This window comes from Mchenga conophoros, linkage group LG9 (assembly GCF_057382185.1).
Source record: "Mchenga conophoros isolate Kocher_MC1m ecotype Shallow Benthic linkage group LG9, M_conophoros_male_GT1.1, whole genome shotgun sequence".
In the NCBI taxonomy this organism is placed as follows: domain Eukaryota; kingdom Metazoa; phylum Chordata; class Actinopteri; order Cichliformes; family Cichlidae; genus Mchenga; species Mchenga conophoros.
The window spans coordinates 11,734,125-11,851,861 of record NC_140534.1 but is presented as its reverse complement, the minus strand read 5'-3'; the positions used below and the strand labels follow the sequence as shown (position 1 = coordinate 11,851,861).

General features: G+C 41.6%; 7 protein-coding genes across 11 annotated transcripts; 3 read left to right on the top strand and 4 right to left on the bottom strand.

The window, feature by feature from the left end:
* Window positions 1-5,004: 5,004 nt before the first annotated feature.
* On the bottom strand, window positions 5,005-8,183 carry fbxo45 (F-box protein 45). The gene is made up of 3 exons (XM_085286480.1): window positions 7,120-8,183; window positions 6,123-6,479; window positions 5,005-6,021 (listed from the first exon to the last, which is right to left on the bottom strand). Exons 1-3 carry the CDS (start codon window positions 7,444-7,446, stop codon window positions 5,836-5,838), a joined length of 870 nt encoding a protein of 289 aa, XP_085142606.1. The 5' UTR covers window positions 7,447-8,183; the 3' UTR covers window positions 5,005-5,835.
* On the top strand, window positions 8,001-13,102 carry fam168b (family with sequence similarity 168 member B). The gene is made up of 7 exons (XM_085286481.1): window positions 8,001-8,321; window positions 10,307-10,398; window positions 10,503-10,586; window positions 10,892-11,034; window positions 11,133-11,331; window positions 11,415-11,539; window positions 11,623-13,102. Exons 2-6 carry the CDS (start codon window positions 10,329-10,331, stop codon window positions 11,525-11,527), a joined length of 609 nt encoding a protein of 202 aa, XP_085142607.1. The 5' UTR covers window positions 8,001-8,321; window positions 10,307-10,328; the 3' UTR covers window positions 11,528-11,539; window positions 11,623-13,102.
* A 451-nt stretch (window positions 13,103-13,553) lies between these two features.
* rbbp8 (retinoblastoma binding protein 8) lies at window positions 13,554-19,849 on the top strand. 2 transcript variants are annotated; one of them, XM_085286475.1, is made up of 19 exons: window positions 13,554-13,688; window positions 14,146-14,272; window positions 14,384-14,426; window positions 14,523-14,618; window positions 14,942-15,033; window positions 15,249-15,321; window positions 16,659-16,840; window positions 16,928-17,011; window positions 17,092-17,168; window positions 17,287-17,354; window positions 17,461-17,749; window positions 17,864-18,029; window positions 18,145-18,233; window positions 18,548-18,665; window positions 18,754-18,891; window positions 19,006-19,042; window positions 19,141-19,228; window positions 19,311-19,452; window positions 19,606-19,849. In XM_085286475.1, exons 1-19 carry the CDS (start codon window positions 13,686-13,688, stop codon window positions 19,701-19,703), a joined length of 2,010 nt encoding a protein of 669 aa, XP_085142601.1. In that variant the 5' UTR covers window positions 13,554-13,685; the 3' UTR covers window positions 19,704-19,849. The 2 variants fall into 2 exon arrangements, with proteins under 2 accessions (XP_085142601.1, XP_085142600.1); XM_085286474.1 differs by having other exon boundaries at window positions 19,003-19,042.
* Window positions 19,850-19,933: 84 nt separating this feature from the next.
* slc35d4 (solute carrier family 35 member D4) lies at window positions 19,934-23,848 on the bottom strand. 2 transcript variants are annotated; one of them, XM_085286477.1, is made up of 15 exons: window positions 23,638-23,848; window positions 23,185-23,231; window positions 22,920-22,997; window positions 22,744-22,825; window positions 22,565-22,642; window positions 22,441-22,469; window positions 22,309-22,360; window positions 22,187-22,235; window positions 21,936-21,981; window positions 21,771-21,806; window positions 21,424-21,458; window positions 20,935-21,004; window positions 20,566-20,659; window positions 20,392-20,456; window positions 19,934-20,135 (listed from the first exon to the last, which is right to left on the bottom strand). In XM_085286477.1, exons 1-15 carry the CDS (start codon window positions 23,707-23,709, stop codon window positions 20,072-20,074), a joined length of 897 nt encoding a protein of 298 aa, XP_085142603.1. In that variant the 5' UTR covers window positions 23,710-23,848; the 3' UTR covers window positions 19,934-20,071. The 2 variants fall into 2 exon arrangements, with proteins under 2 accessions (XP_085142603.1, XP_085142604.1); XM_085286478.1 differs by having other exon boundaries at window positions 22,441-22,466.
* Window positions 23,849-24,427: 579 nt separating this feature from the next.
* nsmaf (neutral sphingomyelinase (N-SMase) activation associated factor) lies at window positions 24,428-39,619 on the top strand. Of its 2 annotated transcripts, none has more exons than XM_085286466.1 (31): window positions 24,428-24,573; window positions 27,261-27,347; window positions 28,262-28,340; window positions 28,640-28,701; window positions 29,013-29,049; window positions 29,922-29,972; window positions 30,301-30,372; window positions 30,475-30,522; window positions 30,860-30,912; window positions 31,086-31,215; window positions 31,337-31,408; window positions 31,508-31,616; window positions 32,266-32,442; window positions 32,564-32,643; window positions 32,724-32,814; window positions 33,208-33,271; window positions 34,506-34,557; window positions 34,648-34,768; window positions 34,856-34,987; window positions 35,074-35,116; window positions 35,204-35,370; window positions 35,804-35,915; window positions 36,209-36,267; window positions 36,453-36,520; window positions 36,615-36,682; window positions 36,769-36,892; window positions 37,350-37,433; window positions 37,640-37,790; window positions 38,094-38,196; window positions 38,282-38,391; window positions 38,947-39,619. In XM_085286466.1, the coding sequence occupies exons 1-31, from the start codon at window positions 24,536-24,538 to the stop codon at window positions 39,039-39,041; spliced, it is 2,739 nt and encodes a 912-aa protein (XP_085142592.1). In that variant the 5' UTR covers window positions 24,428-24,535; the 3' UTR covers window positions 39,042-39,619. The 2 variants fall into 2 exon arrangements, with proteins under 2 accessions (XP_085142592.1, XP_085142591.1); XM_085286465.1 differs by having other exon boundaries at window positions 28,247-28,340.
* A 12-nt stretch (window positions 39,620-39,631) lies between these two features.
* On the bottom strand, window positions 39,632-49,592 carry cngb3.1 (cyclic nucleotide gated channel subunit beta 3, tandem duplicate 1). The gene is made up of 18 exons (XM_085286468.1): window positions 49,030-49,592; window positions 48,589-48,733; window positions 47,915-47,981; window positions 46,342-46,493; window positions 45,942-46,241; window positions 45,651-45,859; window positions 45,519-45,569; window positions 44,311-44,397; window positions 44,154-44,218; window positions 43,958-44,080; window positions 42,512-42,653; window positions 42,265-42,424; window positions 41,690-41,787; window positions 41,416-41,499; window positions 41,151-41,269; window positions 40,762-40,914; window positions 40,473-40,605; window positions 39,632-40,363 (listed from the first exon to the last, which is right to left on the bottom strand). Exons 1-18 carry the CDS (start codon window positions 49,123-49,125, stop codon window positions 40,343-40,345), a joined length of 2,205 nt encoding a protein of 734 aa, XP_085142594.1. The 5' UTR covers window positions 49,126-49,592; the 3' UTR covers window positions 39,632-40,342.
* Window positions 49,593-49,746: 154 nt separating this feature from the next.
* Window positions 49,747-68,589, bottom strand: cngb3.2 (cyclic nucleotide gated channel subunit beta 3, tandem duplicate 2). 2 transcript variants are annotated; one of them, XM_085286467.1, is made up of 17 exons: window positions 68,416-68,587; window positions 67,946-68,000; window positions 66,415-66,559; window positions 59,195-59,355; window positions 58,074-58,582; window positions 57,945-57,995; window positions 57,774-57,860; window positions 57,606-57,670; window positions 56,008-56,130; window positions 53,892-54,033; window positions 53,389-53,548; window positions 53,131-53,228; window positions 52,950-53,033; window positions 51,087-51,205; window positions 50,827-50,979; window positions 50,223-50,373; window positions 49,747-50,136 (listed from the first exon to the last, which is right to left on the bottom strand). In XM_085286467.1, exons 1-17 carry the CDS (start codon window positions 68,518-68,520, stop codon window positions 50,119-50,121), a joined length of 2,226 nt encoding a protein of 741 aa, XP_085142593.1. In that variant the 5' UTR covers window positions 68,521-68,587; the 3' UTR covers window positions 49,747-50,118. The 2 variants fall into 2 exon arrangements, 1 of the variants encoding a protein (XP_085142593.1); XR_014893844.1 differs by lacking the exons at window positions 49,747-50,136; window positions 50,223-50,373; window positions 50,827-50,979 and adding an exon at window positions 51,808-51,894 and having other exon boundaries at window positions 51,094-51,205; window positions 68,416-68,589.
* Between the last annotated feature and the right edge of the window lie 49,148 nt (window positions 68,590-117,737).

Below are 117,737 nucleotides of genomic sequence, written 5' to 3'. Positions count from 1 at the left end.
ATGTTCAAGAAAGCAGTTTGAGATGATTTGACCTTTGTGACGTGGTCACAAAGGTCACATGGTCAGCAGCAATATTCAAAAAGGCTGTGACAGTCAAACCATGCTCAACTGACAGTAAGGGGCCCAAGTTGTCTGATTTTGGGGAACCCGTGTGAATTGTAGCCTCAGTTTTCTGTTCTTAGCTGTGAGGAGTGACACCCAGTGTGGTCTTCTGCTGCTGTAACCTATTTGCTTCAAGGTTAAAGGTGCTGTGCGTTCAGAGATGCTCTTCTGCATACCTTGGTTGTAACAACACCTTCCTATCGGCTTGAAGCAGTGTAGCATCTCTGCAAACTCTATAAACCCTAGAGATTGTTGTGTGGGAAAATCCCAGTTGATAATCAGCCACCAACAACCATACCGGCTTCAAAGTCACTAAAACAGCCTTTGTTCTCCATGGCGATGCTCAGTTGAACTGAGTTGAGCTCAGTGAACTTCGGCAGCTCGTCTTGACCGTGTCCGAATCCCTGCGTGCACCGAGTTGCTGCTGCAATTGACTAATAAGATATCTGCACAGGTGTACCTAATGAAATGGCATGTGTGTTCACCTGTTACCGACGTGACCTACAGTGGCTTTAGGTGCATCTTTACATGTGGCCTTGCTCACGTTCAGTTGTAGCAGCGTGCAGTGTGAGGCAGTGTGTGTCAGTCTAAGCACACTGGGTGAGAGCAGCTCCTGCACTACACTCACACAGTGTTGTAAACACGTGCAGTGCAGTGTGTGAGCACTGGTTTTTTTGTCTGTTTCAGCAGCTGAAGCCATTTTAAGACATGGCACACTACTGATATTTGCATTCTATTTTTGAGAGCTGCGAAAGGGTTCTAGCAGCGGTGGTGTAAAAAAAAAGTCCCACGAGTGTGTGTGTGGGTGTGAGTGTGTGTGGGTGTGAGTGTGTGTGTGTGTGTGTGTGGGGCAGGGTAGAGGGGGGATGTGGGCAGTTGCTATTTGACGAAACAAACGGGATGGAGACTTAAATGTAAACACTAGAACACTTTCTTAGTTTTTGAGAAAGTTTTTGTTTCTTTTGTTTCTTTGCTTAATTTCTTTAGATATTAAAAACAGCTTCTATAAATATTCAAACAATTCCCGTCTTCCTGTTAACGCCTTCAGAGCATACGGCGCATACATCAGCGCACCTCAGTCTTCTGTTTAAGGCTGTAGGTTGTGAGAACAGATACAAGCAGCAACAACAGTTGACGTTACACTAATGTGGGAAACCTCTATCCTCTCGAGAGGCTTTGCTCCACATCATCAGGCTTTCTCTGTGGTGGGACGATATTTGCATTGCATGCAAAAAACCGTCACTGCCCTCTTGTGGAAACATCTCGAGGATCAGCGGCGTTTTCGTGGGCCCTTAAATCTCGGCTCTGTCGAGGTCTCCCACCAGTCAAACATTGCATCGGAGGGATTTAGAAACCTTTGAGAAGGTGTAGATGTTACTCATATTGCTAAGTCATACGTGTAAATGCAACTTTCCTTAAACCAAGGGAAACATAGATTTACATCAAAGTGAGGCACTGGCATCCACCAGGATTTAATTTCTATTGTTGAACTGATTTTAAAGGTTTTCATTCTCACAAAATCATTCCCACTTTAATTTAGTTCAGAAGTCCAACTTTTATTTTGACATTTAAGTTCATTCAAATGTTTATGTTTTTTCACATCTAGTTTCAGTTTGTAGTTTAGTTTTAGTTAACGATGATAACCTTGACTTTTAAGTTTTGGAGATGTTTTAAAGGAAATATTTGACAAATGGAAAGGTGCAGTACAGACACGTCTATGCATTCATTTTAGTGACTGAAATTCCAGTATTTCATTATTATGTTAATGGCTGTACAGTCAATAAGCAGCAACTAAATAAAGATTTAAAAATGAATTAAAAATAAATTATATATAGTCAGTATCCTTTTTCAGATTCCCTATTAGATCGTTATGTGTGGACAAAACCAAGGTTAAGCAGTTATACAGCAGGTTTGATGGTGAACGGGAGGATAGCAGCCCTGGATACAGACAGTGAGACATGCAAAGTAAAAGTATCAAGGATGGAGAAAGTGACTTTGATAGACAGTCCGGCAAACAGACATTCAAGGACAGAACAGAAAGTGGGGCGTATTAGCAGGTACTCTAACAGGCAAGCTGTAAACTGGAGCCACAAATTGGCAGACGCGAAGCAGCCAATCTCTTTGCCTTGGCATTACATAGACAGTCAATCATTCAATGAATTCTCTCCTTCACTGCTGAGACGCTGTCCAGCACTGAGAGGCTTTTTCCCTGAGTCACGCTGAGCTGATTTTAGAGCATTGCAAAACAATTTCTGTTGGCACTTTTTGAGATGTAAAATGTATCTTTTATTGCAGAGTTGCCTTTAAATAAATACTGACAGAGAGCAGGAAGGCAGAACTCGACATCGCTGTCATGTCAGGTATGTTAGCGATGTGAAAACAGCATTTCACACCTTTACATTTACAAAAAAGAGAAAAGTCAAGCTTGAAAGGTTTTGTTTTGGATGAAACTCTCAGAGGAGGTTAGCTGAGGTTATGAGCAGTGCATTGTGGTCTTTAAAGATATTTCACTAGCCGGGCCCACGTCCTCATTTTAGTTTTGATGGCGTTTTAGTAGATATTAGGTGAATGCTTGGACATGAATTGAGCTGCGGTTTGGGGAAGGCCTCGAAGGGGACTGGCGACGGCTCCCGGGCCTGGCAGATCCCCGTGTACTAAATAGGAATGAAGAAGTTATAGAATTGAGAACAAGGAGGGAGGGTGGGGCACGTAAACGAGAATGAACAGTTTGCAGAACTGGGGGGAACTTATATAGATGACAACCGGAAAGAGCGTGTTTGGAGGCGTGGTCCCGCTCCTGAAATTCCGATACATAATCTCCAAATCCCAACTTTCCCTTGGATATGTTGCTGTTTGTCTGAGGCCTTTTGCATGTTGAAATTTGAAATGTGCATGTTGTTCACTCACTAGCTAGACAGACAAGACCAAAGTGGTGCCTCAAAGTAAATCAACATGTTTAAGACATTACTCACACACTTCTCTTGAGATCCCACCACAGCATTTCAATCAAGTTGAGGTCTGGACTTTTTATTCTTTTGCTGCCATTCTGGAGTAGATTTGCTGCTGTGCTATAAAACATTGTGTTTTTGTCTCATCTTGTTTCATGTTTGACTCTAGAACACTTTGACCCCTCGAGGTGTTCATGGTTGACACAATGACAGCAATGTGCTCAGGTCCTGTGGGTGCAAAACAAACCCAAATCTTCACTCCTCCACCGCCGTGCTTGACAGTTGGTGTGAGGTGTTTGTGCAGATATGCTGCGTTTGGTTTTCTCCAAATGTGCTGCTGTGGATTAGAGGCAAACCATCTCCACGTTGGTCTTGTCTGTCCAAAGGACATTGTTCCACGGGTCTTGTGGTTTGTTCAGATGCAACGTTGGAAGCCATGCTGCTATGTTCTTTTCAGAGAAGAGGCTATTTCCTGGCAAGCCTTCCAAAAAGCCATACATGTTCAGTCTTTTTCTAATTGTACTGTCATGAACTTTAACAGTTAACATGCGAGCTGAGTCCTGTAAAGTCTGAAATCTAACTCTTATGTTTTTTTGCAGTTTCACTGCACATTGCACGGTCTGCTCTTTAGGTGAACTGGCTGACAGGTCAACTCCTGGGAAGATTGGACTACACCTAAATAGTCCAGACATGCAAACCAAAAAAACTTCTGTTTTTATAGAGCTGCTCATACGTACTGATCACTGATGATCAGCTAAAAGAGTGCGTTTGATTAGCGTCACCTAGCTAATACTTACCTCCCCGATTCCTGTAGAAGCAGTTAGGATAGTCCTAGTTTTTCACAGGAATGGATATAGCCATGTGGAGTTTTGTGTCCCCACATGATTTTATGTTTTGTTTTTCTTATTTTGCTAATAATTTATTGCATAACTAAGTCATTAATCCTGGTAAAATGTTTTGTATTTATAATGGTTGATCTTGTATACTGGATATTGTCTTTGCAGCTTGTACCACATACTAATCAATAATACAGTTGTTATGGTAATTACCTGGCTCTTGTTAAAAAAACAGAAGAAGAGCCAAGTTTTTAGATTTGCAACAACACTTTGTGAAATAGTCCAATGGTAATAAAGCAATCAAACTAAATAATTCAAATGTATTGTTGTTTATTGTTAGCAGCTGAGTCTTTCGTATAAAAATCCAAGAAATCTGACAAAAGGATTTCCAGAGCGAACCAGCAGATTTTATCTAAACAGTTACTTTAGCACATTTAATGAAGCCTTGGAAAATTTTACTTTCATCAAAGTATATAGCCCAGCATCACAGTATATTATCATTTCAGTAGCAAAACTGCTCAGGTTTAATGTCTGTGATGCAAAGTAACTGGAACAGGGCACGTGCCAAGTTACTGTGGATGATTGATCTATTTTGTTTTTTTGACGAGTCGCTAGATAGAAACTCAAGTTTGGGTTCATATCTCCATGTGTGGTTGGTTAAAAACAACTTAATAGTACATGAAAGGTTTCCCTTTTCCCATGTTTTGATACCAGGCTTATCTTCTAAACCATGAATGAAAATCCACTTCTTCTTCAAGCAATATTAGTATAGCTTCTTTAAATATATAAGTTATTGTTCTAAAAAGCTGATTCTAAGAGAAATGTTTGTTTTTTAATGGAATAGCCTAGATATGCTAGTCTGTGCATCATAATCATACAGTTCATGGCTGAGCTTGGCAGCATGAGCAAGATCCTCTTGTCCAAGTTCCCTTAAAAAAAAAAAAAAAAAAGGCCAACAATTATACAGCGCTTTGAGTACTCCGGGAGAGTAGAAAAGCGCTATATAAGAATCAGTCCATTTACCATTACCAGTTGATCAATAGCTGACAGTGTGGTGATGGTCGATCTTTCAGACCACCTGCATTCTCTTCACTTATGCAAACAAACATCAAACCGTCTTTACTGTAGGAGTGGCACCATGTAGACTTTATTTTCAGGCTTTAAAATCACACAGTATCTATAGTACCATAGATAAAACCAGGAAATAAATAAATCGTAATACTACAGTAGCACATTAAAAAGACACATTTCATGTTACAGGTTTAGTTTCCACCGTTACTGAGTAAGTACTTGAAAGGGGGAGATGTTTCAGTGCATACGCAGCACAACAGTGCGCATGCATGGACTGCCACACACGTGCCATGGACGTGGCCCATGTGTCCTTGAGGTTTACCTACGCCAGAATGTTACAATACATCTCACATGTTTCATTTCACTGTAATGCAGTCATTCCACAATGCGTTTGTCCATTAACTCACATGTTAACGACTGTGTCACATGTTAAAAATGTTGCGTTAAAGCATTCGCCACTTGGTTTAGAGTAGCTTAGGCCTCCTTCAAGCAGACAAAATCTCAAGTAAATCTTCAGCACGAGTCCAAAATGCGTGACATTAAATTAAGTTTCCCCTGTAAGGTGAATAATAGAGTTCAGCAGCTAAACTGTAAAAGTGGACTTCTCCACGTAGATACACAAACAGTCCCTGCACATTCCTTTCCCCCTGTTGTTTGTCCAGTTTGGGAAAACAAAAAACCTTCGCTTTTTTTTGGTGAGTCGAAGTAGATTGCAGATTGTTCTCTGTGTGCTTATGGAAATAAGGTTACTGTGTTTGGAAGAAATGTGACCACTTACCCTCCAAACCTTAAAACACTACAATAGGGAGGGAATCAGCAGTCTGTCTGCACTTGACAGGAACATGTATGATTTCAGGGTGGCACAGGCTGATCTGCATCTAGCCGTCCAGAGGTTTTCCCAGGTACACCATGGTGACTTCAGTGTTGCCGTATACTGCAGACACAGCAGGGAACAGGCAGGTTTTGGGCAGTCCACGGAAAGCCACTCCGAGAAACTCAAAACCTCTCTCAAAGGCTAACGTCTTGTCATCCATGTCTAGAATCACTCGTATTCTCTCCCCGATCTGTGGACAGGCACGGTCACATCAGGAGTTATAATCATGTTTTCACTTGTACTCTTTACACAATTTCCTTTTAAAACGTCATTTCAAATCTCGACTCCTACCTGATATTTAGGTGCATTGTTACACTGGGGGAAATTCCCGTTGACTTCTCCGTTGTGAAGCAGGTTATTGTCGACCAGGTTCCAGCCCCAGCTCTGGTCATCGCTGCCCAAGAGGGCTACGTAGCCCTGGCACTGCATCTGCGCCCGCTTCGTAGCGATACCTATCACTGCCACGGTGCCCAGGGGGCCCTCCCACCAGATTTCCCAGGCATGTCGCCCTTCCGAAAAGCCGATTTTGCCCCGCGCGCCGTCTGTGCTCTGGGCAATAGGGTTGCGGTGCAGAGTGAAGCCGTTCTTCTTCACGTAAACGTTGCGGGAGCAATCGTGGGAGCTCAAAGCATGCTGAAAGGCCTTGAGCTGCACAGGAAGACAGTTACAGTTAACAAAATCACAGACACTTGCTGGGAAATCTAAATATTTGTAAGGGGAAAAAAGTTCTGTGAAGCATGCATACAGAAGAAGAGACATGCTACTCCACTTTCCATCTCGCAGGACGCTCATTGCACCATTCAGAGGTGCAGAGCTCAAATATTTTTCATAAGAATGTAGGTCGTGTTTCTAAAAACACTTTGGAACAAATGAATGAGCGTCCTTAGATTGACATTGGACACAGACAAGTTGTTCTCATTCAAACCTTACTTTCATGCCATCAACACTCCTATAAACAGTCTCCATACACAGACTGCTTAGAACAAGTTTTGTTCTATTATGCAACAATAGACTGGAGAGTCAATTCAATATGGACTCCAGTGATAAGCCCAATGGCAACAAAACATCTGCTCTACACCTGCTCAGTGTGATCACCAACTGAAAGACAATAATACAACAAGCAGGATTCAGTTTTATGCCCGTTTATGTCTTATATTTCATTGAATACGTTAAAAAGCACTAGATTACGCTGACATTCAGTAATGTTTATGGCTACATTGTCCCTTTGTGTAAAGGCATAATCAAACAGGTAACCCCAGGATAGAGGGATGTGTACTGGTAAACCTACTTTGCCCTTGTAGGTGGGCAGGTTACAAAGGATGTCAGACCGCAGAGCCTCGTCGCTCAGAGTCCGGCTGCAGAGGCTGCGCCACACCTCGCTGTTTTCATCCGCCAGGATATTGTTCCAGTGCCAGCAGACCAGCGAACACCGCATCAGGTCAGTCAGCTCCAGGTAGGAGAAAACATGCTCCAAAACCCTCGCTGGTAGCCTCCCCGCCACCCCTGCGCCTCCTCCGGCTGCAGCCGCATATGGAGAGCCGGTGGAGCTGCAACTGGCTGCCGCTGCTGCGCCCAAGCAGGAGGAGCCTCCTCCCCCACCCGCCGCTCCAGACATTATGCCCCTGCTCTTCACCGACGACGCCAGCTGAGCGAGTAGTTTCACCGTACACCGCAAGACGGTTCCTAATATGAGCTCGGCAGCAACATTTTTAACCTGTGAAAAACCCACACGTAGATCGCGCTAAAACCACAACAGTATACGGACCCGACTCTTCCCACTTCAATGGCTGAATGGAAACGATGCGTCAAGGTCCTCAAAGGGCACGAAGCACTAATTGTCCCGTTGTCACAGAAACGCGAAAATTATTTCGGAAGAAACAGTGGTCAGTTTAAGAAGTAAGCAAAGTCTCCCGAGTCCGGAGACGACGAGATATTAGATAAAGCAACAGTCACGCTCGAGTCAAATAAATTTTACCGCCTGCAAGGACCGCAGAGCCGACATAATGAGTTCAAGGAGGGTTGCTACACAGTACTGTTGCAGTGTTGCGATACTGGACGTTACACCGCTGCAACGTCAAAAGTGTTGTGATTGTGTCGCAAAAAATACGAACCGTATTAAAAGACGATGCAGTTGTTTACCAATAAAAGGCGTTATCTGACCTGTTACGTCATGTTGGTTGGATTTGATAATTATTTTCAGATCGTGTTTGACGGAAAACTAATGATAATAGTTTAAAAAGAACTACTGGTGTTTTCATTGTTTAACATGGGATTTACACGTTGTTGAAAGAAAACAAAACCGGCATCTTATATAAAGTAGACTATATTATTTTATTTTTTAATTTGTATACCACGTGACACCACGGAAGTGACGCGGGGTGCTCAAAAGAGTTAAGCAAAGCATCTGGGAGCAAAACAGCAGTTAGCTTTATTTCATTTTAACCCACAAGACCGGAGAAGGTGACTAACTGACGGTCAAAGCAGCTAACAGTAAGTTGTTGTGGGTTTTTGTTATCGGGACATAAAGATATGCGTGTTATCTGGTAACGGGACAGGCTGCACCGCTTGACACAGCTGTCTGGCTGCCTGCCTCCTGTGCTATGCGGCCTGCTTGACGAGCTGTCCCCCATCTGTCTGCTGTCCGGGGACACTCCGGCGGCTTCGCGCGGTCAGACAGGTGATTAGCGGGTCAGCGTGTAAAGCAACGCTCACCTACGGCGCCAAACAGGCTAGGCTAACTGCAGGTGGTGGAGATCGTGAAGCTTGTGAGCTAAGCTAGCTGATGGTAACAAAGCCCCGCTGCGTTCACCTTTCCAAATTCTTCTACTTCAGGTTGCCATCTTAATTTTTGCAGGCGACGTATCGAACGTCATGTTTTGAGAGGGCACATGTTACTGCCGAGGGTTTGTGCTTGGAAGGTGAAAGCAGCCTTTAAGACTTACCGATGAGCAGCACATATTTAGATTTTAGTCTAAGAAAACATCCAGGAAAAAAAAAAAACACCAAACAAACAGAAACGCATAGCTTCACACCTCTCTCGCCCCTGTCGTCCGCTGTGTTTGGGTGAAAGAGTATAGTTAAAGTAACACAAATAAAGCCGAATTGCTAAATTATGTTGTTCCTCTCTCTCTCTTTGAAAATTTGAAGTTTTGATTAATTTCAGTTTCCTATAGAGTCAGCCTATCAAATAAACTGGAGTTAAATCTGGATTCAATTGTAGCGTGACTGTGCTTATAGCAACCCGAGTAAGTGTAATTGTGAATTTATATTTACCAGAGTCCATTCACTTTGAATGAGCACCTTGTAACGAGGTGGAAAGGTTTTTTGTGTTTTTGTTTTTCATGCTTAAGTTTTTATTTTAGCTACCGCTAGGTGGAAGCACAGATGCATTAAAATCAACCCAGGGACCGTCATGGGAAGCAAAAGTCATGGTTTCTTCGGGAAATGCGCAAAGAAAGCTGTAAAATGTAATAACAATAGTGATGCATTTTGTTTCAGGCGCCTTTCAAAACACTCAAGGTCACCTTACACACGGTTTAAAGAGATGTTCTGATGCGAGAGGGAGTTAGTGATATGGATATTTGCTGGGAGGGAATTCTAGAGGCCGAGAGCAGAGCCAACTCATGATCGAGACCCCATGGTAGAAGGAAGAGGAGGAGATAGCATCGTGTTAACGTGGAGTAACATCTCTGAGGAATGTTTATAGCACCTTGTTAAATTTAAGGTTTGACCCGAACAACAGAATGGCATCAAAAAATGCAAAATGAAAGGTCTAGCTGAGTGTATTCATTTTCCAAAAATGTCTTTTACAAACTGCTCACGAACATTGTACAATGACTAGTTGCGCTCATGTCTTTCTGCTTTAGACAGTGCTGAGAGCATTAGGAACCATGTTGACACCATTTTTAAAAATAGCGCAAGCACCTTCTCTGCGTTGTTTATTATCAAACAGAATATATAGTAATGCCAATACAACTGTAATAGGTGCACGTCAGCACACAATGTCAGAAAATGCTTATTAGTCTAGTCTTCGCTTTTTTGTTACCGTGACCTTGCAAGGTCATATCATGCAGACCGCTGTCAGTCAGCTGTGTCGTTGGGTAAAAGTAGTAGTTTGTGCACATGCCATCACATATAAACGTAATGAAATGTGACGAATGGGAAAGCTACAGTAACAGCAGTCTAATAAATGGAGAGTATGTCAAAGTCTAAGCTCTAGAGAAAGCACACCAAACCAGTCGACATGCTTAAGGTTTCTGAAAGCAGAACTGAAGGTTTTGTTTAAACATTCTGAGGAATCTTTTCACAATCACTGTGCTGTTTTTGGAACAACAGGGTCACAATCGACAGCAACAGAAAGCTTCATATTCTCATGTCCATCCTTTCCACAAGAGCTCTGCTGGCACACAGATCAGCAGTTGGTTTCCATGCATGATTGCATCATTCCAACCTGTCTGTGCTTCTCTTATTTACAGCATCTGCAAGTAGACAGCCACAATGAACCCAGTATACAGCCCTGCACCAACAGGGGTCCCCTTTACCAACACTAAGGGTATAGGTTATCCAGGTAACCTGAAGCATAGTGGTTTAAGAAACAAGCATAATTACAAGAAAATATCTCCCAGCATTGAGAATACTATTATATTCTTGTTTTGTTTCTGGTTTTGGCAGCTGGATTTCCTCTAGGATACGCAGCGGCTGCTCCAATGTACACTCCCAACATCTACGCAGGAGCAAACCCAGGCTTCCCTAACGGTGAGAAGAAAGTAACGATGAAATCTGCCCAAGTTTATCTGATAGATCTTGAAACACATCTTCCTGATGCACTTCAAAAGAGTCAAATTGTTCCATCTGACTTCTTGATTTGAATTAATTATAAACATAACGTAATCAAGAATAAAAGTTCCAAAGAGACTCTTAATAACCCTAAAAAGTGTGTGCGCTTCTCTTCTATGAGGGTCCTGTTTTACTGAGCTGCACAGCCAGTGTTTCTTCCAAGCTTCAGCTATTTTGTCCCAGAACAAACGGCCCTAATATGAGCCGTCTTCCTCCCTCTCCAGGCTATGCTCAAAGTGCTCCCTTCAAAGTGTCCTGCTCTCCCAGCACAGGGACCGTCCCACCGTACTCATCCTCCCCAAACCCCTACCCAACTGCTGTGTACCCTGTCAGGAGCACCTACCCCCAACAGAACCCCTATGCACAGGTCAGTCCTTGCTGTATGTGTATATTTTTAATAACACGCTGCCCCTCTTCATCCAGTCTCAGTGCTTGAGCTGTAACGTGTGGTTGTTTGTCCACCAGGCACTAATACCTTCACAACAACAAGGCCCTTACTACACACAGGCTCTGTATGCTCCACCGCCTCATGTCATCCATCACACGACAGTGGTCCAGCCCAATGGGATGCCTGCAGCGATGTATGCCCCGCCTATCCCTCCTCCCCGCAACAACGGTGTCGCCATGGGCATGGTAGCCGGCACCACTATGGCCATGTCAGCTGGTGAGCTGCAGCAGTTTATTGAATCTTATCCAGGATACAAATGTGTTCGATTTGTAGTTTTACCTGTGGCTTTCACTCCTCAGGAACTTTGTTGACAACTCCATCACCAGCGCCCGTCGCTCCCCACCCAGTCACGATGCCCACATATCGGCCTCCTGGCACACCCAGCTACAGCTACGTGCCCCCGCAGTGGTGAAGAGAGAGAAGTGTGAGTATGTTTTAAAAGCATCACAAGTTTGGTCAAAGGTGCAGATTAAAGGTTTATGTTTACACCCGGTGTTCTCTCTGCAGGTCCGGAAGATGGTAGATATGCATTCACACTCCAGTGTTTTTCTCTCGTGGTGACGACCTGCCCCGCCCTGGCAGCGTCCGCTACCAATTCTTCTTCTTCCAGCATAATGTGAATCTAAAACCCAACTACATAGAGTCCCATTTGGATAAGGGGGTGACAAATAGGCCCATCCCCACAACCCCTATTAATGGAATAAGGCTGCATTCCATACCCCCACACCCCCACCCCCTCAACGCCAGCACCTCTACAAACCTGCTGCATATCTCACATCAAACTGCAAAGCCTCCATGCAAACTCTATGTGGACTCTCATGCAGGTTTTTATAGCTTAAATTCGTATGTAGTGAAAAAGGAGTTTGGAATAGTTTTTTTCTCTTTAATTTGGGGGATTAAATATGATGTTGAATGCATGTGTATATATAGATTTACAAAGTAATGCTAGCTCAATTCTCCCTGCTGTGACAGATGCAAATTCAATAAAAGGCACAAATCCAAAGGAACTAAGAAGAAAAAAAAAAAGAGTAATAATCTGCAATGCTGAATCACCAGTGACTATGTCTTAAATGTGAAAGAAAAAAAACAGACGAGAAACGTTTATTCATGCAAAAACATACCTGCGCCGTCCATCACGGGCCAAACTGTACTATTTTTCACCGCTTTGTGTTTAGGTAAGTGGTTTTTATCATTTTCTTTCAGTGATGCAGTGTTTGCATAATGTCTTACCATTTTTGTATTGTAGGAACAAAAGATGGGACTTTGAGTTTGTGCCTCTGTGACTGGTGGCCATTCCAACACTTTTACTTTTTCTGGCCTGTTAAACTTTCTTCTTTTTCTTTTAAACAAATGGTGTTTCAGTTTCTTTTTTCCCCCCAAAAGTCTGAAGCTGCTCCTGCTTGGGTGATATATGATGTATTCACTTATTTTAGCCAGAAGTGTTCTTGGTGGGGAACAAGTATAGGAAGTTATTAGAAGTCAATTGCACCCATTTAATAAGAGTGGATGAGCAGGAAGTGTGTGTGTGTGTGTGTGTGTGTGTGCATGTGTGTGAAAGCGGGACTCGAACGGAAACCATTCTGAATGGTGCCATACAGTGCAACATGCTTAGAATTTTAGACTTACATGTCACTCTAATGAATTTACTCTTAGGCAGATTTGAAGCACTACATCATTAAATCACCGCTCAACGTGGACATGTTAGGGCACCGTAATGATATTAAACTCCATTTGTGAATAGCACTACTGAATGAAGGCACTAATTCCAAACGGTTTGTAAAAGATATTTGACTTTTTCCGACATCGCTCGCTGTCTTACCTCAAGTCTCCAGGCTAAAAATCCACCAATGTCACTGTTTCAGACATGCTTTTCTATGTTGCCTCGGTCACCTCAGTTAAACATGTTTTGTAAATGTTATTTTTGTGACTTTGGTTGCTGTTTTGTATTCTAAAGAAAGACCAAAAATAAAAACAAATATAAGAATAACCTGTGTTGTGCATGTCTTCTCACTGGGTGTGTTGGGGCAGCCAGAAATGATGACAAAATAAAGAAGAACATGAAACAAAATATATGCTGGACGATTCAAACTGGTTTGAAAGGCAATATTTGGTATGACAATTTTTTTTATGACCACATGACATGCCACATTTTCAGGTAATGGCTCTTTGGGAATTTGTATTTTAAACCTGGAACTCAAAATATAAAGAAACAAGGGCCGACTCAGGACTTTTACACAGTTCTGATTATGATATTGTACTGTAGTCCCCATGGCTCTGTTCTATATTATAGATTTTAGACATTTTATTCTTAAAGCTACTCATTGGTAATTGAGGTCAAGTCAAACAACTTTCTGTAACTTAATTTCATAAAACAATATTTTAAGTATTATCATTATTATTGTTGTTTGGAGAGAAGTAGTATCATAAACCACTGGCTGCTGTTTAACAGAGGATGGCGTCAAAGCTTTCCTACGTCAATTGGAAAACGAAGAAGAAGATTTCCCAGCTTGCAGTTCGGCGCGCGAATTTGGATTTTGTTATGGTCAAGCCGTAGCCTGTATGGCTCAAACATGGTACTGTACTGTTAAACGTTACTCTAACCATTTTTCTCTTTGACAGAATATCCTAGTTTTTATTCTTTAGACGTGTCGGTGTAAGTCTGAGTCTGTTTGCGGCTGTTTTCTCGTGAGCTCGTGTCATTAAGTCTAAACTTTGCATTTATTTCTTAATTGTAGTCTAAGTGGTTATTGGGAGAACAAGCTAAAAGACAGAGGTGAAGTTTTATTAATGCTTGTTCTGAAAGCCAATAAACAATAAGTAGTAAACACGTGAGTGTTGAGGGGGTGAAAGTTATTATTATTATTATTTAGCTAATTAGCACTAAGTTTATGCGCTCGTCTGCGCGCGCCATGTAGCAAAGCTAAAGTAGGCTTACATTGACAAGTGCGAATTAACATTAAGCAACACTAAAATGAGCTGAAAGAATTAATTTATTGTTGTGAGGCAAACACGGTTGATTTGCGTTGGCAGGAAGCGAGCAGAGATACGCTTGTAGATAGTTTTGGAAACGACAGGAGCAGCGGGACAGCCAAATCAGCTGATCGCTTTCAAGACTTGTGGAGGCAAATTGGAGAGTGTCACCAAAATGCACTTCAGGGTAACTGACAGTTTGATCTCACCACGTTCATGCTGGCTTTCATATCTATAATATGAAGTTCAGAAGCTAAATGAAAACACATGTCATCATTGCACTTGTTGCTGTTTCTAGAATTGGAAGCAAAAGTAAGCAAGCTGAAAAAGGAACGTTGCCTGTGAGTATGTTGTGTCATTTTGCGTTTAATGAGAAAGACACTTGAGTCTTAGTAAGTTATGTATGAAGGGTAAAGTGATGTGTTTGTCCTCTACAGAGATGCGCAGAGGCTTGAAGTGTTTTACAGTCGAAACCAGCAGCTCAAGGAGCAAAATAAAAACCTGCAGGATGCCATGGCTCTCCTGGAGGAAAGGTAATTTACCCAAAGATGAATGCACGTGCACTCCACTGTTATTCCCTTTGTAGCAAATGCTTGTTTGTTTGTTTGGAATATATGTGTCTCGTTGAACCTCTGTTAAATTCTAACTATAACTTAGGATGGGAGAGCTGCAGTTTGGCACTGATGTGGGATTTCTAATTAACTGGAGCAACATGATACCAAAGACAAGAATAACCTTTTCTGATTCATTGTATGGGTGCTTCAGATTCCCCCGCAGACTGAAAGTTAACAAGATTTAATGTGTTGCATTAAAACGGTGTGAAACAAAGATTGCCAGCAGTGCTTTCCCTTTCCAGGCTTCGAGCAGCAGAGTGTGATCGATGCTCCATCTTAGAGGAGAACATGAAAAACGGTCAGCAGCAGAATCTGCGTCTTATCGAGAAACTAAGTGAGTGTTTTCATTTCAGTGTCCAACAGCCATTAATAGCCCTCTCTGATGTGCATACACATATGCAGATGCAATCTTTCACAACAGTAGTATGTTATATAATATGATGAGTAATATACTAGAATAAATGTGAAAAAACCCTAAAAATTCTTTAAGATTCTCAGTTTGTTTAAGAACAGAGAAAAACATGTTCTTTGCAAACCTTTGTTCCTCAGAAAATGAAAGAAACCTGCTGGAGGATGAAAACAATAAGCTGCGAGCTGAGCTGCAAAAACTGAAGAGTTCTCGGTAAGCTGTGTCGCATTAATGTTTTTGTTCACGAGAAAAATATGAGAAATGTTTTAAAAAGTTAAAGCAATAACTTGAAGTACTTTGAAGTTTATCAGTATCTCGCATCATGGAGGAAGTTTGACTCTTTACAGACTTGCTTCAGTTTATTGAGGTCTGGATTTTGACTGGGCCATTGCACAACACCCTGACTCTTCTGTTTTTCAGCCATTCTGTTGAATGTAGATTTGCTGCTTTGATTCAGATCATTGTCTTGTTGCATGAGCCTGTTATTGCCAAGCTTTAACCGTCAGACGGATGACTTGGAATACTTTGGTATATATGGGAGTTCTTGGATGACTCAGACACATCAAATCATCACCACTCCACCACCGTGCTTTGTGGTGATGTATTTGGGTTTTGCCAAACACACCCCTCTGCATTATACGTACACGTCTTCAGTTTGGTCTCGTCTGTTCCAGTAGTCTTGTGGTTTGTTTGTGAGCCTAAGCTTTGCCTTCATGTTCTTTTTAGAGAGAAGCAGCTTTCTCCTGAAAATAAGCCATCCCTGTTCATCGTTTTCTGACTGTGCTGTCATGAACTTTAACATTTACACACTGAGACCTGTAGAGTCTGAGATGTAACCCCTGCTTTCTTATTTTATTGTATTTCTTTTTACAGTTTCTGAGCATTGCGCAGTCTACTCATCAAGGTGTCTCTTGACATTGATACATCTGTCTCACAGAGACTGTTCTTCATTTGGTTAGATATTGTGAACGGGTTTTTCTTAGCCAATCATCCACTGCGCTCATGTACTTAAGATGTCTTCAGTTGTCTTTCATGTGTTTTGGTGTTGCTGAGCCTGGTTTGTGCATTTATTCTTTTTACAAATGCAAGTTTATTCTACTGCTCCGATAGGTTTATTTTGGTTTTATGGCTTCTTCCGTTTGCGCCCAGATTTTAATTAATTAATTTTTTAACCTCATATTAAAAGTTCCAGTGAAAAGATACTTAATAGATTTTAAATATTTAAAATGGGGGACTGTGTCATGATTCCTGCAAATAGCTGTAAACAGTGCAATACTTTTGTTAAACCTCTTGAATTAAAGCTTCTATAAAAATGTGTATCACCTACATTGGTCAGACATTTCAGGAGTGAACAATACATTATCCCAAGCTGCTACTCAGTATTCTTATTTTTATGTGTTTATAAGCTTTTTGGTGCTAACAGTCCCAGTTTCTTCTGTGGCCCCTTGGGAAAATAAATTTCCCCCCTCAGTAGGCTTGTAGGTTCAGGTTCGGTAAGTTTTAAAGTTTCAGTTTCCAGTGAAGCACTACACGTGTGCTTTTCTTTTCAGGTCTGAATCCAAGGAGGCCTCACCCGCAGAACAGGAAGAGGGCGTTATTCCAGACTCCCCGATCTTGCCCAGCTCACTGCCCGTGGTAAACAGATTGAAGAAACAGAAAAATAACGACCAAATGAAGCGTGTGCGCTATGCAGAGGTGCCTCTACCACAGTCTAACAATTCGCTCTTCAATGGTCAGTCCTCTTTAAAGTAGCTTCCTCTTCGTCACCTGTCTGAAGACACAAACCAGTTTTCTAATCTAAATTCTTTTTTATACAAAGATCCTGAGGGTGCCACAAAGAATCCTGGAAGAGCAGAAGTGCTCGTCCCTAACACCTGTGAAATGGACGCGTCGCAGATCTCAAGTATGACTTCATCCATTATTGGTCTTCCGTAGATGCGATCATGAGCGTGTTGCTGTTAACATGTCTGTTTCCATTTTCAGACGATGTGACTGAAGATGAAGAAGAGGCAGCAATTGCAGAAACTTGTGGCCTTGAACTTATTGAAAAGCAGCAGATGGTGTGTATAAGCAGGATTTGAAACAAATGATGATCTAATAAAAATGTAATGTGATCAGGCTTTAATAAAAACGAATCTTAGGTGTGATCAAACAGATTAGCTCTCTTTCTCACCTTAGAATCTCAGGAAAGCCCCAAGCCAGCAAAGAAGCTTCAGCACTCTCTGGAAGCAGGACGTTCGTTTAAAGTAAGCATTGAGACATCATCTTCTGCTGTGGCAGACACCTCCATGTGGAAAAGAGAAAAAAAAATAACAGTTCGGTGCTACAGTTATACTTGTTTCCCTCTTCAAGGCCTTGCTTCTTGTCCTCTTCATCCACACTGATGCATAGTCCAGACTCAACATCTAAAGGGTCCCCATCTCTTCTCCCATGCATCAAACGGTTTGCAGAAGGCGGCAGTGTTTGCAGGGCAAAACGGGTGAAGGAGGGAAGTCCAGAGGTACAGGAACGCAGTCAACGAGGACTCCAAGAAGACGCGGACAACCAGGAGGAAGGCGAACACCTACAGCGTGAACAGATCAGCCAGACTGCCATATCTGTGAGCAATCCAAGCATCAAGAAGGAGCAACTAGATAGGAAGGCAAGAGAAGGCAGTAACATCATTGTCAAATTTTAACCACGTTTAGTGTCCAGGCTGTTTAATTAAATGTAAGACAGAAATATAGAGTTTCAAGGTGCTTTTTATATCACACAGGTACAGTCAGGACATAATATGAGCACCAGCCAAAAGCCAAGCACTTCTTGTAGCAGTCCTGCTTTCAAGAAGCCAAAAATGAAGGTTAAACTGGATGCAGACGGGAAGAAAAGAACCCCTGTGCAGGATCTGAATGCTTCACAAGGCCAGCGTGAAGCTAAAGATGGTGATTTCTCTTCAGCAAAGTCACTTGAAGGACATGCGGATATTTCTGATTGTTGTACAGTTTGAAATGCTCCTCAATAATATTCAGTTAACTTGAATGTGGCTGTGTGTTCCAGCTGATAGGAAGCACACAGTGGAGCCTACATGGAGCGTCGATCCTGCGCTCGCTCTCTCCATGTACGACAGCGAGTGGAAAGGAGACGAGGTATAGTCACGTGATCTGCTCTGCTGAACAACCTTCACCCTCAGCATGCACTATACTGTAAGCTGGCTCGGGGCCTTTGGGCTTGGCCATATTAGGAATATCCTCTCTTATTAACATCATCCAGACCTGGGAGTAGAAATGCGAGTGCTGAGGTTGATCTGAAGCCTGAGTTTTACTTGTACATATACTGACCTCATTATTTTAAACTGTGTCCCTATTTAATGTGAGCGTTCATCATTTTAACATTATTTAAACTAAATCTATTCATTGCACACGTCGTTGTGAGAGTCTAACACAGGTTTTGTGCGTTCCAGGAAATTGATGAGCGGCAGCATCATGTGGAGATGGCAGATACAGACTGCACCTGGGTCAGTCACAGCTTACTTCAGCGTCAAAGAGAGAAGGACCGAGACAGAGGAGACAGTGTGTTCGGTGAATATACACGGCAACACTTTTTTTCTAAAATATTTAAAATATGCTGATTTAAACTGTTAGTAATCTCAACTGTCCCTACTTCAAGGACTCGGTGAAAAAGCAAATGACAGCTTGGATATGATGTTCGACACAACGGCTTACGGGGAGTACAAATCTTGCAACAGTTCACATCTAGGCCAGAGCCAGCCCTGTGACCGTGATGATGATGAAGAGGAGGCCATTGGTGAGCTTTCAGATTGAAAGAAAATGTGTGCAATCTAGATCAGTATTTTCAGATATCTATTCGTAAGGTAAACCCTGTGTTTTTTTTCCCCCCCTAAATTCTCCAAATAAGGAGATCCTCCTGAAGACAGTGCATGCCAGTCTAAAGCACGGTAAGAAACTGATCAACCTTTTCAGGTGTTTATCTGAAGATGATCATGTTTGCTGGTCATTGTCAGTTTTCCATAACCTAGATCTGTCTCTGGATTAGACACCCAGCGTTTGCACATGTAGCAGTCGTTCGCAAAAAGGATGAGAGAAGAAAACTGAAGGGCACTACCTGCAAGGAATGTGAAATTGTAAGTATTCTGAGTACTTGAGTTTAATAAAACTGACACACTGCTTACACTGATCCTATTTTAAATAATTGTTTACCTGCAGTATTACGCCCATCTGCCAGAGGAGGAAAAACAGAAAAAGCTGTCTGCTTGCTCAAGGCATCGTTTCCTGTACGTTCCTCCATGCACACCTGAAAACTTCTGGGAAGTTGGATTCCCATCAACGCAAACATGCATTGAGAGAGGTAATTTAACAGTTATGCACTGTAGATTAAAGCAGTAAGGGCAAAACATTTGAACCCATTTCTCAGCAGGACCATTCTTCATCCTGTCATGCTTTTCAGTGCACGAGAGAGGATTGTACTGTCTTTAATACTAGGATGTGTCCTCTGTTGTAGGTTACATCAAAGAAGAGAAGAATCCTGAGGCGCGCTTACGGAGGAGGCAGCCATTAAATGCTCTATTCTCACCGAAGCGAAACAAGGAGGAGAAATAAAAATGTCCATCTGTAAAAGAACTGATGTTGTGAAGAAGGTTGCCGTTGTTTCCTTTCTCCCCTTCAGTCGTTCTGACTTGTGTTTTGTTTTTTTTAAATGTTTTTTGTGCGGATAGTTTGGATGAATAAATAATTGTTTCTATGGAGTGTTGGGATTGTCACAGTTCATCTACAAATAAGTAAGTAATAATATGCAGACCTTTAAATTCTGACCCAGTGCAGTGAGGACAGTTTGTACCAAACTTTTATTTGGTCAGGAGATCAGATAATAGACAAAGTTATAAAATGAATGTAGAAAAATAGAATCTGCATCCCCAGTTAATAAAGAAAGTCATTTGAGGTGAACTCGTCTAAAGTGCTGAAATTCGTCACACGTGAGTATCCCTCTCAGAATAGATCAGCAGAGCCTCTCCGACGTGACTGACGACCACACTGCAATCAAAAACAGATCAGGGCTTTCATCAAAAATCCAGCGTCACGAGATTAACGTGAATTAAACTGGAAAACAAAAAGCATTAAAAGTTGGACATAAACCTGCAACTTTTTAAAACCACAACTGACAAGAATTCACATACAAACGTTCACAAACATGTTAGAACAAATAAGACGGATGCAGAAATCTGAAGCATGGAAAATGAACATTTGTTTTTGTGCTGAAATGAGCTGGAAACAAAAGTTTGGTACCTACCACAAAAGAGACGAAGCATTAGAGTTCACAGAGAAAATAAATGGAGACAGGAGCATGGCAGTAACCTGACAGGACATAATCCAACAAGTAAATCGCATCAGTTTGACTTTGACGATCAACACGTGTGTGTGCGATGAACTGTGTGTTACATGAGTTTAACATATCTGAAGTCACCTTAGATAAAAAGATCCAGACCCCAAAGTGTTCAAAGGACAGTCCGCTTTTTAATTTGACTGTAGCCAACCGCAGCAAAAAGCCCAGCAGAGCGCTGTGAAGTGAGACACACAACCAGTAAGAAGGCCACAAACCTTCCTCTGTCCTATTAAACCTTTTACAGAACTGGAACAGGAGTCCTTGTACATAAACACACTAAATATGCCGTTATTTAAAACTTTCTAACAAAGATCTACTTATTTTATATCCAAGTATAATTAGAACGGACTCTGAAGGCTTCAGTTTGATATGAACTCAAAGGGCGACAGCTTGTTTTCACGGCTAACCAACATCGATGCAATCAATATTAGAGAAAACTGACGTTTTCACCTGGCACAGCAGCCACAGTGAAATGTGTGCGACTGCAGGGATGGGAACTCCAAGGCACCTGTGAGGTCACCTGCACAGGGACAAGAGGCATAAATTTTATATACACACACACACACACATATATATGTGAAAATGAGCTGGAGACAGTGGTAGTAACAGAAAGAGAGGAGGCAGAGCTGGAAGTGGAGGTTGAAGATGTTAAACTAGGACAGCAGAGTTACAGCTCAGGTTGAGCGGTTTGGAGAGAAGAGACAGTGGACAAATTGGACAAAGGAGTTTTTAAAGTGGAGATGCCAGGCAGGAGGAAAAGAGGAAGACCTCAGAGGAGATCCATGGATGTAGTGAAAGAGGACATGCAGGGGGGTGGTGTGACAGGGGTGGAGGGTCTGCTGTGCTGGCTCCTAAAGAAGTAGAAGAGGAGCTGCAAAATGAGCAATAACAGAAGTTTTTGTGAGAATATTTGCAGAATCTATGTGAGGTCAGTCGTACCTGTCGGGTGAGCAGCAACAGCCAGCAGCAGCACGCTGTTGTTCAAAGGGGGGAAGCTGTTATTAGGCACTGATAATATCTAAATCTGCTTAACGTGAAAGGTTAAAGTTTTGAAATGAATCCGACTGAATAACTTAGACATCACTATCCCGTATATTGACCCTTAATTTTAAGACTTATGAATGGCAGTCGAATAAGGAAACGAATAAGCTTTTTTGGATCATGTCTAACGCATCAACACTTGGGTTTATCACAATTGTTTACATGTAGTTTAAGTAAATTAATACTCTCACGTTAGAAGATTGAAGGTTCAGCCTCAGATCAAACAATTTAGACTTGAATCTTACCTGAACAGGTAGTTAATGCACTGCTGCTCAAGATCACTGCAATCAAATCACAAAAGCAGCGTCTTCAGCCTCTGATGTGCAGCAGAGCAAGCTGAAGCTGAGAAACTGCACCGCATGCTAGACTAGGAAGGCGCTCATGTGCGCCCACCAAAGGCTTTCACTCACCTCAGGTTGACGGACTTGTGGTGAACTTGAAAGACTCTATATGCACCTGCAAAGCAGTGTTGTTGTTTCAATTTCTGCTGCTGTTGCAGTCGCTTATTGCCATCAAAAGATTTAAGCCTTAGGGCAAAATCGATCAGCTCAAACACAACATCACCTCAAACCCTCGGCCTTATCAAGGCTCAGACATCTTCATCATCATTCTTCTCACAGTTAAAAGTGTTTTTAAAGTCATATTACGATATTAGACTTACCAACACAGGCGAGATGGCAGACGGCCCACAGGTAACCGCTGTGGTCCACCTGCACGGCAAGGACACATGCTAACTAACTTGATCTACGGCACCGGCAATAAGTGAGCCAGGATTGTTATTACCTGAGGGTCATAAAAGGGAAGGTTGATGGCTGAAAGCAGCATGAGGCATAGGCTGGAAGAGAAGGAGGGACGTTTAATGTGTGAAATGTGTGAATCTCTTTTTAAAAAAATAATAAAAAAAAACATCCATACCTGATAAATTTCAGCCACTGTGTCTTCTGCTAAAAAACAAAAAGCAGAGAGAGCACATTAGGAGCAGGAGTGTGAAGCACATGACTGAACAGATCAGTTTACAGCAGGCGGTGAGCGCACTTACCTCTCTGCGCATGACCTTGAAGATCACGTAGCTAAAGGGATGAGAGCAGTTCTGAAGAGTGAAGAAGAAGGGAATGTCCTGCGTGGAGGAGACACACTCATAACAAGATTGTCACAGTAGCAAGAAAAATCAGCACATGAATGCACTGCGATGTTATTTTAAGTGAACTGTGCACTTACTAAACGTGATAATGCCCGGGAACCAGCGTAAATGTTCCCCACAAATAGGAGGGAGCCCGGAAGCCAGGACAGAGCCGCAGATCTGTAATGCAATATTAGAGCACGTGGATCGTGTGGAAATCTCCCACGCGGCAGTATAATATCAAACCCAGCAGAATGCAGTGCGGTGACAGTACCTGGTGATGCGGTTTATTTCCACCCATCCCAGCTTTCCAGACACTAGAAGCAGGATAGCTCCAATAAATGTCTGCCATCTGGAAATGTGCAGTTTGGTCGTGTTAGTGAGAACAAACACGAGGTTATTCAGGTATCACACAACAGGGTGCATAATTAAACTAATGAATAATTCCTTTTACTTCTTTAGATTTATTGAAATGTATTCTACTCAAAGAAGAGTCACTTCACTAGATACATATTCAATATTTATTTTCAGTTACTCACCCTTGAAATAAGGTTGGATAGGTGAAGTTTAACACTGACAGGACAAACTACAAAAAAAGAGAAGACAGTGAGCTCATTTCATATGCAGGCAGTGTGGTATTAATCATTTCCCTAGAGATGCTTCATTACTCCCGCCAAAACCCATTTAAAAGTCTGCCAATTAGGTTTGTACAGCTGTCTCTATAAATCTGTACGGGATACAACACGACTCTAACTATGTGATATAATCGAGTTTTCAATTCGGCATAACTGTGGATCCTATTCACACTTGGTCTTTGTACACTTCCTGCACTTATTTCTACTCCCTGATACCAAGCGCTAATATTACCCTTTACACAGCTGATGTCTGGATGGATTCACATGGGATTACTCAAAGCATCTCCGCGGAATCTCTAAATCAGTAACCTCCTTTTCAAACTAAAGTTTTTGACTCGTATCCTCGCTAGTACCTACCTTGTTCGTGAAATATGACACAACAAAAACAAGGCTAAAAGCGAGGCCGGTGACGTGTCTCCTCCACTGCATGATGGTCTGCAGACACGCTGCAGCTGGGACATGATGAGAAGTACCAACAAAAATAATAAAGCTTTTAATACAGCGGCTCGTTTTTGAAACTGAAGACCTCTCAGGATCGGAAACTTCCCTCACTGTCACCACACATGACGCGTCAAGACGCAGGCACACCGAGATCGTCTATGCGTGGGAAGATGGTTCACTGCGCTGTCTGTGTGTCCCACACACAGCAAGTGTACCACCACATGTACACTGATAAGATACTATTGTTTATTTAGTCTGTCCTTTTGGATTTGGGATAAATTCTATTTTGTGTGTGTCTTACTTTGTCCTTATTTTGCAATCGGTCTGATTGCGGCAGGAAAGACGGTGCATGCTGTATGTTGATTGTTTTGGTTTGAGGGTGTGACCTGGATGATGACAGTCTCTGGTGATGTGCTGTGCTCTTTTTTTTAGCGGTTTTGTGTAATCCACTAATTTAACTTTTAACCAATTTTCAAGTGCATTTGTTTCTTGGTTTTCTGATTAAAAAAAAAACCATCAAAACTCCCACTATTATAGCAGTGAAAGTTAAATTACTCTGTTTGTGGTTAAAATGACAAAATATTTGTACCGACAAAACAAACATATTCATTTTTATTTATAGGGCACTGATGCAGACGCAGTGTTGGTCCTTGAACGTGCCAGCAGAGTGACGTCTCTCTCCGCTGCTCTGTGCAGACCGCTCACCGTCTGTCTTGGAGTGGGTCACGTGGTTTCCACCAAGTTTCCGTGTTTACAAAGCTCGGGCTGTTGTGGCTTGTCGGTATTCAGTTTCTGAAGAGGATGCTGTGCGGTCATGGCGTTTTTTCTGGCGCAGGAACGAACTAAAGAAAGGTTGGTGTTCTTCCACCTTCTGTTAGCGGGTGGTTATTTCCCTGCGAGGTTTTGTTGGGAGCTGAGCGGCAGCAGCGGGCTGTTTTTCCCCGACTGTGGCCGCGTGTCATTGCAGCGTGAGGCAGGGCTGCTTAGCTAATGAGGCAGAGCTCCACTGTCAGCTGGGGGATGCGGTCTAATTATTGAAGTGGGCTCTGGTCTGCGGTGCAGACCGGTTACTTTTACCCAGAAGGTCCCGTGTCTAGAGGGCAGTACAACAAAATGACGCTTAAGTGAGAGTGTGGAGGATATAAAAGACTGTGACAGAGCTTTAAACTAAAGCAGCTGCTTTTTCCAGCAATTCCAATTCTGAGCCTCCTAATGGAAGCGGCAGACCTTAGCACATGATCTATGCTTCAAACTGACCACCAGAGTGAGCTCTTAAAAGCTTTGGGACCACGCAGGAGATCGTTTCAGTCTAGAGCAGGGCATTGAATTTCCACAGTGCACTTTGATACTCAGCATGCTGGGCAGGAAAAGGATGAGGTCACCTCTGAACAATACAGGATGAACAGTTTCTTCAGCGAGTGTGAAGAAGTGCTTTGTACGCACTGGTGACTCGACTCATTAGAGCCTGTCTGATACTGGAGTTTTGGACCTCAAGCTACCACAGGCCTCTGCTTCTAATGTGTTATGTTCGGTCAGGGAGATGAATACAAACAATTACATCAGTCAGGATCCAATTTCATCAAAAATAAGCTTTCTTCTAACAGTCTGGTTAACATAGAAAGCATTCTTCTGTACTTAAAAGTCAGGTAGGATGTGGCAATTTAAATCATGTTCAGTGACACTAAGGAGACCAAAGTGTGCCAAGGAAATATCCCCCTAAACCAGGGGTGTCGAACTCCAGGCCTCGAGGGCCGGTGTCCTGCAGGTTTTAGATCTCACCCTGGGTCATCACACCTGAATCAAATGATTATTTCATTACCAGTCTCTGGAGAACTTCAAGACATGTTGAGGAGGTCATTTAGGCATTTCAATCAGCTGTGTTGGTTCAAGGACACATCTAAAACCTGCAGGACACCGGCCCTCGAGGCCTGGAGTTCGACACCTGTGCCCTAAACCATTGCACCACCACCAGCAGACTAAACTATTCATACAAGCATTCATCCATGCATGGAGAGTTTGCTGCTCTTGTGTAAATTGTAGCCTCAGTTTCCTGTTCTTAGTTGACAGGAGTGGCACCCAGTGTGGTCTTCTGCTTCAAGGTGTGGCGTGCTGTGTGTTCAGAGATGCTCTTCTGCACACCTTGGTTGTAATGAGCAGTCATTTGCATTATTGTTGCCTTCAGAGCAGTCTGACCATTCTCCCCTGACATCTGGCATCAACTAGGCATTATCAGCCAGACAACTGCTGCTCACTGGATAGTTTGTCGCTTTCAGACCATTATCTGCAAACCCTGCAGATGTTTCTAGATTGGGGCAGATGCCAGGAGAGTAAATGAGGTCATTTGGCACCAACAATCATGCAGCACTCAAAGTCGCTCTTTTTCTCCCATTGCGATGCTCAGTTTGAACTTGAGCAGATAGTCGTGACCATGTCCTCGTCCACCAAATTGCTGAAATGGGATTTGGTAATTAGACATTTGTGTTAACGAGCAATAAACAGGTGTACCTAACAAAGTGGCCACTGAATTTAAGCAAATCACTTCCTTTTTTAGTGACACATCCTTCTGCCTAATCTGATAACTTTTGCTTTCAACAAGCAGCAGTTCCACATAAAACCTTTCAATACCCTTTGTCGGGTTTGTTAAAGCTGCGTATGTAGAAGACTGTGAGCTGCACCGGACTGTTTCTAGTTCCTGTAGGTCCAATTACCAAGCTGATGTTTTTGAAATGTCTTTATTGGATTTGTTGTGAAATATCAGTTGGGGGGAAAAAAAAATGTGTGTGTGTGTGTGTATGTATGTATATATATATATATATATATATATATATATATATATATATATATATATATATATATATGTATATATATATATATATATATATATGTATGTATATATATACACATACGTGTATGCGCGCGCTAAAACATTGCTCTGGCATGAAGTAGCTTCTTAAATATGTCAGCAGTTAACTCCTTTCAATACTTTTAAACATGTTAATGCAAGTTGAGCAAAGGAAGTGCATGCCACGGTTTCTAAATCCACATTACTGCTCACAGTGGTTTAATGTATTGATTGTCAGTGCAGCAGTAAGCAGAAATATTACACACTTAAGCTGCAACATTGCTCACAGCTGAATAATCAACTATGAGGCTCTCTCTCTTTTAGTGGTCACAATTCTAGCCTACAAAGTGACTTTATTTACATTTTCTTAGATTATTTAATGTGTGTAATCCTGACAGAACGCAATCATAACATGATGCATCAGCACTGACCAGAATCTGCAGAAACTTGCTGATTCTAAGATTCTAAATGTTTAAAAAGTGCACCAAAGAAAGTTTTCAGCAGGATGCATCATTGCCTGGAGTCACACTTATGTGTTAAAGAGCCACATTTTCCCCTTTATGTACATTAATAATGTGTTGTTTACTGTTAATTTATTAATACAGTACTTTTTTAAAAAATCTGGTGATTTGACCCCACCAGTCTAACCCCACCATTGCTCTGATGTTTTCTCAAGCAGCTGTTTGCTCCTTTCCAGGTTTTCCCTCTTGCTGCTGGATTTGGAGGAATATTATTTTGAACAGCACACCGCGTACCATGTGACAAGCACTTTAAAAAAGCAGAGGTAAGTTGGATAATTAAAGGCAACGCTTCATCAGCATCTAACACCTTAAATCGCTGCACCATGGAAGTACTTTATAAGCTTGCAGAACAAAAAGCTAAAGAAGTCTCACACTTTGAAATGCTTTTCTGTTTTTATTGGTGCTATCATGTACTCATGTTTGTTTAAAGCTTTTAGGGTTGATCATGGTAGTTGCTCTGCCTTCTGAGGAACAACTGTTCAAACACCATTTAGTTCTGTGATGAAGGCTTGTGTAAACTTTTTTTTTTTTTTGATCAAACATTGTGAACTTTTCAGTGATAATCATGTCCTGTTACCTACCTACTGAAAAAGGAGTGAACAGTAAATACACAAAACACCACCTTTGCTTTCTTTGTCTCATTTTGAAGATTTCTGTCCTTCAGGCCATTTGGACAACATTTGTGCCATGTAGCTGTTTTCATTTGGTTTATATTTGGCAAATATGTGATCGAGCTGTGGGGCTAACGCTGGCTCTAGGCTGGATGTGAGTCAAATTCTGTTGTTTAGGCTAAACGTTTATTGCCATGTGGGACGACTTTACACTGTAGCTCTGCTCTGTAACATTAGCTTTGAGACCCATCAATTCAAAGAAAAAGTAATCTGTTGTTTGAATTCATTTCCGGTTTTGTCCCCCCCCCGAAACACGGCCGATTGGGGGGGAAAAACCTGGGAAGGAAAATTTATAGAGGTTGCTAGCCTGTAATTAACATATTTCTCCTAACATTTCAAGATTTTTTTTTTTTTTTTAGTTTTATAAATGTCTATTGACTTTTTTGTGCAAAATATTTACTCTTGTTTGTTTTGCCAGGTTTTTGTGTGTTGTTTTGTTTGTTTGTTTTTTGGGGGGTGGGGCTAGCTATTACTTAACAAGCTAACATCAGCTTTTTTCTTTCCAGAAAAATCAGAGGTTCATTCAAGATTTGTTCCAAATCGATCATATTTGATCCAGAGGAGCTTGCAGAACCAATTATAAAGGTTTGTTTTTATAACATTCTTTAAAAAAACAAAAATAAAACTACAACCAATAAACATTGTGGTAATGCTGCTAGCTAAATTTAAAATTGTGAATTTTAACATTAAAAAATATACATTGGTGTCACAGGCCTGTCTTATCTTTGCTGGGAGATACAGTTACCATTATGTAGGCAGGCTGGATATAATGGAGACAGCCTTGTATTGTACATTGTTTCTTTTTTGTGTACAAAATCTATGAATCATGGATTTTGTAGTTGCGCCACCACGTCTTTAATCATAACTGCTCACTCTGCTTTCAGATTCCTCTGCGAGATTGCAAGAAGATTGAGTTTGTGGAGGAAGAGAAGAACTCTTTTAACAAGTGAGCACAGTAATATCTTTGGCGTTGCATGTGCAAGTCACATGCTCATCTTTACTCAGTTTGACAAACCGGTTTGTTTACTTGGAGTGCAAATGTAGCCCAGCTGTACTTGAAAAGCAGTTTTGTAAGTAGCATCTGCAAATGATTGGGCTTCATGTGATTTTTTTTGAAAAATAAAAACGTGTGCACTACTACTTTGGATGCGGCACATGCTAATGGTGATTATTCTGTTTTATTAATCTTAAAAGTAATTATAGTTTTGATGTCATAATTCTTATTATTTACTATCTGATTTGTGCATGTGCTCACAGACCCGGACCATCAGCCATATCTATTCTCTCCAAGCAGGTGAGTTATGGAGTTATTACTTTTGTAAACATATTGTTCTTCAGAGAGGCACCAGCCCTCGCAGCTTTTTCTCTGTAATATATGGTATTTGATTGTTCAGGTTGATCCTCTTTACTTTCATCCTGTCTTTTTTGTCTAAGGCTACGTTCACACTGCAGGCGAAAGCGCATCAAATCCGTTTTTGTTTGACCCTATGCGACCCATATCCGAACATGGTATGCCAGTGTGAACGGCACAAATCCGATCTGGGTCACTTTCCTATGTGGTTCTGAATCCGATATATATCCGATGTTTTAGAAGCGACTGCTGTTTGAATGGTCATGTCGCGTTAAATCCGTCTTTTACGTCACTGACACAAGACAGACGCCAATTATCAGTGCCGGCGAAGACATCGCGAACGCTTCCTGGGCATCCAGTGTAGATGTTAGTCAAACTGTTGGGAAGACAGCGTGAACATTTTATTTGTACTGTATAATCTGCAGATTCTGACAGAAATCTGCAACTATCCTTTGAAGCACCGCTCCTCTCTAAAACAGCAATAAGGATAATTATTAGGTTATCTACATTATTATGTAAATATAAAATAACTTCAAGCAAAAATTGGGAAACGTAAAGTCCGAAGTCTTTATATTAAGGGCCGTCATTCAAACAATATTGTTTGCTCTGGGTCTAAACAGAGCCGTTGTGTGTGACGTCTTCTTTTGCGCATGCGGGCCGCTTTGAGCGTTCACACTAGAGCACGTTTGCTGTCATATTTTATTTGTAGTGTGAACAAGCAGACGACAAAAACGGATTTGATCAAAAAATCGGAATTGCGCTTCAAGACCTGCAGTGTGAACGAAGCCTAAGTAAATCCACTCTTTCGTTTTCAGGTGATATACATCAAAGAAAGCAACGTTATTGCGCCTTACAGAAATGAAAGGGTGGGTGAGTCAGCTCAGCATGAGTGTCTTCTGTTGTGTATTCAGAGACTTGTTTGTGCTTAAAATCTGGAATGTCACTGTCTCACAATAACTGCTGCTGGCTTTTTCTTTTATTATGAAAGGGTGAAAACGGAAGGTAAAACTTTCTTACGATGAGTCAGAGCCCAAAGATCACAGCCTCTGGACTCATGTGCATTTGTTGGATCCATTTGAACACTATGCTATATAATGACCAGTGTAAAATTCTGGAATGATTGTCTAAAACCAGTGTGTCATTTTATTCACAAGAAACTTTCTTTTGTTTTTGAATAAACTTGTCTGATCACAGGAAGAAAAGACGCTGACCTTTCAGTTAGAATTCTGCAGTAAAACAGAGGATGTTGTCCAGACGTTACTTCAGGTATGTCGCTGGTACAAAACAAAATACTGTGGGGGGGAGTTTTGTGTCACGTGCGCGGTGTGAGCTGCTTTCATTCCCTTTAAAATCTGTTAAATTTTGCAGCTCCACAGGGCCTCCTGTCTGGAAAAACTTGGAGACCAGACTGCAATGGTAAGTCGATCATTACTCTCAGTCCACAGTAAGCCTCGAAAGCAATGCCACACTTCACACACTGACAAAAATCCACATCATAAAATCTAAATAAAGGTCCAATTTGTAGTGGCTTCATGCCACAACAGTGTGGTCCATCTCCCATTTGTAGACCATTCCTCAAAACCCTGAAGATGAGGAAACGATGAAAAACAAATGCAATGAAACAGTGAAAGTCTGTTGCACTTCCTGTATTTGTCCCCTCTTACTCCTTCCTCTTTATGACCTTTAATTAGTTTAAAATTGTAAGTAACCATTGCGTAACCAAAGACCAAACCCACATTTCCTTTATTTCTAGATTGCTGCCAATCTACAATCCCGAATGGCGAGGTCATCGTTTGACAAAAACTGGTATGTAGATGTCAATCAGATGAGTCTTTATATGCTTTTTCCTAACTTTATTTTTAAGCCTCATTGGGTTTGTGTTATGCGTGACTTAAACTTAATATAGTGATTATTAAATAAGGTTTAGATGTACTAGAGCGTGCAGCCAGACAGGACTGTGGTTTTAATGTGCTGTGAAGCTTTCAGAGTGTTGCTGAAAACCCTCACATGGAGTGTGCAGTGGAGATGGTCATGCCTCTGGTGTGCAATCCAGGCCATGTCTGCGTAACAGATAAAAACCTCTACTTCCAGCCTCTCAATGGCTATCCGGTGAGATGACAAAGCAGGCAGTGGGAATGGTGTTGGTGTGGCTGTTTGTTCAGATGCTGAACACCAGTAATGTTTCCCAAACAAATGAATTGTAATTGGTGTGCACGTCCTCTCCCTTCAGGAAAATGTGATTCAGATAAAGCTGCACAACGTCAGGAGAATCTACAAAAGACGGCTTGGTCTTAGACCCCTGGTGAGTCGCAAGTGCTACTAAAGGTAGCTTTAGTATATTTCTTTACTGCAGTTTATTTGGATGATCTCATGGGTTCATGTGTTCGGTCTCCCTGCTCAGGGTCTGGAGGTATTCTGTTCTGAGAATGACTTCTGTTCAGACATATACCTGAAGTTTTACAGCACGACCGACAGAGATGAAGTCTACTACTACATCGCAACTTTCCTGGGTGAGACGATACAAGCCTATTAATAAATGTCTGATTTATTTTATCACTTCTTTAAAATATATTTTGCTCTAAAAGCCTGAATTTGTGGCCTCTGGGTGCTGTTTTCACACATGTGCTGTACTCCTGAGCTGTTTCTGTCAAGAATACACAACAAATTGCTTTAAAATCTCTTTAGGATCTTTTTCTTCTTTTGTTTTGTGTTCATACCTAAATCCTAAGAAAGATCGAATGTGTACCCATTAGGATACGGATTTGTTGGTGTGCGGGACTCATACATGCACAAAAAATTGACCACACAACATGCAATTAATTTGCACGAATGTCTTTGATACGCTGCACTGAGATGGGGGTGACTCTCAAAGCAGAGCCAATGAGAATGGATAAGGATTTAGAATTGTTAAACTCGTATTAATTCTCGTCCGTATTGTGAACCCAATAAATCTAAACCAAGTGGAGTTTTTCAGAAGTAACAACGTGTCTGTCTTGGACAATCTTCAATACAGAGCTGCAAGTAAACCTGGTTTCTGTGTGACGCAGAAGCAACATATGTAAAAACTGCTGTTGTCTTTATAAAGCAGTGCCGCTGATGCTTCATTCTCGGTGATTAACGGAACCACGTACCTGTGCTGTTTTCGCCTTTCTCGCTTAGAAAACCACGCGATAGAGCACACAGCAGAGAGCTACATGTTGCAGTGGCAGCGTGGTCATCTCAGCAACTACCAGTATCTCCTCCACCTCAACAACCTGGCTGACCGCAGCTGCAACGACCTCTCGCAGTACCCCGTCTTCCCATGGGTCATCGCTGACTACACCAGCCCGCGGTTAGGTGGGTCCGCAGACCTTTGCCGCTTTCTCCTGTCAGAGTGATGGTGGCTGAGATTTTGGGTCTTGCATCTTTGTAAAGATGCTGTAGTTTCTCACTGTCGGTACTTCGCTTTGTTTCTCAGACATGACAAATGCTGCCACATTCAGAGACTTGAGCAAACCTGTGGGAGCCCTGAACAAAGAGCGACTGGACAGGCTCCTGGTGAGACGACTGCCTGATCGTACTGTTTGTTTTTGCTGACAAGTTCCTTATTAACCACAGAGCTCCCCTCTTCTCCACAGGCTCGATACAGAGGCATGCCCGAACCTAGCTTCATGTACGGCAGCCATTACTCATCTCCAGGCTACGTCCTTTTTTACCTGGTCAGAGTTGGTATGTCACACAGTTAACATTACTTATCATCTACAGGACGTGTGGAACCAACAGATGTTATTTTTGTATGTTTTATAACTCTGAGGTTTAGCCTGCTGGTCACCTAGGTGACACAACAGTCAAATATAACACTACAGTTAAAAGCACAGCACAACACTTTCAGTCTTCATCTTGATGATGCTTGTGCGAGTCAAGCAGAAGTTTAAAGATCAGTCAAATGCAAAATTGTCACAGTAACTGTGACTCACATTGTGACTCACGGCCTTCAGAAACTGCACACTGACATTTTGGTGACACATAATTCTGTTCTCCTGATTATATTTGCTAATGCTTTTTGAAGTAACAGTAATGATTTCTGATCTTTTAAATTCATTTGCTGTCCTCTAACTGCAGCTCCAGAGCACATGCTGTGTCTCCAGAATGGCCGCTATGACCACGCTGACCGAATGTTCAATAGGTAAATTATTTCCCCCGTGGTTTTAAACGTTATAATGGTAAAGTACAGAAATTTGCCCACTGGCTGATTTCTTTGTCATACTTGCATGTTTTAGATCAGGGTGTCAAACTCCAGGCCTCGAGGGCCGGTGTCCTGCAGGTTTTAGATCTCACCCTGGGTCAACACACCTGAATCAAATGATTAGTTCATTACCAGGCCTTCTGGAGAACGTGTTGAGGAGGTCGTTTAGCCATTTAAATCAGCTGTGTTGGATCAAGGACACAGGTTTAGAGGGGTTTATTTTTGTTTCTTTGTTTGTTTTTTGAAAAATAACATTGTGATTATCTCCAAGACAAAAGCTTAACTCTTTTTGAAAGGTTTGAGTCTCATTACATTTGATCTAAAACTAACACAGCATTTCATAAAGACAACACCGTGGCAACAGTCAGACACGGTGGTGGTACAGTGATTTGCTGTAACCATGACTTCAGCTCTCTACCAGAAACTGAAGGAGAATGTCCAGTCATCAGTTTGTGCTCCGAAGCTCAAGAGCACTTGGGTTATGATCTGAAACACACCAACAAGTCCCCCTCTGAATGGCTCACATTGATCGAGATGCTCAGCGTGACCTTCATGCTCAAAAACCCTCAAATGTGGCTGAATTAAAACAATTCTGCAAAGAAGAGCAAACCGAAGTTCCTCCACAGTGAAAGACTCGTTGCCAGTTGTCACAAAAGCTTGATTGCTGTTCTTGTTGCCAAACGTGGTAACCAGTTATTAGATTTATGGGGCAATTACTTTTTCCTCATTAATAATTATTTATGCATTTCTAAGGGACGATGTACAAAACATTTATTTCATGTGAGAACAACACTGAGAATTACCAGCTGACATTGGTGCAGGTTTACCTGAGCTGAGAAGTTAAGCTCATCCTAACTCTGACTAAAATAGTGCTAATCAAAGAAGTTTGACACATAGATGTACATTTATCTGTGCACACTGATCCAGTTTAATCATGTGGGAGGAATGGATCCTGGATAGGTGTCCAGCCTATCACAGGGCAAACAGAGAGAAACAGTCATTCATGCTCACATTTACATGCACTGTTGTACAGGAACAGCATGCAAGCAGAGTTTGCAGTTTGTGAATACTGTGGAAACAAGTTTGAACACGTACAGTGTTTTCTGGTGAAGATGTGAATGTTGTATTTCACACTTTGAAGACGTGTTTGGTGACGTGTTGTGGTTTCTTACAGCATAGGTGAGACGTGGAAAAACTGCTTGGAGGGAGCTACGGACTTCAAGGAGGTAAAGCTATTCGTCTATTATCTGGTGTTGATGCTGTTTCTGTCGAGGAATGTCTTTCTTGACATGTTGCTTTTCCTCGTATGTTTGCAGTTGATCCCAGAGTTTTATGGGACAGACCCCAGCTTCCTGGAAAACAGACTGAGTCTGGATTTGGGCAGACGGCAGAACGGAAGTTTAGTTGGTGATGTCGTTCTTCCGCCGTGGGCCACAGGTGAACTTCCTGTCGACCGGCTGTCTGTGTGTCTCTGTAATATTAGGAGTCGCGTGAGGAAGTAAGGGTTGCTGTTTCTTCCTCCAGATTCCAGTGATTTTCTTCAAAAGCACAAAGCCGCCCTGGAGAGTCAGTATGTGTCCGAACACCTTCATGAGTGGATTGACTTGGTGTTTGGCTTCAAGCAGAGGGGCAGTGAAGCTGTGGCGGCTCACAACGGTAACATGACCAACAGCTACTCTCAGTACAAGAGGCGCGAAAACATGCCAACGATTAATATTCATCTCATCGTTTTCCTTTCTAAGTGTTTCACCCACTGACCTATGAGGGCGGGATCGACTGTGACAGGTACAGAAAAGAAAATCCAACGAGAATATTTCCAAATGCTCATCCCGCCTCGTTGGCCTAACGTTTCCCCTCTGTCTGTTTGGCAAGCATTGAGGACACCGATCAGAGAATCGCCATGCTGACACAGATCCTGGAGTTTGGCCAGACGCCCAAACAGCTGTTCACCAGCCCTCACCCTCAGAGGATCACCCCGAGGTTTCAGAACATTACGCGAAGCTCGAGCATCAACTCACCCGACGCTGAGCTATCTCCAGGTAACACCGCACAGCACGGGAAGTGTGTGAGAGCCCTGCAGCTGCAGAGCTTTCTCTTTCATTGTTCAGGCTTAAGTAGCTAATAACACGATGCAACGGCAGCTGTGAGAGCTGAGCAGTGTTTCTAAAGCCCACACAGTTATGTGCTTCACTACTCCTCTCTGGGAGGATGGTGCATGTCTCAGTGAGTGAAGCCAATCAACACAAACTCAAGATTAAAAAGAGTCACAAAAACGATGAATTATTAATTTACTCCTGTTTTTTTTTTTTTTTTTTTTTTTTTTTTTTTTTTTCTGGTTTTACTGAAGAAAAAAAGTTTCATTTATGCACTTTCAGCTATATTAACTGCATTTTAATGTGTTTTGATATATAAAATGTTTTTCATAACCATAATAAGTTAACATGTAGGCCGGATCCCTGTGTTGTTTTGCAGCCTCTCAGGGCGAGGACTCGTCTTTCGAAGATCTCACCGAGGAGAGCAGGAGGTTGGCCTGGGCAAACATGGAAAGTCTGAAGCCCGTTTCCAGCCACAAGATCCATAAAGAGTGAGTCAGGAGCTGCTCGGTGGGCTGCAGTTACAGCAGAGTACAAATGTAACCACATACAGCAAAAGTGAAAGCCCTGCCTCAAAAATGAGGAAGTGAATTCAAAGAAAGCAGGTAGCAGGCAGCTGCAGGAGCTCCACACCCCTTCAGAAACTTAATACTAGTTTCAGGACTACTTCCTTCAATAACAGACTGCTGTGTTATTCTAAACAAATTCTTCATTTCATGTGTTTTTTTTAATATACGTGTATATTTATGTTTTTTAAGTAACTTTGTTTCTGCTGTATGTGCAGAGCTGTGACAGGCATTGCTGTGTCTCGAGGTGGATCGGCTGTTTTCTCCACATCTAAAGGTTTGGAAAATGTCTAGACTGAGAAGAAATGTAGACGACTCAGATCTACTTGGAAACTCATTTTGTTTTCTCTTTAATTAAAAAGCTGTTGAGCTAAAAGGATTAAGAGAAGGATGAATTACGGTTTGCTCAGTTCTGTCAGTGGAGACGTGTTTCACGCTGACCCCTCTCGCTCTTTATTACAGACTCGACACTTAAAATGTTTTCCAAAGAGCTGAAGGAGTTCCAGAGAAGCATGTCGTTCTCTAACATGGTACGCTCGCCCGTTCAGCATCTCCTTCCTCGGATCTCTTCTAGCAATCTGTTCCATTTCTCTGTAAACAGTAAACCGCTCGACTGTTTTTCAGGCCTTGTCATCGTGTTTGATACTGGCGGACAGTAAAACGGTGGTGTGCTCTTCGTGGGACAACAATGTGTACGGACTGTTTATTCATTATATTTAACGTGGTTTTCAGAGAGTTTTGACGGCTTCTCGCTGACCTGCACGCTCCTCTCTCTCAGGTATTTCTACTCCGTCCCGTATGGCAGGCGGCAGGATACGCTGATGGGTCACGATGACGCTGTCAGTAAAATGTGCTGGTTTGAGGACAAACTCTACACAGCATCCTGGGATTCCACTGTTAAGGTAAAGTATTGTCTCTATAACCCTTTTCAGACATGGGACATGTTACAGTGCTGGACTAATGAATTTACTGAAGGGAGAGAGCTATGCAGTATTTGTCATATGGACCAGATTGGACAGTACATCACATGATGAATAACACACGAGGTCCCTTTACTAATAAATAAGGAGGCAACATCGTAGACACATCAGACTCACACAAACGGTAAAATGATATCCTGAAAGCTTTCCCTGGACAGGAATGAGAATACTGTTATTGCATCGTAGCTCGCACTCGTGCTGTGATGACAGCTGAGAGTCCGGCCTGGTCAGGCTGCATGAAGCTAAACCTGGGTGCTCGTTCTGAAAAGAAGCCGGCTTGTTTCAGTGCCAGCAGATGAACGCAGACTGAGGAAGACTAAGGACTCCATGTCAGAGAGAGGATGAACCTTTAGCGTTGTTTTCTGTGTGACCTTCACAGGTGTGGGAATGCAACTCTGACAGCTTTTCCACTCACAAGAGATCCCAGTTTAATTTGCTGGGTGAGTTGGAACATGATGCTGGGGTGAGTGACAAAACCGCAGCCACAGGTTTCATCAAGATCTTACAAACTTCATGTGGATTTAAATGCATCATAGTAACGCTGTGTGCATGTGTTATTGTTGGAAAGACTCTGACAAATAAAATGTTCATATTTGTCAAACACTGAGACATTTTAGCAGCGTTAAAAACGTAATAAAAACATGTTTGCTCTCTAACATTCAAATTCAGGTGAACACAGTCAGTCTGAACCCAGCTGGGACTTTGCTGGTGTCTGGATGTAAAGATGGGGCCATCACCATCTGGGACCACAGCAGCCAAAGGACTCTGCAGCAGATCCACTGCCACAGTGGGACCATCCACCAGACGGACTTCAGTCCTGGTTTGTGTGAACGTGGAACTTTGATCACCTAAAATGTTAAACATAAAATTCAGATCTGCTCGTGGAAGCGTTGAGTAAATAATTCCCTTAAGCTTAATGTTTGTCTCAGTACAGTTAAAGTGCATGTGGAGAGCACTTCTTCAGCTTTCTTTGAAGCGGCTGTTGGCTGCTTGATTCTTCTGTGTGAATCAAACAACCCTTTACTGCTGAGCAGGAAGAATTTCTGTTGAGAAATTACAACTCCCAGACTCATATGTATTATCCAAAGACATGTGTGTGATTATACCACTTTTGCATTCTCAGATAGCCGACACGTTCTCAGCGTTGGAGCCGACTCCTGCATGAAGGTTATCGACGTCCAGACGGGAATGGTGATCTCCTCTGTGAAAGCTGAAGAGGAGCAGAGGTTTTCCTAGCAATCCAGAACTTTGTATTTCACTTGTTTCTTTGTGCTATGTTCAAAGCATTTAGCAGCATGTTTGTGTGTGCAGGTGTTTCTGCTGGGATGGAAACTGGGTGCTGTGTGGTGGCCAGTCTGGTGACCTCCTCCTGTGGGACCTTCTTACCAACACAGTTACCAAGAGGATCCCTGCACACTCAGGTAGAGCTCATCTTCAGTAATCATTGGGTGGAGTTTTTACCCCCGTTTTCAAACTTCTGCTGCTGCTTTGTTTATTGGCTGTAAAACCAGCAACAAGAAGGAAAGAAAATCTGCTACATTTGTGGTTTTATTTACTGCCAGTTGAACGAATTGGCAGGAATGAATAGACAAATTTACCAGGAACTTCTGCTAATTCATTGTCCTGAATGACCCTGAATCATAACATAAAGTTGTTAGTAAATAACAGAAAATGGTGGGCCGGATTGGAGCCTTTGCTGGTCGATTCTGGCCCCCGGGCCTTATGTTTGACACCCCTGTCTCTAAAGTATTGGTCAGATTTCTGTGAAACTTGCACAGAATAAAAAACACACAGTTCACTAATTTCCACTAAATCTGTAATATTTGATTCAGAAGATGTCACTGGATGCTAATTTGGCTAATATGTTTGTGCCACTAATGTAGTAAAACCTTAAAATGTACATGCGTTATAATAAATGTATCAGTTAATAACAATATAAGCTAAGGAATATTATACATAAATCCATGTACACACAGGTGCTGTCACAGCCATGTGGATGAGTGAGCTGTGCACCACAGTGATCACAGGTGGAGAGGACCGACAGATGATCTTCTGGAAGCTCCAGAGTTAAAGTTCCGTCTCTGTTGGGGAGATAAAGACTCCCAGTGCAATATCCTGGACAACACAGGCCAAGTATCCTGCTGACTGCCTTTGAAAGAGACTCACAAAGGACTTGAGACATGCTGAAAACATACTCTAAATGTGCAGCATCTCAGAGGAGTTGGCTCTGAACTGTTTTTAATCCAAAACCAAGCAACAGGCCACACGTCTTAGTTTTCATTGATGTCTGCATCTTGGGAGAAAATGTCTACTTACAGTTTCGTGCATGAGAGACGGAAGCAGAAGTGTACGTGCCTGATTTTTCACTTCAGTTTTTAGCCTGTTATACATGCATACATACATACATGTGGACTTTGCCTAAATTTATTAACTGTTAAACATCACGTAGCTAATCTCTTCCTAACCTCCCTCCACAGCTCCCTAAAGGATAAAGCAGGTGTAGTTGGTGGATGGATTGTACCTTGTTTTTAAATAAGCAATCATGTTTCAGTAGCTTTATATGAATTTTAATTTTGCAGTGGATTTACAGTGTCTGTCAGAGCTTTATGGTGCTCAGGTTTTATTAATAAATCATGGTTGCCTCTAAAACGTCTCCTACGGATCATCCTGTATTTTGCAATATTTCCACAACAAAAAAAAGTAAAAGTTTAGTAAATGCTCATGCTTTTGGATTTCATGTCAAGAGGAAAGACAACTTTAATCAATATATCAGAGGTATTTTGGTTATTTACAGTGTCAGTGATGTTTGGACATCCAACAAACACTGGGGCTAAACCCAGACTACCCAGTAACAAACAGAACCATTTCTATATTGATATTTGATACTCTTGGTTACACCTCTTGGTCAAAATTCAAATAGACTACAAGTCCAGCAGCTCAGTTAACAGTTTAAAGGTCACTCAGCCACTAGGTTGTGCTCTTTGCACAGAGAGAATTCCAGTCAGGGATGGAAGAGCTTCGCATCACCCTGAACACCTAATAATGAAACTGAGGATAATTTTTGCCTTTTTCTTTTTTTAATATATAAAGTCGATCATTTGCATGACACAAATTTCAAACAGTTGTCCTCTCCTGTTACAGACGGTTCTGTGTATATTGATGAATCTGCAAAGAGTGTGGGGGAGATTATTAGTGCTTTCCAATCATAGCACTTTGCTGCTTCCAGCAGACATTTGAACTGAAGAGTATCAGGTCACATAAACCTCTGAATCACAACAGCTCTTCTGGTCGCTGTAGACCGGTTCCATTATGGGTCTTTTGGTAGCAATGGAAAAGTAGAAGACACTCTCAATAACACTCCACATCCACTTCCTATTTCGTCTCTTCCATTTTCTGTGGACAAGAAGACAAAGTGATGACAGGACCCAACATCACAAATACTTTAGCCATCAGTGCTTTTAAACGGCCTACAGCAGAACACACTTCCCCACATCACGTTTACCTTGAGTTTTTTCATATTTGCAAGAGCTCTGAGTAGCTTGGGCGTTGGTGGCTTTGGTCCAAACAGAGCCAGTCCTTTCTGCTTCTCCTCATTACCTTTAGCAGGTACAGCTCCTTTGGCTTTGACTAGTTTCCTTCACAGTGACAAAAAAAAAACGCCACATATTTCTTAAAAGGATGCATATTTAAATTTCATTTAACGTAATGATTTGGATGGAGGTTTGGAGGGTATATGATACTTTTAAATTTGAATGAAAATACGGTTCCTGAAGCACTAATAAGCGGCTCACCTGCCCTTCCTGGCCAGCACCTTCTCAGACTCCGGGTAGTGGACGAGGATATCAAACAGGTCTTTCTTCTCCAGCACAAAAAGGTTAGCGAAGCCGTGAGCTTTTACATTGGCTGTGCGCCTGTTTCCTCCATCTTTAGCAGACTGCAGTAAACTGTGGTTGGATAAGCAGACAAAAAACAATATGGCCTACTACTATGGCCAAAATAAAGCAACACAACCACTGCGCAATGTACACAACTTCACAAAAGCAGCATTAAAGACGTGATAAAAACTGCTAGGATTTTTTTTTTTTTTTCTTCTTAGATTATCTCCACCCAAAGTTAACGTGACATCATCGTAACAAAGGTTTCACAGCATCAGCTGTCCTTCCTGATGCTGCAGACTTGCCTGATTTCCCCAAACACTGAGCCGGCCTTCAGCGTCACAAACACAATGCTGTTGTCGGGTCCTCCCACCACCTGCACCGCTCCACTTTTGATGATGTACATCTCTTTACCGATGTCACCCTGCAGAGGACAGATCAGCGCAGTGACACTCAGCTCAGGTCACCTTGTTGCTTCATGATGATCAGCACCGTTCAGAAATATGTTGCTTGCTACTTTGTAGCCGTGTCGTTACCTACAGACATGTATACACATATGTATGCACCAACCTTCTTCACAACAAAGTCTCCGGGTAGATAAATGATTGACTTGAGCCTCAGTAACATGTCCACTAACATCTGCTGGTCACAGCCCTGAAGGACAGAGTGTAGTGAGTACTGACTTTCACTGAATCACAGAAGCTCTGCTTTGCTTTACTCATCTCTGAAAGCAGCCAGCATAACTTCATTACACTTCACTACAGTTCATTATCCGTCCACTCACACGCCCTTTCTCTAATACACTTTCTATGGTACTAGAGCGCTGAAGCTTAAGCAGCCTCACCTGGAACAATGCAATCTTCTGGAATGTGGCAAGGTTGATGTCCACAGCAATGGCAATTCTCATCACCAGAGGCATCTTGTCCAGGAGCTCGGACTCATCTGAGAAGGACAGACAGTGTGATTCCATGTGAGCACATTCCAGATTTTTAGTCTGTGCATTTTTGCGGCTCATTATTAGTCATGCTTGAATCCTTAAGGAATGGCTGAGTCTTTTTCATTACCTCAGCTGTAACGTCAATTCATTTCAGCTGCATTTTGTTATATAGCACCAAATCATAACAGCTGCTGTCTCAAGATGCTTTATATTGTAAGGTAAAAACCTCACAATAATACAGAGAAAATTCTTAACAATCAAACACCCTATGAGCAAGCCCTTGGTGACAGTGGGAAGTAAAAGCTTCCTTTTAACAGGAAGAAATCTCCAGCAGAACCAGGATCAGTGGCCACGACTCGTTTTCTTTTGTTTGTTTGTTTTTATATAGAAATGTATTTGTGTGGATGAATATTCCCTGTTCCCCATTTAAACTCATTAGCTTCTTCCGGTGAGGACACAACTGAGAGGTATACATTTCTCACCCAGCATTCCCTGAGCTGCCCAGGTGTAGTTGTACCAGGTGCGGACTCTGTTCTGGACTAGCTTGGGGATCGTATAGGTGTTCATGTAGGAAACACATCCGTCCATTGACGCCCGGAAGTATGTCTGAGCTGCTGTAGCTGCTCCTATGACATCTCTCATCTGAAAGAAAGGCAGAAATGTAAAGTGTCACAGAGAAGTCATAGATATTAACAGGTGGAATATTAACATTGAAGAATATCCTCCTACCTGTCCGATCAAACTCGAGAACACAAAGACACCAATAAAGAAGTTAGCCATCTGAAAGGAAATCTCAAAGGTGGTTACAGGTTCCGGTAAACCCCCGATGTTGATCAGACTGCGAACTGCAAAGTAGTAGCAACGCAGGTACCTGTGCAGGGACAGGAGTGAGAAGACAGGAGTTATCCACAGCTACAGACGGCATGTCGTAAATCTTTTAGTTTACTGGGATCAACAGGAGCATGGTACGCCTTTATGCTGTGTAAAGCTCTAACATGGTCCTAAGAGACAGGCCAAGAACTTTAACCCTTTCATGCATGAATTATAACAACTTCAATCAGGATTGTTTTCACAAGTATTTTTATTCATCTTTAGGTATGAAAAAAAGATTTTTGAACTTCATTTTTTTTAAACATGTAGTTTTTTACATGTCCACTAAGGTGGACAACTGGCTGACCAGTGGGTGGCAGAGTATGTAGTGACACATCAGTGTCCAATGTTTATGTGCAAGTATACCATCAACACTGACACCAATACAAGAAAACAGCCTTTGAATAGCTGTGTCCACTGTAGTGACCACTATGCATGAAAGGGTTAAAGAACGGCGTTACCACAGATGAACATAAAATATAAACATTTTTAAATACAGGAGTATTAAAACAGAACAATACGAGTTCTTTAAACTGAATTCAAAAGTGAGCGATGTCAGTCAGGACTCTGTGTAAGTCAGCCGACGTCACTCAGTGAACAAAAAGTCAAGAGCAAGTCACTCTGTCAGCATCAGTATGGTTAAACGTCCTCAGGAGCGCCGCATTTGATTTGCATAACGCTGAAAATAATTATTAATATCAGAGAGTTTAATCAATCTGCAGTTAATTAATGGACATTATTTAGATTTGTAGCTCCCAGCTAAGATGAATGCCAAAACACAATTCTTAATTAATATTTAAAAAAAGGATAAAGCAGAGCTGGTCTTTGTTCAGGAGGTACTCTTACAAAAATCACGGAGCATGCTGTGCACGTTAGGATACAACAGAGGGCGCTGCTGATCTCCCCAAGCACACGCAGCACGGTAAATAATCATCTTCATCTGCATACTGCATACCAGCAAGCAAAAAACATGTGCATATGTGTCATTAAATAATGAAATAGATTTGGTTTTGGAAACACCAAGTTATAATATTCTTGGTAATGATGAAACTTTTGTTTCACCGTGTCACAACATCGCTACATAGACACAGCTTGACTTGGCCTTGTTAAGCTTTCCTTTAAATAGAGAACCCCTGCTTTCTGCTTTTTGTTGTTTGAGATTATTTATACACATCTCTCTCTGAGTTTTAAATTGTTTCATTAAAAGGAAAAATGAAATATTTTCTTTTGAAATGACATGTTTCAGTTCCACGGTGAACTCCAGAGTACAGTGTAGAACTTTAGGTCCCAAACTGGTGTACATACGCTGTGCCATTCCCGTCATACACCCATGTAGTTGTGGCAAGACCCTGGTGCACTGAGGCGACGTAGTAAGCACAGGCGTTGAGGTGAAGCATGAAGAGCAGGTAGCCTGTGGTGCGGGCAACTCTGTGTCAGAAAGACAGAAATGGTGACGCTAAAGCTACAAAACAGTGACACCATGCGATTCACGAGCAGTCACCTCCAGATGTAAGCTTTGGCCATGACACTCTCAAGTCGATCACTGAACTCAAAGAAGGAACCAATCTAAAACACACAGGGGGAAAAGTAAAGGAACTTATCAGAAAATGTAATGGAAAAAAAGTACAATAAAAAGAAGTTAGCATCCTCCTGCCTACCCTGATGAAGCGGTTCAGTCGGTAAAACGAGGAGAATTCAAAGTACAGGCAGAGCAGGTCGAAGGGGAGGATGCTGATTATATCAGTCTACACGGAACAGAATACAAACATTTGTTAAACTTTGGATTTTGCTGCAAAGCTCACAGATATGAAAGAAGAATAAAAACTGGTTCAGTAAAAATATAAATATAACAATGCAAACTTCTAACTGCAAAAATGTGGATAAAAAACAAATGCAGTGTCACCATCTATCCATCTATCCAAATCTATATATTTAATGTTGTACCACTTTATAATACGGTCTGCAAAAAAGAGAGAGTAGAGAAAACAATGAAATAACTAGATTGTAAGTAAGTGTAAGTACTGGTGAGTCATTTTAAGAAAGTTTTGCATGACTTCAGGTATTTTACTGGAAAGGAGACATAAAATATTCTGTAAGTTATTTTTATGTATTATGTAATTTCTTAGTAATATTGCACAAAAACAAACAACATTTCCCATTCTTACATTGCAAGAGCACTTTACAGTCTTTATCACACATATATTAGTAAGATAAAAGGACACGTGAAAAACAGAACATCGATCGTGCACAGCAACATAATGAATATTGAATAAAGATGTAAAAAGGTAAGATTAATCCACTCTATAATACGACCCACGCCCCAAAAACTACAGCGTTTGTATGATGTAGAAAAAACGTTTTCTGAAAACTTACCATGAAATTGGACACAACTTAAAACTGCTTATGCAGTACTTATATTTACTTAAACTACAATCATTTCTTTATTTCCTGCAAACACTTTAGTTTTAACTTTCTTGTTCTAGTGTGCCTACCTGTCAATATTTGTAGGTACATTTAATTACAACGTAATACCAAATAATACATCTTTAGTCGCCTTTAGTGTTATAAAGTGTTTAATTTAATTCAAACCATTTAATAAATAGGATTTTATTTATTTATTTCTAATATATGCTCATTTCATGCCAGTGCCAGTGCTTGTTGTTTTGGACATTAAGGCACTCATTTATGGAGTCTTGGATTTGGAATATGTGTAGTTTGGCTTTATCTTGCTGAAATAAGCAAGTACCACAATTCCTGACATTATGTTAATTGTGTTATTTTTCAGTTGTTGAACAAAACTGTACTTAACTGGAGTACTTAAGTAAATGTATTTAGTTACTTTACACCACTGGACACATGTTCTCACCTTAAATTGATGTGATTTTCGATAATGTAGCTTAGTCAAAGCTCTGTCTTTCTGCAAGCAACAGAAGTGCGAAAGTCAATTAGACTATTAAAATGTTATCAGGTACATGTGACTGAGTGGTTTGTGACTTACAATGATGTCTCCAGCTTTGACAAACTGAAGGCGAGGCTGCCAAACAATGATGTCTATTATATTTACAATGTCGCTAAGAATGTCGAGGAATATCCAGTAGCGGTTGGCAGTTTCACTGTGGTAAGGGAAAGCCAGCCTAGCGGAGCAAAACCAGACGTTGTAATTGTACGCCAATGCCACGAAGCTCAACCAGGAAATGTACCGACGATCTGGAGAGAGAATGACAGAAATGTCTGTCAAGTATTTAAAGGCAAATACAAAAAATTCATTGAGCTTAGGTGTGATGCTTACCTGTGAAAGGATCAATGGTGGTCCCCAAGATGACATCCATTTTTTCCTCCACTGGATGGAAGAGGACGTCAAAGCAGGAGCAGCTGATTTGTGGGAGGATCCTTTCTTTCTTCTTGGCCTCCTCTGCCAGTCTCTCCTCCTCGGCTTTCTTCTCGGCCTCCAACCTTTTCTCCTCATCTTTTTTCTTCTTCTCTTCTGCCTTTTTGGCCGCTTCCTCCGCCTTCTTCTTTTCTGCTTCTTCCTTGGCTATGCGCTCCTCTTCCTTCAGTCGGATGTAGTCATCCTTTCTCAGAATAGGTGCTAAAAGGCAAAAAAAGAAGCATACGATGACTTAAGACATTAGTTTGCATGTTGTTGTTTTTCTCTCTAAGCATGCTGGCTTGTTTTTGACCACACTTACTGACAGGTGGTGTGACTTCTGGAGATGTGGCGTAAGGGTCTATGGCCTTCTCTTTTAGTATCTCTGTGCGTTCTTTTAACTTCTTGGCTAAAAATCGGATGGTGTCGTCTGTGTAGCGGGAGTAGACAACAGGTGGAGGAGGCGCTTCTTCACTAAAAACAGATAAATTAGAATAAAACACGCAACTCATAGCTTTAGGTAGACACCGGGAGAGACGACAGCAGCGCTGCTTTTCCACTTGTTAAACAGGCATTTGTTACATTTCTATGACATTAATATATTTCCTCAACATTCCCTTAAAATTCTATTGAAGCAACTCCAGCTTGCATGAGAACACAGGCAGATCAATCTCAGTCACAAATACCACTATAAGCTCCTAATCTTCTTTCCTCCTTTATGTGTCACATGCTGCAAGTCACAGTGTTATCACATCTTGAAAAGTAAGTGTTGAAGGTCTCCAGAGACCTCTCTCATTGGGGAGGGGGTGGGGACTTTGTGGAGTCATCAGTCCTTACTGTTAGATACCTGTTAGATATACCTGTAACTATTCTTGTCCTCAAGCGGCTCAGAGTTCATGAAAACAACAGAGCTAAAGGAGAGCCAAGTTATTCTTAGTACAGTTAACGTGTCCTGGTGCAGTGCCCGTACAGGGACAGCGTAAACTGGGTTGTTCTACAGATGCCCCTAAATGCCTCAAATGTAGGCAACTGGTTGCTGTGAATACTAACAGACACGCACATGATGTTAGAGGGTGTTTGGAGAATGAAACCAGCTTTAAAACACTCAGGATGTGTTTGATTTACTTTCATCTGTAATTCAGGGGGTTTAACAAAAGTATTACACTAACTGTTTAGGAGTTGCAGCAAATTTTTTCTATAGTCTCCCATTTTCAGATGCTTAGAAGTAATCAGTTAACCATAATTTTAAAATAGTTTTGTTTCTAAGACTGGTCTGGATGTCGTCAAATACCTTGTTTTTGCCCTTGAGTTGCTTTTACGGCAGCTGTTGCTTGTTTGTGTCTCTCTCTGTATTCAGGTTTGTATTTAAGAACTGAAAAGCATGCTTGGGTTGAGATCAGGGGACTCACTTGGGAGTTGAAGAATAGCTCATTTCTTTACCTTGAGAAGCTCTTGGGTGTCTTTTGCAGTGTGCTGTGGGTCATCATCCATTTGTGCAGAGAGTATAGCTCTGAACACTTCATCCTGCTACTTCTATCAGCAGCCTCATCGCAAATAAACACTAGCAGCCCAGTTCCACTGCTAGCCGTACATGAGTTGCTTCTTTCTTTCTCCATACTTTTCACTTCCTATCATTCTGGTTCAGCTACCAAATACAAGCTCAACACTTAATTAATTAACTCCAGATATTTGATCTGCTCAATTTGTCACGAAATAATGGAGCTGAGCTCATCTGGCCATGAAACTGCTTGCCAGTCAATTGTCCAATTACATTTGTGATTCTAATGATGGAGGGTTATGTATAAAAATGGCTGTAATTACAAAACTAATAACGTAATAATTGCTAATGCCCTTAAATAAGCCGAAAAAGGAGTACAAGCATGATGAATTCTTACCCTTCAATGTCCTCTGGATTGGCAGGAGCAGCAGTGGGAGCGGGAGCAGCAGGTGCCTGCGCAGGAGCTGGAAGAAAAATATAACATCATTCTTTAGCTTTTCATTTCTATGACTGTTACAGAACCCCCACTGAAAACCTTCAGATTCTATACTGTAGAAAGATATTTAAAAAACAATTCAAGTGCAAAGTTCAACAACCAGAGCAGCATCATGCACCGCATGCTTATTTGACATTCAGCCCTCTATTCTTACATATCCCGAGGGATGCTGTTCATATTTTAAACCACTGGTACACGAGGAAAAGATCACCACAGCATGAAGGAAGGCTGTTTCTTATTGCTTACTTTAGTACAGCAGTGGGAACCTAAACTTTCCCAAGACAGTGCTCACTGTTTGTGATACAGGATCAGCCAGATGACACCAATCCCTTTGTCTGTGATTCACAGAGAAACAGGGAGCAGATGGACAGTCTAACAATCCACTAAAAGACACATTTAGTGAATCTACAGCAAGGCCAGAGAGTGTGACATATAACAGAGCGAACCAACACCTCTCACATCTGTGGACGATGGTACATACTGACCAAAAAACATTCCCTCCAAACCACTTGACCATCACCCTAATAACAATGTAACTGAATGTGGAACTCAGCTCAGATAAAGACGCATCTCACCTGTTTTTGGCTCTTCTTCTTTCTTCTCCTCCTTTTTCTTTTCCTCCTCTTTCTTTTCCTCCTCTTTCTTTTCTTCTTCTTTCTTTTCCTCCTCTTTCGTGGGCTGATCTTCTTTTTCTTCTTTCTTTTCTGGCGGCGTTTCTTGCTGTAAATTTAAAACACAGGCAGAGGGAAGAGAACAAATAGCAGTGATTAGCCTGCCAGTGTAGTATCAACCTGTGCAGCACCAGCCTATGTTTTGAAGAACCAGTGACAGCTCCTGTCCATATTAGTGTCAAGCTGCCTCAGAGGCTTTCACCTCCTGTTGTGTATTTTAATACAACTCAGTCTGACAAGCTTGGAGAAGCCAATGAACCTGATTAATGTTTAATTTGAATGGTGTGTCCACTGGATGAACACAGTGTTTGTCAAATTAAAATAAAGGGAGATTTAAGCTCTTACCGTAGCCGGTGGAGCCGGGGCAGAAGGCGGAGCGGCAGCAGCCTGGGCAGGACGAGGCTCAGGAGCCCCGATCAGCTTCTTTAACCTGCTGAACATGGCCAGACAGAAAAGAGTCTGACCTTTCCACTGCTTCTTCTGCAAACTTCTTTTTTTTAGATGTTAGGTCTTTGAAAGAGTACCTGAACTGCTTGTTGTGGAGTCTTTACCTCAAACCTGAACAGCAGACTGAAGCAAATAAAATTCTAGGAATCAGTAAGTCCCTCTAGGCACTCCCCTTTCTCCAGGAGCCAACAGCAGCTCAACGAGCTGAGCCGACAATCACTGCCAGCAGAAATAATGGGTCTCCTGGAGTTGTGAGCACAGCCCAGAAAGAAGACTTTTACCAAAAAGCACCAGTGCTATTTTTTTAATATGTTAGCGAATTTATATAAAAACCTATACCTGATCAACGTAAGCTGGAGGAGACGGCAGGTAAAAAGAGTATAATCAGTTTCTGAATATCCTGTATCATGGATAACATTAAATTCACTGCAGTAACCATCGGTGCTACGATGAAAGTAGCTGGTGTAATGCTTGGTTTATTTTAAGTCTGTGGGGCTCACAAAAACAGAGGCAGCTGAATTAATCGGCCCTCGTACTGTCACTGGCAGGTGAGGATTAGCCTGGATGTGACCTCCTGCTCTCACAAACACAAGGCTAACAGAGAAATACACTTAATGCAGTTCAAACATATTTATTTATTAAAACTCAGTCAAATAATATAAACTGTCAACATTATTGTCACCATGCTTCTTACTGACTGATAATCTCAGGCAGGCTTCCACGCCTACAGTGGGAAAAATGACCGATTATACTGTATAAAAACCATATGAACGAAGTACATACATAGCAGTGTCCACTAGGGGCAGTAGTTGAGGTACACATGGTCTTGGCTTGTTGTTATTATTAAATTAGACAGAATGACACACAGAGCAGTAAAACTATCATCTGAAAGGTGCTTTCAACAGAAATGAGTTCATTTCCATGAGAGATACATTTTCTTCACTCCAAAAAAGGGGTTATTAAAAAAAAAACTTTCCATGCTCCTTATTAGTTGGTACTGGAAGTCTGGGGAAAAAATAAAAGACAAGCACAATGACTTTCATGTAATAATCACTTGGGGTGCATTTATTAGGACAGAACGGTGTAGTTACCTTCATTTTGTCGATAAACGTTTTGTTAATGTTCCCGCCCAAAGCGCGCAGCAGTTTGGGTGTGGGGGGTTTGGGTCCGAACAGCGCCAGTCCTTTTTTCTTCTCTTCTTCAACTTTAGCTGCTGCTGGACCTTTGGCCTTCATTAGTTTCCTACAGAGGTACAGAGGTTTGTTTACTACAGCAGCATTTATTATTATCATGTGGAAACTTCATATCTCAGGGATTACATGTGTACTTATGCGTCACACTGACAGGAAGGGGAAGCTCACTGTTCAAAGGTGTCCCAGCCTGATGAACATCACCAACAGCCCTTTTTCTGACGTCCACATAACACTTTTCTTTTCGCTTTGTTTGTAATCGTGCTGTTTTAAAGATCAGGCCTTGAAAATAAAAATAGGTCCACCCACTAACATGTGATTGTTTTCCTTGTGTGTAAAACTACCTGACTGGAATTTTATCTTAAAAATCGCTGCCATTTATACATGTTCACATACTTCCCCCCTCACAGATAGTGTATCATTGGTTTCCAGTAAATAAACCACCAAGTACAGAAGTTATTTCGTGAAATCAGCAGCAAATATTGAGTCAAATCCTTTGACTCACCTGCCCTTTCTGGCCAACACTTTCTGCGACTCCGGGTAATGAACCAAAATATCAAACAGGTCTTTCTTCTCCAGGACAAAGAGGTTGGCGAAGCCGTATGCTTTGACATTAGCTGTGCGCCTGTTCCCTCCATCTTTGGAGGACTGCAAGAGACTAAGAAACAGAAAGAGAAAACATTTCACTGTTCACTGATTGTGATTAATTGCCTCTGATGTTGATTAATTATCAGTATATATTTGTGCGCGTGTATCTGAACTCACCTGATTTCCCCAAAAACACAACCAGCTTTTAGTGTCACAAACACAATGCTGTTGTCGGGTCCTCCCACCACCTGCACCGCTCCACCTTTGATGATGTACATCTCTTTACCGATGTCACCCTACAAATAATTTACACAAATAAATTACTGAAGGGATGTTTTATGTGTATGTGCTTATAAAGGGCATTTTAGCTTTAAAAGAAGCCTGTGGTGGCCTTTTATATACACAGAACTTCTGAGATTAAAGTCATAAATTCAGACCTACAAGAACTCGGACATTCTTTGATATTAAAGTTGTAAATTTTGGAGGAAAAAAAAAGTATTAACCTAATAAAAAATCACTGTCATGGGCTGTTTCCTTTGATCCTGCATTTTGAGTTTCATTCCTTTTTGTATTATGATGTTCTTGTTTGTGCAGTTTAGGCTTCATCCAGTTCTGCTGATATTGAGCTCTGTTTCCCTATCCGGTTGTTCAGTGATGACGCGACGAATCCTACTTCCGGGCCTAAAGTAGTCTGCGTTTAATATGGCTTTTGTGTTGTTAACATGTTTAATGTTATGTATTTTCTTCTATTTAATCTCAAAAAGCTCCTAAAACAGTCAGTGATCACTGTTGACCTCCCTCGGCTTTTATTACCGCTAATCATTTATTTAAGCTCAGTTTTTAAAACCTTAGGATGTAACTACAGCCCAGCCCATGCAGCAGTATATGAATGACTAACCTCGTATTGTGGCTGCATTATCTCAGTTGTTCTCCTGGCTGAAGTTTGGTCCTTTTACAGCATCCTGCCATGCGATTACATTTGTTCCTGACCACCGAAAACACTCATGTTAACTTTTATCGAGTGGAAAAAAAGTTAGCTTGTTCATATTATGCTAACATAGCTGTGTCGCTAGCGGTCACGTAGCACATCATTATATACCAGCTAGCCAAACTTCAGTGACCCTACAAACGTCACTGCTGTTTAGTTTCCTGTCTTCATTTATGTTGGAAGTGATAACAGAGCTGTACGTTTTAATTTGTTTCCAAAACCCGCAGTCAGGACATGCTATATTGTATTTAGATAGAAGCTAGCGAGCTAACTTCCTGCTAACTTCTAACTCCGTTAAATGTCATAAATGTCCGTTTTCATGGATGCCTGGATGTTAAACTCAATTGTTACACCTGGTAGAGCAGAACGCTGATCATTTTATTAAAGATGAAAGACTTTAGACAGTTTTTCAACTCTCAGTAATGCCATAGTGATCGTTTGATATGTGGACCTGCAGCGGAGTTTAGACCCAGACACGGCTAGTGACGTCAGACTGAACAACCGGATAGTTTTGCTCCAAGTGTCTGCATTTGGGTCATCCTACTGTCACCACGCGGTCTGCCAGCGCAGACCCTGACAATGAACTATTTTATAAGATTATAAAGTCATTTTTCCAAATTTAAAAGTAAAATATGCAACGCTGTCTGAGGTTTTATCATAATTATGAATTTTAGAGAAACAAAACTTGGATATTTTTGACGTTCAAGTGGTAAAAAAATAAGTTAGCTAAAAATGTACTCGACAATGGAGGATATGCAGTTGTAACTAATGTAAAAATCTGTCATCACAATGAAATAAGTGTGTTTTCCTCTGCCTCTTTACAGTCTGTATGCTTGTCATCATATGGTGAATCAGGGCTAAAATGAGTATCTCCTTATTGCCAAGTTTGATTACACAACATCAGTTTATCCTCCCCAGCACATTTTTACTTTTTTGTATTTAATGTCCCTCAATTGTTGCATAAAATGATGATAAACTTTTAAAAAATTAAGTAATTTGTTGTGTTTCATTCACATTTGAAGTTGACGATGATTGTGTAAGACTTAACACACCTTCTTCACAACAAAGTCTCCGGGCAGATAAATGATCGACTTGAGCCTCAGCAACATGTCCACTAACATCTGCTGGTCACAGCCCTGTGGAAACATATGAAGATATTTAACTGACCAACCATCTCCCAGTCTCCCAGTTACTGTCTGGGCTATATATTTATTTTTTCTAATGAGTGTGCACCTTGAAAAGATCAATCTTCTGGAAGGTCGCCAGGTTGATGTCCACAGCAATGGCTGTTCTCATCACTAGAGGCATCTTGTCCAGCAGCTCGGACTCATCTGAAAACACGGAGATGAAGAATTATTATTTAATTCAGTGTTAAAACTTTCTGCACCTGGCACAATAGTAGGACTGACGTCTGATTTGTGTCCTATAATTAAAGCGTTTCTCACACACTCTTAAAGACTGAAATGAAGATTTTATCCAGTGACTACTGACCCAGCATGCCCTGAGCGTCCCAGGTGTAGGTGTACCAGGTGCGGACTCGGTTCTGTATCAAAGACGGGATGTGATTGGTCACCATGTACTCCACAGTGTTGTCCATGGAAGAACGGAAGTAAGTCTGTCCTGCTGTCGCTGCACCAATGACATCTCTCATCTGAGACATTATGATGATAAGAAGAAAACCTTTGTTTAAACTAAATAAATACTCCTCTCACTTAGACAGTAGAATGAATGTGCTTTTGTTGTTTTTGACAGTCAAGACATCACAGGGAACCAGTGAAATACTATAGACAGAGTAACGGATACTGGAGTATTGCAGGTTTATTCATCTATCTACATAAACAGGACAAGTGGGGGAGAATAAGAGACAATCGTTTACTACTACTAGTACTACTTGCAGTTAATGATGCTAAAAGGATGCTAATCAGGACTCCAGATGAAGTAAGGATGCTGGGGGCTGTGACTCATGCTATGGGGCAGAGTGTCCTCTGTATTACCTGTCCAATCAAACTGGAGAACACAAAGACGCCCAAGAAAAAATTAGTCATCTGAAAGGTAATCTCAAAGACGGTTTCGGGTTCATTAAGACCCCCGATGTTGATCAGACTGCGGACAGCAAAGTAGTAACAACGCAGGTACCTGTGGAGAGTTTTGGGGGGGGGGGGGGGGGGGGGGGGGTCAGAGAGGGGTGTCATAAACTGTATTGGATGTTTTGGGGTCGTGTGGGGGAAAATGGAGTTTGTTTCTTTGTTTTGCATAAAATGGCAGTGGTGGGTTCTGGGCACGTTTGAGCGATTTCCTTGATGTCTTGCTGAAATTGCTTTAGCTTCCTAAAGAGAAAAAAATATTAAAAGAAAAGAGAAAGTAAAATAACAAAAATGCTACGAGAAAGAAGCTACCTGGCCAAGCATGGTGGACATAAAGAATGCCCCGAAAAGGTAGTTGGTCATCTGAAAGATCAGCCCGAATGTGGTGTCAGGAGTTGGTAACTCGGCGATCAGTAGCAGGGACTTCTCGGCATAGAAGAAGCAGCTGAGGTAACTGCAGCCACAGCATCAGCAGCAAACATGGGACATATGAAAGATTTTGACTGGATGCTTTGTGAGCTGGAACTCATAACTCTGTGCGATAAACCAGAGACTTTTTTTTAGGTAATTTTGTTTCTCTGCTATAACCTTTTGTTATGCATTGCTAACATTATCCCCCTATGTGCTCATTTTCTACCTTTCTGTATCATGTTGGTGAGTGAACATGTTTAATATGGTCATTTGTGAGTACAGATGTTCCCCTAGCCACTGTTTTCAAACCATCAGCCAATCATTAGAAAGTTGCACAGAGGGAGGGAAGAAAAAACAGTTTGTTGTAACTGTGACTCGTGCACAGTGTTGGGGAGTAACAGAATACATGTACCGCCGTTACGTATTTAAAATACAAAATATGAGTAACTGTATTCCATTACAGTTACCGTTTAAAAAGGTGGTATTCAGAATACAGTTACTTTGCTGAAATAAAGGGATTACACGGCGGTATTTTCCTGTTTGATATGTTCGCCTATGCTCTCTCTATTTTGGGTTTCCCTGCCGGTGGAAACCCAAACAAAACACGCATTAAGAGGCTCAAATGCCTGTGTCTCAATCTCGCGTCTCATAATGATGTGAAGAAATATTTAAAAAAATGATTTAATATGAAGGCAATAGGCAGAATGCTACAGGCATAGCCCTAAAGAATGTAGCCTGATGGGCAGTGCAGTCCGTGCTGCAGGGAGAATGGACTGCCATACCCGTTATGTGTCTGTGAGCGAGGGAGGGAGAAAAAGGAAAAGTACAAGATGTCATCGAGCAGAAACGGGAGCTGGAAGCATGTAAATATAATAATAACCACTGCAGCCAAGAAGAGAGCCTGGCGAGCCCAGTTGTAAGTAAGCTATTAAGACTCGACTGTACACTGTGTTCGTGTTTTCCTCCGAAACAATAAATTCGGTTGGAGCAGCCTTTCAACGCCTCTCTCTGTCTCTCGCTAGCAACGTTGACCCAGACAACAAAGTAAAGCCAGTTTTCAACTACGAGCACAACACGAACCCAACGTATTAGCCAGAGGTCCCTTTATGGTTTTACGCCTTTACGGTTCAGAGCCGCGGACCTGTTTTATATACGCGGAATAGTTTTCTATACGAGATCGCTGCAAAAAGCGCAGTTACCTAATGTCCACCCTCCCTGTTACTCATTTTATATTTAGATTTAAAAATCTAGTTGGTATTGGTATGGCGAGTAACCTTCAGTAATAGTAATAAATCACACAGCAATAGTACATTCATGTAGTTGTAAAAAAGCATGATAATATATTAAGTAATCCAAAGTATTCAGAATACGTTACTCTCATTGAGTAATGTAACGGAATACGTTACAAAAACATTTTGGGGCATGTATTCTGTAATCTGTAGTGGAATACATTTTAAAAGTAACCTTCCCAACACTGCTCGTGCAAAAGCTGCTCTAGCAGAGTCTCAGAATACAGTATGAGCATGCTAGGTCCACATCAAGAGTTGGCAGAAAAAAAGATGAGAAAATCCCTCCAACTCAAACACAAGTGGCTGTATAGAAGTGCTGTACTTACGCGCTGCCTACGCCGGAGTAGACCCATTTAGTTTTACCAATGCCCTGATATTCTGAGGCCACGTAGTAGAAGCAGGCATTAAGGTGGAGCATGAAGAGCAGATAACCAATTGTGCGAATCACTCTAAGAGGGGTAATAAAGAGAGTTATTGATATGGCCACATTTTGACATTTTTGCTATCTCAGTTAATTGCATTGTATACTGGATGGATCAGTGGGTGGATGGATGGACGGATCGGTGGATGGACGGATGGGTTGGTGGATGGATGGATGGATGGATGGATGGATGGACGGACGGATCGGTGGATGGATAGATGGGTTGGTGGATGGATGGATGGATCGGTGGATGGATGGATGGATCGGTGGATGGATGAATGGATGGATGGATCAGTGGGTGGATGGATGGACGGATCGGTGGATGGATGGATGGGTTGGTGGATGGATGGATGGATGGATGGATCGGTGGGTGGATGGATGATGGATGGATCGGTGGATGGATGGATCGGTGGGTGGATGGACGGATGGGTTGGTGGATGGATGGATGGATGGATGGATGGATGGATGGATGGGTTGGTGGATGGATGGATGGATGGGTTGGTGGATGGATGGATGGATCGGTGGATGGATGAATGGATGGACGGATCGGTGGATGGATGGGTTGGTGGATGGATGGATCGGTGGGTGGATGGATGATGGATGGATCGGTGGGTGGATGGACGGATGGGTTGGTGGATGGATGGATGGATGGATGGGTTGGTGGATGGATGGATGGATGGGTTGGTGGGTGGATGGATGGATCGGTGGATGGATGGATGGATGGATAGATGGGTTGGTGGATGGATGGATGGATGGATGGATCGGTGGATGGATGGATGGATCGGTGGATGGATGAATGGATGGATGGATCAGTGGGTGGATGGATGGACGGATCGGTGGATGGATGGATGGGTTGGTGGATGGATGGATGGATGGATGGATCGGTGGGTGGATGGATGATGGATGGATCGGTGGATGGATGGATCGGTGGGTGGATGGACGGATGGGTTGGTGGATGGATGGATGGATGGGTTGGTGGATGGATGGATGGATGGATGGGTTGGTGGATGGATGGATGGATCGGTGGATGGATGAATGGATGGACGGATTGGTGGATGGATGGGTTGGTGGATGGATGGATCGGTGGGTGGATGGATGATGGATGGATCGGTGGGTGGATGGACGGATGGGTTGGTGGATGGATGGATGGATGGATGGGTTGGTGGATGGATGGATGGATGGGTTGGTGGGTGGATGGATGGATCGGTGGATGGATGGATGGATGGATGGATGGATGGATGGATCGGTGGATGAATGGACGGATGGGTTGGTGGATGGATGGATGGATGGATGGATGGATCGGTGGATGGATGGATGGATGGATCGGTGGATGGGTGGATGGATGGATGGATGGATGGATGGATCGGTGGGTGGATGGATGGATGGGTTGGTGGATGGATGGATGGATGGATGGATGGGTTGGTGGGTGGATGGATGGATCGGTGGGTGGATGGATGATGGATGGATTGGTGGGTGGATGGATGCATGGATGGATGGTCTTACCTCCAGATGTAAGCCTTGGCCATGATGCTCTCTAGACGATCACTGAACTCAAAAAATGTGTCCATCTTGAAAACAGGTGAGGAAATGTGAGCCAGATGAGAGCCAAAGTACATTTAATAGGCGTTGTTTATTGTCTCATTCATCTAAACATTATTTAAGTAGATTTACCTTCAGTAGACGATTGAGTCTGAAGGCAGATTTGAATCCAAATTGGATGTACAACAAGTCAAATGGCAAGACTGACACCACGTCTGCCTGTGAAAGAGACAGACAGCTGTAAGGTCGCTGACTCTAATTAAGTACATAACTTCAAAGCTCAAGGGATTTAAGTGATCATACCAGGAATCTCTCTGAATCTCTGTAGTGCTTCTTTGTCATCACTCTGTCTTTCTGCAAGGGAATAAAAGTGACTTTGTCATTCAGGCCAGTGTTTTTCTCTGTCAGCAGTCAGGATCATTTCCCACTTACAATGATGTCTCCTCCTTTGACGAACTGTTTGCGGGGTTGGGAGATGACAGAGTCCACCAGGTAGATGATGTCAGCCAACACATCCAGGGTGAACCAGTAAGGGATGGAGATCTCAGTGTGGTAAGGGAAGCACAGGCGGGCCGTGATGAACCACGTGTTGTAGTTAAAGGCCACAGTCACCAAGCTTAGCCATGCAATGTAGCGACGGTCCGTGAAAGGGTCTATGGTTTGCCCAAACACAGAGTCCATCAGGTCCTCGAGTGGCTTCAACACAGTGTCCACCACTGACCACATTGCCTCGGATATCCTGGTTCTTATACTCTTCTTCTCCTGCTGTTTGGCCTCTGCTGCCTTTTGTTCTGCTTTCTTTTGCTCATCCTCCTTTTTCTTCTTCTCCTGCTCCTCTTTTTTCTTCTTGTCTGCCTCCTCCTTCTTTATCCGTGCCTCCTCTGCCTGTTGTCTCCTTTCCTCTATGACTCTGTTGTAGTCGTCTTTGCGTAGCAGTGGCGCTGAAAGGATAAAGGGGCTGAGTGAGCAACAGTTAAATATTAAGAATTAGTTTCCTTACTGCCCCATGAAAACAATAACATTTTTTTTTTGATTTTTGATTTTATTGATTAGCATTCAAATTCAAATCTCAGTGAAAACAGTGAAAAAAAAAACAGTGAAAATAGAACAAAAATCTACCATAAAGAAAGAAAGCATGAGACAAGGCTAATCAAAAGGTATTGGCTGAAGCATTTGCTTATTACGCCAACCCTTTTCACAAAATATCTTTTTGTATGCAGCTCCTGTACATAGGGCTTGAAGAAAATAATAAAACAAAGCAAAAACCAAACAAACAAACAAACAACAACAAAAAAAAAAAACCCCAAAGAAAAAAAAACTTTCCACCTTAGATAAGTAACTACATCAAAGCAAAAGAATCAAGAGGTTATTTTTTTCTCCTTTTTGCTCTTTTCATTCTTGATTTATATATTTTTCTAATACTCTATTTTTAAACATGTTTTTAAACAAGGAAAATGAACTACACCACAGATATTAGAAATATTAGATACATCCACAGATATTAGAAATATTAGAAAATCTGCAGCACTGAATGGTTTTGTGTTGGCACTCACTGACAGGAGGGGTTATCTCAGGGGATGAAGCATACTGATCAGTCACTTTCTCCTTGAAGAGCTGCTTTCTTTCTCTCATCTTCATGATTATGGCTCTGAGGTGCTCATCTGAGTACTTGTTGATGACTATGGGGGGAGGTGGAGGGGGGACTCCCTCCTCTCTGAGGAAGCAAAATAAGAAAGTTGCGCTGTTATTGGCAGTGAGTGAGTTTCTGATGTAGCGAGGATAGAAAAATCATAAAAACTCCTAAAAATTCCTGATGTGAATGAGGAATTTCAACCAATTAAAAAAAAGGAACAAATCAGGAAAAGTTGTGTAATAATCAGAGACTCCACTCGGCATTAATGATTCAACACCTGTTCTACTCCAGCATTTAAAGTTGCCTAGAGGTAAGATTTTACTCTGAAAAATCTGGAACTTTACTTTAACATGCATTAAGAGGTTTTCTGGTCATGTAGCAGTCACATTGTACTGACACACAACACAAAACTATCCACAACACTACACACTACTACACAAGACAACCAGAGATGTAATCCGATTACTTTTTTCAAGTAACAAGTAAAGTAAAGGATTACTATTGCAAAAAAGGTAATTAGATTACTGTTACTTTCCTGTGAGCATGCTGCGTTATTGCGTTACTAAAACCGTGATTTTTTTTTTGCAAGAGTGTCTCATGACAATGACGTAAGTGAGTGCGACGTTTGTGGCAACAGCTGTGTGCAGATCAACAATGGATAATAGCTGTATCCCAAAACGTCGGCTGCATCCTTCGGAGGACCCGGCTTTCGCAGTCTACGTGGGCCGGGTCCTCCGAAGACCGAGAAGGCTGGAAGTGCGAGGCTGTGAAATAGGACGGTCTAGCCTTCAGATTTTCGTCTTTGTCGGTGGAGTTTAACAAACTCGGCCGTCTGCTCCTTGCTATCTAAAATATAACAGGACACTGGCGTAAATTCTCGACTGTCTCACACTTCTTTTTATGACGTTTATTCAGCAGTGTGAAAATCCCGGAGGAACCCACCCGATGGATTAATAAAGTTTTATTTAATCTAATAATCTAATAACTTTGATCTCAGCCAAACCGATTTACTCCGGAACAAATAAAACACAGAAAAAAGGCAAACAATTACATTTTTAAGTTATCCGAGTGACTTACATATTATGTTTAACCCGAGTAGCGAAAGAGCGGGGGTCTGAAAACGATGAAGCCGGGAGTCCGCTGCTCTCACCGGCTCGACCGGCGCACTTTTGCAAATATGCGATGTCTTGATAAACCAAGCAGATATTTGAAATGTACACAGCTACTTTCTCGCCTGAAAATATGTTAAAAGTTTATTTTGTGACCCAGAAAGATTAATAAGAGTAATTTTAAAACTTAGTAGTGGCTTAGTAGTAGTGTTGGAAACTGAAATTGGCTGGGCCGTGCTATGAATTCTGGGATATGGTGGGCCACGAAGGACACACCCGACCCTGTCACTACTCGATCCGTACTGGAAATCCGATCGGTACCCCGCATGCGCATGAAGCGCCTTGAGGCGACTTTTGTTGTGATTTGGCGCTATATAAATAAAATTGAATTGAATTGAATTGAATTGAATTGAATTGAATTGAATTGAAAAGGTGTCTACTTCCGGTCGAAGCGTTTTACGATAGTTACGGGTCAGAGTATCTGTTAAGATGTTAGGAATAATAAGTATCTCTTAAAATGTTTCCAGTAATGAAGCATTTCAGTACAATGTAGACAAAAACGGAAAATAAAAAGATAGTTACGGATCAGGACTCCCCGATCCTTACTACGCATGTGCAAAGTCGGACCATACAAATCGGGTCTACCTGATCCGTACCGCGCATGTGCAGGGGTTTTCTTCTTCTTCTGTTCGTATGATGGCAGTTTACTCCCCAGTGTAAGAGGATACTGCCACCTGCTGACTGAGCGAATGAACCCTATTGTAAACTGATTTAACGTCATTACAAACGTGTGTTAAATTTGATTTAGTGATAGTTGAGTGTGTTTATGCTTGTCTGTGTGGAGAGGATTGATTGGAATAGCGATGATGATGTCTGCTATCATTGTCAATTGTTAGTAAGCAGTTCATCTGGCTGATGAATCTACATGTGACATATTACAAAGTCTGTATTATTAACTCTGTAATTAGGCGCTATTCTTCTTATTTTACGGCGCTTAACAGATACTCTGACCCGTAAAATGCTATCATAAAATGCTTCGACCGGAAGTAGACACCTTTTGCGCATGCGGGGTACCGATCGGGTTTCCAGTACGGATCGGGTGGTGACAGAGAGTACAGGAAGTGCAGAATTATTAGGCAAATGAGTATTTTGTCCACATCATCCTCTTCATGCATGTTGTCTTACTCCAAGCTGTATAGGCTCGAAAGCCTACTACCAATTAAGCATATTAGGTGATGTGCATCTCTGTAATGAGAAGGGGTGTGGTCTAATGACATCAACACCCTATATCAGGTGTGCATAATTATTAGGCAACTTCCTTTCCTTTGGCAAAATGGGTCAAAAGAAGGACTTGACAGGCTCAGAAAAGTCAAAAATAGTGAGATATCTTGCAGAGGGATGCAGCAGTCTCAAAATTGCAAAGCTTCTGAAGCGTGATCATCGAACAATCAAGCGTTTCATTCAAAATAGTCAACAGGGTCGCAAGAAGCGTGTGGAAAAACCAAGGCGCAAAATAACTGCCCATGAACTGAGAAAAGTCAAGCGTACAGCTGCCAAGATGCCACTTGCCACCAGTTTGGCCATATTTCAGAGCTGCAACATCACTGGAGTGCCCAAAAGCACAAGGTGTGCAATACTCAGAGACATGGCCAAGGTAAGAAAGGCTGAAAGACGACCACCACTGAACAAGACACACAAGCTGAAACGTCAAGACTGGGCCAAGAAATATCTCAAGACTGGTTTTTCTAAGGTTTTATGGACTGATGAAATGAGAGTGAGTCTTGATGGGCCAGATGGATGGGCCCGTGGCTGGATTGGTAAAGGGCAGAGAGCTCCAGTCCGACTCAGACGCCAGCAAGGTGGAGGTGGAGTACTGGTTTGGGCTGGTATCATCAAAGATGAGCTTGTGGGGCCTTTTCGGGTTGAGGATGGAGTCAAGCTCAACTCCCAGTCCTACTGCCAGTTTCTGGAAGACACCTTCTTCAAGCAGTGGTACAGGAAGAAGTCTGCATCCTTCAAGAAAAACATGATTTTCATGCAGGACAATGCTCCATCACACGCGTCCAAGTACTCCACAGCGTGGCTGGCAAGAAAGGGTATAAAAGAAGAAAAACTAATGACATGGCCTCCTTGTTCACCTGATCTGAACCCCATTGAGAACCTGTGGTCCATCATCAAATGTGAGATTTACAAGGAGAGAAAACAGTACACCTCTCTGAACAGTGTCTGGGAGGCTGTGGTTGCTGCTGCACGCAATGTTGATGGTGAACAGATCAAAACACTGACAGAATCCATGGATGGCAGGCTTTTGAGTGTCCTTGCAAAGAAAGGTGCTATATTGGTCGCTGATTTGTTTTTGTTTTGTTTTTGAATGTCAGAAATGTATATTTGTGAATGTGGAGATGTTATATTGGTTTCACTGGTAAAAATAAATAATTGAAATGGGTATACATTTGTTTTTTGTTAAGTTGCCTAATAATTATGCACAGTAATAGTCACCTGCACACACAGATATCCCCCTAAAATAGCTAAAACTAAAAACAAACTAAAAACTACTTCCAAAACATTCAGCTTTGATATTAATGAGTTTTTTGGGTTCATTGAGAACATGGTTGTTGTTCAATAATAAAATTATTCCTCAAAAATACAACTTGCCTAATAATTCTGCACTCCCTGTAATATGACCGTGCAGCGTTTAAAGCGTGTAAGTACTGACCTTACTTTGAGTTTGATTCTGTAAAAAGTGACAAAAACATTAGGGTCTGCTGTTCACTGCGTGGGAAGAAAACCTCTTTTTACAGTGAAAAAAACCCTAAACTTCCGAGCAAGCGCCGAGTACGCTGCCACAGGAATGTGAAATTCACAGAGAAACTGCTGGATCCTTCCACTGACATGACGGCTGCGGCACACCTGCACCAGAGCAAACCTCCGCCTGCCCCACTCCTGCTAAACAGGTGAAAATAGAGCAACAGGGCCGCTGAGTTTTTGATTTTATTTATTTTCTGCTGTGTTTTACTTGCATCTATTTGAAAGAGTGAGTGTAAACATAAAAACCTATTTTATTTTATGTGCTGGAATGTGCAGAAAATAGGTTTAAATGTTAAACAATTTTTTTCCAGTCAGAGAATGTTGCATATACTTTAATTTTTGGTTGATGCATAAAGTTAAAAGATTAAAACTAATAAAACAAGTTTTAAAAAGAGACTTTTTCATTTGATTACATTTTATATAATGGATGATGCAGAAAAAGAAGAATTGGGCTGAAAGATCTATTGCTTTATTACCTATTCAGGTCATAAATCATGTTTTTAAAAAGTAACTAAGTAACTAATTACTTTCATAAATAAGTAATTAGTAAAGTAACGGGATTACTTTTGGGGGGAAGTAATCAGTAATTAGTTACTGATTACTTTTTCAAGTAACTTGACCAACACTGAAGACAACACATTAACTACACGCTCTCTCTCTCTTTTTCTGCTGTCTTTCTTTCTCTCTCTCTCACTTGCTGTCGCTCCTAAAACTTCACCCTCTTCCTAAACAAATATAATTTTTTGATTGGTCAGCATGGTACATTTTTCCACCAACACGAACGGGCTGTTTTTTGTTTAGTTTTTTAATTTTTTGGTCATAAGCAGAGAGTGCTTGCTAGCGCTGTCCTTAGACGTTAACGTGACGAAACTATTCAGGAAAAAACGCAGTGTATATATTGTTTATCAGGATTCTGGTTTTACGTGGCCTATCTGCACAATTTAAAAACTGGTATATATCACCCTGTTGCTTTGTCATCTTTAAGTGGTCACGTGATTAACTTACCACGACTACTTTATTCTTCCTCAGTCAAACAGCAGCACTCATGCAATTGTTTTGCCCCCCTGAGCTCCAGGTGTTGTGCCAAAAAGTGATTGCCGTCCGCGAGAGCGCGCGCAGCTGCTTAAAGCTGTAGCGCCCAGATTACTTACGTAGACAGCTACTTCCGTGCAACTGATATAAGGTGCAGTAAGCTGAACACAGCTTCAACTGTCTGTTTGTTGAAAAATAGTAACGCATCCGCGCCGCATTTTCTTGTTAGTAATAATAATGGATTGGATTTATATAGCGCTTTTCAAGGCACCCAAAGCGCTTTACAATACCACTATTCATTCACTCTCACATTCATACACTGGTGGAGGCAGCTACAGTTGTAGCCACAGCTGCCCTGGGGCAGACTGACAGAAGCGAGGCTGCCATATCGCGCCATCGGCCCCTCTGGCCAACACCAGTAGGCGGTAGGGTAAAGTGTCTTGCCCAAGGACACAACGACCAGGACAGAGAGCCCAGGGATTGAATCGGCAACCTTCCGGTTACAGATATGCTTCCCAACCCCCTGAGCCACGGTCGCCCCTTAAAGTAGTAACAGTAACTGCGTTGTAACGATAGGAATAGTAATTAGTTAGATTACTCGTTACTGAAAAAAGTAACGCCGTTACTTGTAACTCCGTTATTGCCATCACTGATAAAGTATAATACACATTTAAGGTATATAAATGTAGAAATATTTGATTCAGTGCATTGCGACCATCCTCAGTGTTTATTTCAGTTTACAATCGTTCCCTTTTCATTCAGGACCCAGCTCAGTACCTGTGATTTGAAATGCTAAAAAGAGTGAATCACAGAGAGAAATAACTTGTGACATAAGAAGGATCACATTACATGGATAAATGCAATCAGCCAAGTGGTGCTCACTGCAGAGCCAAATGGATGGAGTCCAGCTTCACCTGTTTGTGGTTAAGGTTAGGGCACTTTGGATCAGGGAGGACAGATCTAGAGGTCAGGCCAGATGGAGGTCAGAATGATGGATGCTCTCCCTCTAGTGGATAAAATTCTGTAGTGCCTTTGACAGAACAATACACCATGTTTAAACTGACACATCCAACATGCTGAGATCAGGCCCTGCTGTCAAATTAAAGTCAGTACATTTCCACACTTAATTGTCAGGTTGTTTTTCCATCGTTTCTTTCATTGTTTTCAGTGTGTAAATGGTACACTGTGCTGGGTTGGAGTACCGCCCCTGGTTTGTGGAAACTAAATGAAAGAAAGTTAAAGAAAGTGAGCCAACGCCGTGGTGACACCGGTTCTGGTAGGAAGCCTTTGCAGACTTAATCAACCCTAAAGGCGATGCAGCATTTCATCTCACTAATATGCCTCATAAAAGAAGAAGGACACATACTTGGGCGGTTTATATATGAGAAGGACACAGAGTAAACCACACACACTTCAGGTTTTGTGTAGCACTGGCAGTAAAAACTCCCAGTCTAGCTCTTCTGTAGAGTACCTCAGGATCCCCTCTGAGCTCTGACACTATTTATTCCACACATTACTTAAGCTGCTGGCTGACACTGACCCCACCACCACCACCACCACACACACACACACACACACACACACACACACACACACACACACACACACACACACACACACACACACACGCACGCTACCTGTCCTCCACCTGGAGCCTCTGGCTCTTGCCACCATTGTTGTGTCATATATATCATATCCTCGTTGAAATCCAACCTGTGCTTAGAACTACGAGGATCAGCCGTTGCTGCCTCTACCTGTCGCCTTCATAGTGTTTATTGAGGGACCAGAAGCAGCTCTGGTGAGCTCCTTAAAACCTAAAGAACTGAAAATCTTTTAATCCACTTTCAGGCCATCCCTCTTTTAATATGCATGTTGCTCCAGCGGGTAAAGATCTCACATGCTGCGCTTATCTCCCCGGGCACCCTCCCTCCCTCTCCGCCCTCTTGCCAGGGAATCTGATTAATTAGCGTCCATGGGGTGATTACTTTGATATAGGTTTGTGGTGTCACTTGGCAGGTGTGTGTTTGTAGTGAGCTAAAGTGGAGTTTGGAGGCTGGGCTGATATTCTGAGGATAAACACACTGTAACTAATCTCTGTAAACGCTTTTGACTGTCGGTGCACCCGCTTTCAAATGAAATGTACCTGGAAAAAATTAGGTAGAAGAAACAACACTGCAAGCGCATGTCTTACCCCTCAGCTCCAGCTTGATCGGGGTTTGGTGGAGGAGCTGGAGCCGCGGCTGGAGCTGGGGCAGGAGCTGGTGCCGAAGCTGGTGCCGGGGCCGCTGATGGTGCTGGTTCAGGGGCTGGGGGTGGTGCCGGTGATGGAGCTGATTCTAAGAAAGGGGAAAAAAATCCTACGTTTATTTTGGCTTTTCAAGATTGTTAGAAATGGTCCTCACCTCCTGGAAGAAGAATAAAAAAATGTTTGATCTTACCTAATTATTTATTTTGCATCGTTTGTTTTCCTGTAAAGCATTTCTTTTAGACATCTTTATAAAAATATTACACATTTAGAAATATAACCGTAACAATACATTAGATTAAGTTTTATATTTATAATGGTTTCTGTTTTCCCATTTATTTCTTTTAATTGCTAATTTCCTCATCATTGTATTATGTGTTTTCCTTATAGTCCCTTTAGTCTTATAACTGCATGTCATCCATCTGTGAAGCAACTACGAACTGTAAATGTGTTCATCCTTTTTTTGGCATCTTTGCTGCACTGGTTATGTGAAACCATTTTTATTTAGTTCATCATCTATTAAAGATTCCTGTAACATCTGTAAAAGAGAGAGACAAGACGCTGAATATGACATTTGAGGGGTTGATTATTCGCTGGCCGTGTTTCTGTCCGGCTTTCAGACACATTAGGCAACCGTGGGATCAGCAGAATGAAGTAACAGAACCTGGATGGATGATGGAGACAAACCTGATGTTATTCACTCCGGCTCCAAAAGGCCATTCAAACTTTCAGCAACACAATCAACAAATCAGTGAAATTCCATTTCTTGTCGAGCTCAGCAGTCGAGGAAACTCAACTAAAATGGAAACGGTCAGCAGGCGCGAGAGAAGTCGTCCAAGGCTGAACGTTTCATATTGGACATTTGTCCAAAGGCTTTCTCTTATTTTGGTCCCTTTTTGTCACTCGTTTGACTGTTTGCGCTTTATAACTATGACTATAACTATTATAACTACAGCTTTATACAAATAACAAGAATAAACAGAATAATACACGAGGCTGACTGAAGTGTGGAGGTGTTTCAGTAACACTGTGTTTCACTGCAGTATCTAATTAGCAAATACATTTGTAAAGAAGCTTATTATACAGTAAAACGTTACATACTTATTTCCCTTGTAATGGCATAAACAAGTGTTGTATTTATGTGGATGGATATTGGTGGATTTAGATGTGGGTGTTTGGCCTATTACGTTGATTTGTCAGTTGCATTTGTATTAGTATGTCTTTTAAAAAAAATGATGATGCGTATGTTTCTATTTGCTCGATGACCTGTGCAGGGACAACAAACTGTCATGTTAGATGAATAGTTTTTGTACACAGTCCCTGACAAATAAAGAGGCAAACCAAAATGAAGCGAAATTTAAAATAATCCATATTTTCTCATGTTCCCAACATATTAACAGTCAGTCTTGTTTTAATTTCACAGGATGGGACAAAAAAAAGGAACTGGGTAAACTTTTCAGCCGTTAGAATGACTCACCCTGTGGTTTGTCCACTTTCTTGTCTTCATTCTCCTTCTCAGCTGGCTTCTCCTCCTACACGACAAATCAACATTTTTTTTCTTCACAAAATCTGACGCCTGGCTCCATTTGTCAAACAGTGGCCATTAAGAGTGACGCTTTAATTTCAGTGGCAGTTTTAAAGAATGGTGAATTCAGCGTTTGACAAATGACTGCCTCTCCTGATGGACACTTTTAAAAACAGGCTGCGTTCATGATGAAACAAATTTCAAAGTGCCCGTTTGGGTAATGAGTGATTTCAATGAGGTAGTGAAACAATTTTATTTGGGTTTTTTTTTTCTGTTTTGCTGCCAGGGTACAGAGCAGCTGGTTGAATGATAGAGGCAGACGAGACGCCACTGCTCATGTCTGTAACCAGTCAAAAATCTGGTTGACAATAACGATTTATTATAGTTAGTCTAATAACTGAATATACAGGCGGAACACATACCTTGGCTGGAGGTGGAGGTGGAGCTGGGTCAGGGGCTTTGCTAGTAGTCCCAGAGCCCTCTGGCACCTGCGGGCTGCTAAAGAGATCCTTCAACTTTGCAAACATGTCTAAAAACCTACAAGTGCATCAGCCGTCCTGCCTGCTGCTTGTATGAGGGGAGTGTGGCGGGAGGCAAGGATCAAAACGATCCCTCAACTAGCCTGATCCCCTTCACTCCGCCTACCTTTTCTTCTCCACCTGTTTTAATTCAGCGTGTCCTCCTAACCAAATTGACCCTAATTGCATTACTGTATTTAGCAGGACTAATACTCTTGCACTGAGCATAGCCCCCACCATCAGCAGTGACATGTCAGCCCATCCCTCAATTGGCTTAGGGGTGACCACTAAAGCAGGGAGGGCTGCTTAGCATGCGTGCGAATGTCTGTGGAGCACACTGTCATTCTTCTTATTGTAAGTGACACACTCTCGAGTCATGATACACTTTAAAAAACTGCCATTCCCGTTGAATGTATCATTGTAAAAGGATGGAAGACAGTGATCAAACAAAGTCCACATAGTGGGTTTGAATGACCCAACTAGATATACACCAGCTCACTGAGAGGTCAAAGTGACTCTGTCCTTGTGTCCTTTCACTGAGTTAAAATGTGGTCATGAGTGCGTCATGCCCGCTGCTCTCATTTACTCACTGTAGTATTTTGCTGTCTGAAGCAGGGCAGGAGGGAATCAAACAGGCTGATCCGCTTCTCATACAACCAACTCCAGTCTTGCCGCGCTCTCAATGCAGGTAATCAGCTCATGTCCATGGCCAGTTTGGAGATGGCTTACGTGTGGACCTGGGAAACATTTTTAGAGCTAAAAACAAAACTAAAAGTTGTTGAGAGCTTCTCTGGGCTAAGTGTGTGTTTAATTTAGTCTGGGAGTTGTTGTTTAGTGTGCAGTCGGGAGTGCAAGGCACAGCTCTCGCATCATCAGCACTTTTACTAATCTCTCTAAACAGATACCTGCAGATGGCCAACGGCAGCAGCACTGCAGCTTGCATGTTGGCTGCAGGGTCAAACTATTCATAGCATTCAGCAAAACGAAGCAGTGATCGTGATGCTGTTGTCTTCACTCTGGCTATGAGGAATTCATTCATATTCTTTCACAGCTAAACTTTCAACATGATGAGAGGTCCACTGTTTAACAGCTTACGTCAGTCACAGCAAGACTGAAAAGACACTTCAAAGTAAAAACAGAAAATGATTGTAAGTGTATGATGGCGCTGGTTTGTAACTGTGCCACTCTGAAGTCTTTTTCTTTCACATTTAGAGCTAAATGTTACAGATAACCATAATTATAATGGTTCATACTTCAGAGCTACAGTGCTGTGAAAAAGTATTTTTCTTTCCCCTTCCTGATTTCTTAGGTTTTTTTGTGGATATTTTTCACACATGTTCCAGATCATCAAACTTTAATATTAGACAAAGAGGGAAAAGCCACCCAAACCTACCTGTCATTGTGTGAAAAAGCAACTTCCTCTCTTTTTAAATTAAACATTAACTGTGATTATTCACATTTTTTGGAAAGCTGAGTTTTGTTTCAATAGCACTCTGAGTTGGTGAATTAGCAAATCACTTAAACAGAACCTGTCAGACAAAGTAAAGAAGGCTAAAAGATCTCTAAATGTAGCGCACCACACCACGATCTAAAGAAACAGCTGAGTCACCGATATCTATCAGTCTGGAAAGGATCACAGAGCCAATTCCAAGGCTTTAGGACTCATGAACCACAGTGAGAACCATTATCTACTGAGGAAGGTTTGAGTCCCGTTACATCTGGAGTAATTCTGCCAGAGGTTTCTTCCTGTTAAAAGGGAGTTTTTCCTTCCCATTGTCACCAAAGTGCTTGCTCATAGGTCATGTGATTGTTGGGTTTTTTCCTCTGTATGTATTATTGTAATATAAATTGAGGCAACTGTTGTTGTGATTTGATGCTGTAGAAATAAAATTGAATTGAAAAACTGAATTAAAGCTGAAATAGACGCACTTCCTCACCTGGCCTACAGATGGCAGTACTATGAGACCTAAAACATTAAATCCACTGCAAATGTCTTGTACAGTCATACTAACTGAGTCGTTCCATTATATTTTTGTTGCAGTAATGAGAATCTGCCTCAGCTATAACCAGAATTCCTCTGGTTCAGCAGCCACCAGCCTGATTTAAGAGAGCAAACCTATCTTTAACTTTAACCCAAACATAAAGTGTCTGTGTTATTCGAGGCCATGCTAAAGACATGTGTTTAGGCTTCTTGTAACTTCCTGATGGGATTCAAGAAGAATAAACTCAGAGGCGTGAACTTCTTAACATTTCTATTTCCACATACTCAATTTTTAAAAAAGATTTCCTCCACATTTTATGTGAAGACATCATGCAAAATGTCCAATTTAGTTTTATCTCACAAAAATACTCAGTCCAGATCTGAAACTATATTTTATTCCAAAGTTAATCGCATTGAAGTTGGGCCAAGGCTGACCTCTGGTAAATTTTCATGCAAATCAGTCCATAACTTTTTGAGTAATCCGCCAAACCAATTACCTTCCTAATAGGGACCTGCTCATCGGAACACTGGGGCCATCCTAAATGCATTAAGCTGATTTCATAGTCACTGTGGCACCTTTTTGGAACCTGCAGAAATATGGTTATTTTCACCCACAGATCTCACTTTATTGTCATTGTCATTTTCTTTCATGCTTTCCTGTTTTCATTTAGCCCTTATCACAATGAAACATACACACTCTCAGTTGTCATTAAGAGTAGAATTGCAGCACTATCACCCACTCAGCTCATATTATGCTTTTCTATGCCTGTTGTCACGCTGAGGAATGACCCACAAAATGCCAGCGTGATGCAGATGGTGGCTTGACTCAGTCACGGGCTTTGTGCAATGTATCTCTGAGCGGTCTGAAGGACCATCGACTTCGTTTGAGGTACACGAGAGGATTTGGAGTTCAGGAAGGTGTAGATGACTTTTTCATGCCCTCTACTGTCCATTTATACAGGGAGATGGGTATTGGTATCTGCTCCTTTTCCATTAAACCAAGAGAGTTGGGCCTTTAGCCCTTAACATTGTATTTTTTTTAAATTCAAGGGCATTATCCTTAAAACACAGTAAAATACAACAAAAAAAGGATGTTTAATAACGTTTAATAGTGCAATAAAATGCCAGGCTGAACCATCCAACACACAAACACACATTTACTCCTGTCAGTCAGCAGCACAGTGACAGCATACCTTGTCAGTGAAACAGCTAGAAATAAATTTATAGCACAGAGTGGAAGCGGCTGAGTTGCTCACTGTGCTAATTGGTGTAATACAGAACAGCTCTCAAAAGGGGGGTCTAGAAATGATAAGAAGGCCTAACTGAGGGAGGCTAGTTCAGAGAATAATCACTGTGAGAAATGCCATCATGATTACTCCTTTATCAATGCCATAAAATCTGTTTGGCTACTACGTGAGGGGCCTCCATTCAGTAAGGAGACAATAAGGCAACAATTTGTTCCAGCGAACGAAGCTGTTTAAAAGACTGCTTCAAGTTAATGAAAAAAAACTTATTCCACTGTCTAAAGTAGTAGAGATGTTGTGTTACTGATTTACCTGATGACATGGAAAATTAATAGAAATACACAGAGAGAGGGTGCGGAATACTTATACGTACATACAGCAGAGGCAACCAAGTAGATTTATTTTATTCATTTAAATATTTCAAATGTGTTTTCCTTAAAAATTAAATGCATAAGCAATCAATGGTAAATGGCCTGTATTTATATAGCGCTTTCCTAGTCCCTAAGGACCCCAAAGTGCTTTACATACCCAGTCATCCACCCATTCACACACTGGTGATGGCAAGCTACATTGTAGCCACAGCCGCCCTGGGGCGCACTGACAGAGGCGAGGCTGCCGGACACTGGCGCCACCGGGCCCTCTGACCACCACCAGTAGGCAACGGGTGAAGTGTCTTGCCCAAGGACACAACAACCGAGACTGTCGAAGCCGGGGCTCGAACCGGCAACCTTCCGATTACAAGGCGAACTCCCAACTCTTGAGCCACGATCGCCTCAATGCCTCAAATCACCAAAAAAGTCATTAGGTACAGCAGTGCTGGGGTGGAGGAATATTGTTGAACATATATAAATTTAGTTTGCCCACATGCACTTTGCTATATAAAGATGTAGCTAACATTGACTAGCTGGGACCACACCCTTATTTTAGGTTTGACAGCATTTCTTGAAGGGGGTGTCATACATAGACAGAACCGGAAGGGATGTGTATGGAGGTGTGGTCCCACTCCCTGCATTCAACAACTACCTTGTTTTAGTTGTGGTAGCAACCTGGGTTATGTGCCACTTCAGCATCTTCGATGTACTATTGCTGTGTGATTTATTACTATTAATGAAGGCTGCATTACAACCTGCTAGCTGCAAATAATCACGTGCAGTTCTGAAAGCAGATAGAATGAAAACATATTACTGATAAAGAAATAGTTTTCTATGCCAAACCACTGCAAAAATTGCAGCCTTACCTAATGTCCAGCCTACTGTGACTCATTTTATATTAAGATTTAAAAATCTAGTTGGTATTGCTTTCAGAACTGCACATGATTATTTGCAGCTAGCAGGTTGTTAATGCTGTCCATCAAGTCTAACAGTCTGCGGTCTATTAACTAATCTCAGCTAACGCCAGCTAACAATGTTAGCTCAGTGGCGAGTAGCCTTCAGTAATTATAATACTATTCAGAATACCTTACTCACATTGAGTAACCTAACAGAGTATGTTACAAACCAGATTTTGGGCCATGTATTCTGTAATCTGTAGTGGAATACACTGGTAATACAAAAAATGTACACATATTTACATATGGTCTTCAGAATTTTTTGGCAGCAGTGTACTAGACACTGATGAGGACATAGTGGAGGAGTGGAACTTCACCATCACTGACTTTGGTAGCTTGAACTTCTTCAGCTGCCGCAGGAAGTAGGTCCTTGTTCATATTTTTCAGGAAATGTAAGGACTACACAGTGTCCACTGGAGAGTTATGCAGGAAGACGAGGTCCTGTGAGGTTTTGTATGTCCTGTTCACAATCAGCTCCGAGCTGTGCTTGATTGGAGATGGGACAGCACAAAGCTGTCAAGCTTTCAGTTATTTCCATAACTACAGAGGTCAATGAGATGCGTCTGTAGCCATTAAGGCTTGTGAGCCTTGTTTTTGTGGAAACAGGAATATTGTTAGAGGCCTTGAAGCAGGCTGTCAAATGACATGTCTCCAGTGATGTGTTGCAGATGTCAGTGAATTGTGGAGACAGTTGATCAGCACAGTTGCTTCAAGGTGGATGGAAACGCCAAATCTGGTCCACGTGCTTTGACAGGGTTTATCTCGGTCTCAAGTATGGAGAGAGGTGTGGGGGGGATAACAGCTCTGTTCCACCGCTTGTCGAAGCAATAGTAGAAGCTGTTCAGGCCGTTGGCTAGGTGTGAATTGTAGGTGAGGTGAGGGGCTTTAGGCTTGTACTTCGTTAAGTGAGTATCAGTAGTCAGCATGACCTGCTAATGAAGCCACTCAACTAACGTAATATGCTAATGTTCTCTAATGTGTGCCTTTCTCTTGGTTTTATATATACTTCTCTTGTTTGCCACTGATTCCTGCTCTCTACTATTTATATTTTATTCTTGCACCATGTCATTGTACATGTACAATGACAGTAATTCTATTCTATTCTATTCTATTCTGCATCTTTGTTTTCCAAAGTGCCCACATGTCGACCATAGGTGTATTTGGACTCTCAGGATCTAATGCATGATTAAACTCCCCCCAAACCCAGTTTTGGTAGTGGATGTTGCAGGAGTCACTGCTAGGTAAGCTAACTGTCTGTGTTTAGCTAGCATTCACTAATGCCAAATACTACCATTGCTAGGATTTCAACAGCCCAGAAGTCTCTTATTTTGGAAGGCTCAGCCAGTTTGATGGCTGTTAAAATAAATACTGAGAAATAAATACATTATTAAAACGATAAATAGAAATATCTAACTTGCCATTTGCCCTTTAAGTGCCTTGAGGTGACTGCTGTCGTGATTTAGTAAATAAGTATATACAGTGTTGGGGAGTAACGGAATAAATGTACCGCCATTACATATTTAAAATACAAAATATGAGTAACTGTAATCCATTACAGTAACTGTAATCCAACTGTAATCAATGCCTCTGTCAGTGCGCCCCAGGGTGGCTGTGGCTACAATGTAGCTTACCATCACCATTAAGTAATCCAAAGTATTCAATATATGTTACTCTCATTGAGTAACGTTACGGAATACGGTACAAAACATTTTGGGGCATATATTCTGTAATCTGTAGTGGAATACATTTTAAAAGTAACCTTCCCAACACTGAGTATATAAATAAAATTTAATTGAATTTTCAGACAGACGCAGTCATTAGCTGGAAACTGGTTTCTTTAGTACAGTTGACGGCCTCTGTCACCATCTTGATAAATCTGCTCTTTAACGTCATCTAGTGACTCTGTCCACACTCCAAAATGCTTCCTCCTCATCCAACCTTAGCCTCCTTACCTTAGCTGTGAGCTTGTCATTGTTATAACTCAGCGTGGTGGGAGATAGTGTGCAGCTGTCCTCACAAGAGCCGATGGCGTCACAGCATCTGTATACTCATCCAAACTTCCCAGTCAGTGCAGTCCAGACACGCCTGCAGATTCTCCATAGCCTCATTAGTCCACCACCTAATGTATCACTACAGGTTGAGAAAGTTTTAATTTCTACCTGTATGTAGGGTTCAAATTGGGGGTGTTTTGGTGTATATACTCATAGTGGGTAGTTTTCCTGTTTTGCTTTGACAAAGTTTGACTTTCTTTGTCTCTTTATTCACTGCACAACGCTTTTGGAAAATGAATGCTGCATCAGCACATATTACCGTAAATCCCAGACTACAGAGCGCACCTGATTAAAAGCCACATGCTCTAATTTTAGAAAGAAAATCAATTTTGTACTTGTACAGGCTGCACCGGATTTTAAGCCGTATGCGTTTCACTTGTAATATGAGATATTTACACAGAAACATTACACATGAGGATTTTTAACGTTTAATTTAATTCGTACGGTAACATAAACATGGTAACATAAACATACAAAAATACATACTGCAAATGCTTTTTTTCTTCGAACAGCGCCTGTAACACGGCTACCTTTAAGTATACGTACGTATCAGTAACACACAAATTACGTTGCTTATGGTTTTTTTACGGAACAGTGCACAAACAACATTACAACAGCTCTTAACAACCGGTAAAAATATATACCGTATATATACTACTTATCAATTTTATTGGCCTACTGTTACCAGGCAAAACGTTTTTGGCCGCATGAAAAAAATATGCATTAGCCGCATGTCTGTATAAGCTGCAGTGTTCACAGTGTGGGAAAAAAGTAGCAGCTTATGACCCGATGCAGTCTTTAGGTCTTCACAGTGCACATATACTTTTGCACAGTATGACACACCGTCTCTGTAGTGAGTGCACACGCTTTGTATAATATATTGTTGAATTTACAAGCAGGAAAGCGGTTTTAATTCCACTGTAATAAGTGCTTTTTGAGCATTCCTCTGCCGCCTGTACTATGCAATCTGCCTGGGAGTGGAGGGTTTAATCGCCTGCATCTAAATTATATGTCGGTGTTTAGCGTACCTTGGGAGTAGTACAAAATTTATCTTTAAATATCTAGTTACTGAGTGTTGGTGCTTTATAAGCTATCAGTCCTGAATATGCTCTCCTGCCTTTCTGTCTGCTACCAAATGGGGGCAGAGCAACACTTTGTATCTCCTCTTGCCTCCTCTCTCCAACAGATGATGAAAAAATTTTCATTAGAATTAGCCAGATGCTGTTGAGAATTACTCCAAGCTCCAAGAGAAAAAAAAGATAGACACCAGCATGACTTATGAGCATTTTAAAGACAGCAACATCTGGTGCCACTACAGAACTTGCCCCAAGAAAATAAAGAGTCACTAATTTACTGTCAAATCCCAAATCCCAAGGAAATAATAATTAACATCTGATTCTTATAGATGAAGTATTTTGGGGGGCAATGAGTAACTTTAATATTAAAATGAATTTATACACTTCACAGGAAAAATGTATCATTCTTCATTAACATTAAGAAACCTTTTTAATATGTTGACGTTCTTTGAGTACAGTTTCTTCTTCTTATTTGTTACCAAAGCTTAGAAGTGGAAAACATAACACATATGAGTCTTTAAGACCTTCTGTAAAACAGGCACAGTGATGCCATCGTTGGATTTTATTCAGTAATTTGTTTATTATAAAGAATTGGAGTTGAAATAAACCTTTCTTGGGCTTTTCTCGGGGAAGTGAGTGTTTGTGTTCTGAGTGCACATCCTCCTGAGTGACCATGACAAGCCTCCGTGCAGGATATTGGTATGTGTTTCCAGGTGTACAGCAGTGAGCCACAGAGCACTGAAGTGTGTCATTGAGAGGGCCCGTGGGGCTTAATGCCCAGCCGCTCGGTGTGCACATTAATCTGAATGAAGGCACAAAGTGACAGGCCTGAGATTTTAGACTGCCCATTAAAGCTTACAGTCACATGTTTCTCACTGTCACAACCGTGGGGCTGGACCAGCAGCTCAGGTGCATTCAGTGGTTGTCCAGCAAACACAGGGAGCTGTGTGGATGGTTGCTTATTAAACAACGATGTGCTAACACCATTTCACATCAGTCTCTAACATCTCGTGCCTCGATATGTGTTTGCATTGTTGTATTTGGATTCTCCCAACACCCACATGCTCTGGAGTTAATCAAGAGTGGCATCTTCAGTCAAAGACTGATTGCACAAAAATGTCTGAGCTCCTCAGGTCTTTTATCAATATCCAGCAATGACAGCGTGATAATTGATATTTATGGATCAAGAGCTTCAATAAAAGTATTTGTTTTGTGTATCTGGCTGATTACACACTCAAAGTGCTTTGAGAGGTCAGGTAGAGTAGAAACCAGTCCATTTACAATTAGAGTTAGATTATGGTGCTTGAATTGGTTGTAAGCTGGACAGTTTTAGAATAAGGAAAAGATGCAAAGGATAAGAGAATAAGAGGAGGGGAGGAAAGGGAGGAAGTAAACAAGGGGAAGTAAAGGAAAGAACAGAAAGGGAGAGACGAAGGATTGGCAGCAGTGTTGGTCAAGTTACTTGAAAAAAGTAATCAGTAACTAATGACTGATTACTTCCCCCAAAAAGTAATCCCATTACTTTACTGATGACTTATTTTCAAAAGTAATTAATTACTTAGTTACTTTGTTACTTTCTAAAAACATGATTTACAACCTGAATAGGTGATAAAGCGATAGATCTTTCAGCCCAATTCTTCATTTTCTGCATAATCCATCATACAAAATGTAATCAAATGGAAAAGTCTCTTTTTAAAACTTGTTTTATTAGTTTTAATCTTTTAACTTTATGCATCAAGCAAAAATGTAATTATATGCAACATTCTCTGACTTGAATAAATTAGTTTAACATTAAAACCTATTTTCTGCACATTCCAGCACATAAAATAAATTATTTTTTGTGTTTACACTCACTCTTTCAAATAGATGCAAGTAAAACACAGCAGAAAATAAATAAAGTCAAAGACTAGCGGTCCTGTTGCTCTATTTTCACCTGTAAAGCAGGAGTAGGGTAGGCGGAGGTTTATCCTGGTGCAGGTGTGCAGCAGCGAAGGATTGCTTGGAAGTTTAGGGGGTTTTTTCGCTGTAAAAAGAAGTTTTCTTCCCACGCACAACGCTAATGGACGCTAATGTTTTTGTCACTTTTTATGGAATCAAACTTAAAGTAAAGTCAGTACTTCCACGCTTTAAACGCTGCACGCTCATACTCTCTCCTCACTCGATATATGATCCACTGTTGATCTGCACACAGCTGTTGTCACGAATGGCGCACTCGCTTACGTCACTGTCATGAGACATTCTCGCAAAAAAATCACGGTTTTAGTAACACAGTAACGCAGTGTTCCTACGGGAAAGTAACGGTAATCTAATTACCGTTTTTGCAATAGTAATCCCTTACTTTACTCGTAACTTGAAAAAGTAATCGGATTACAGTAACGCGTTACTGCCCATCTCTGATTGGCAGAATGGAGAGAGTGAAGGAAAACAAAGAGGAAAGGATGGGAAGGAAGGAAGGAAGGAAGGAAGGAAGAAAACAAGATAGATTTGCATCAGAAAGATGAATGGAAGAAAGATGGTGAGTGGAACAGAACAGAGCGGTCTGAGAAATGACAAGTGGATGCTCTCCCTTTGACACCGTGATCATTTCTCATGAATGTTGACAGCCCCATATCTTTTTTTCCTCTTTTTTTACATCACTGTCTCACACACCCCTTGGCACCAATCAAATCTTACATGACAAGGCTGTCAGTCAGCGTTAAGCTACAGGTCTCCTCACCATAACACTCTGAGCCTGACAAAGGTCAACTGTTGCTGAAAAGTATTACTCCCTGGGTCAACACTTTCTGAATTAGTTACAGTGACAGTGACACATACAGCCAGATGAAGCTCTGATGTTTCTTGTCAGTGTGGACATTATAGCGGCAAACGACTCGAGGATTAGTTGAACTACATCCTAAACGTCCGCACTACCGAATCCAATTAAGGTGAATCAATAAATGAGTGAATTAAAGGACAGCAAAAAAGAAGAAGGAAGAAAAGTTGACATTTCAGATGCCAGTTAGAGTCTTACCATTCTTATATTTAAAAACTGTAACATGCTGAAGGCCACAGCTTCCTGGAGTTTTCTTGTCACCATGAGGTTTCCAAGACGCCAGCAGAGACTCCAGGAAGCCACGGTGCCCCTGTTTGCCAAGAAACCGTTACAGTCCATATATCTTCCAGTAAAAAACAATTATGTGTGTTTTCCTCTCTGTGTTAGCTCACTATGTTAAAGTTTTCTTCTTTGTCTTAGGACTCAGTGTTACCATAAATGGTGCGAAGGCAAACTCATGCACAAGTATATAATATTAAATCTTGACTTGACTTACAAGGATAAGGGTCAAAAATTCAGCTCCCACTTTAAAATTGTACAGACGAGGTGATGCGTCATATACAGCTGAGTTTCCTGATCTGCATTTTGAAGTTTATCATTGGTATATTGGGTGCAGGTCACTTTTTGGAGCCAGTAGTGGTCCTGTTTGCATGACAACACTAAGTAAGCTGTAGTCAAAAATCTCCTTGTAAATGCTTTGATTGCTTTGGAAAGTTGGTGTGGAAAAAAACACCTGCTCACTAAACAGGACTGAAACTGTGAAATGTGCAACACAAACTGTTCCACTACCACTCGGTGAGTACATTTCGAATGTTTACAGACGTATTCCCTACAAACTACCAGTGACCAATCAGCCAATCACATGGAGTTTTTTGTTGCGGCACCGCTTTGTCAATGATTTCACCCAATGACAGCCAGTGCCAGGTGACTGCAGGGATCTCAAAGCTGTCCCTAGGTCTGTGTGACTGAGGCCTAACAGAATAAAAAATAGAAACACATACAGTACTTCTTTGATGGTCTGTGCCACATGTCAAACATTTTTTGGATAATTCCATCAAAAATGACCCAAATGAAACCAACAGTGCCCACACAGTCAAGAGATGCAGTTAGTGAATTGAATTAGTGGAGATGAAGCATACAGCGCCCCTGTGTTAGCACCAGTAATGCATACGCACATGTATGAGTAGTTCATTATTTTTTTTGAGTAATGACCCCAACACTGGGTGGCGCGCATGTCAATCAAAGCCACCTCCTCTCCTCTCTTTTTAAGCTTTAACAGATGAGTCTTAACAAATGATGGTTGGATGAGTTTTTAAAAAGGGTCCCGATGAAGACAGAAAATAATAACAAAACATCAAAGCTGGTTTTTGGACCAGGTTGTAAAAAAGGAAGTGACAGTTTAACACAGAAATACACTTTTCAGCCTTGGATGTTGTGACTTGGTTTCCATCCATTTTATTCTCTGTAAGTTTAACAGCACCACTCTGACCGTGTTTTATCTGGCATCTAATCACACAAACGCAAACACGGGCATGCACATATGAGAACAAGCAGAGGAAGGTGAAGGTTAATTAAAGGCGTGTCTCCCGTCTTGTCTTATGCCACCCTCCACAGATGGAGACACTGATTATATCCTCCCTTTCCTCTCTGAGCACCAGGCTGCATTTTGGCCTCCAGCTGCCTCCCTGCAGAGCACCACTTCCTCTGGATAAGAGTTATAGAACCAACTATCTTCATATCTAGGCTACAAATACCAGCTGTAATCTGTGCACGTGTGTGTATACAAGTGTGCTATTTGTGAGCAATGTAGGACAGTCTGCATAGGCCTGGAATACTGGAAATGATAAGTAATGTAACAGTAATATCCTAAAATAGCAAATACAAGCTGACCTCAGCTGAATATGTCGTATGTTTACAGCAAAAAAACAAACCTTGTACTTAAAAGTGACAAGAAGGCTTTACTTTTGGAACTCTGTGGATGTCATACAGACATGTATGTCAGCAAAAGTGTTTTTATTTTACTGAATTTTCATTCATTATCTTTTATTTATTTATTTTTGTCAGGAAAACTACATTAAATGAACTGGATATGAAACTGGAAATGAAATCAATCTGTGTAGATTTGTGTACATACCTTACATGTAATTTAATATATTTCTTCAAGGTTTCTTAAAGTTTTCTTTAAGCCCCTCCCACCCCGGACTTACTGTATGGTAGCTGGGATAAGCTCCAGCTTCCCCACAACCCCGATAAAGCGGAAGAGGATGGATGAATGGGATTTGATTGACTCCCCTCAAGTGGCCGTTTAAGGAACTGCAGTGTTTGACACTCGCATTGGAGGCTGGAGGTCGGCAGACGGCAACAGCAAAATTATGAAGGAGAGAAAGACTGAAACGTTAGTGTTGTCCTTTAAACTTAGTAATCTGTCAGTTTCATTTCTCAGACTGATCTCATTTTGCTTGTTTGTAATGCTCCTCTCAAACGAAACCCTAGTCGAACAATTAAATCAACGCCTTTTGGGAATTTCTGAAGATGTAGTTTGGGGTAGTGTAGGTGGTTTTATTGTTGCTGTTTATTGTCTCATGATAACTGCCAGATGTACTTTTTTTGTCTGTTTATTTCAAATGAAACAAAAGCTGTAAACACATCCCTTCCTGTGAGCGATGGTCTGTCATAAAAACCAACTATGGTTAGTAACAAATGCGAAAGCTTACATGGGTGTTGTACAGCAGCAGAGAGCAGCACACATCTACCCACTTCTGGGAAGACTGGGGCATTGTGTTAACACAAACCTGAACACAAGCTTGAGACCAGCAAAATGCCAAAACCTCTGCTTATAAAGCTGTTAAAGGTAAAGGGTTTCCCTGCAACACCCTTAGTCAAAGCTTCCTCTTCCCCTCACTCTTGGGACAAATCAGATCTTCTTCCACTGTCCGTCCTCCACCCTACGCCCACACTTTGGCTCCTACTTAGCCCACAGCACCACAGAGGATCATTTCAAACTCTGTTTTCTGAGCAAAGATGAGACAAAGACTGCCTGTGTCTTTGAGGAATACTTACCGACAGAATTTAATGAAAATAGGTAAATGAATAAATAAAAGATTTAAACATAGACGACTAATTTCTAAGGATTTTAGGACACTTATTACCTTGACGTGTGTGCATACTGTGTATTATGAACACTACGAACAAGCACATTTTGTGTACCCACTTTTCCTGGAGCCCAGAAATCGTGCAGCTGGACATTCTTATAACACTACCACATATCACATTTATATACACCCACAGGCAATTTAAAGTCTCCATTTGACCTTACCCCCATGCCTATGGAGTGCAGAATAATACTGGAGGAAAACCACACAGGCATAGAAACGTATGCTGACCAAAAATCTGAATATAATTTTAATGGATTTTATGATTTCAAATAAGCAAGTCTGCAGAATTTTTGGATCAATGTGTTTCATGCAAGGCAGAGAGGGAATTTGGAGATAATGTGGCCCAAATTGATCACTTGACTTTTACAGCAGACCTGCTGAAAGGCATTTAAGATGTGTGTATATGTGTGTGTGTCTGTGAGTGTGTGTGCACATGCAGTACTGCTGACCTTATATCACTTCCAAGTACAATGCAGTTTTTTTTCCACCTATGCCTGCTGCCTCACCAGATTTTTACTTTCAGAGAGGCATGGAGTCCAAATAGTGGCATGTACACACACACACACACACACACACACACACACACACACACACACACACACACACACACTCTCTCTCTCTCTTTTTCCTGTTCCCGTGAGAGCCTGACTGTGTGCCAGACAGGAATTGCATACATTGTCCCTCCCCACCGTCCTCCTGCTGGGACGCAGCACCTGCCCCTCCACCTCAGCCATGTCGGGCGATGCGTCTTTTCTGGGACAGGATGGGACGGGTGTCCAGCCGCAGTGCTTATGGGTAAATGCCAGGGGACAAAAGCCTTGGTGTGTGAGCTCAGCGGAACTCACGGCTTGTTTTCTGAAGGAAGACAGGACTCCATCTGCTTTGTCTGCGCTTTCACACAGTTTCCCTTCTGATTCTGTCTATTTATGTTTCTTTATGAATCAGCTCTCTCTTTCTTCCCACACTCTCTTTTTTCCCCTCTGTTTCATTTGGTCTTTCAGTCTAATATCAGGGTAGTAGATGGACAGGCTACTTGGAGAAATGTCATTGTTTCTTCCTCTGCTGTCTTTTCTTTGGTTACTACCTTGGCCAAGCTCAATGTGTCTGAGTAACCTTCAAAAGCTGTAAATCAGTTTTACCACTATTTTCACTCATGAGTTCACAAATACCAACTCCTTCAAATGCACAAGGACAGTCCATTCACTGTGTTCAAGGTCTTGTTAAGGAACATAAATAAAAAGAAATCTCAGAAAATGCTCGACAAATTAATCTTCATTTATAAGTGTAGCAGTGCAAGAACTCGATGGAGCCTATCCCAGAAGACTTTGGGATCCATTCTGGATAACAGAGCCACTCACATTCAGATATACGGCCAGTGTAGAGTCATAAATTAACCTAACATGCACAACACTGGAGTGTTTGAAAAGGTAAGTCATTTGCTGGGCATGTTTCTCCATTTGTCTCTCGGTAGCCATGGTGGTGAAAACAAGTGAGCACCAGCCGTTGTAAATATCGAGACAGATTATCGTGACTACAGGCTCTGGACACAAACGTGCCACTGCAACATTAGAAACTGTGGCCCATGATGCTATGAGACGTGTTACGGAAAGGTTTACATATTCATCAAACTCAGAAAGTCTAATGTTGATCTCAGTAAATGGAAAGAAATGCCTCCTTCCCTTTACAGATATTAGCAAATATAGTTTTTAAAAGTGACGCAATGTTCAGCAGGAAAGCAGAAAAAATCTTTCATCAAAGCCGACTGTTTACTGTAGCTTTTGGGCTGTGTTAAATATTGATATGACGTGTCACAGCTGGTGAAATGATGCTTAGTGGACAGAGAGTTTTATTGTGGCCAGCTGGTCATGGACATAGGTGGGAGGTAACAAAGTACAAATACTTTGTTACTGTACTCTTTGGAATCTCAGGTTGCTGTAGTAAATGGTAGAAATGTGTCAGCACCACTGGTGTGTGAAATTACAGAAAAAGTAGCAATGCTCTAGTGAAAAAACAGGAACTTTTCTGTCATTTCATTATTTATCTATCACTTAGTTACTTTGGTCTAGTATGACCCACTACACCAAATCTACATCAGATCTTCCAAAGCCATCCAGTGGGCCGGACTGGAGTCTCAGGTGGGTTGATTCTGGCCCCGGGGGCTTATGTTTGACACAGTGACCTGATACATTGACGTTGCTCTGGTGATCTTTAGAAAAGTTTTTAATCAAGTAAAACTGCTAGACTCCTTGTTTTGATTCAGTGCCATAAGTGACAGACTGATCATGTATCTGAAAATCCAGAATCTGTTAGGAAAATGTTTAATCGAATTCATGATCAAGCACCTTTTCCTCCACCTGACAAGTCAGGTGCTGGTGCAGCCAACTCCCTCTGTAGCCTGGTTCAGTAATGCTACCACTGCAGTTCTCCTGTCAACCGGTCCTCATGGTGTTACCATGCAGGACTGCATCACCATCACAGCTGCTTAGAGCTCAGTCTTTGCCCCAACCATCAGTATACCGTTCTCAGACACATGAAATTTAACATATGTGACATATGATGTAACTGCCTAATTTTTTTTTTTTTAAAAAGCAACATACTTTGAAACATGTATAAAAAAAAATAATGAAAAATAACAGTAATCCAATCCATCCTAATGGCACAGTGATGCATTAACATTTATCTTCAGTGTCTTGGTTTACTGCAGCAAGATGCATTTGCTGGATAGCTTAAGCTCACAAATAAATGTCAGAAAATGTCATAGCATCCCATCAAATACCTGAAATATTTCTTTCGCTGCTACAACTAGAGAAAAATGTCTACTTCCCATGTCAGAATAGGAATATTATGCTCTCTGTTACTCTGGTCTGATCATCACGACTGATGTGACCTCACTGATGCTGATGCCTCACCAAAGGGACCGTGGAGAGGCTAACGGAGAGGACAGAGAAGTGAGCAGCTCAGCCTCGACTCTGTTGCCTGGATGCTGCTGCTGAGTGTCACAACAATCTGAATGAGTGAAGACCTGTTGCATGGTTAAGAGAGGAAACAAAGGAAATGTCTGTGTGCTGAACACTGTAAATACTGACAGGGAAGACAAGCATGGTCACATATGTTCTCATGCACACACACACACACACACACACACACTTACCAAAACTATTCTCCTGCTGTTCTCCCTGCTAAGCCGACAGCTCTGCTCTTCTTAAAGTCGCCTATTATCATTATCCATCTATTGACCTCAACACCATTATCCGAAGATCTTAACTCCTCCTATATGTTCCATCATTACTAGAAAGTAATGGCAAGTGGTCTGACCAAGAGCAAATGGGGGATTTACGCAGCGCTGGGGATCCATATTGGAGAGATGCAAGCTCAGGGAAAACTGCAGGAGCTCAAGCAACAAGGTATTTATTAGCAGCCATAGAGACGAGCGCAATCAATAGGCACCATCATGTTAGAGTGGAAATGGAAATTTGATAGCAAGCCTGCTCTGGCTTTGTGTCTGTGTTTGTCTACTAAACTAGGAGCTGTGATCAATATGCAGCAAGTCCTGAAGCATCAGACAGTGACTCATGTCCTAACAGCTCATTGACTGTGCCAGCGTAACCCGATGGCTGCAGCGCTGTCCTGTGAACAGGCAGGAGCTGTGTCCGAGCCTCAGATATGAAATATCGGAACAGATAGTTTTATAGTATTATGGCTCGGGATATTAGTTTTTGTAACACCTGTCATTCCTCAAATTGTTAGTCTGTTGTTGTCTAAGAATTTGCTCTGAATTCTCCAATCGTGTTTAACTGGGTCGGGGTGTGGTGACCGTGAAGGCCATAGCGATGTTGTTTACATCATTTTCACACTCATCAGACCATTCAGTGACTCCCATGAGGACAGAAATATTTCATCGGGGGATAAAGGCAATGATTCAACACAATTCTGTATTGATTTGCAGTGACCCTGCCCTATAACAGGATTAGCAAACATAAACTATACAAGCAGCAAAATGACCCAAGAGCAGATACATCTGCTCACAGTGGAGGTTCAGATCTGGAGCGTTCTCTCAGTGTATGCCACACATGTGCTTGTCCGCTTGTCAGGAACATAGGGATCTAGGGAAGGACGACTCAAGTGAGCATCTAACTTTAATTCCACATCACTGCAGACCAGCGCGACTGAACTCTCAAATGTGCACTTGTCTTTCCTGTCTCCCAGCCTGTTCTTGCCGACACTGTTGGTTTACAACATTTTCAGTCACCTGAAGAAGTGTTGGTCATTAGCTTTTTTTCTAGACTTCACACTCATGCACAGATGCGTTTCAGTCATTAAATATGGGCTGTCGTCCAAAATATCTGACACTATGATGACACTTTGGTCACTGTTCTTCGTGAAGCTGTTCATCCAACAGTGAACCCACCTTTCTGTTTGTTGTTTTTTCTTCTTGTAATCTTGGTATAAAATCAGAATCACGTAGCGTCTGCTCAGCACTGTACATACCACTGAGCATGACTGGATGTTAACTGCTGAACTGTACCACCTTGTGTACATTTGTGCAAGCATTCGTGTAATGCTGCACGATGAACACCCAAACAGTGCATAGCTGAAAAGTCTGGCAAACCCTTGAACACCCTCTGATTATGGCTGACCTCCTGCTGACTGGCAACTTTATTCTGGCTGCATTGAATCTATAGAAAAAAAGAGCTGTCATTGGTCATTCCTCCAAAATCTCTGCACATGTGAGTACTGCGTTCATAGATGGTGGGAAAGAGCACATTTTCCAGCGGACCACACAGGCAGAACTGATTGCACGAGGCTTGACTGATGCACTGGACTAAAGGGGTCTGAATGAAAACAATCAAGTATGCATCACCACTGACAGCAGGGCGAGTACAGTGAAAGCCACTTCACTTAACAGCTGGTCTTATAGCTGAGTGCAAGCGGTGGCCAAAACACTGTAGCGACTGGTGAGTAGCTTTGGCTTTCAGTAGCTTTAAAGTCATCCACTGACAGATACTTGGGCTGGATTAGTTACAATAAAAACACAATTTTCACACACGGTTACACAATGAAGACAAACAGAAAGTGACACATTTGCGAGCTTTTGGAGTGTAAATTTCAGCAATAAAATATACAAACTGGTAAAAACTGAAATAGATTAAAAAAACGAAGTTGTTCAAAATCACATTAAATTATTTTTAAGTGTCATTTTCAATGGACTGTAGAGAATGAAAATAAAAAGATTTTGTAAAGCTTGCGTGTCTTAACTGCGACGATTGAACATACCATCTTCCTTTATTGGCATTTTTTAGTGCGGCACTGAACGGTGGAAGCGTGGGTCTGCTGGCATCTGTGACAGTGATGGCAGCTTTTATTAACACTGGTTTAAAAAAAAAGAAAAAAAGACAGAGACCTGATGGCACCTCAGGAACAACCGTATTTCCCCAAATGCCAGCTTGTTACAGAGTGACCAGCAACATCGGGCTCATCCCAAAAGAAGTGGCAAGAGTGCTGGAAGAACAAAAGACTATTTGTCAAGACATGGCTTTGGACAGAAACACAGACATGTGGTGCCAGCGTTGAAGCACACCGATGTCCCAGAGTCTAAGCGTGAATTATTAGGCCGTAGTTTGTAGATTCTGGTATACCTTGATGAAAAATATGCAGACAAAGTCATTGATGACATGAGTGACATTGTTACCAGAGTCAAATCAAGAATGACGGCTCAGCACATCAAGCCAGACAAGATAAAAACTATTAAAACAAGAGCATTGTCTGAAGTGATAGATGACTTCCAAGGCCAGGCGAGAGCTTCAGGTACAGAAGAAGGTGCTGTTGATGAAATACAACTACCATTTGTGTAGTGAGAAAGAAAAGGAAATATTTGTGTAGTGAGAGATTTCGCCTTTCAAGGAGGAGGCTGAGGAGAGGAGCATCTCTGCTTAAACTTAAACATAAGCCTACAGGTCAAGTCAATACTATATTGTTCCATTTTTTTGTTTAGCATAAGGTTGTAGTTGGGATGTATTTTTAACTATGTACTCACACATATATAATAGTAACTGTTACCTTTAGTAAGAGTAAATGTACTGAACTGTTACTTTGCTTTAAGATTTCAGTTCAATTTAGTTTTACTTATGAAATCACAAAGGTCACATCAAGGTGCTTTATGTTGTAAGATTAAGAACCTAAAATAATATAGAGAAATCCCAACAATCAGAAGGCCACCTATGGGTAAGCACTGGGTGAAAGTGGGAAGGAAAAGCTCCTTTTCAACAGGAAGAAACCTCCATCAGAAGCACCTTTGGGCAGGTGTGGCCATCTGTTAGAGGTGAGGGGAAGGAGACACCGGCTCTTACTTCATTTTATCCCATCCCTTGCCATCATAGCTGTATATCTTTTTTAAATGGACAAGTAAAGAGTCGAGAGTAAACTTTGCAGAGGTTTGTGTATCAGCATAGTAACCAAAAAAAAAAAACCACACAGTAAGCTAACTTGTCTGTAATACGATGTTCTCACAACCTTCATGTTTAGTTTGCTTTAGTATTTGAGTGAGATCAGCGAATGAGAATTGGTAATTGTTTAATGTCTGTTGTCTGACTCCAGCTTAAAATCACAAGGATAAAATGACTATGCTGCAAAGCTAGCAATCTATCTATTAGCTAAGGCCAGCAGCTGCGCACCGTGACAGATGCGTACCTGACAAAACAACATGCATCTGTCCCACCCCCTAACACCACCACCAACAACGATCAATCCAGTGGTTTGAAAAGAAAATTTCAATTTCTAGCCAGAATTTCCTACAGCCAGATTTTACTGTGTACAGCGAAATCAGCCGTATGGTCCTCTCTGCTCATTTCATGCTATGCGATTTCTTTTCACCAGTATCATTGCATTTCCAGATCTCGTCTTTCCTTTGCCTCTTTGCGGCGATCACTTTTTTATTATCGTTATTTTTTTCTCCCGAAACCAGACACCTACATGACAAAGGGGTATGTTGAAGTATTTTATAGAGATTGTAAACACCCAAAGATGTGAGGCCAGAACTCTGGGTGGGACTGATGTCCTGTCTCATGAGCAAATGATTTAACCATCCTTCTCTCTGCTGAACCGCAGCCTTGCAAAGAAGGGATGTTACATGAATCAAACCAAGGAAATGAAGTGTTTTCATAATTCACCGTATATCAAGACACTGTTGAACAGATGATGTTTTCACACCCGGCATGATAGTCACAAACACAGCTGTCCTTGCTAGGCTCAGATGTAGTAGAAACATGGTTTAAATGTAGCAGTATATGCATTGGAGAGGATGTGTTTAGGAGCTGTGCCAGCTCAGGAGATGGAACAGATAGCTGTAAAAGTCTCTGCCAGCACTTTGCTTGCCACAGGAATGATGAAGTGTAAAACACTGGGAGGCAGAGCGTCACTCTCCAATATGAGACAGGTGCTTGGAAGCAGCTTTGTAGCACCGAGGCACATCCAACGATAAAATAATCCTGCAGTCGTACAGTGCTGGAAATACAATTTCCCTCCAGATTACTTTCCCCCCATTATTTTTACCCTCTTGCTTCATTTTATACCCATCCCTTTTTAAAATTTCAATTTGTCTGCTGGGAAAAGGAAAAGAAGCAGGACATAAATATAACCCAAGCGCTCATCGTGCTGTGGAAACGTCAACACCGAGGAAAGAGTGGACAGACATGAGCTGCTGAAGGAAGAAAGGAGGGAAGTTCCCCTCTCATCTGGTTCTGGCAGAGGAGGAATGAGTCATCCTGAGGAGCGCCGCAACACTAAATGACTTTTCCTTTCCATCCCACTCTGAGGGTCAGCTGAGGTAGAGCGTCTTTCAGAACTAGTCAGGTGCATGGAAATCCTACACAGTATATATACTGCCAGGCAAGAAATGCTGTTTTATTTCACTTTTCTGGGCTAGGCAGTGATTACAGTACCGAGTAAAAAAGCCCAAGGATCATTCATTACCAGCGCATGAACTCCTCACCCTTGCAATTGCCCATGGAGTGCATCCAGTTTGGTGGTGAAACATGACAGACTGAAAGTTCCCGAGGGCACGGAAAATTACAGATCAACTCAGTCACCTAAGAAAAGAGAGAAATTGGGCAAGGAAATTTTTTTTAGGACAAGTAAAATAAGATTCAGCACAGTCACCATCACCTGGAGTCGCAACCCAAAGCGAGTGCTGCACATTTTTTCTTATTTTAATATGTGGCACACACAGATCATGTATGTTCAGTAGGAATACATAAGCTTTGGCTTGGAGGACAAGCGGGAAATCTTATAATCTCGTTCACAGCCATGGCTAGTAAAGTCCATCTTTCCTATAATAATAAATCATATGAATGTAGAAACATCCCCGTGTACAAGATAATGCTGCAGTTTTAAAGCAAGATGACTGTTCAACAGTGTTAAAAGCTAGCACATCACAAATTAACATCTGTGCCAAAAAAAAAGTAGTAACAGAACATTAATGCCATAATGCAGTTAATACATTTTGCACTATACTTCTAGTTTCTGAAATTTGTAGTTCTGAATGGCCACTTTGTGCTGAACCCTAAAGCAAATCAGTTTTCATAGGCTCTATATGTTTATGGCTTGGAAGATAAAACAGTTTTAGCCAGCTTAGCTAGCTAAGGTAAGTAACTAATTCTCTTCTCGTGTGTGGAGTTGATTTGTTTATTTTCTTTTTTTGTTGGTTTAAATTGTATTAAGACTTTAGGCATTACATTTAAAATATGCATTAAGACAGGCATCTTTATAAGCTAGCTGTCTGCTAGGCTTGAGCTAGCAACAAAGTACAAACAATACTGCATCTGTATTGTTTGTACTTTCTGGAGCACTTTTAATGCTAAATCTGACAAATGATGTGGATTATTGTGCAGTTCATTTTATTTTTACAGACCATGTAAGACGTTTGTGCTCAAGATTTTCTGATAAGCGAAATTCAAGCACTGTTATATTTATATGGCAGCAGTAATCAGCACTACGCTGCTCTTCCAAATATAATCCTTTCTGGTGCCAAAAAAAGGTGAAAGCCAAAAACTCGAGGCTTCAACAAGGTATATAGAATAGAATAGAATAGAATAGAATAGAATAGAATTCAACTTTATTGTCATTGCACATGCACAGGTACAGGGCAACGAAATGCAGTTTGCATCCATCCAGAAGTGCTTTAGTGATATAGATATATTACAATATATATTAGCAATAATATAGATATGTGAGTATATTACAGAAATGGGTCTATTATGTTATAATGTACACGGTATGAAGTATGTTGTGAATATTCTATAACTATAAGTATGTACAGGCTGTAGTGAGTACAAGCTATGTACAGGATATGAACAGGATATAAATATGAAAAACTATACAGAATATGAAATAAATAACTTTACAGAATCTGAGATATACAGCTATACAGAAATGGGAACTATGCAAGTTGTAAACAGTTGTAGGATTAAAGATTATCGAATGTACAGAATGATTATTTACACAGAGCTATACAGTAGTGCAGTTAAGATAAGTGAGGGTGTAGATAGTTTCTACAGAGGCTATATAAAGTGCTAGTGGTTGTGAGTGGTGGTTCACTCCATGTTATTATTGTGTGTTTGAGGGTACAGTTGTCCATTGTGGGTGTGTGTATGTTCAGTGCATGAGTTTAACGTGGGTCAGATGTCAGGAGGCAGAGTTCAGGAGTCTGACAGCTGTGGGGAAGTAGCTGTTCCGGTACCTGGTGGTCTTAGTCCGGAGGCTCCTGTGGCGCCTCCCAGAGGGCAGGAGGGTGAAGAGTCCATGTGATGGGTGACTGGGGTCTTTGATGATTTTCCCAGCCCTTTTCAGACACCGCTTCCTGTAGATGTCCTTTATGGCAGGAAGTGGTGCTCCGGCGATGCGCTGGGCAGTTTTCACGACCCTCTGCAACGCCTTCCGGTCCGAGGCAGAGCAGTTCCCGTACCAGACTGTTATACAGTTGGTCAGGATGCTCTCGATGGTGCAGCGATAGAAGTTCACCAGGATGTCTGAGGACAGGTGGTTCTTCCTCAGAGTCCTCAAGAAGAAGAGGCGCTGGTGAGCCTTCTTGACCAGCTTGGAGCAGTTGGTCGTCCAGGTGAGATCCTCGGAGATGTGGACTCCCAGGAACTTGAAGCTGCTCACACACTCCACAGCCGTCCCCTTAATGTGGATGGGTGGATGTGGGTGAGCATATCATAAACTAATGGTGGCATCATGGCTGCTACCTGAATATTTATTATGCAATCTATGCGTACTGCCCAAGCAACACCAGAAAAACAAAAACTGCACAACACAAGCAGCTATGGAGGCATCGGTTTTTTGTGTCCACTGTTCAGAGGTGAGAGGGATTGTTCAGATATAATGATTAATGGTAATATTTTCACCAACAATAGGTTTGGAGAGCATATTGGCATCAATAAAATATGAGTAACTGATGGCAAAACATTTTTAACAATGATCCGTTGCTTGTTGTTTGATTGAAAAAGAAAAACTGAAAAGTATATTTTATTAAATTTGAAAAGGCAGCTGAACCTGGTATTTTTCTTGGCTGAAAATTTCACCTGGCTCTTTCCACTATCAAATCCAGATCTTCCCGTTTGGAGACTGATGTTGATGATGTTCCGTCTGAAAGCTGGAGAAAGGCTTATTCCACTTTTGAACACTTACCAGGGCCAAGTTGGACACAGACGTTTAACACAGGCCAACCTTTACACCTCTTCCAAAACGTTAGCCTAGGTTTAAAGACTTTAATATTTATCATAAGTACCAATCCTAAAGAAATGTTTTCCATATTTCTTTTATACCTAATATGCTATGATAATCACTACATATAAATAATTAAATAAATAAAAATGCACATTTAGTGTTTTATATTGTCTCCTAGCTGTTCTATGTTAAGATTTGGTTTTGGATTTTATTTAGATTTCTAGGCATGGACACAAGTACCAATTTCTCTGTTATATTATTTTATATTATCAATTGTTTTCTGTGTTATCTCCCTTTACAAACACAAAAGAGACACCTACCTGAAAGACACTTTTATTAAAGAGGGCTTAGATTTTTTCTGCTTTTATCATCTTATATAGGGGAAGATGTTATTGCCAATAATAAAATAAAATATACTCTGACTGTTAGGTAATATAATAGACTTGATCGAGCTCATATTGGACTCACAAAAAAAAACCCCACCCTCATCATGTGCTTCTTTCTCCCTTTCTCTCCGATCTCTCGCTGGCACTCAGATTGGCTGCTGCAGAGCCCCATTTCAGCTGAAATATTATCACTTTAATCTCTGTGGTGGATATTTTTTCTGTCGAGACAACTCTTTCTGGCAGAGATGGGATGTAACCTCACATCCCACTGCCAGGTCTCTCTTTCAGTTTAAAGACAGCTGCTCCTGCTGCTGGGAAATCCCCATGAGAAAACAATTCTTCTAAACACCCATTCTTTGCTCATTTACTTCTTTTTTGTCCTGGTTGTTTTCATCCCCAGATTTTCCATTTCACTCAGATGCTAACAGTCGGAGTAGTGAGGGCATTAATCAAACCCAGTGTTCCAGTGGCTGGGTGTTGGGACCTGTTCCAGCCTGGGTGATGATGGTGGACACTGAGCCTTCTGGCTCACAGTGATTGGGCCTTGCTGGTGCTGCTGGTGTTTGGCTGAGTCCTCAAGAAAAACACGACTGCTCAAGTGTGGGAAGGTTTGAGGTATCTGTTAAAGTTCTTTCTTTTGCCCCTTTTTTATGGACTATTTTTCAATTTGTCTCTGTCTTGGCTTCACCATCCAGGTCCCGCCTACAGTAAAAGACTACATCAGGCTGAAATAAGACTCATCCTTTAAGGACGGTGGAGGACATTCACCCTCCTCTTGAGACATTTTCCCCTCTCTCCTCCTCACTATGCATTATCTAGTGACAGAGGCATCCCAGGCCCTGCTCCCTTCGCTGTGATGGATAGTCCTCAGTGCTCCACAGTGGCCACAGTGATTGGCTAATCCCGATACAACTCTAAATGGCTTCAGTAGGAATCTCATTGCCCCACAATTCCCTAAAGACACAACCATTCTGTGGCTGCCTCTGCAATCCCCTTCTGCTGGCTGAAAATTGAAATTTAACCAGCGTGCCTTCTTCCTTGGGACTGACCTTTCACCCTTTCAAGCTCTTTTCCTCTTGACGAAAAAGTGCAGCAAAGGAAGGACAAAGGTGCAACGAAAACATGTAATCAGTCAGCACCTGAGGATGTTATCACTGAGAGAAGGTGATACGTTATTTTAGAATTAAGTTCAGTACCTTACTTTTGTTTTTTTTTAGCCATCATCCCCGTCCTTCCACTGTCTCATCAGTGGAGCTGTTTGGTCCCTAACTTTCAGATAGAACGGTCTTATCAATGGTGCCTCATCCCAGTGATTTATGTCACTGGCCAACTTTGCTTTAGCTGCTATTTTCTGCTGCCACATCCACTAGAGGAAGAGAAAAAAGAAGGGTATTTGGTGGCCAGCTATAAAGAGTCAGAGTCCAGACTGAGGCTGTGTGATAACAGCAGTTACAGTTTTCTGAGAGCCAAAGGTGAGTGGCTCTTTCGGATCACTGACAGCAGGTATCTTTTCAAACTAACTAATCTGATCCATGCCTCAAGACCCAGATTGTTGGTTGTGAAAATGCGTGATGAGAGAATGCTGTAGCAGCAGACTGTGCAGAGGTGGAATCAACATCACTGCAATTATTAATGATGACAGAGTGATGACGAAGGACTGTAATCTTTACAAACAGTGAGGCCACCAACACACAGCCAGAACTCCAGAGAATTTGATTATCCCCAATTATACGGCAAGCTTTTTATCCGTGGAGCCTTAGAAAGATGTGTCCCTACAGCTCGAGCTCTTTCATGAGAATTATGTAGCTTTGTTTTGAGTTGCTTCTCTGACTTTGATGACAACGAGGGAGCTATTCAGTTTCCTTTCTCTTTGCATTTGTCTTTTACACGAATGGATCTCATCGCTTTTCAAGAGAAATGGTTTTGATTTGTACACCACACATGCATTTATCAGAGATGGTTCAAAAGCTGCACTGATAATCATTGTGATGCAGGGTTTTTCACTGACTGTGACTGCAGATCCACAGAGGTATTATCTTCTTAAGTCGCAAGGGAGTGACTTAAAGGGTATACACACCCAGTCAACCAGGGTCTTATATGGCTATTGCTACTTTGATTCTCTCATGTTGTACTAATATATAATCTAAAGATGTTGTTTAGAGGTCAATTTAGGCAAAAACTAATATAAATTCTTATATGGAGAACTAGCAGAGAAAGAATTAAAAAAAGAGATTAATCGGAGAGCTGATTAATCTCCTGGTTGTCAAGACAATAGCCTAGTGTCTACAGTTAGATGCCAACTTAGCATTAGCTAACGAGGGACTGAAAGAAAGAGTTGGCCTCAAAGTTTTACCGCTAAAACAAATCAGGCATGGTCAACAAACCCAAATTAAAAATTCAGAAAAGTAGTTTTAACAAGCCAACAAGCACAATTACTAGACTAACTGGTACATAGCCAGAGCTAACTGGCTACATAGTGTCAGAGTGTGGCTATAGTGCTAATGGGGGAGTCCAAATTCATAGGCTGCATATTCCTGAGGTTGCATTTGTAGACCAATTACGTTACAGTGACCCCACGAAGGCTGTCCAAATTCATAGAGTCCTCCGAATGCAGCCGACAAATGCGTCCTGTTTTTCCCCAGATTTGAAGGATGGGTCGGGTGTATCCTTCGTGGCCCACCATATCCCAGAATTCAAAGGGCGGCCCAGCCAGTTCCAGTTTCTAACAATGGCGGCAGCTACTTAATTTAATATTACTTATTACTTTTTCTGGGTCACAAAGTAAACTTTCAAGATATTTTCAGGCAAGAATGTGGCTGTGTAAACTTCAAATATCTGAATAAATCACTTTGGCTGAGATTAAAGTTACAGTTTTCTCACAGCTGAATAAACGTCAAACAGAAAACTGATTAAACAGAAGTTTGAGTTGATCGAGAATTTACGAATTTACAGTGTCCTGTTATATGTTACATAGCAAGGAGCAGACGGCCGAGTTTATTAAACTCCACTGAGACAGCTGGTGATGCAAAACTGAAGGCTAGACCGTCCAATTTCACAGCCGCTCACTTCCGGTCTACCCGACCTTCAGAGGACCCGGCCCACGTAGACCGCGAAGGCCGGGTCCTCAGGAGGATGCAGCCTATGAATTTAGAAACCCCTAGAATGTGTGTCTGTTTTATTATATTTTCGGTTTAGTTAACAGGGGCGGTGCATGTTAAGCCACATCAGTATAAAAATATACTCACTGGCGATTTTGTTAGGTAAGTTAATATAAACATCTAATTAATAAATCACATTTCAGCAATTTAGACATGTAGACAAGACTGTTTGCTGAAGTTTAAATCAAGCATCACAGCGGAAGGAGAAAGGTGATTTAAGTGACTTTGAAGTTGGCATGGTTATTAGTGCCAGACAGAGTGAGGTCTGAGGATTTCAGAAACTGCTGATCTACTGGGATTTCCCCCCACGGCCATCTCCAGGGTTTACAGAGAATAGTCTGAAATAGAGGAAAAGAAATCCAGTGAGCAGCAGCTCTCTAGGTGAAAATTACTTGTTGATGCCAGAGGTCAAAAGAGAATGGCCAGACTGCTTTGAACTGATAGAAAAGCAGCAGTAACTCGGATAACCACTCGTTACAATCAGTGTATGCAGAAGCGCATTTCCTTGTTGAACCTTAAAGCAGATGGGCTACAGGAGCAGAGGACCACACCGACTGAGCCTCCTTTAAGCTAAGAACAAAAAACTGAAGCTACAGTTCACACGGTGCTCGCCAAAATGAGACAACAAAAGAAAAAGCATTAGGTTGTCTGATGAGTCTTGAATTCTGCTGCAACATTCGGATGGTGGGGTCAGAATTTTCCTTAAACAGTATGAGAGCATGGTGTGTAGTGTGTGGGGGATATCTCTAAAATTAGTATCCTGTTTCAGAGCGATGCTGAAAAACTTGTTCATGTATTTATTACTTCCAGCCTTTATATTCCTTGTAACCGTAGCTCCATGTACACACTGCAGACTTGTACTGGTGAACCCTGAATGTGACTCGAAAAGACAGAGATGGAAATTGCAACACTGTCACTGCACATGGCTTATTTTTGGTTGTGTTCTTGTTCTGTCGTTTCTATTTAAGCAGTCATGTCCCATTACATCAGCCAAACACTGGTTTATCAGCTTTGTTGAAAGCTCCTGGCCTGTAGGCAGTGGACGGACTTATGTGTCCATTTTCCCATCAACTAAAACAGACTGTCAAAGGCAGGGAGTGCAAGATGAAGAGAAATGACAGCAAGAAAGTTGATAGACTAGTCCATCCACTGTGTCAGCATTTGCTAGTGTATCGATCTTTCGCTCTATATTGTTTCTTTACAGCCGTGTTTCCCTTGAGTGGAAAAGTCGGGAGTACAGCATCAACAGAAGCTCCACAGCACCGAGCTGCTGCTGCACATAGCCGACTCCTCCATTGGCACAGGGGGCTGTCAGTCTGTTTGTCTGTTCTATTACTCTCTCTTTCCAACCCCTGACACACACACACAACACCATCCACTCCACAAATTAATCTGCCACCCTGCCTACACAACTGTCCCTTTTCTGACTGTTCAGCTCTGTGTGTCTGTGCATGTGTTTGTGTGAGTGTGTGTCTCTACGTGCATGTGCGTGTCACAGAGCTACAAATTCTCGACACTGCAGAAAATGTTTCTTTTTTCTGTTCCCTAGGAATAATTCAAGTCGTTCCTGTACTCATGAAGATAAACTTTCCCCCAGTTAATTACAAATGTATGGAAGGATTAGCGGGAGCGGTTACTATTATCATTTATGATTAGTGTCACCATGTGTTGCATGAAAATAGCAGTTCAAGCCTGAATTAATAAAAGATGTTTGTTTACTGTGAAAGCAGGATAAAGACCCAGCACTCCTCACGGCCTAACCTTGGGGCTTTAAGAAATACATAGCTTTGCTATTTTAGAGCTTTATTTCTTCGCTAAGCTGTGGAGCACTTACTTGAAGTATTTTCAAAAACACATATTGAGCTAGAAGAGGTCACTAGCGTTGTTTTGCTATAGAAAGACAACCTTGCTTTCAAGTATGAGTAAGAAAAACCCCTAAAACTGACTCTCTGGGTTTAAATTGTAAGTTGTAATTAAATGTTTAAAAGACAGAAATCTGGAGGTTAATTACTTTAGTGTAGTATGAATGGCAATTAGTAGGAAAACTGCAAAAGCTTGTATTACATCCAGGCTGTGTGGTTATTGGATGTGACCAGGTGCCTCAGCACCATCTCTGTATTCGCAACTGCTTGATGTACAAACTAAACAACATCTATGTAAACTCACACTTCTGCAATATTTACTGGTGCTGTGTCTAACTCCATAAAGCAAAAGAACTTATACAGGAAGAGTTGCAGTCTGCAAGCAAGCAGCTGAGAGTGGAAGTGGGTCTAATTTGCATGTTCACAGTTCCGCGCATACTAAATAAGCCAGTGTAGTTTGGCTTATTGAGTTCTGATCATACTCTTATTTAATAAGAGGTTTGTTTGAATGGGACACTACATTATTAATGCAGAAAGTTCATCTAAAATTTTACTGTTAGGTCCATGGTTTTTGGATAATTGCAACCAAGGTGTGTTTAACTGCAGACTTTCAGTTAATTTAAGGTATTCCATGTTCCATATTCCAAGTATCACATTAACTGTTTAGCATTTTTATACATGGTCATCACCAAATGTTGTTTCCTCCCTCAAGAAGTACTGCTAAACCTTTACTGCAGCTTGTTTGTGGGTCTCTCTGCCTTCAGTTTGCTCTACTGGACTGAGATTAAGTGACCGACTTGGCTGTTGAAGAATATTCCACTTTTTTGCTGTGAGAAACTCTTGGGTAGCTTTTGCACTTTGCTTTGGGTCATTATCCATTTTCACTGAAGCTCTGTGTGATCACGTCTGCAGTGTTGGGCTGAATCCGAGCAGAGAGCATAGCCTAGTACACTTCACAATTCTGCCTGCCGCTTCTATCAGCAGTCTCATCATCAATAAACACAGGAGACTACGATGGCTGCACTAACAGCAATAGGTGCCTATGTCATAATACTGTCGTCACTCTGACAGATGATCACGAGCTGTTTCTGTACTTCTCTATACTTTGCCCCTCCAGTCAATCTGGTCTTGCTTCAGTGGAAGCAGAGGTTTACACTGTTGTAACCCGCTGTAAGATAAGATAAGATAAGATAAGATAGAACTTTATTAATCCCTCGGGTGGGTTCCTCCGGGAAATTCGACTTCCAAAAAGCACAGCAACGACCGAAGTTACAGTTACAGAATTGTTATATATATATATATATACACACACACACACACACACACACACACACACACACACATATATAAATACAGAGACAAATATAAATAAAATATACAAAGGGGATAAATAGAATAAATAGGAATAAAAAATAAAAATACAAGTGAATTGCACATTTCAAGTATTGAGTCTATTGCACTGTTGACTATTTACAAAAGTATTGCACAAAAGGTATTGCACAGTGAGGTGAAGAGGCACTACAGCTTAGTTGTTCCCCCCTCCTTTGTCCTCCTGTTTCCTGTTTCCCCTCCCTCTCCCCTCCAGAGAGGAGTTAAACAGTCTGATGGCGTGTGGGACAAAGGAGTATTGTATTGCCTGTATTGCCATTCAGGAAGAGAAGTCTTGATTGTAGACTTTGATAATGATGCTCCTATCTCCTTGAGACTGTTCTTGACTTGATTAGATGTTGTGAGGTTGTTTTTGTTAGCCAAGGAAAGGATTTTGTGATCTTCATTTCTCTTCTCTGGTCTTTCAGGCCTAGTGGTGTTGCTGAGCTGGCCAGTCCATTCATTCTTTTCAGGAATGTACTGGATTGTTGATTTGGCAACTCCTGATTTGCTCCTTCGACGAACCAACATATTGTTAGACCTCAATGTACAAATGAACAGCTAACAGTTTCTATTTCAACGCTTGGAATCGACTCCAAATCTCTGATCTGTTTAACTTTTCATGTGGTTAGCAACCTTGCCTGGCAACGTAGCTGCTTGTCTAACTCTGAAAATAGCTTTAATTGCTAAATAGTTGCAGCAATATTTTGATCTAACTCGATGTCTGCATCAAAAATAGATAATAGATTTGAGGTGGTGGTGTTAGAGCAGAGGGATAATTGCTTCCATTAACAAATTAAAATAATCACCTATTGATGAAGCTAGCTTAAAATAATAATTTTAATATGTTGTTGTGAGTCTGTTGACTCTTGAGCACTGCTGTATATCCTCCCTGAAGTTGCAAACAAGACTCTTGACTCTATGGCTTATTAAAAACATCTTTAGATTGAAGGTTATTGGAAGATGAATGGTAAATAATTCTGTCCACAGTCAGGGTGTCATGACAGCTCTCAGTCTCCAGATGCACGTAGCGTAGGAGGTCTACTTTATAGGTCAAGTCTGCAATACAGAGCCAAGCCCTCTTTCTAACACATTACTAGTAAAGTATCACAAGGCTTGTGATGCCTGTAACAGCCTGAGAGGAAGCACATTTAATTATCTGCAGGTCGAGGGTGAAGACCAAAGACAGCAGTAAAAGGTTTGGAAGGAAACAAGGTCAGTAAATGAAGATTGAGGATCCCAGATCTAATTAGTGAGGAGTCTTTCTACAGTTCAAGGAGCGTGACGGGCATTTATTTTGTGTACTTTGTTGACTTTACATATTCTTTTTAAATTTTTACAGTAATGTGCAAAACTTTTTGAAGGTCTATCACTGTTTTTCTTTGTACATTAGCTGCTTTTTCAATTATTAACAGTCCAGCCCATGTTCCTGCCCAGTTTATTTTCTTTAGCCAAGTGGGAAATCTGAAAAGCCCAAAAAAGTATCTGAAAGTTGTGTCCATAAAAAATTAGGAAAAAAATCCAGCAAAGACCTCACGCAGGACCATATAGATACATCTGGGCTTTCTCTTTCTCTTTCGCTCTAGCCTCATCTTAGTGGAAGAGTTTCAGGAAGGCATTCTTAATAAGCCTGGAGAACTATTCCTGAAGACTACTTAAAGACATAACAAGAAAGCTTCCTAAGAGAGTTCAGACTGTGATGAAGAATAAAGGTGGTCATATCAAAAGCTGACTTTTAAACTTGTTAGAATTGTAGCAACTCTGTGTCTGTCTTATATACTATACTGTTCACCATACAGGTAAGGTTACATTAGCCCTGTGCTTCCAGGTACACACTCCTGGTTAAGTCATGCTTAATCAACTTTGTTCAGATCAGTATGAAAGCAAGAATAAATATCCATGGCATACATTACATTTCCACCATGTGGTCACAAAACAACTCATGTGTTTCATCTTTCAGAAGAAAGGAAAATCTTTACAATAAATATGGTTTAAATAGATTCAAACAGCACTGCTCAGCATAATTCCATTTACATTGGCTGCAATGTGACAAACTGACAGACTGAGCTCATCCTATTCATATGAGGTGCAATAACCATAAACTAATTATTACCTTATGCTTACAAAAGCAATAGCGCCATGAGAGGAAATCAAATGCAGATAACACAGGCTGCTGATTCCCTGTTGGCATCACTGGGACTAGATGTGCAAGCACTGATTTAGCATAGACGCTCTTTGAGCTCATATAGCCCTGAACCTTTGAAACAAGCTGGAAGCTATGAGACAGAGCTCAGCAAAAACCATGCATGACTTGGTAAGAGAGGACAGAGGTCCTCAGTGTTGGAGGATTCATTATCGGCGGACCATGCATGCTTGCCTTTAAATCCTGCTTTACCATATTGAATATAAACTGCCATATTAAATCTGTGTTCAAACAGATAATGAGGCTGAATAAAGTGTTCCTGTTCTTCCTCCACTGATGCTAAGGGCTTCATTAAAGGAAAAAAAGTCAAGCTCATGGCATATAATTTGAGCAAAGTCAACGACTGATGTAATTGATTGTAATCTGGCAATGCACCAGGCAAGCTGAGGGCATACTCTTGCTGGATGACACCCTTCATGTTAATCCCTTCAACCTGCCCCATCTGACATGAGGTGAGAGGGCTAACAGAGAGGGAGACAACCATTCACACCTATTGCTCAAATACCCAGAGAAAACCCACACAGACATGGGGAGAAGAAGCAAACTCCCCGGACTGCATTTGAACCCAGGACCTTTTTAATGAGGTGATGGTACTAACCACGTCTCCACTGATCAGCACAGTCTATCAAAGGGATAAGATAGGAAATATAATTGGGAAGTGACTGTAGTGCAGCAGCCAATAACACTGAAAATACAAAAAAGTGAAAAGTGAAGACCTCCATGAATCAACATCTAATATGATATGAGGAGGTTAAATGTAAAATGAATGCGGTAAGAGGTGGGGAGGATTTTCTGTGTCCTTGTGGCAGTGGAACTTGAATATGTTGGAGAAAGTATTCAGCTGCGTGGCCAATAAGAGGTTCAGAGGCTGGATCTATTAACAATCCACATCATAGACAAATTCCCTTGGTAAGTAATAAGCATGCATTCCAACAGCTAACAGGTCAAACCAATATTCAACCCATAGAAATGCTCCATTCTTAAAAACATGCCTGAGATACACCAGTTTTCAGTCAAAACTACTGAAATTCTTCCACATTTCTTCTTACTGCTCAGATTAACATCTCTGCCCACCCAAAAAGTCCTGAACTTAGATATAATCACGCTGTGGTCCAGCTGGCTCGGGAATGCCTTGAAGTTCTCTTAAAGAATCCGGAGGTGGTGGCAAGAGATGGAAGTCTGGTTTGTTAGGACTGCTGAAACCATGACCAGGACATGGTTAAGTAGCAGAAAGTGGACGAATAGATTTCAAAAATACTTTTGTGTTTGGTTAGATTTAGGCACCAGAAGTACCAAGGTTATGCTTTGGGTTAAAATCTCTGTGTTGTTAACGACTTGTTAGAAGTTTGATGCAAAGAGCTTTTAACCCAAGTTTAATCTTTGAACAGGCAGAAGTGAAACTGTGAGCATGTGAGAGCATCACACTAGGGACAAATATGGTGCATTTATCTTGTTGGCTTGCATCAGTGCCAAATTGATATTAACTGATGTTTTTGAACTGTGCCAAGGAGGTTATGTTTTAGTGCATGCATCTGTGCATGTGTGCCACTCAGTCTGTAAACACAATAACTCAGTGATTCTGATCAGACTTTGAGGTCAAGGTCAACTTCATGATTTATTGGTCGAAAACTGACAAAAAGCCTCATAACTTAGAAACTACGATTCTTACAAGTGTGCTGTGTATTGTCAATGAATAGAAAGTGCTGCATAAAGATTTTAAATATCATGTGACATCTGACCTCTGACCTGTACTTTATGGACAGTAGATTGATCTGAAGGTCAAAGTGATAATGATGCTATATTAGAGCTATTTAAGACTATGATTCTTACTGCCATTGTTTGTATTGTAGTTGTATTGGACTGTTACACACACATTGCACTACAAACCTCTTAAAGGAAGATCAAAGTAAAGAAAATATATACAAAATACAAAATTAGTTTCAAGTTTTAACATATGATGCTACAATTCTGGTTCAGCTATCTGCATGTGTGATGCTGCTCTTTGGCGCATCGTGAATATGTTTTTCAACTGGACAGATTTCTGTAATTAGACAGCGAGCCCCACCCGTATGAGTGGATGCAAAAGGCGTACACAAAAACATCTGCGCCTGTCGCTCTGAGACGTGCGCACATAAACACACAGAATCGACGGTCTCCCGGCAGGCCTGCATTGTGAACGTTTCTATGATTGATGTCTCTGACCTATTCTGCAAGCAGGCAGCAACCTGATTACCCCATCATCATCACTGCTGTATCTTGTGGCACAACTCAAACACACACACACGCACACAGAAAAAAAAGAAAATAACAGCAGGTTCTTGTGACTTTTCCCAGTAAAGTTCAAACTTGCAGGTTGCAATATGATCAAATTGAATTCAATCATGTGACCTCAGAAAATGTCCTCCAGCACAGGATGTGTTGCTTTCGCAGAAATCCCTGAGAGCAGTTTGGTGTAGTGGAGGGAAAGCAGGTTCTTGGCAGAGCGTGGGGCATGTCACCCATTTTCTTTTTGATTACTACACATGTCTTTATTGTCTGCACAGAAACCATGAACACTGCTTTTCTCTTTGTGTCTTTGTCCTTATGATGTCAGTGTACTTCACAGTTGGCTGATCTCAGGGTTACATCTGCTATGATTGTATTCCTTGCATTATCTTCAACTAAAAGTTTGATTTTATACCATTTGACCAATTAACAACTCCTATGCATACAGTCATTGGGCATCATATGCATAGCAATGTTCTTACCCTGCACATACAAGCAGTGCAAACACAAAGTTACCATCTGAACTCATCTGAGAAGTCAGAAATTATTTAAGCATGACACCCAACCAATAAAACTAATTTTTCTGTTTACAAAAATTGGCATCTTAATAAAAAACAATTATGTGCTGTTTAATTAAATACAATTTTCCTGCTTTATAAAAAAATAGTAAACATTGTATGTTTACTATGTTTAAAATGTATTATCATTAAAATTTAAACAGCTTGTGCACACTGGTGGATTTACTATTACAGAAATATATAAATCATTTTGGTAATTCATAATTTAAACCAGCTGTGGCATGAACCTTATATTGGGTGGTGGTCTAATTTTGTTAAGCACTGTAAATTCACCCCTTCCTCATCACCTCTGATCCTCTTTAAAATAACTGTGTTTTTTGTAGTAAATATCGATATCAATCCCTAAGAAACAAAGACCACCATTGTGGAGAAGACCACAGTCCCAAACCTGAGGGTTCAAAGTGTCTTTTGTCCCGTCTCCCTCCCCTCACCCTGGTTCTGTCAGGCGTTTCTGTGTGCACTGTCAAACATTGTTAAAGTATGGCAGCTGATTATGGCAACTCTTTTATAAATCGTTTTCTTTAACTTTTATAAAAACAATTTCTAACCTCAGGATATTAATTTGATTTTATGTCTCTTATTTAAGCATGTTGTTGCCTTAAAGTTGCCATAAAGAGACAGTTACAGAGCTGGTCAGCCTTTCATTAATGCAGGTAACAGTGAGACAGGCTGGCATGTTGACAGCTACAAGTCTTTTAGAATCAGAATCAGAATCAGAATCAGAATGGGTTTATTGCCAGATGTTGAGGTTTACAACATTAGGAAATTGCTGCGGTGCTTCAGTGCAGACAATAAGAATTAAAGTGCTATGTAGAAAGAAAGATATGTGCATGAGATATACATGAGATATATACATGAGAATAAGAATTATGAGTGCTACGTAGAAAGATATATACATGAGTGCAGGTGGTGATCAGTGCCAGACATGAAATGATGCAGTGACACAGCGTAGGGTCATGTGTTAGTGGCGGGGACAGTCATGTGGTTATTGTTCATGTGTCCAACAGCAGAGGGGAAGAAACTGTTCTTGTGGCGAGAGGTTCTGGTGCGAATGGACCGGAGCCTCCTGCCTGAGGGGAGCAGGTCAAACAGACTGTGTCCAGGGTGAGAAGGGTCAGCTGAGATCCGGGCTGCACGCCGCAGTGTCCTGGAGGTGTACAGGTCCTGCAGAGATGGGAGTCTGCAGCCAATCACCTTCTCAGCAGAGCGCACAACACGCTGCAGTCTCTGTTTGTCCCTGATAGTGGCTCCAGCGTACCACACGGTGATGGAGGAGGTGAGGATGGACTCGATGATTGCAGTGTAGAATTGCATCATCGTCCGTGTTGGCAGGTTGAATTTCTTCAGCTGCCTCAGGAAGTACATCCTCTGCTGGGCTTTCTTGATGACGGAGGTGATGGTGGGCTCCCACTTCAGGTCCTGGGTGATGGTGGTACCCAGGAAGCGGAATGAGTCCACAGAGGTGATGGGGGTGTCAGTCAGGATGATGGGGGGGAGTGGAGCTGTGTGCTTCCTGAAGTCCACAATAATCTCCACTGTCTTCTGGGCATTCAGCACCAGGTTGTTGTGGCTGCACCAAGACACCAGACGTTCAACCTCCCTCCTGTAGGCAGACTCATCCCCGTCAGAGATGAGCCCAATGACGGTGGTGTCATCTGCGAACTTGATTAGCTTGACAGACTGGTGGGTGGAGGTGCAGCAGTTGGTGTACAGGGAGAAGAGCAGAGGAGAAAGAACACAGCCCTGAGGGGAGCCGGTGCTGATGGTCCGGGAGTCCGAGACATTCTTTCCCAGCCTCACGTGCTGCTTCCTGTCCGTCAGGAAGTCAGTGATCCACCGGCAGATGGGATCAGGCACATTCATCTGGGAAAGCTTGCCTCGGAGATGGTCTGGAAGGATGGTGTTGAAGGCAGAGCTGAAGTCCACAAACAGGATCCTGGCGTAGGTTCCTGGGGAGTCCAGATGCTGCAGGATGAAGTGTAGGGCCATGTTGATGGCGTCGTCTACAGACCTGTTGGCTCTATATGCAAACTGCAGGGGGTCCAGGAGGGGGGCCGTGAGGGTCTTGAGATGGGAGAGAACTAGGCGCTCAAATGACTTCATGACCACAGATGTCAGAGCCACGGGTCTGTAGTCATTTAGTCCAGTGATCCTAGGTTTCTTGGGGACAGGGATTATGGTAGAGGACTTGAAGCAGGCAGGCACATGACATGCCTGCAGTGAGGAGTTGAAGATTACCATTTTTCTTTTCTTTTTTCATAACTACTGTCCAGTCAAAATGAGCTTTGATGTTATTGCTTTAGACAGCCCCATTTCCTGTCACCAATCCCTATCATCCTGAAGAAACAACCCACCCCGCCATCCCGCCCCCCCCATACAATCACCATCTATTATTCATTCAATTCACCAAAGCCATTTGAATACATCAAGCAAGCAGGCAGTTTTGTCTGTGTCTATCAAATTTAGCTGCAGGAACGCAGGAGGAAAACAAACGGGGAGAATCTGCCTGCCCATTCATGCCTGGACAATGATTAGACATGGATGTTTGAGTGCACACAGTAATCCATATGTATGGAAATTCACTCAAGCATTTACGTATGGCAGGTTATACCAACCTGAATCCCTGAATCACACTTACTATAAAATGAACTGAACTTGAGAGCTGTCAGATTGCTTAAAAGCACTCCCGTCTGCCTTAGCTTCTTTTAATTATTCAGTCTCTATCCATCCACCCATTTACAATTCACTCGCTGCACTCCACAACTCCTCTGCTCCTTAGCTGAAGAGCTCGTTCCCCATGTAGACTCTGGCAAATTAAACCCCCTGGAACGTGATGAAAGCGCGAGGAAAGACGATGTGGACAGAAAACGAGAAGAAGATACAGGAGGGGAAAGACAGAGAGAGCAAAGGGGGGAGGAAAGGGAGAAATTGAGAGGATGGGTGGGCAGGAAGTAGGAGAGGAATGACAAGACATGAGAGAGGCCACCACAGGGAATTCTGCTACTTGAAAAAACTGTCAGCCACTTAGCCTCTGAAACAAGTTGTCACTGCTGAAGCAGCATCAACTAGCTTCTTATAAGACTGGAAATTTCTTCTGATTTGCTTTTGTAGTGCTTGCTTTACATTCTACTTAAAGTTAAATAAAACAGAGGCCAGCAGCAGATACTGTAACTTTAGATCCAAGCTTGTTGAGTACTTGTAGTGGGGACCAGACAGAACCTGATGGACCCTCTATTTTTTATGCCCAAGCTGGGGTGCGTGAAGACCCTTGAACTAGAAATGGCAGGGGTCTCGTCTTTTCTCTCTTCTTTTCCCTCTCGCCCCACAAAAGGCTGCAACAGGTAGCAGCTTCACTTGAGCCTGGTTCTGCCAGAAGTGTCTCACTCTTAAAAGGGAGTTCTTCCTCCCCACCAAGTGTTTGCTTACAGGGGATCATTTTGTTGTTAGGGTTCTCCCTCTGATACTGTATGCTCTGTACCTTCTAATATAAAGAGCCTTGAGATTGGTGTAAAAATTTAACTGGACAAATGCATAGCCTATAATCTGTTCTTTAGATCTGGCATCGTCAAAGCCACACCATTAAATATATCAAAATGAGATGTGATAGCAGCTATAGCAGAGCATGAATGTAGGTAGGAATGGGGTGGGATTTGGGGTTCTTAATAACAGTCATTTACAATGGAAACTGAAGCTTTCCCTGAACAGGATTGTTTTGTGTTCACACTGGTATAAATGAAATGACTGAATGCGCAGCAATGATCAGGCTGGGAAGGTTACTCTTCCATTGGGGAGTCTTTGTTCTAACCTACAATTAACGTTGTTGATTAAATTATAGGCTATATGGAAACCACTGCGCTAAATCAGCAACACATAGCCTGTAATTAATAAGAGCGACATGATCCATTGGTCAGAGTTAGCAGCTCCTATTTAGTTTTAAAAAATATATATATATCATTGTAGACAAATATCCATCTGTCTTCTTCTGCTTGTCCAATTTAGAGCTGCTGCCTATCCCGGCTGTCATAGGGTGGCAGCTGGGATACACCCTTGACAGTTCCACAATCTATTACAGGGCTAATGCAGAGAGACGGATGAGCATTCACACTTACATTCACACCTATTGTCAATTTAGCATCACCTATTAACCTAATGTGGATGTGTTTGCACTGTGGGAGGAAGCTGGAGTACCCATGCAGACATGAAGAGAACATGCAAACTCCACAGTAACCAGTGAGCGGAGTCATTACTCATAGCTACTTTGGTATTAAGCAGTCAGCAGCACACATAAATGTGATCATTTTGAACCAGTGCAGGGTCTTGGTGAACAATCTGGAGTTAAAATCCATCTTAATCCACACAGTGTGATCTCAGTTCCACACAAAGTTGTTTGACCACCCCAACCTTCACATTCTGGTTATAGGTCCACATCTTAATTCATGACATGACAGCTTTCTTCCAGAGATAAAAATCATTATCGTTCTTCCTTTTTAGACGAATAGCTTCCACATGGGGGTGAAAATAAAGTGTCCTGCTGAGACATGCTGAAAGTCAGCTGAAAATGAAAATACTTCTATTAGATTGACCGCTGAAGACATTGTTGGAAACCAGGTTTGATTTATGAATCAATTTGTCATCATCACAGAGTGTCAAAGCAGAGCTGACAACGCTCACTGGATTTTCATTTGTCATCTCGGGACTGTCTCTGCTTTGATATGAGCCATTCTCTCTTTCTCACATTCCCAAAATTGCTTTCTGTTTGTCAGAGCTGATAATCACTTGTATATTGTAGCCGCTTAATGATTAGAAACATGTCTTACGTAAGAACCAATCTGAGGGGAAAAAAACAAACTGTGTCTAAAGGTTAAAATGTCAATAGGTTGCAATCAGAGAATAATGGTTGAATAAGTTAGGATAGAATACCAGTACTGGTTATATTATGCAGAGAGGACAGGACAAATGTTTAAAAGCCAGGACAAACAGAGATGTGCAATACCACAATTTCTTTCCTGTTTTTATATTTTCAGGCAGAGACTCTGGCGTAATTATTCTTCTCTGAGATAAGCCTCTTGCATGGCTTTTATCTCGGTGAAAGCAGGTGCATTAATTGTCCAGAGGAGGATAACAAAAGCTGAATAGAAACTGCACTGAAATCATACTTGAAATGATTGATGGCGTTTCAGTGATGGGTATACCATAAAAAAACCCCTGAGTGCTGACATTCAGCTAGAACATTATGACTCACTCTCCGCTTGTCTTCCTGATTCTTGACAGTATTTGCCGCACTTTGGATTTCATGATTTGGATTTTCTGCCTTACAAAAAAAAAGTTAGGTGAAAGAAATAAACTGGATTGAGCCGTCCCACACTGCCCAAACCAGCAAGTCGTTATCTGCTTGCTGACAGTGTTTCTGACAGTGTTTAAATCATTGCCATTGCATGACTTTATCAGCCTCTCACATATTTAAGGAAGAACTTTACAACATTGCTTCATTTCATTGAGGTTTGCAGATTTGTTTATGCTACAGATTTTTAATGCGGTTGAGGTGCAGACTGTGAGACCTGTTGTCCTGTTGCATGACACCTTTGGTCCAAGGTTTAGCTTTGACTCTGTAATACCTAAGTACAGAGGAATTAATGGTAGACTCAATAACCAGTGTCCAGGTCTTGTAGTTGCAAAACTAACTGATTTACCATTCTGTCTTTTTTTTGCCAAACAAGGTGTTGTGCCAAACTTCTCCACTTTAGTCTTATTTGCTCAGATATGTTCCAAAAAGGTCTGTTCACCTAACCTATGTTAAGATATTCGTTGCAGAGGGAAGATGCTTTCTTCTGGCAGTCCATCCCAACTACCCACACACTTCATCAGTTGTTCCCTTATTTCACATTTCCACATGTTACAGATGTTACATTACATTCATTTTCACCTCAAAATGGCAAAGTGAAAATAGTTCCCTTTAAATTCACGCAAATGCATTAAAAACAAAAAGCAAATATACGACGTGCACATAAGTATTCACAGCCGTTGCCATGACACTAAACTTGGGTGCATCCTGTTTCCACTGTGAGATGTTTCTACAACTTGGCGTGCGTCTGCCAGTGGGCCACCATCTCCATCCCTCTTTCACCTGAGTGTGCCACAGTATTGAGCATTGTTTTTTTTCTTCTTACATTTTTAGTGAATTTGCAGGAGTTTAAAGCCCATTTTTTCACTTTGTCTTTATGGTGCTATTATATGTAGTATTCTGAGGTAAGAAATTAATTTAAACTGTTTTGGACTGAGACTGTAACATGAAAAATGTAGACGTGAATACTTTCCAGATGCCTTTTTTCTAACTATACTGCTGTGAACTTCAACATGTCTGTTTGTAGCTCTTTGTTATTTGACATTTCTCTGAGTATCGCACGGTCTGACCTTTGGGTGAATTTTCTGGGAAGTTCTCTTCTGGGAAGATTGTGTTCATTGTGTTAACGCACACTTGAATGCTCCAAACCAGCAAAACACTGAAAGCTCTGCTTTTGTAGCGGAGCTCAGACTTGCTGACGATCAGTTAATCAAGTGTATTTGATTTGCAGCACCTGGCTGCTTCTCTCGCTGTTACTTACCGCTATGGAAACGGTAACGCTGTACTTAGTTTTCCACAGCTGCACAGAGTTTTCACATGAGCGTATTTTCCTGCTTTGTGTTGATTTTTTTTTTATGTATCAAATTCCATTGAAAATCTGAATATAAAGGACAAAAACAAAAATCAGCATTTAAAGATTACGCAGTGAGTGTGTCACATTGTTACGGCCCACGTAATGTAACATGCTTTGTTATGCTACTCTTCCCACTCCCAAGAGGGGAACAGCAGCAGACAACAATTCAAGATATTGAGCAGCAGTTTATTTGCGTCAGAGATGAGTCATGCCCAAAACAACAAACAAAAGCCTCCAAAGAACCCTATTCTCCCCAACAAGGCAAACAAATGACAATATGTGTTTGTCTCTAACCTAGATGTTCAAAAACAGATAAGAGTTTCTCATTCCTAATAATCTGAAATTAATTGCCCAGCATAATCAATATATCTCATTTACCATTTACAAATAACCTTTTCAAGTAGCTCACGGCAAACTGCACAGGTAGCACAATCTCAACTCTCAAACTCGTAACTATTTTCAGTCATGCCACATACATAAAACTCTTTCTGGATGCAGAAGCGGCGAGGAGACGGTGAATGTCAGCTGGACGTTTTTAAGTGGCTGCTGATCCAAAGACAGCAACTTCATTAAATTCGCCAGTGACTGGAATCAGCCTGTCTCATTTCATCAAACAAACACGCACATGCACTCAGTTGAGGAGAAGGAAACATAAAAATAAACCGATATCATATATATCAGGGATCATGATAACGTCCCTCCACCCCAAAAATCAAGCATTTTGCCCATTTACAAATGTTTGATTCAAGAACATAAAGCCACGATGTTCTCCAAGTCTTTGTTTAAAGGATTTCGGTTATAAAATGTTGAAGCAACAAAGACCTGCACATGAGCGTTGTGGTCAGAGAACACGATGGTTGGGATACTTCTGGACCCATGATGCACTTCCAAGTGCTGTAATGCATTAGTTTGTCTTTGTTGGGCCTTCCAGGGTCTGGTTGACTGGTAGCCCTTTAATGTGTTTACCACCCTGCCATATGTAAATCAACTGTGTCGCTTACTCACACTGAGAGTCTGTACACTTAAGGGAAGTTTGACTCGGGACCCTCCCACTTCGCTGTCACCAGTAGTTATTTCTCTTTTTCTAACTTTCTATGGTCTCTGGTTGCCACATGACAGGAAAACACTTCCTGTCTGAATGGTAGAGGTGGGGATATCAATCAAAATATCAATAGTATGGATACCAAAGATACCGTTATCGACTCAATACTAGCATGATAGGAGGGATACTTTGTTTCTGTCCTCTAAGTTGAGTATTGAATTATGTTTTTGGAGAAGAAGAATATAGCTCAAACATGCTCTTTGAAAAATGTTTGAACCTTTTCATTATTTATATGTAGCCTGTAGCACATTTCACAGAAGTTGACCCAAAGTCCTGTAGAGACTGGCACACTTACATTCCACGTCTCCAAAAAACTCAGTTTCAAAATACATGAAAAGCTGAAGGGTGTGTTTTGTTTTGTTAACTAATTACTGTGGAAAGTAAAAATCAAAGTGATTTAGTGTTCATTAAAATGTGTTCAGAATTTAAAAATTGATGATGATTCATCTCATAAATCATGCAACACTACTCTCCCCTACTTAAGCTGCGTTTACAGGTTAAAACTATTGGTATCAGTATTAAAATACTGTGTGTTTGTGTGTTTACTTGATATCAGCTGGATACCAAAATTTGCATTATCACACAGCACCATGGACACCTCAGACCTGTTTCTGAATGATGCTGTAATGTCACTGATGTGTTCCAAACTCTTCAAAAGTAAGAGCGGATGATCTATGCCGTGTTCGTCCTGCTTCAGCAGATCAACCAGCCCCCAGAACACCTCTAGTTTGGCTATACACACACACACACACCAAATTAAGCTATCTCTGTCTTAATCATTTCCTCTCATTTGTATGCAACAATCCACGCTCTTGATTCTGTCAGGAAAAGATAACAGTGTGAGTGAAGTGTGTGTGTCATTGTGTGTTATGTCATTTCTCACCTCTTGGACTGCTAGAGTTTCCCCTCAGGCACAAAGTGAACCCTTCCTTGTGCTTCAGATTTTACAAGCACACTGATCTGGATGTTCTTTTGTTATATCTGTGTGTATTAATCTGTGTGAATGTGTGCATCTGCGTGTGAGACACACACTCATCGTAACTCCAAAATCAAAATCATAGTTTAGTGTTTTTATTTATGAGGCTTGCAGAAGCAGTCATCTGTCTACAGTCAAAATAAGGAGTTATAAAGTGAATTCAAACCTTTTTTTTGAAGCCAGCTGTGATTTTTTACGTTTAAAAAGAACAATATAAAGGAATGAGTTTAATGATGATGATCAGGCTGAGAGGTCAAACACACCATGACTTAAGGAAACACCAGCAAAGAGAAATTGAAATGCTTTATGGAGACAGTTATTTTGCTATGAGTATCTACATACCTTAGGCTTACCAACAAAGCTGTGAAAAGACACACATTTCTGCTTTTCTATACTTAAAAACAATAAATAACCTTTAGAAGTGGTGACAAATAACTGCCACTGGCATTCAGCAGAAATCTCCAGCAGAGTTGGAAACACTCCAGCTCCACTGTTTTTAGACTGCAGCTGGTGCCGGTAGCCTTTGCTCTGCTCTCCAGGAGCTCCTCTCAGGATTGAAGGCCCAATCCAACCAGTCTACAGGAGGTGGGATACTAGTTCACGTGTTGCAGAGCAGAACGAGGAAGACCCAATGATTGATTAGACTGCCGGCGATCGTTGCCAGCAGCAGTCGAAGACACTGAAGCTGGAGTCCATCTGCAGAGCAAGACTGAAGAAACACTAAAAAAGAAAAAGGAAAAAAGAAAAAGAAAAAGAGAGCTGTCTAAAGAGAGAGAGTAAAAAAAAGGTCGATCATGGTCAAGTTGAAGCTGCAAAACCATATCCAGGCAGCAGCTTGATGTACTTACTGTACGGCCACGGCTTTTTATTTAGTAGCTTAAAATCCATAGCTCTGGTCAATGGCTGTAGCTGCAAAAGGGCAAAATTGACCCTGTAGTGGATAGAAAAATCAAAATGACTGGAGAAGACCATAGCTGACCTCCAAGTCGATTCCTAGTCAACAATATAGCTCATTTTCAGAATGCTCAAAGGAAAACCAGGAAAACCTTACACAATCTACTGAATACTGACAAAATGTAATACTTCTGGGATTGTGAAATCTGAAGATTTCCAAGCCAAAACAACAGTCTTGGTGTTAGAAAGCACTGTGTCAGTCACCAGCTCTTCCAAATGGATAATGAGCCCAAAACTGCATCCAAAAGCACAAAAAACACAGTCGAGAAGAAAACACTGGACTTTTCTGACTCATTTGAGTGTTGAAATTAATACAACTGAACATCTGTGAGAAGAGCTTAAATTCCAGCTGGGTGGAAAGGCTCCCATCAAATCTGAGGCTAATAGAGCTGAAGAAGAGACAAGCCACCCATTGAAAGCGTGGGTACTTCTGTAAGAGCTACAGAAAAATGACATGTACATCTACACAATAGTAATAAATTTGCCATTTTTACGTCATTTCAAATAAGTTACACTGAAAATCAAAAGCAGCGTTCTGTTGAATATAGAACAGATGATGCTGGTGCCAGTTATGTTTTGGCAGTTTTGACTTAACTTTGAGAGAAAATTGTCTATTTTGTGTGTGTGTGTGTAAAGCAGTGTAAAACTAATTTCGGCCACATTTGCATTTTGCACGGTGTTTTCCGTTTACAACAGCAGCAAAGCCGAATCAGCTGGAACTCATTTCCTGTCATACCAGCCATTAGCAATCAAGCAGCGGCACAGGATTGTCTTAATGAAGTATTGATGCTTTATGAGAGGTTTCACACAGGAATCAGAGAGCTTTTGTTACTGAGAGGCTTCAGTCAGCGGGCTCAAGTCCACGGTGACAGCAGGTAGAAAGCTACAGTATGAGCTCATCTACAGAGCTTTATAATGAGCACACACACACACACACACACACACACACACACACACACACACACACACACACACACACACACACACACACACAGTAGTTTGGAACACAGCTCTTGTTTTTATAACTCTGGATGACATCACTGGATGTTCAGGCTTGACTGTCTGTGATGCTACAGCTGCAGGACACACACACACACACACACACACACACACACACACACACACACACACACACACACACACACACACACACACACACAGAAACAAGCCTTGCAGGCCCTTTGACTCGTCTGGCCTGATTCAGACAAAGGCTTTGCTTTCCCACGCTTCCAAACTAGAGCAGACGTCCCTGGAGTAAAATGCAGTGGGATATTTTGACACCGGACACTCTATTGGAATATTTTGTCTCATATCTAGATCAATCGCGTTAATCCATCAGTGTCTTTTTGGTTTCTTTTTGGTTTTTATTCACCGAACCCGCACACACCTGTATACACAGCACACACCTGGAGCGCCACACGCTTTGTTTGATTTGGATTCGCTGGATTTCTCCACCTCAAACGGAGGCTCAAACCAGGTCCGCTGTACGCACGGATATTTTTAATCTGTCCGTCCTGGCGGCTTACACGTAAAGAGCGGCGATCCAGTCAGAGATCTAATTGTGTTGCCAGGCCTCCTGCCTTAATCCTCTGAGCGCCGAGTCCAGGCTCGAGCTCGCCGTCCCGTTGCAGCGTTTTTAAATTGAACGGGACAGCTCAGCATTATGGCATCAATCTGAAGGATTGCAGGTGTTGAAGCCTAAATTCCCCGACATTTTATGGGCCTTTCTGCATCCGTCCCACTGAGCTATCAGTGGTTTACAGCAGTGTGTGCTGACGTTACGTGATACATCCTCTGGGAATGAATTAACTTCCTCTTAAAACCTATGCGTTGTTGGCATCTGGCATCAGCCTGAGTCTCAGCTGTCTTTTTCCTCCCTCCATCTTTTTCCACTGTTGCTGTATGTGCCAGGGCTCCACACTGCCTTATGGACTGATTACAGCTCTAGCCTCAGTACTGTCAATGAAAGACTCAAACAGGGTAATAACTGCCTATTACTGGGCTTTTGGAGAAGATAGTTTGCCATTTATTAGCCCTCCTCTTCCTCATAACTAGACAATCAATGAGTTGGACGAAAGTTTATTTATTTATTTGGTGTTGATCTTAAAAAGATATCTGTACATTTACGCACAAGGCTGACAGAGTGTCACAGAGACAGCCAGCAGAGAATTGTACACATGCAGCACACTTAGACAGCAATCGCCTCAGCTGCCACTACAAACCAGCGAAAACATTGGTGTTAGCTTCACCCCATCAGCCTGGTGTCAATCACAGATGCCAGTTTCAGGGCTCCAGAGCACATGCAAGCTTGCAATTTTCACTACACTGTCATGATATTTTGTCTGGACTGGTGAGACATGAAATCTGCATGGATAACTCGATCTAATTACACAAAAACGCATCTGCACTTTATAACATACAGTATTTCCTAATTATACCAAAGAAGGACTTAACTCTCACCCTTGTCACTGAGTCTAAAGAGCCCTTGTTGGGCCTTTCCTACTGGGGCTTCTCCTTGCCTTGTTGGAGTGGAGACAGAGAAGACAAAATTGGAACGTTTGGAACATGGAGACAAAGCTTCGTGCACAAATTCAGTAACATCTTTTTTTTCAGGAAAATGCACCAAACTAATGTTGTCCCTGTTATTATTGTTTCATTCAGACCACCACTCAGTTTTTAGCAAACTGAGTCCTGGGTACAGTGCATGAAAATGAGGCCAACAAGTCCCACGAACGATGCAGACATATTTCAAATTTATGGAAATATTACTATTAGAACAGAGGAGACATACATAAGAAAAAGGCAGGTGTATTAAACTCTCGCTCGCACACATGGTTTAACACTGGCAGGTTGCCTCACGCCTGCAGCCTGAAGGTAGCAGATGTCTCGAGGACACGGTTTACAAACTCGATTCTCGCTGCTATAATACCATCAGGTAACCAAGTGTTCATTTCCTGAGCAGTGTGTTTCTCCATATTGTCTTTCACGTTCGAGTCGACCACAACGTTCAAACTTTTCACAGCATTGCTTAAAGCTCTTTTATGTAATTCAGCAGGACTAGAAAATAACTCTAGAGTTTCACAAGCCACAGTGGAAGGACTGGTTGGAACCATGCGCTCAGACACATGGAAGAGATTTGCTTAGTGTTGCGAGAAGATCATTTCAAACTTAAGCTCACTGTGAATGAACGATAATAGTTACATATATTAGCATATACAGAATTAACAAGAGCTGGATCTGTGCTGCTTGTGATGGTGGATGACCCAATCTAACAGAGACAACCATCGTCTTTCACCTGTTTTTAATTTGAA

Coding starts and splice junctions, on each gene's coding strand:
- fbxo45 (XM_085286480.1), bottom strand. CDS start 7,446: ATGTCTGGAGCGGCGGGTGGGGGAGGAGGCTCCTCCTGCTTGGGCGCA. Junction 6,480..7,119: donor TGCCCACCTACAAGGGCAAA/GTAGGTTTACCA, acceptor CTTCCTGTGCAG/CTCAAGGCCTTTCAGCATGC. Junction 6,022..6,122: donor ACAATGCACCTAAATATCAG/GTAGGAGTCGAG, acceptor GCCTGTCCACAG/ATCGGGGAGAGAATACGAGT.
- fam168b (XM_085286481.1), top strand. CDS start 10,329: ATGAACCCAGTATACAGCCCTGCACCAACAGGGGTCCCCTTTACCAAC. Junction 10,399..10,502: donor TAAGGGTATAGGTTATCCAG/GTAACCTGAAGC, acceptor TGGTTTTGGCAG/CTGGATTTCCTCTAGGATAC. Junction 10,587..10,891: donor AAACCCAGGCTTCCCTAACG/GTGAGAAGAAAG, acceptor CTCCCTCTCCAG/GCTATGCTCAAAGTGCTCCC.
- rbbp8 (XM_085286474.1), top strand. Junction 17,012..17,091: donor GGACGCGTCGCAGATCTCAA/GTATGACTTCAT, acceptor TTCCATTTTCAG/ACGATGTGACTGAAGATGAA. Junction 17,750..17,863: donor AGGAGCAACTAGATAGGAAG/GCAAGAGAAGGC, acceptor TATATCACACAG/GTACAGTCAGGACATAATAT.
- slc35d4 (XM_085286477.1), bottom strand. CDS start 23,709: ATGCAGTGGAGGAGACACGTCACCGGCCTCGCTTTTAGCCTTGTTTTT. Junction 22,236..22,308: donor TTCCCTTTTATGACCCTCAG/GTAATAACAATC, acceptor CTTGCCGTGCAG/GTGGACCACAGCGGTTACCT. Junction 20,457..20,565: donor TCTGGATCTTTTTATCTAAG/GTGACTTCAGAT, acceptor ATGTCCTGTCAG/GTTACTGCCATGCTCCTGTC.
- nsmaf (XM_085286465.1), top strand. CDS start 24,536: ATGGCGTTTTTTCTGGCGCAGGAACGAACTAAAGAAAG. Junction 31,409..31,507: donor GGCTTGGTCTTAGACCCCTG/GTGAGTCGCAAG, acceptor CTCCCTGCTCAG/GGTCTGGAGGTATTCTGTTC. Junction 38,197..38,281: donor AAAGCTGAAGAGGAGCAGAG/GTTTTCCTAGCA, acceptor TTGTGTGTGCAG/GTGTTTCTGCTGGGATGGAA.
- cngb3.1 (XM_085286468.1), bottom strand. CDS start 49,125: ATGTTCAGCAGGTTAAAGAAGCTGATCGGGGCTCCTGAGCCTCGTCCT. Junction 42,654..43,957: donor TATGACGGGAATGGCACAGC/GTATGTACACCA, acceptor GTCCCTGCACAG/GTACCTGCGTTGCTACTACT. Junction 40,915..41,150: donor TCAGTGTTTGGGGAAATCAG/GCAAGTCTGCAG, acceptor ATCCAACCACAG/TTTACTGCAGTCTGCTAAAG.
- cngb3.2 (XM_085286467.1), bottom strand. CDS start 68,520: ATGTTTGCAAAGTTGAAGGATCTCTTTAGCAGCCCGCAGGTGCCAGAG. Junction 57,861..57,944: donor GAGATTCAGAGAGATTCCTG/GTATGATCACTT, acceptor TCTCTTTCACAG/GCAGACGTGGTGTCAGTCTT. Junction 56,131..57,605: donor GCCAAGGCTTACATCTGGAG/GTAAGACCATCC, acceptor TACCCCTCTTAG/AGTGATTCGCACAATTGGTT.